Genomic DNA, 144,179 nt, shown 5'->3' with positions numbered 1-144,179 from the left:
AAAACGAAACCCAAAAAACAATGGAGGAATTGCCATTTTTTCCAATTTCAGAAAAAAAGTAGATTTTCATTTTCACAGACTAATTCCAATTAATTTAGCAAAAAAAACCTGTGGGGTCAAGTTGCTAGCTATACCACTAGATAAATTCCTTCAGTGTGTAGTTTCCAAAATGGGGTCACTTTTGGGGGATTTCCACTGTTTTGGCACCACAAGACCTCTACAAACCTGACATAGTGCCTAAAATATATGCTAAAAAAAGGAGGTCCCAAAATCCACTAGGTTCTCCTTTGCTTCGGAGGCCAGTGCTTCAGTCCATTACCGCACTAGGGTCACATGTGGGATATTTCTAAAAACTACAGAATCTGGGCAATAAATATTGAGTTGCATTTCTCTGGCAAAACCTTCTGTGTTATAGAAAAAAAATTTATTACCCAAAAAATTGAATTTGTAAATTTCACCTCTACTTTGCTTTCATTCCTGTGAAACGCCTAAAGGGTTAAGAAACTTTCTGAATGCTATTTTGCTGCTTTGGTGGGTGCAATTTTCAAAATGGGGTCATTTATGGGGATTTTCTAATATATAAGGCCCTCAAAGCCACTTTAGAACTGAACTGGTCCCTAAAAAAATAGCCTTTTGAAATATTCTTGAAAATGTGAGAAAATGATGTTAAAGTTCTAAGCCTTGTAACGTCCTAGAGAAATAAAAGGACGTTCAAAAAACAATGCCAATCTAAAGTAGACATATAAGAAATGTTAACTAGTAACTATTTTGCGTGGTATTACTGTTTTACCAGCAGATACATTTCAATTTAGAAAAATTATAATTTTTTTCATATTTTTTCAAAATTTTGGTGTTTTTCACCAATACTGAATTTATTGACCAAATTTTCCCACTAACATAAAGTCCAATGTGTCACGAGAAAACAATCTAAGAATCACTTGGATAGGTAAAAGCATTCCCAAGTTATTAACACATAAAGTAACAAGTGTCAGATTTGAAAAAATCGTCTTCGTCCTCAAGATGTTTTTTCATATTTATTCACATATTTGAAGTAACACTTATCAACAGTATAAAAAATATATATAGAGTATGAATAATGAAGAAATAAAATCCTCTTTTATGAATTTCATAAATATACACACTTAATTATTAAAAATCTGTTATGTACACACCCATTTTCCTTGCTCGTTCACGATATGTGGTTGATGCAGCACTATTTATTTATGTATATATATTAATAATTTTTTATATTCTTAGTTTTCACTATATATATTATGTGTATGGTCTGATATGTATATGTGTATGCGTGTGTGTATATATATTTGTGTATATGTATATGGATATATGTATGTTTCACTCACATTATTTATTCACTTATTTAAAAAAAAATTTGTGAATATTTATTGTGTTCTGTATGTTATTTATTTAAATATAATTTTTCCATATATATTGTCTATGTATTTTTTGTTTATTATTATTAGATTTTTCATAATATATTATGTATTCATTCATTTATGTTCTTGTTTTTTATTATATTATTATTATATTTTTATATATTTTTTTATATTTTTTATTTTCACATATGTACACATGTATTCTATATATTCTATATATTGTAAGATAGGGAAAGATCAGGGAAAGTATATTATTAAGACTGCATGCAATGATGTACAATGGTTTTTGAATATGACCATATGTTACTATATTTTGAAACTACGATATACAGTGATGTCCTTACGCACATTGATGCAGCTCCGATATTCTTTGTTGACATTTGCCAGATCATGTGATCCTGACGACTGATCCGGTCACATGATCTTACATGCTCTGATGTGTCAGATGACCAAGCTGTATGTATGCAGGTTGTATCCTGTCTTGAGCATCGCTCGCGCATGCGCAGTCTTTTGACCTATTTCTTGAACTCTGCGGTGTGCCGTATATGGGACGTGATGGGCGTTCTGAACGCCTCGTTACTTGAAGCTGGCCCTTTGGTCAGCTGTGAATGATGAGGCTGTTTACCTGCCATGTACCTGATTGGTGTTCCGTTTACATAAAGTCCTCTTCCTGGCTCTCTGGCACCACCCCCGGACGAAGGCTCCTCCGCCGAAACGCGCGTCGGGTGTGACGCCAGACAGCAGGATAACACACTATGGGTAAGGGTCCTATATGTCACTCATATGCTTTCTCCCACATTGTAATGTGGATAGGCTAGGCACTTTTTTCATTCCTTCATGGTTACAACTGTGTACCATGATTCAGGACTTCATACATTAACTTAGACTGGTTTTCTCAGTCCCTTCTGATGTTATCCTCCGGAGTATTATACTCCTACATTTATACACTGTTATTCATACTTCATAGCTGTCTGGCTTCCAATTTTTCCACACTGTGGCAGTCATCTCTGATTTTAATGTGTGAATTTTTTCATGTTTTATGTTTTGTATTAATAAAAATTACTTTTTACTAGTCAAAGCTGTGTATTGACTCCATTTTTTAGGTTGTTGTTCTAGATATTCTAGGAGTCATTGCTAATTGTTACACATAGTCATAGGCACTATTGTATGCCCTTTTCCTCTCAAATACAAAACCACTTATGGATATAATTCAAGGGGAATTTAGGTTGTCCTCCATATTGGTTGTGTACATTTACTATCTGTTGTTTTTTCAGATTCCGGGAGGTCCACCGACATGGACTTTACAGCTAGGGAAAAGACCTGGCTGACCAAACTTGATTTGGTTTTCAAAGATGATGCCGCAGGAGTAGATCCTGACACCAGAGAGAATGTTGCTGCCCTTAAAAACACCTTTAGAACCCTTTTCCACAAACGGGTTAAAACTTGGTGGAATAAGGCCTTTTTGGAAAAATATTTGCAACGGGGCCTCTTTCCCAGAGGCCTTCGTATCCAAGTCTTCCCTTCTTTCCCAGTGGAGGATGACACTTTTGTGTCACGTTGGGAGGTTGCTTGCAATATAGCATCTAAAACCTTTATGGAACTTTTGGTTGGTCTAGATAGGAAAGGGCTTGAAACCATAGATACTGACATCCAAATAATACAAACTCAACTCAAAGAAAAAATGAGTAGTGAAGAATTTGGGAGTTTCTTTCAGTCCTTGGAGTTAGATATGGATAAATGGGAAAAAGAAATACAGGATGTTAAGAAAGGCAAATTTATGCGTGACCAGAATGATGCATTCCTGAACCGTGTATATAGATGGCGCAACCCGAGACCTAAGAATAAGATTACATCTAGAACGTCGTCCATCTCGTCGGGTAATTCCACATCAGAATCTAGTGACACGTCACAAGGGATGAGAACACGGAGTACCATGGATCCCAGGCGATTCAATGGGAATAGCTACAGAGGTCGACAAAGACGCAAACAAACTGGACGCTATATGGAACCACGTGATTCTGGAGCCTATAATAGGCAAAGAAGGGTGGACCCATCAGAAAACTCAGACAATTCAAGACTTAAGGTAATTAACCTATCAGAACATGCCTTATCAAGTATTGACGTAGGGGTCCTGTCTAGGGGGATGACATTTGTGCCCACCTCACATTTTGACACTTTCACAGCGATAAAGGACCTCCATCTATTTGCCAGGAGCCTCATGTTCAAGAGATGGTATCATAGAAGAGATGACAGTTATAACTTTGAGACACCAGAAGAAATTGAGACATTGCGATGTTTGGAACAACTGCTGAACGAACAAGAAGAACTGGCAGCAGGTAGGATTCCGATCTCCATACGTAAACGTTCTACCAGATTTCCACAATTTGCAACATGTCCTCCTATCGAACTGTTTGTTAAATTGGTGACACAGGATTTGGAACAAATTCCAGTATCCATTAGACATGATAACCTTTCTATAGCCGAATGCAAGAGTCTCAAAAAATTGAGAAACCTACGGGATATCGTATACAAACCGGCAGATAAAGGTGGTAATGTAGTTGTCTGGCCAAGAGACATGTACGAGAAAGAGGCGTATCGGCATTTGAAAAATTCTACCTGCTATAAGAAGTTGACATTTAACCCTCTTTCTTCTTTTAGTGCAGCCTTAATGGATATATTAAGGGAAGCCTTAGATGATGGCATTATCTCCGCCGAATAGAAGGAATGTCTGACCATACAAGAACCAACAATAGCAAGTTTGTACTTGCTACCAAAGATTCACAAGAACCCTAAAGTACCACCTGGACGCCCAATTATTTCGGGGAGGGGAAATTTATGTGACAACCTTAGTAAGTACATAGATGCTATGCTAAAGCCATTGGTTGAGACCCTCCCCTCATATTTGAGGGACTCTGCCGACCTTATTCAAAAATTGGAGGGTATTCATCTTGACCCTGGGATGCTGTTAGCCACCTGTGATGTCGAGTCATTATATACTAACATCAGACACCAGGATGGCCTACGTGCAGCTGCATACTTTTTGAGAATGACTGACACAGACTCCGCTAAGATCCAATTCATACTAACTATCTTGGAGTTTGTGTTAACTCATAACTTTTTCACTTTTGGAGGTTCCTTCTACCTACAGCTCCAGGGCACTGCAATGGGGGCAGCATGTGCACCATCGTATGCCAATTTATTCCTGGGGCTGTGGGAGAGGGATCTCTTTTTGTCCGATCGGATGTCGTCGGTGAACAAGGTTGTACTCTGGACCAGGTTCATCGACGACATTTTTCTGATATGGCACGGTACAAGGGAAGAATTCCATTCTTTTGTGGCCGAATTGAACTGTAATGAGTTCAATATTAAATTAACATGGAGAATAGAGGATCAGGCAATAGATTTTCTGGATGTGCTCATCAAACGTGATAGTGATGGGTACATACAGACAGATGTACACAGAAAAGAAACCTCTGTAAATTCATACTTGCATGCATCCTCGTCTCACCCTAGACACATGATACGGGCCATTCCGACGGGACAATTTCTCCGAATGAAGAGGCTTTGCTCCACTGAAGAAGATTTTGAAAAACAGGCAGTTATCTTGAGACAGCGATTTCTGGACAGAGGATACAGTACAAAGAATATACGGAAGGCATACCATAGAGCTTGTAAAACAACTCGTTCTAAACTATTACAGCCTGCAGTCAAGAAATCACTACCCTCACAAATTAGGTATGTGACAACCTACCATGACAGGTGGGGGGAAATGGTGCAATGTTTATCTAAATATTGGCCCCTATTGAGGACGGACCCAGTCCTGTCGGAATTGTTGCCTCTGAGACCTTCTGTAGCCTCTAGACGAGCAATGAACCTTCGGGATACACTGGTTCATAGCCATTACAATCCTCCTAGAATAAAACCTATTTTTGGTGCAGGTAAACCACGTTGGGGCTGTCGTCCATGTGGACGCTGTATTGCTTGCCCAAATATCATCGATAGTGAGGAGTTCTGGGATTCAAGCAAGGAGATGAAGTACAGAATCACGTGGCCAATTACGTGCAACACGAAAGGGGTGATCTACTATGCCCAGTGCCCGTGTCCCTTGATATACATTGGGTTGACTACAAGGGAATTGAAGGTAAGGATACGAGAACATGTGAATGAGATTGAGGCTGCCAGAGGAACTATACCCGAAATGGTAGATTCATTAAAAACTTTGCCTAGGCACTTTTTCCTCCATCACAGATGTGACTCTAAGGGCCTGCGTACTGTGGGCATAGACCACATAGAGGTGGGCCTTAGGGGTGGGTCTCTGATGAAGAAACTTCTTCGTTTAGAGACTCGCTGGATTTGGAAACTTAAAACCATGCATCCAATGGGCCTTAATGAGAATTTGGGTTTTGCGGCCTTTCTATAACTGGTGTCAGGATCTCTCGTGTGATGCTTTTAGGTGTCGAACAATGACATGATAATTTTAATTTTATAACTCTCTTTTTCTTGTTCTGTTTTATTTTATTTAGGTCCTGTCGACCGCTTTGATGATTAATGAGTCTGTTTGGAGGTCCTTTGTGTATTTATGATGAACATCTACACCATCACCTTCTTTTTCGAAGGATAGATATAATAAGAATTTCGTGTACAGTGGCTATTAATCTTTTTCCCTTTTCTGTTTTGAGTTATTTATTTAGTATAACATAATTTATTTGGTTTACATGTGTGTGAGAGTATGTATGTATATATATGTATGTATACTATAGGTATGTTATTATTTCTATTACATTTTTCTTTTTTTCCTCTTTTTTTTTTTTTTTTCTTTTTTTCTTTTTTATATGAACTTAGTTCATCATTTTTTCACATGCATGTGTATGTATGTGTGCATATTGCACATTGCACATATTTATGTGTATTGTGTATGTATGTGTGCATAATGCACATATTATGCATTTTTTCAACACAAACACAGAAAAATATCTTTTATATATATTTATATATTTTATATATTCCAAAATGTTTTTTCATATTTATTCACATATTTGAAGTAACACTTATGAACAGTATAAAAAATATATATAGAGTATGAATAATGAAGAAATAAAATCCTCTTTTATGAATTTCATAAATATACACACTTAATTATTAAAAATCTGTTATGTACACACCCATTTTCCTTGCTCGTTCACGATATGTGGTTGATGCAGCACTATTTATTTATGTATATATATTAATAATTTTTTATATTCTTAGTTTTCACTATATATATTATGTGTATGGTCTGATATGTATATGTGTATGCGTGTGTGTATATATATTTGTGTATATGTATATGGATATATGTATGTTTCACTCAAATTATTTATTCACTTATTTTATTTTTTTTGTGAATATTTATTGTGTTCTGTATGTTATTTATTTAAATATTATTTTTCCATATATATTGTCTATGCATTTTTTGTTTATTATTATTAGATTTTTCATACTATATTATGTATTCATTCATTTATGTTCTTGTTTTTTATTATATTATTATTATATTTTTATATATTTTTTTATATTTTTTATTTTCACATATGTACAGATGTATTCTATATATTCTATATATTGTAAGATAGGGAAAGATCAGGGAAAGTATATTATTAAGACTGCATACAATGATGTACAATGGTTTTTGAATATGACCATATGTTACTATATTTTGAAACTACGATATACAGTGATGTCCTTACGCACATTGATGTAGCTCCGATATTCTTTGTTGACATTTGCCAGATCATGTGATCCTGACGACTAATCCGGTCACGTGATCTTACATGCTCTGATGTGTCAGATGACCAAGCTGTATGTATGCAGGTTGTATCCTGTCTTGAGCATCGCTCGCGCATGCGCAGTCTTTTGACCTATTTCTTGAACTCTGCGGTGTGCCGTATATGGGACGTGATGGGCGTTCTGAACGCCTCGTTACTTGCCGCTGGCCCTTTGGTCAGCTGTGAATGATGAGGCTGTTTACCTGCCATGTAACTGATTGGTGTTCCGTTTACATAAAGTCCTCTTCCTGGCTCTCTGGCACCACCCTCGGACGAAGGCTCCTCCGCCGAAACGCGCGTCGGGTGTGACGCCAGACAGCAGGATAACACACTATGGGTAAGGGTCCTATATGTCACTCATATGCTTTCTCCCACATTGTAATGTGGATAGGCTAGGCACTTTTTTCATTCCTTCATGGTTACAACTGTGTACCATGATTCAGGACTTCATACATTAACTTAGACTGGTTTTCTCAGTCCCTTGTGATGTTATCCTCCGGAGTATTATACTCCTACATTTATACGCTGTTATTCATACTGCATAGCTGTCTGGCTTCCAATTTTTCCACACTGTGACAGTCATCTCTGATTTTAATGTGTGAATTTTTTCATGTTTTATGTTTTGTATCAATAAAAATTACTTTTTACTAGTCAAAGCTGTGTATTGACTCCATTTTTTAGGTTGTTGTTCTAGATATTCTAGGAGTCATTGCTAATTGTTACACATAGTCATAGGCACTATTGTATGCCCTTTTCCTCGCAAATACAAAACCACTTATGGATATAATTCAAGGGGAATTTAGGTTGTCCTCCATATTGGTTGTGTAAAACAGGCTCAGCCCTGAAGAGGTTAAAGGGGTTATCCAGGATTTCAAAATTGATGGCATATCCTTAGGATATTCTATCAATATTAAATTGGTGGGTGTCCAACTCTCGGCAGCTCCGCTGGTCAGCTGTTTGAAGAGAATGGAACAGCGCTGCAATACCTTGCACAGCTGCTACGAAAGTAATGGTGTGTGCAAGTACAGAAAGGAATAAAACAGCTTTAAACATCTGATCGGCAGGTAACTTGCAAGTTAAAAAGTCATGAAAAATGTTTATAGATGTATTTTTGCTCAAAGAGGATTTCATATTTAAAGTTTCTAATTTAACATCATACAGGACTGCCTATGTTAGTCAGTGGATAACATAATAAGTTTTCATCTGTGCTAATAATTAAAAGCTCTTGTACCACTGCTCTCAGCTTCATAACATGATGGCCTCTTTTATAAAAAGATAGTTTTTACTTTTGGATATATGTGATACAGGGAATCATACTGTAATCTGTATTCAAATAAATCTATGTTGTTCCAGTATGGATCGATTCTAATTACAAGAAAATCTAGATCCAAACAGAACCAATATTGCGAGGCTCCGCTTAAAAGAATTCTATGAAATTTGAAAAATAAGACTGCTTTCTTTGATAAACAACGCCACACTTGTCCATGGGCTGTGTCTGGCATTGCAACTCAACTTAATTCAAGTGAATAGCAGACACAGCCCATGGACAGAGCTGCAAAACCAGAGACAGCCAAGAGAACAAGAGTGACACTGTTTCTGAAAAAAGCATAGCCTTGTTTCTTATCATAGACAACCCCTTTAAGAAATTAAGCCAAAGTATGACATAATGTAGAACTTTTTGTCCTACAACAACTATGAACTACAATTGTACAGTGGGAAGAAGTGTAGTGAAACACATACACAGTATATTTACACGTGGGTGGTTCATAAATGTGTCTGATTTTACATATGAATTTTGCATATTTATCATTCTAATACAATACTGAGTATCGATACCAAACAAATACTGTAATAAAATAAAATAAAATAAATGACATTGAGACACTGCTACTACCTTTCATTCTTTAAAATTGCAATGCCCAAGTATTAACAATATTAGGAATATATGAAAGACAAACAGACCTGCCATATTACTTTACTGTATAAATGAATTGTCTCCAACTAAAGGCAAATCACTTTATCGTGTAAACTTACAGTTGTTCTACTTTGGACATAGCTACTATCTTGTGACATGATTCATGGTGGTTAGGATGACTGTTCTGTCACATAGATCTTACGTACTTGAAAATAGAAATACCTATTGAAGCGATTACTGAAAATGTCATCCTATGAGACAGTAAACAATCAGTCATGCGGACAGTTTTCACTGTTGATTCTGTGGTTTTAGAGAAGAAAATAAATATTTCATAAACATTAGTCAGCGAATTTGTTACACGGATGTTATTTCTTACTACACATATAAGGTCTTTTGTAAAAATTACTGCAAATGAAAATATAAAAATACAGGCCTTAATAGCAGTATCCAGGAAGCTCAAGAACCATCAGTCCTAATAATAATAATAATAATAATAATAATAATAATAATAATAATAATAATAACAATAATACAAATATTACTGATTAAAATCCAGATTAATGAGAAAATATACAGTATATCCCTGATAAATATAAGCAACTTCATACTACTATTACAATGCCTAGGTGTCAACTAGGTGTACCTGAAATCAAGTTATTCATTAAGCGTATTTTCATATCAAAGATGTTTCTTCACTTAAAATATATGTCCACATTTGATTAACATTGTCTATATAGTCAGAAAATATTACATTTATCATCATTAAAATATCTTTATGACCTTTTTTTCTGTTTTCAATTATTTTAGTTTACTTTTGAAGTGTTACAAAAAAACTCTGTTGCTATGTTGAAGCCATCAGCAATCCAAGAAGTTAGGCATCATTTACACGAGCGTAATATACGCGCGTGCGACGCGCGTGCTTTTCACGCGTGTCGTATACACCTATATTAGTCTATGGGGCAGTGCAGACAGTGCGTGAATTTTGTGCAGCGCTGTTCGCGCATCAGGCACCCATTGAAGTCAATGGGTGCGTGAAAACCACGCATGCCGCACGGAGGCACTTCCGTGCGAACTGCGTGATTCGCGAAACAGCTGTCAAACTCTGAATGTAAACAGAAAAGCACCACGTGCTTTTCTGTTTACAGACGTCCAAACGGAGTGTCATAATGATGGCGGCTGCGAGAAAATCTCACAGCCGCGCATCATACACTGATGACACACAGAGCTGTTAAGTGCCTTTTGCGCACGCAAAACGCAGCGTTTTTTGCGTGCGCATAACTCACACGCTCGTGTAAATCAGGCCTTAGTGTGATGGATACTATTATGGCTTTATTTTTATTCTAATGATGGGTTGTTTGAATACAAAGGACAGCCTTAGTAGAATGCCCAATAGTTGCAATGGGCATTGACCCCTTCGCGCTCAGCGACATAATATTCTGTCGCGCTAACCAATACGTTCGCACTCAGCGACGGAATATTACGTCCCGGGAGTAACGGACATTTTGGCCGTCCTCCCGACACATACTGGAGCTGTGACAGCTGCTGTCTCGTACAGCAGCTGCCGCAGCTCCTACGGCGGGTTGCGATCGCTGTGTCCCCGCTGATTAACCCCTTAAAAGCCGTGTTCAATAGCGATCACGGCTTTTTAGGGGTTAAGCTACAATCGCCGGCCTGCTACACGATAGCGGCCAGCGATGGTAACTATGGCTACCGGACACCAAACAATGGCGTCCGGCTATGCCATCGACGGAAGACTAGTGGGTCCTGACAAAGTCAGGACCCACTATGCTTGCTGTCAGTGAGTAGCTGACAGTTCTAATACACTGCACTACGCATGTAGTGCAGTGTATTAGAATAGCGATCAGGGCCTCCTGCCCTCAAGTCCCCTAGTGGGACAAAGTAATAAAGTAAAAAAAAAGATAAACCTTTTATTGTAAAAATAAGAAAATAAAAGTTTTAAAAGTAATAAAAGTAAAAATCCCCCCTTTTCCCTTATCAGTCATTTATTATTAATAAAAATATATAAACAAACAAATAAACTATACATAATTGGTATCGCCGCGTCCGTAACGGCCTGAACTACAAAATTATTTTGTTATTTATCCCGCGCGGTGAACGCCGTAAAAGAAAATAATAATAAACCGTACCAGAATCACAATTGTTTAGTTACTTCACCTCCCAAAAAATGGAATAAAAAGAGATCAAAAAGTTGCATGTACCTAAAAATGGTACTGATCGAAACTACAGTTCGTTACGCAAAAAATAAGTCCTCGCACGGCTTTCTTGATGGAAAAATAAAAAAGTTCTGGCTCTTAGAATATGGCAACACAAAAAGTAAATGATTTTTTACAAAAAGTATTTTATTGTGCAAACGCCATAAGACATAAAAAAACTATAAACATAGGGTATCGCTGTAATCGTATCGCCCCGCAAAATAAAGTGAATATATCATTTATAGCGCACGGTGAACGCTGTAAAATTTTTTTTGTAAAAAAACAAAAGTAGGATTGCTGTTTTTTAGTCACCACGGCACCTAAAAATAGAATAAAAGCTGATCAAAAAGTCACATGCACCCCATGAAAACTGCAATGAATTCCTCAAAGGGTCTAGTTTCCAAAATAGGGTCACTTTTGGCGGTTCTCCGCTGTTTTGGCACCACAAGACCTCTTCAAACCCGACATGGTGCGTAATAAAAAAGGAGGGCTCAAAATCCACTAGGTGCTCCTTTGCTTCGGAGGCCGGTGCTTCAGTCCATTACTGCACTAGGGCCACATGTGGGATATTTCTCAAAACTGCAGAATCCGGGCAATAAGTATTGAGTTGCGTTTCTCTGATAAATCCTTTTGTGTTATAAAAAAAATGGTATAAAAAGGATTTTCTGACAAAAAAATATATGTAAATTTCACCTGTACTTTGCTCTAAATTCCTGTGAAACACCTAAAGGGTTCATAAACTTTCTAAATGCTGTTGTGAATACTTTGAGGGGTCTAGTTTCTAAAATGGGGTGTTTGATAGGGGTTTCTAATATATAGGCCCCTCAAAGCATCTTCAGAACTGAACTGTAACCTAAAAAAATAAATAAATTAGGCAATACTTCGCTTCTTACATTATACTGATAATGAGCCGTGCCCACCCCGAGATGACCCCAGTTTTGACCGTTTGTATAAACGGAGACCCCTATTAGACCGTTGCAGTGCCCGGTTTTCCCAAGCATACACCCCAAGAAGCGTATTTCTATTGATGTGTCCTTGGTACATTTTAAAGGGAGGCTTCAATTCCGCCAGTACCTGCCGGGTAAGAGGGCAAGGTATGGCGTAAAGATGTATAAGCTGTGCGAGAGTGCATCAGGGTATACCTACAGATTTAGGATATATGAAGGGAAGGACACCAGTGCTCAGCCCCCAGAATGCCCCCCCCCCTTACTGGGAGTTAATGCAAAAATTGTGTGGGATTTGGTGTACCCACTGCTGGACCAGGGTTACCACCTCTACCTGGATAATTTTTATACCAGCGTCCCACTCTTCAACTGCCTCGCTCCCAGAAGTCCTGCGGCATGCGGCACTGCTAGAAGAAATCTGAGAGGCCTCCCTAAGACTCTGCTTGGGCAAACACTCAGAAGGGGTGAGAGCAGGGCACAATCCAGCAGCAACATATTGTGTGTGAAGTACAAGACAAGAGAGATGTCACACCAGTACCCATGTACATGTACAAGGTACCAGTACAGAGACCCCAAAACCAGACTGCATCCTGGACTACAATAGGTACATGGGAGGGGTGGACTTGTCAGATCAAGTTCTGAAGCCCTGCAGCGCCATGCGGTGTGGTATAAGATGCTGGCCGGGCACATCATACAGATGGCATTGTACAATGTGTACGTGCTACGTCGATGTGCAGGCCAGAGGGGAACTTTCCTGGAATTTCAAGAGGTGATTATCAAGAACCTAATCTTTAGGGACCAAGAAGGGGGGGGGGGCACCCAGTACTTCTGGAAGCGAGGCCACATGCATCGTACCAGGGCAACACTTTCCAGGAGAAGTTCCCCAAACTGGCAAGAAGGGAAAAAGTCAAAAGAGGTGCAAAGTCTGCTATAAGAGGGGGATAAATAAAATGACATCTTATTGGAAAAAATGAAATTTTTTTAATTTCACAGCCCAATTCAAATAGGTGCTGTGAAAAAACTGTGCTGTCAAAATGGTAACAACAACCATAAATTAATTCCTTGAGGGGTGCAGTTTCCAAAATTGGGTCATTATTGGGGGATTCCTACTGTTTTGGCACCTCAACACCTCTTCAAACCTGGCATGCTGCCTAAAATATATTCTAATAAAAAAAGAGGCCTCAAAATGCACTAGGTGCTTCTTTGCTTCTAGGGCTTGTGTTTTAGTCCACGAGCGCACTAGAGCCACATGTGGGACATTTATAAAAACTGCAGAATCAGGACAATCCATATTTAGTAGTATTTCTCTGGTAAAACCTTCTGTGTTACAGAAAAAAAATTCAGCAAGAAAAATGAAATTTGCAAGATTCACCTCCACTTTGCTTTAATTCCTGTGAAATGCCTGAAGGGTTAAAATACTTTCTAAATGCTGTTTTGAATACTTTGAGGGGTCTAGTTTTTAAAATGGGGTGTTTTATGGGGGTGTCTAATACATAGGCCCCTCAAAGCCACTTCAGAACTGAAGAGGTACCTTAAAAAAAAGGCTTTTGAAATTTTCTTAAAAATATGAGAAATTGCTGTTTATGTTTTAAGCCTTGTAACGTCCAAGAAAAATAAAAGAATGTTCAAAAAACAATGCTAATCTAAAGTAGACATATGGGAAATGTGAACTAGTAACTATTTTGGGTGGTATAAGCGTCTGTTTTACAAGCAGAGGCTCTGTCACCACATTATAAGTGACCTATCTCCTACATAAGGAGATCGGCGCTATAATTTAGATGACAGTAATGCTTTTTATTTAAAAAAACAATCTATTTTCACCATGTTAGTAGCGATTTTAGCTTTATGCTAAAGAGTTTCTCAATGGACAACTGGGCGTGTTTTACTATTGACCAAGTGGGCGTGTTTTTACTTTAGACCAAGTGGGAGTTGTACAGAGGAGTGTATGACGCTGACCAATCAGCGTCATGCACTCCTCTCCATTCATTTAGTCGTTTAGTGCCGAGATTGTGAATAGACATCCAGTGGAATGTCTAGTCGCTGTCTAAACACTTCAGTATCGTTAATGTGTTAGTATAAGACAGCACATAGCGATCTAAAAGGATCCCTATGCGCTGACTAAATGAATGGAGAGGAGTGCATGACGCTGATTGGTCAGCATCATACACTCCTCTGTACAACGCCCACTTGGTCAAAAGTAAAACACGCCCAGTTGTCCATTGAGAAACCTATTAGCATAAAGCTAAAATCGCTAATAACATGGTGAAAATAGATCGTTTTTAAAAAAATAAAAAGCACTGATGTCACGTACATTATAGCGCCGATCTCCTTCTGTAGGAGATAGGGCACTTACAATGTGGTGACAGAGCCTCTTTAACCCCTACCCGCACGAGGACGTAACTGTGCGTCGTTGCGGGAGGTTACTTCCCGCACGAGGACGTATAGTTACTGAGTTTTTCAGTGTGAACTGGGAGGTCAGCTGTCGCCGACAGCTGACACTCCACTCTTGCTGGCCAGCGGTCCTTTGCCGCTGATTTAGTCGAATTAACCCCTTAAATTCGGCGATCGGTTGCAATCGCCGAATTTTGGGGGTTTCTAACATATCGGCAGACCCCGGTCCGAAATCGCGGGGTTTGCCGATAGTTAGTATGGCAAACAATGGCTTCCGTGTCTGCCATGGACGGAAGCCCATCAGGACCAACCTTCGGCTGGTCCTGATAGGCTTCCTGTCAGAGTGACAGTAAGTCACTGTGTTGTTCCCGATGCACACTGTCGGCGACAAGGTGTGCATCGGTAACTTGGAGATCAGCTGTCCCCGACAGCTGACACTCCAGTGTTGCCTATCAGCGGCTCGTCGCCGCTGATTTCGGAAATTAACCCGTTACATGCGGTGCTCGATTGCGATCTCCGCATGTAGCGGGTTTGTAGCGCATCAGCAGCCCCCATGCAATCGTGGGGGCTTCTGATGCTTGTGATGGCACTCGGGGGCCAGACAACGGCCCCCGGGTCTGCCATGTATGTCAGCCTATGAGGATCAGCCTCTGCTGATCCTCGTAGACCAACTGTCAGAGTGACTGTGACGTCACACTGACAGTTGGAATACATTACACTACCTAGGTAGTGTAATGTATTCTAGCAGCGATCAGAGCTGCAGGTCAAAAAAATTAAGTGTAAAAAGTAAAAGAAAAGTTAATAAACAAAAAAATAAATTGTAAAAAGTAAAAAAAGTTAATAAAAATGTTTTATAAAAGTGTAAAAATAAGTTTTTGTTTTCCTATAATAAGTCATTTATTATAGGTAAAAAATGAAACCGTTAAAAAAAAAAAGTACACATATTTGGTATCACCGTGTTCGTAACGACCCAAACTATGAAACTATAATGTTAATTTTTCCGCACGGTGAACGCCGCAAACAAAATAAACGGAAAACTATGTCAGCATCGATTTTTTTTGGTCACCACCCCTCCCAAGATATAGAATAAAAAGTGATCAAAAAGTCGCATTTACCCCAAAATAGTACCAATAAAAACTACAACCCATACCGCGAAAAACAAGACCTCCCACAGCTTTTTTGACGAAAAAATAAAAAAGTTACGGCTCAGAATAGCGTGTCTCAGGAAATATATTATTTTATAGAAACGTAATTTTATTGTGCAAACACAGCAAAACGTTAAAAAAAACTATACACATATGGTATCGGCGTAATCGTACCAACCCGCAGAATAAAGTAAAACGTAATTTATTGCGCACGGTGAACGCTGTAAGAAATAAAGAATTTAAAGCGCCAAAATTGTTGTTTTTTGTTCACCTTAGCTCTAAAAAAGATCCTGTGGGGTCAAAATGCTCACTATACCCCTAGAAAAATTCCTTGAGGGGTGTAGTTTCCAAAATAGGGTCACTTTTGGGGCGTTTCCACTGTTTTGGTCCCTCCGGGGCGTTGCAAACCCGACACGGCACTGAAAACCAATCCAGCAAAATCTGCGCTCCAAAATCCAAAAGGCGCTCTTTCCCTCCTGAGCTTTGCTGTGGGTCCAAACATCAGTTTATGATCACATATGGAGTATTGCCGTAATTGGGAGAACTTGCTTTACAAATGCTGGAGTGCTTTTTCTCCTTTATTCCTTGTAAAAATGAAAAAATTCTATGTTTCCACAGAAAAAGAGGTGATTTTCATCTTCACAGACTAATTCCACTAAATTCTGCAAAAAAACTGTGGGGTCAAAATGCTAACTATACCCCTAGAAAAATGCCTTGAGTGATGTAGTTTCCAAAATAGGGTCACTTTTGGGGGGTTTCGACTGTTTAGGTACCACAAGACCTCCTCAAACCTGACATGGTGCCTAAAATATATTCCTAAAAAAAGGAGGCCCCAAAATCCACTGGGTGCTCCTTTGCTTCTGAGACCTGTGCTTCAGTCCATTAGGACACTAGGGCCACATGTTGGATATTTCTAAAATCTGCAGAACCTGGGCAATAAATATTGAGTTGCGTTTCTCTGGTAAAACCTTCTGTGTTACAGATTTTTTTTTATTACAAATGAATTTCGGCAAAAAAAATGAAATTTGTAAATTTCACCTCTACTTTGCCTTAATTCCTGTGAAACGCCTAAAGGGTTCAAATACTTTCTGAATGTGGTTTTGAATACCTTGAGGGGTGCATTTTTCAAAATGGGGTGATTTATGGGGACTTTCTAATATAGAAGGCCCACAAAACCACTTCAGAACTGAACTGGTGCCTGAAAAAATGGCCTATTGAAATTTTCTTGAAAATATGAGAAATTGCTGCTAAAGTTCTAAGCCTTGTAACGTCCTAGAAAAATAAAAGTATGTGAAAAAAAATTATGCAAACATAAAGTAGACATATGGGGGATGTTAACTAATAACTATTTTGTGTGGTATTACTATCTGTTTTACAAGCAAACACATTTAAATTTAGACAAATTGTAATTTTTGCAAATTTTTGCTAAAATGTGAAGTTTTTCACAAATAAATATTGAATTTATCGACCACATTTTTTCACTAACATAAAGTACAATATGTCACGAGAAAACAATCTCAGAATCGCTTGGATGGGTAAAAGCGTTCCGGAGTTATTACCACATAAAGTGACACATGTCAGATTTGAAAAAATCATCTGTGTCCACAAGGCCAAAACAGGCTGTGTCCTAAAGGGGTTAAGAAGGACATATCTGTCAACAAACTCTTGCTAGTAGTTTTCATGGAGTTTCTTTTATGTAAAGTAAAAAACAAATGATACAATGATAGATGTTATTTAAAGGTTGAGCTTCTTTAGCCTTATATTTATGCCTATGTTGAAGGAAAACATATCTGCAGTATTTACTTTTGTGCATGACACTGACACAGATAATGTCATCATTTTAGCTGCAAACACCTACAATAGTATAGAACTATAAGGGCGGATTCACACAAGCGTGTGCGTTTTGCGCACGCAAAAAACACGGCGTTTTGCGTGCGCAAAAGGCACCTAACAGCTCCGTGTGTCAGCCCCGTATGATGCGCGGCTGCGTGATTTTCACGCAGCCGCCATCATCATGACACTCCGTTTGGATGTTTGTAAACAGAAAAGCACGTGGTGCTTTTCTTTTTACATTCATAGTTTGTCAGCTGTTGCGCCAATCACGCTCGTCCCACGGAAGTGCTTCCGTGTGGTGCGCGTGATTTTCACGCACCCATTGACTTCAATGGGTGCGTGATGCGCAACATACGCCCAAAGAACGGACATGTCGTGACTTTTTCGCAGCGGACTCACGCTGCGTAAAAATCACGCAACTGTCTGCACTGCCCCATAGACTAATATAGGTCCGTGCGACACGCGTGAAAATCACGCGCGTTGCACGGACGTATATCCCGTTCGTCTGAATAAGCCCTAAGGCTGTGTTCACATCTGCGTTGGAAGCGCCATCACAGATTCCATCAAAAATGGCAGAAAAAAATAGTGCAGAACACTGCTCTATTTTTTCTGGTAAAATAACGCACTGTACACCATGATGGAAACCTGACGAGACCCATTAAATTGATAATGCCGTTGGTGTCCATCATGTGACGGATCCTTCACAGCATTGAATTAAATTTTGCAGTCCGCAGTGGAAATCCGCAGCAGACAGTTTGTCCATTGGTTTCCACACCTTTTTAGTTATCTTCGTGCAGACGTTGCGGAAAACTCCGCTGCGGACCGTAGACTGCGGTGCAGAATTTTCTGTCCGCAGCATACACTGTCTGTTGCAGACTTGATGCGTACTTGTTGCGGAACTTCTCCATTTACTTCAATGGAGTTTAAAAATTACGCAATGAAATCCGCAGATGTAATGTGTGTTGTGTTGCGGATTGCTTTCAGAAACAGGATATTTCATCATTCTGGCTGGACCTACGTGTGTCGAGGTCTATATCCAGACTGGGATGGAATGTTTGAAAGAGAGCAGGGAGTGATCTGCACCTGAATCCGCAACGACAAATCCGCAGCATTTTAGCCAAATCCGCAATGGAATCTGCAACGCGGATTATGTGCGGAATTGATGCGGACAGTGTCTGCAGAATTCTGCCACGTCTGAATATGTTCTTATAACCCCCAGTTCTCACATCAACAAGCATTTATGCCTTGGCTTTGGCTTTTGGGCGAGCCAATCATTTATTCCTAGTGAAAATGTATATGGTCTCTGGCCATCATAAGGCCCTGTTCACACGGTGGAATTTTTGCGGCGGGTTCCACCGCAAAATTCTTCCTCCCATAATTTCAATGGGAGTAGGAAACACTAATTTTTCCCTCTAGCTGATTTTTTCAGCTAGCGGAAAAAGAATTGTCCTGCCCAGTCTTCTGGCGGATTCCGCCCGAACCTCCTATTGAAGTCAATGGGAGGAGGACTATATCCGCTGTGTCAACTGACCCTAGGTGTGGTTCAACTGACCCTAGGTGTGGGTTAAAGGGCCAGCGCGCGCACCGGGAAAATCTCCCCCAACCTATCCCAGCATACCAGGAAATATAAGAGCAACTCTGCCCATTCATTCCTTGCCTGAGCAATGTTGTGTCTTCACTATGTTTGTCTTGCAAATGGTTCCTTAGCTGTATCCCGTATCCTGTTTCCCGTATCCAGTATCTGTGTTTAGTTCCAGTGCCTAAGTCGAGTGTCCGAGACCACTTCACCATTTGTGTCTGGTGCCCATGCCAAACCGAGTGTTCGAGACAAATTTACCATCTGTGTCCTGTGCTTATGCCAAACCGAGTGTCTGAGATGACTGCACTGCTCCAGTCCAATGTCCTAGCCAAGTCCAGTGTCCGAGACGACTGCACTACTACAGTCCGGTGTCCTAGAGAAGTCCAGTGTCCAAGACGACTGCACTACTCCAGTCCGGTGACCTAGCCAAGTCCAGTGTCTGAGACGACTGCACTACTCTAGTCCGGAGCCCTAGTCTCACGTCATCATCCTGCACAGGCCTGCTTCCCCCTGACTTTCTGGCATTTACCCACTTCTGACCTTCCAGGTACTTTTACATTACTGACTCTCACAGACTCTGTTGATCAGCAGCTGCTCCGTTACAGTGGAGTGGCCGAGTGGGTTCACATACCTGCAAGTCATTACAATAGATGATCCATGTTGATATAATAGAATCACATAGCTACTGTAAATTGCTGCAAATATTTCATGCTACTACATCCTAAAGTTCTACTGTATTGAGATCTGATGACTGTGAAGGCCATCTATAACGGTTCTCACCGGTTTGTTTGTGGATCCTCTGTGTCGTCTGGGAGATGGTTCTTGGAACCCAGGGCAACGCTTGGCACAGCGGGTTAGAGGCGGTCAGATGGTGAAGCCAGAAGTAAGGACAGGCAGCAGACGTCGTAACGGGTATGGATATCAATAGGTCAAGGTAGGCGGCGTAATGGGTATGGATAGCAATAGGTCAAGGCAGGCGGCAGGTAAGGATAGTCAAGTACAGGCAGAGGTCACAACGGGAAATCCAGACAAGGCAGAAGGGACGGAAACAGAGAACCAGGGTACAGGGATGCTCACGGGAAACTTGGTTGAACAAGCAAGGATTAGAGGAAGGAGGATCCTTAACTGGGAAGCCTTTGAATTAAGGCGCGCGCTGGCCCTTTAAGAAAGGACGAGTCAGCGCGCACGCCCTCTAGTGACTGCAGCCGCACATCGAGGATAACGGCCGCAGAGGGAGGTAAGGGATGCACTTACCTGATGCCGCCCAGGGCAGAGATTAATTATGTTAATTGACAGCTGCTATATAAACCACCATTATCTTGTGTATCACCATGCTTGAGAAAGATCCTATTGTTGGACTGAAACATTGCATTTATGTTGACTGAATAAACCACTATTTTTTCATCTACCGGAGTGCTGCAAAATGTTTTCAACTTTATTACATTATTTACTCCTGGGATCGAGACTACTTGCCGGGGACCCATACAACTATTCGCTGTGAGTGGTGCTGCTTTCTATTTTTGCATATATATATATATATATATATATATATATATATATATATATATATATATATACAGTGAAGGAAATAAGTATTTGATCTCTTGCTGATTTTGTAAGTTTGCCCACTGTCAAAGACATGAACAGTCTAGAATTTTTAGGCTAGGTTAATTTTACCAGTGAGAGATAGATTATATTTAAAAAAAAACTGAAAATCACATAGTCAAAATTATATATATTTATTTGCATTGTGCACAGAGAAATAAGTATTTGATCCCCTACCAACCAATAAGAGTTCAGCCTCCCCCAGACCAGTTACACGCTCCAAATCAACTTGGTGCCTGCATTAAAGACAGCTGTCTTACATGGTCACCTGTATAAAAGACTCCTGTCCACAGACTCAATTAATCAGTCTGACTCTAACCTCTACAACATGGGCAAGACCAAAGAGCTTTCTAAGGATGTCAGGGACAAGATCATAGACCTGCACAAGGCTGGAATGGGCTACAAAACCATAAGTAAGACGCTGGGTGAGAAGGAGACAACTGTTGGTGCAATAGTAAGAAAATGGAAGACATACAAAATGACTGTCAATCGACATCGATCTGGGGCTCCATGCAAAATCTCACCTCATTGGGGTATCCTTGATCCTGAGGAAGGTGTGAGCTCAGCCGAAAACTACACGGGGGGAACTTGTTAATGATCTCAAGGCAGCTGGGACCACAGTCACCAAGAAAACCATTGGTAACACATGCTCAAGAAGGCACATGTACAGGCCCGTCTGAAGTTTGCAAATGAACATCTGGATGATTCTGAGAGTGATTGGGAGAAGGTGCTGTAGTCAGATGAGACTAAAATTGAGCTCTTTGGCATTAACTCAACTCTCCGTGTTTGGAGGAAGAGAAATGCTGCCTATGACCCAAAGAACACCGTCCCCACGGTCAAGCATGGAGGTGGAAACATTATGTTTTGGGGTTGTTTCTCTGCTAAGGGCACAGGACTACTTCACCGCATCAATGGGAGAATGGATGGAGCCATGTACCGTCAAATCCTGAGTGACAACCTCCTTCCCTCCACCAGGACATTAAAAATGGCTCGTGGCTGGGTCTTCCAGCACGACAATGACCCGAAACATACGGCCAAGGCAACAAAGGAGTGGCTCAAAAAGAAGCACATTAAGGTCATGGAGTGGCCTACCCAGTCTCCAGACCTTAATCCCATCGAAAACTTATGGAGGGAGCTGAAGATCCGAGTTGCCAAGCGACAGCCTCGAAATCTTAATGATTTACAGATGATCTGCAAAGAGGAGTGGGCCAAAATTCCATCTAACATGTGTGCAAACTTCATCATCAACTACAAAAAAGTCTGACTGCTGTGCTTACCAACAAGGGCTTTGCCACCAAGTATTAAGTCTTGTTTGCCAAAGGGATCAAATACTTATTTCTCTGTGCACAATGCAAATAAATATATATAATTTTGACAATGTGATTTTCTGTTTTTTTTAAAATATAATCTATCTCTCACTGGTAAAATTAACCTAGCCTAAAAATTCTAGACTGTTCATGTCTTTGACAGTGGGCAAACTTACAAAATCAGCAAGGGATCAAATACTTATTTCCTTCACTGTATATATATATATTGTCATTTATGCTTATTGGAAAATTTGCCAGGTCGTGAGATAAGACAGTCGGATCCAGCTGGGAGGAGCAAAGGATTTCCTTTGTTTCTCTTGCCTCCTACACTCCGGGGGGGGGGGGGGGTGCATAAACAGTGGGCACATCCTGTATTGTATCTCACGACGCAGGAGGTTATCACGGCCTGCCTCCCCCTGCACGTTCATGAGTATGTGATGTCATACAGAAGTGCACGAGAGGGTTTAAATAATCCAGAGTACTTCACCTCTCTCTCTCTCTCTCTGTTCCTGTTCGCCCACACCAGCAGACCGCCTCTCCTGCTCCCTCCGAGTCCCTCACCGCTCCACTAACGCCTAAGTATCACCCTCATCTCTAACCAAAGCAGCAGCTACACTTAACCCTTTCCCCCTGTACAACGAGCATTTCCCCTGGTTTAACCCTCCATTTCTACCTCCCCTATACAACGAGCATTTCCCCTGGTTTAACCATTCTTCTCTCTTTACCTCCCCTAGACAACGAGCTAGCTTATTAACTCCTTCCCTTATACAACAAGCAACCCTTTTTCCCCCATCCTAGCCCTGGACATTACACCATCCCCTGGTTAACCCTTTCCCCCTACACAACAAGCACATTTCCCCCTGGTTTAGCTGGTTAACTATTTCCTGCACTACCTGCACTCCCCTGGTTATCCCTTTACACTACCTACACATCCCCTGGTAACCCTTTTCTTCACTACAACCTGCATATTCTCTATTTACCTCAACCGTACAAAAGTTAACTCTTTAGTGGACAGGGACAGTTAGCATCAGGTTGGAGTGGGACATACTTTAGAAGCAAGCACGTGGGTGGGTATTAGGATAGTATTGTAATATGTTGTACTAAAACTGTGCCACGTGTAGTATTAGTATACTTAATACATGTTAAGTTATTATGTGTATTGAGGTATACTGATACTATACCATGAATATATATATTTACTGTGTTGTGTATTTTGTATTTAATAACTGAGTGTGATTTGTGTTAGTAATAATCTTTACTATACGTTTGTGTCGTGAATCACCGCGCAGTAGCGCTCACACACAATTAGGCTGGGTTCACACGAGCACATTAACGTCCGTAATGGACGGACGTATTTCGGCCGGAAGTCCCGGACCGAACTCAGTGCAGGGAGCCGGGCTCCTAGCATCATAGTTATGTACGACGCTAGGAGTCTCTGCCTCTCCGTGGAACTACTGTCCCGTACTGAAAACATGATTACAGTACGGGACAGTTGTCCTGCAGAGAGGCAGGGACTCCTAGCATCGTACATAACTATGATGCTAGGAGCCCGGCTCCCTTCACTGAGTTCGGTCCGGGACTTCCGGCCGAAATACGTCCGTCCATTACGGACGTTAATGTGCTCGTGTGAACCCAGCCTCAGTAGCAAGGCAAGTATATAAGCGTAATACAAAAGAAAAGGTAGGGGAGCTAGGCATAACCCTAGTGACACTAATATAAAGGAGGTAGTAATAGTGGGTGACACGAGCCAGTGTACCCCACTAAATACAACCCCTTCAAAACCCAGCATAGTGTGAAAAAAATACACACTAGAACACTGAGTCTCTATAGGAGGAGGCTGCTTGCCTGAAAAAGAGAAGACTGCATGGGATAAGTTATAGAGGACTGATGCTACAGACGATCCTGAGGAGGAGTGCTATACACACAAGTAATTTGTACACGTTCTATATCTTTAAAGAAAAAAACGGCAATTAATATTTCCAGTGAAAAATTATTACTGGGCCCGGGGGTGGCAACTCTACTGCTGATAACCTGATCACTGTTGGTCTGACTTGAGAAATCACCAGCCATGAGCTGGGTCTGCCAGAGAGAGAGAGACACTCTTTGTTAGTAGTTCTCCTCTCTGGCTAATAGAGGGTGGTTCTGATGGACAGACCCGCCTTTTTGATGTCCATATGCCCTAATAGGCATATTAGGCCCGTTTAAGATTGCTCGGCCTACAACAAATAAGCATGTAATTAAGTACAGTGCTCTAATAGCCAGGTCTCTAACAGAGCATTTCATGCGGGTTGTCCAGGCAGTCCCTCCCTCTTTGATATCGGGCATGGAGAGAGGCTTGTGCACACTGGAAACATCTGACACCCAGCGAGTATCTTGCATGGGTTCTATTTTAATTAATAGGACGGTTGACTTGGCAACTGTCCGGTCTGGCATGTGTCACGGTTTGTGGGTATGTGGACCCAATAGGCTGCACCAACGTAGCAGGGAGGCAGCTGGCAAGACAACAGGGAACCCCAGCAATACAAAGTCCCGCACAAGGGTACCTGGATAGTCCAGACAGTGGCCGCAGCTCTGGTACAGATGGAGGTGGGTGCAGCAGGTAACGCCAGACGTGGCAGATGACGGCAGGTGCCGCAGGTTGCGCCAGATGTGGCGAATCCCTCTGGACGTGGCAGATGCTTCCAGAGACCCGTGACTTGCAGTGCTTCTTACAGACCTTCCGCTCGATCTGTGAGGAACCTGGGAGAGTTTCTTCGGCTGCTGCATCTCTGCTGATCCTACACCAGGCAGACCTCTCCGTGGGCGAGTATGCCATTATGTTCCGTATCCTGGCTGCTGAGTTAACCTGGAAGAGTGAGGCTTTGGTGGCAACATTCTGGCAGAGACTGTCTATGGGGATTAAGCACGAGATGGCCGCTCGCGATCTGCCATCTACCCTGGACGATCTTATCCTACTTGCCACCCGGGTTGACATGAGGATCTGGGAACGTTCCCAAGAGGTTCTAGGGGAGAGAGAACTTCCTAGGCTGGATTCCACTTTCCAGCAATCCTTACTACCCTCCTCAGTCCTCTCACCAGAGGATCCCATGCAGATGAACCATGTCAAATTGTCTATCCAGGAGAAACAACGCAGACACACTTCTGGACTTTGTCTGTTTTGCGGCCTCGGAGGCCATATTGTGCGTCTGTGTCCCCAGAGGCCAGAGAGACCCCCATTGCCTAGGATTGGTTGGAGAGACAACCCTAGGTGGAACGGTACCTAATAAAGCATTCTGTTCCAAGCTGACTATTCCTGTGACCCTAGGATCCGGCGAGAGAACGCATCAAGTTTCTGCCTATCTTGACTCTAGGTCTGCGGCAAACTTCATCCAAAAGGAGTTAGTGGATCATCTTCAGTTGCCCACAGTTCCCCTGGAGACATCTTTGGCTGTTGCCTCAGTGCCTGATACCATCATTTCTAAAACCAAGCCGTTGAAGCTCCAGGTTGGAGTCCTTCATTCTGAATTAATTTCTTTCCTTGTTTTGCCCAAGGCCATTAATCCTGTTCTGCTGGGCCTGCCTTGGCTTCGACTGCATGCCCCAGTCCTGGACGGGAATTCCGGAGAGGTTCTCCAATGGGGCTCCAAGTGCCTTGGTCGCTGTTTGTTGCAGATCCATCCTGTCCAGCCTCCTCTACCTCAGTCATTGGCGGGACTGCCCCCCCCAGTTTGCTCAGTTTGCAGATGTCTTCAGCAAAAGGGAAGTTGAGACGCTGCCTCCACATCGGACTTATGACTGCCCCATTGAACTGGCTCCTAACGCCTCTCTCCCCCGTGGCCGAGTATATCCTCTCTCCTTGCCAGAGTCTCTATCCATGTCAGAATTTGGAGAGGGGTTTCATACCAAAGTCTTCCTACCCAGCCGGGGCTGGGTTCTTCTTCGTTAAAAAGAAAAACGGATCCCTTTGACCCTGCATTGACTACCGTGGTCTCAACCAGATTACGGTCAAGAACAAATACCCGTTGCCACTTATATCTGAACTGTTTGACCGTATACGAGGAGCTAGAATTTTTTAGAAACTAGACTTGCGTGGGGCTTATAATTTGATCCGGATCCGTCAAGGGGACGAGTGGAAGACGGCGTTCAACACTCGAGACAGGCACTATGAATACCTGGTGATGCCATTTGGACTGTGTAACGCTCCCGCGGTCTTCCAGGAATTCGTTAATGATATCTTCCAAGATCTCCTCTATATCTGTGTTGTTGTTTATTTCGATGATATTTTGATTTTCTCCCAAGATCCGACGACTCATTGGAGGCATGTCCGTCAAGTTCTACTACGATTAAGGGAAAATCGTTTATACGCCAAGCCGGAGAAGTGCGTCTTTGAAAGGAGTTCTCTGCCCTTCCTGGGCTACATCATCTTGGATCAAGGTCTCAAGATGAGAAAGTGAGAGCTGTCCTGGAGTGGCCACGTCCTCAAGGCAATGAGGTCCATACAGCGTTTCCTGAGATTTCCATTTCTACCGGCAGTTTATCCCAAACTTCTCATCACTGACATCTCCTATTTCCACCCTTACCAAGAAGGGTGTGAATGCCAAGGTGTGGACCCCAGAGGCAGAGTCCGCATTTATTCGTTTCAAAAAAGCTTTCACTTCAGCCTCGATCCTCCATCATCCTGACGTATCTTGGCAGTTTTCTTTGGAGGTGGACGCCTCTTCTGTTGGTGCAGGTGCAATTCTGTTCCAGAGGAGCTTCAAAGGAAGGGCAGTAGTATGTGGCTACTACTCAAGACTTTTTTCTTCTGCAGAGCGCAATTACTCTATTGGGGATCGGGAGCTACTGGCCATCAAATTGGCTCTGGAGGAGTGGAGACATCTGCTGGAGGGCGCAGCTCACCCCATCCTGATCTACCCCGACCACAAAAACCTCACCTACCTTCAGTCCGCTCAACGACTAAATCCCCGTCAAGCCAGGTGGACGCTGTTCTTCACCCGTTTCCAATTTGTGCTCCACTACCGTCCCGCCAACAAGAATGTGAGGGCCGATGCCCTGTCCAGGTCATTTGAGACGGATGACACGATGGAGTCCCTTCAAAGTATCATAGACCCGTCCTGCATTGTCACTGCCAATCCTTTGCAGGTTAGAGACATCCCTTCAGGAGAATAATTTTTCGATGGGGACACAGTTCTAAACTGGCTGGGCACCCTGGTGTTCGTAAAACCTGAGACCTGATTGCTCGTTACTTCTGGTGGCCCACGCTGCCCAAAGATGTTGAGGACTTTGTCTCTTCTTGCACGGTGTGTGCTTCTAACAAGGTTACTCACTCAAAGCCTGCCAGCCTGCTTCAACCTCTGCCTGTACCCAATGCCCCCTGGCAGCACATTGCGATGGACTTTGTCCCTGACCTTCCTCCCTCAGCATGATGCAACACTGTCTGGGTGGTGGTGGACCGGTTCTCGAAGATGGCACATTTTATCCCGCTTACCGGCCTACCTTCTGCTCCCCAACTGGCAAGTCTCTTCATTCAGCACATCTTCCACTTGCATGGCTTGCCCCTTCACATTGTGTTCCCACAGAGGATTTGCCCATGCCAGGGCTTTGCCAGTAAGGAGAGAGATGATGAAGGCGATCCTGACATCATCCAAAGAGAAGGACCTGGCATGTAGTCTGAAGTGGATCAGGCACTGATTCAAAAATCCCCTGCAGGTCCTCAGGACTCCGTCATAGCATGGAGGTAGCGGCAAGAAGCACATGGGGTCGGCACTGGTACAGACAGGAAGTTTAGCAGGAGGAACAGCATCAATGGGTGCAGTGACGACTGTGGTTGGAGCAACCAGCCGATTGGCAATAGCGTTCACCAACAGGATGAGTTGGTCTTGCCGTGACTGGAGTTCTTGCATCTCAGCCAGCACGGCTTGTGTCGTTAAGGTCTCAGGTTGACCAGCGGGGCCAATGGCCTGAGCGTACTGTCAAGGTTTGTGGGTATTTGGACCCACTAGGCCACACTGCCGTAGCAGGGAGGCAGCTGGCCAAACAACAGGGAACCCAGCAATACAATGTCCCACACAAGGGTACCTGGATAGTCCAGACAGTGGGCGCAGCTCTGGCATGGATGGAGGTGGGTGCAGCAGGTAACGCCAGACGTGGCGGATGACAGCAGGTGCCGCAGTTTGCGCCAGACGTGGCGAATCCCCCTGGACGTGGCAGATGACACAGGCCGTGGCGGATGACACAGGACGTGGCAAACAACAGCAGGTGCAGTAGACACGACTTCAACTAGTAGGCACAGGAACAAGAACACAGCACGGGATACAGGAACAGGTAACAGGGCACGGGTAACAACTGGAACAGGAAACACTAAGGGACCATTTGCAAGACAGACTTGGGATATACTAACAATGCTCAGGCAAGGATCAGACGGGCTGGGGCCTCTTTATAGTCCAGGAAATCATGTGTGTTGATGATGATGATTTTCTTCATGTGCGCGCGCTGGTGAATAGACCCGATGGCCCGCGGCCATGGACGCTACAGTATCCTCCCTCTTACGCCCCCTCTTCTTGGGACCAGAGCAAGAGAGGAACTTCTTAACGAGAACAGGGGCATCGAGGTTCTCCTCTGGCTCCCAGGACCTCTCCTCAGGACCAAGCCCTCTCCAGTCCACCAAATAGAAAGTCATTCCTCCTACCGTCTTGCAGTCCAGGATCTCCCTCACGTCGAACACATCAGAAGAACCACTGGGAGCAGTTGAGGAGCAGGAAGTCTTGCTGTAGCAGTTCAGGACCACTGGTTTCAGGAGGGACACATGAAAGGAGTTGGGGATTCTGAGAGTAGGTGGCAGCCGCATTTTATAGGAGACAGGGTTAATCTGTTGCAGAATCTCAAAAGGACCGAGGAACCTGGGAGCAAACTTGTATGAAGGCACCTTCAAACGAATGTTCCGTGAGGACAGCCAGACTTTGGTACCTGGAAGATATTGAGGCGGCTCTCTTCTTTTTGTATTCGCTTTTCGCTTCATGCGATTCACAGCCAGCAAAATAGAGGATCGGGTCTGTTGCCAGATTTGCAGAAAGTCCCCAAATGCAGAGTCAGCAGCGGGTACCTGAGAAGTAGTAGACACTGGATGAGGGACTCTAGGATGTTGACTGTACACAATGTAAAACGGAGTGGAAGTGGTGGACTCGCTTGTGTGGTTGTTGTTCGAGAACTCGGCCCATGGAAGAAGCTGTACCCAGTTATCATGCTGTAAGGAGATGAAGTGACAGAGATAATTCTCCATGATCTGGTTGATCCTCTCGACTTGCCCATTGGACTGGGGGTGATAGGCTGAGGAAAAGTCCAATCTCACATCCAGGAGTTTACAGAGAGCCCTCCAGAATCTCGAGGTAAACTGAACCCCCCGATCGGACACAATGTGTAGGGGCAAGCCATGCAAGCGTAAGATGTGCTGAATGAAGAGACTCGCCAGTCGGGGAGCAGAAGGTAGGCCGGTCAGCAGGATAAAATGTGCCATCTTCGCGAACCGGTCCACCACCACCCAGACAGTGTTGCATCCTGCTGAGGGAGGAAGGTCAGTGACAAAGTCCATCGCAATGTGCTTCCAGGGGGCATTGGGTACAGGCAGAGGTTGAAGCAGGCCGGCAGGCTTGGACGTGGACACAGGACGTGGCAAACAACAGCAGATGCAGTAGACACGACTCCAACGAGTAGACACAGGAACAAGAACACAGCACGGGATACAGGAACAGGCAACAGGGCGCGGGTAACAACTGGAACGGGAAACACTTGCAGACAGACTTGGGATATGCTAACAACGCTCAGGCAAGGATCAGACGGGCTGGGGCCTTCTTATAGTCCAGGAAATCATGTGTGTTGATGATGATGATGATTTTCTTCATGTGCGCGCGCTGGCCCTTTAAGATCGGGCACGAGCGTGTGAGCGCACCCTATGGGACACAGCGGACCGGAGCGTAAGTGAGTGCTGGTGTCTCCTGGGAAGGAGATGGGGACCAGCGCTCACAGATCCATGGCTGTGGGTGTCAGGAGGTGAGTAGACCCAACGGCCCACGGCCATGGATGCTACAGCATGCACTAGCGTCTCTCCATGCCCGATGACAGATTGGGCGTGAAAGTGTGCCTGGACCAATCAGCAGGGCAGAATAAAGCATGGTATTTCCAATTACAAAGCTGCGCTGTGTACGCCGTGCTCGGTTGGGTGTATGACTAGGAAGGCGGTACCTGTCAGTGACTGGGTCACAAATGGTGAGCAGGTCAAGAGTGGACCAGAGACATTGTGATGTGAATGGGTTCTGAGCATCTAAAGCTGCGGTAGTGTGAGGATTGCCACGTTACCTAAGAGATAAACTGACGGAGCCCCGAGAAGGTATTGTGCTGTGCTTTTTAGATGTTTTTTTTTCCTTTGTCTGTTTGTTTACATACTTACCTAATAAAATCTTATACAATTTTTTTATTATAAATTATAGTTGTATTTTCTGAGTGCGCATGATACATTTTTGCCTAAGTGAATAACCACCACCAATCTGCCAACTGCCCCATAAATTGTATATAAGTCTGAAGTTTTCAAGTTTGTGCCCTCTGTATGAGATACTGTAACCGTAAGCTTGTTGATCTGTGCATACATTTGAAATTGTCAAGCTTGCATTGCATTGTATTGCATTGCCTGAGTACTGTATTTGAACTGCACGTCCGCCTACCTTTGTTCCGCGCCATCATAGTTCCTGCGGGGCGTTGCTCCTGGCCCCCATCACCAAACGATTATATCAAAATGGCGCAGTGAACAGGATCTAGGCCCTGGCGGACACTGCGCCCTCACAGCATCTTTGGCATAGTCAGTAGTAGTTGTCCCCAGCTCACCGTTACATTGGGACTGCACAGGAAACATGGAGTACATGGGCAAACAGCATATCTGTTTCACTACTAAGCCAATTGAAGTCAAAGTCTTTACCTCACTTCATGGACTGTATATCCCTGTAGCTGCCCTACTGTATATATACACTGTATATCTTTCTTATATAAAGAGGTGTAGAAAGTCACAGTCCGCTCATATTTGAATTCCTACTTCTGCTTGGATTTGTCCTTTGAATCACATCAAGGTGGTTTGTTCTGTTACTACATCTTCCAGTTCTGTCCTTCCCCGTGGACTTTAAGAATAAAGAAGATTATTTCTCAGTTCTCAATAGAACTTACTATCGATCAGTTCCTAAATGATTCCTTGTAAACACTATAGGTGTTCCTTCAGACTCTGCTTACTCAGTAATTGTTTCCAGTAAACAAAAAATCTCAAGAGCATCAAGCAACCAATATTAACACTGTACATACATTGAATATTGTTTTTTCTTATAGTTTTGAGACTATATAATCTTATTATTTTACTGTCACTAAAGAGACAACATCTCATTGCCGTTATACTTCTTACCATAAACTATCCAAAATCTTCCAGCTCTTCCTCTAGAAAGGGCAAAGTATAGATTTTACTCAAGAAAATGTTAACGTTTGAGTTTAAGACACCTTTAAAAATAATAAAACTGTGCTGTCCAATTTAGTTTATAATATTACATGTTACTTTCCTAACTTTACCATTTGTCAGAATAAGATCTGCATTAGGTCATGGTCTGCTGCCCTGGTACATGGTTTATATGATTACCATGATGACCTATTTCATTCGTTTTTCTTTTTGCAAAAGTCTATTTTTCTCTAGTTCATACAAGCATTCTCAAATCATTAAGGGGGTTTTCCGCTTTTATGACAGTAAAGCTTTAAAAGTTATTTTAAAAACATAAAGAGCAAAGGATTCACATGGAATTTGTTTTTACACAAATACTCATCAGATTTTGGGCCACAATGTTTTGTTCAAGGGCCTACCTACCATAGGGGCAGATGTGCAGCTGCTATGGGGCTCTTGCAGGGAGGGAGCTCAGCCCAGGTTGGATTTACCACTTTTTTTTACTAAGCAGCTCGGATATTGCGTTCATTTGATTATACAAAGAAATAATCAGGGCAGAGCATAGTCAATAAACATAAAATGTGCCCACAATGGCGTCCTAGAGAGTCCCCTGCAATGCCTACCCCTCGGTCTGGCTCTGCATGCACTGCTGAGTAAACTCTGTACTGACCAAGTCTACAATTTCTACCCTATAGACTCAAATATAGGCAAACCACTCAGACTCAATAACAACTAATTCAAATTTCTTTATAAACAGCTCAACAGAAATAGAGTGGAATACTCTCAAAACAATAAACTATACTCTAAAATGGATTGTAATGCAAAAAATAGAGACAAATACTCTGTAAGTATGTGTGCGCTATGTACATAAATACCAATATATTAATATCAATATGAAATATATAAAAATATTAAGAGCACTTTGACATTCAACCTGAACCTCTCTATAAATAGAGTTGTTCGTAAAGTAATTACACAGTAGTCAAGGCCACCGATTGATAGTAAACCACTTTAGCCATAGCCATATAACCATGACTGGTAGCTAATGGGCCAAAACCCACAATATAAAAAACCCATTAAAGAGCACTGTTGCAGAACATAGAATGCACTTGCCAAAGCTGGGTCAAGTGCTATAAATTCTAGACCTCTAAGACTTCAGAAAGATTGTCTGTACCGGAATCGAATTCTGAAAAGTACATTCCAATGGCTGTTTCTAAAGAGTTGTATTTTCATTATAAAATACAAATTGGAGTATTTAAAAAAAAAAAAAATGATAATGACTGAAAATAAATCATCCGGTTGTAATACTTAAAATAGATCAGATAATGGATTGCCAGTGTTTCTTAATATTGACCCTGCACCTTTGAATGTTTCTAATACCTCTCCATATTTTACTAGTATCTGGATTCATATTATTTTACGCTTTCTGAGCTTTGGATCGGCAGCTATATTCTTTTTAGAAATTCAGGGAAATTGGTGGTAATGTGCAACCAGCATAATCAGCATAATCAGCAGACTGCACAGATAAATTAACAGACACCCCTGAAAATAAGTTAACATTTTAAACGAATTTTTTTTTTAGCCATGTACATTTTGTTTGTTTCTAGCTCAGAACAAAATATGTTCCTAGTGATGTGTCCAAGCTGAACAGTTGATAACATGGTAATGGTTTGTCAAATAGTTGAGGTCAAAAGCCAGTTTCATTATATAGTTTAGCTTTTGCGAGCAGTGTCAGACCCTTCCTTATATTATATAGTGAAATTCAGATAAAGTTGGCCTAGTATCAAACATAAGACCCAAAAAGCTTGACTATAACTCATATTAGCATTCTTGATCCTAAATCAGTTCCCTCTGCATGTAGCTGTGAAGTGAAGAAGATTCTACAAACCCCTTCGGTTTTCTCTTTACATGGTGCATGATACAATTTGTGGTGAAGAAAGTAATAAATACCCAAGTGGGGTAGACATATTGATACTGGCACACTAACCACTTAGTGTGCAGTCTCTCCCCAGTGCAGCATGTACTATATTCAAAAGGGCACATGTCCTGTTGATGAATATGCTTGAGCTAAAAACAATGCTAGGTCAGAACTGTTACTCACCTCGTTCCGATCCAGCTCTCCTGTACATGTCCGTCGACTCTCTGCACTGCCATAGGCCATGTAGGGTCTCAATGACAACCAGCCTTCTATTATGATATCAGCTAAGTGGCATGTCTAATAGAAAAGATCTGGAGTATACTTGCCTTTGTTTAAGGTACTTTATGTCTGGGTAGTTACTGGCATTGATCCTGACTCTGAACTTGCCCTTTCTCTGGATTTTGGCTTTGTCCTGCACCTTTGGATTTGTCGCGTGGTACTTGTTGTTCCACCTCGTGGTTTAACCCCTGGTCTGACTCCTGGTTTGTCGCACCTTCTGCTGCTTCTCTGTTTTCTAACTCCTGACTCTGTTCCTGACTACCCTTACACTATTCCTTACAGGGAATTGCGCCAATCAGTGACTGCTCTGTGGACCACTACCTCGGAATCCGACTGGTAAAGTCAATGCCCCCTAGCTGCGGCTCTATGGTGGGGAATGAGGACATTCTCTGCTGAGAACAGAAATAGTATACACATACCATAGATTCCACAAGCGCTGCCATGTCTACTCCCTTACTCATTGATGTCTGTGAGATAGCTGACCAAGTAAGAGTGAACCCTTCATATGTCTCAAAGTCTCTATTGTGGGAAAAAGGTCATCTTAGTGTTAACTGTCCAGTTCGTCCTTCATTGCGGACAACTCTAAAACTCCAAAGCTCTGGTGAGAATAGGGAGATCACCTTGCACTTAACTATGCCTTTCCCCGAAGAAAAAATTTGTATAGCTTGCCTTTAAGGGCTGTCAAGAATCCTTCCTGGCCTCCATGGACTCTGGAGCCGCAAGGAATTTCCTTAAATATTCACTTGCCCATAAGCTTCAAAATTACTCTCCTATATTTTTTCAAAGACCTCTATATATCCCTTCTGTCAATGGGTCACTCATACTTTAGAGTCACGTCTGTTACTGAACAGTTCTTATCCGGCTTCAAGTGGGAGTTTTCCATACTGAAAAGATTTCCTTCCTGTTCCTTCATCATTCCCGAAATTCAGTATCTCTTGGGTTACCTTGACTGAGACAGTAGTTGCCAATTATGGATTGGTTCACCAGTCAAATCACCTGTTGGGGGGCTTAATGCTTCCAGCACTGCTTACAGAGACTAAATCGTATCCGCTGGCTTCTTGTTATGTTACATTCTCTGGTGTCTGGAATTCCACTCCAGTACCTGGCCTTTGAGGATGTTTTTTCCAAACAAAAAGCTGAGACTCTACCAGAGCATTGTCCTTATAATTGTGTCGTACCTCTTTTTCCTGGCCACAAAGAAACTGAGTTTACCACCTATCTCAACCTAAGACATGAGGTATATCATTATGTGTTCAGGAGAATTTAGAAAGAGGTTTATCTGGAAATCCTCTTCTACTCCTCTTCCTTTGAGACTGTCTACGGTCAATGTCCTATTGTTTTTTTTCCCCTTGCTGTACAGCCTCAGGTGCCAGCAGTCATGGATGTCTGAAACAAATCTTCAGGATATCTGGTCAGAGATCTTTAGGGAACTTAGGCCTTATTCACATGACAGGGATAATCAGCTGGGTGCCGGCCGTTTTTTTAACGGCCGTCACACGGCTGCATTAAAATCAATGCATCTCTATGGGGCTATTTACCCAGCCGTTTTTATTTTTAACGGATCGTGAAAACAGCCCGGGAAAAAATAGGACATGTCCCTTAGACTCAAGTCCATGAGGGATACATGAAAACAGGTCGTGCACAGGTGCAAATCGGTTGTGAAAAACGGCCGTTTTTCACGGCCGATTTGACACCTGGTCGTCTGAATAAAGCCTTGACGTTCTATGCTACCAAAGCGAAGAGGTCTGCTAACTATCATCGATAGTAATACTTTCTGGTGGTAGAGTCTGGCTCTCCATAAGAAGTATTAGGCTTAGAGTTACTTCCTATAAACTTTCTCCAATTTTCACTCCAATTAAGCCGGATTCACACGAGCGTGTGCGTTTTGCGCGCGCAAATAAAGCGGCGTTTTGCGCGCGCAAAAGGTCCATAAAAGCTCCGTGTGTCAGCAGCATATGATGCGTGGCTGCGTGATTTTCACGCAGCCACCATCATTATAACACTCTGTTTGTATGCTTTTCTGTTTTCATTCAAAGTTTTGACTACTGTAGCGTGCATCACACGTGTCACACGGAAGTGCGTCTGTGTGCCGTGCGCGGTTTTCACTCACCCATTGACTGCAATGGGTGCATGATGCGTGAAAAACAGGCAAATACACCGTGTTCCAAATTATTATGCACATTGGATTTAAGTGTCATAAACTCATGGATGGTATTGTGTCTTAGGGCTCTTTGGATCATTGTAATCAATCTCAGACACCTGTGATAATTAGTTTGCCAGGTGTGCCCAATCAAAGGAAAACTACTTAAGAAGGACATTCCACATTATAAAGCAGGCCACAGGTTTCAAGCAATATGGAAAAGAAAAAGGATCTCTCTGCTGCGTGAAATAGTGCAATACCTTGGACAAGGTATGAAAACATTGGATATTTCAAGAAAACTTAAGCGTGATCGTTCGTTACATTGGGGCGTTTTTACTTCTTTTACTAGCTGGGCGTTGTGTATAGAAGTATCATCCACTTCTCTACACAACGCCCAGCTTCTGGCAGTGCAGATACAGCGTGTTCTCGAGAGATCACGCTGTGACATCACTCACTTCCTGCCCCAGGTCCTGCATCGTGTCGGACCAGCGAGGACACATCGGCACCAGAGGCTACAGTTGATTCTGCAGCAGCATCGGCGTTTGCAGGTAAGTCGATGTAGCTACTTACCTGCAAACGCTGATGCTGCTGCAGAATCAACTGTAGCCTCTGGTGCCGATGTGTCCTCGCTCGTCCGACACGATGCAGGACCTGGGGCAGGAAGTGAGTGACGTCACAGCGTGATCTCTCGAGAACACCCTGTGTCTGCACTGCCAGAAGCTGGGCGTTGTGTAGAGAAGTGGATGATACTTCTATACACAACGCCCAGCTAGTAAAAGAAGTAAAAACGCCCCAATGTAACGAACACAATACACGCCCAGTTGTACTTTTACTTTAAACACGCCCAGTTGTACTTTAGAAAGCCTCATTTACATAAATATAAAAATGGTCATAACTTGGCCAAAAATGCTCGTTTTAAAAAAAACAAAACGTTACTCTTATCTCCATTGCAGCGCCGATCTGCTGCAATAGGAGATAGGGGTTGAACATCTGGTGACAGAGCCTCTTTAAGTTTTTTTTTATTGAAAGAGCTTTTGATTTCTGTAAATATGACCTCCTGATGCTGCAAATTCAACAAATTACCATTTTAGTTCTCTTTACAACCTTTTAAATGTTTTGATCTCTGTTGTGCATAATAATTTGAAACAGTGCATTTTGAGTTTTTTACTTCTAAATAAAAATCTGTTATCATTATGAGATTTGTTCAATAAAATTTGCATTATACTCCAACGGTTGATGGCTTGAAGATTATACTGACTGTCATTTGCATCGACTATTTAGGAAAATCAGCAAAAAATAACATTTGCATAATAATTTGGAATGCGGTGTATAGGACATGTCTTGAGTTTTACGCAGCGGACATACGCTGCGTGAAAATCACGGACAGTCTGAACGGCCCCATTGATTAACATAGGTCCGTGCGACGTGCGTGAAAATCACACGCGTAACACGGACGTATTATACGTTCGTCTGAATAAGCCCTTACTCAAACTTACCTATCGTCTGAGGTTACCTCTTTCTCTACGGACTCCCAACTCTTACCACATTTATCAACAAGTGCTCTACGAAGGTCAAGACACCTTCAATTTCTACTTCCAAATCTTCTGACTTTGAAGTCAAACAGATTCTTGACAGTAAGTGTGACCATGGGGAACTTTACTACCTAATTTTTTGCGAAGTATATGGTTCTAAAAACAGAGAATCTCGATCCCAAAGGAGGACGTTAATGCTCTGCAGCTTATCAAACAATATCACTCAAAGCATTCTCTCAAGTCTCCCAGAAGATGTTTCAGGAGGGGTCTTAGGAGAGTGGGCACTGTTTCCTTGTCCCAAGCCAGTGCGGCTCTCCTGCTCATGACCTCCAGCTATCTGTACGTCCGTGGGCCGCGTTGGATCACCGTGACAACTGGCCTGCTCTGATAATGTAACATAAGAGGCAGGTTTAAAAAGGAGGCATAACGTAGTATCGTTGCCTGTGTATTGCATTGATCCTGACCTTGACCTTGCCCCTAGATTTTCCCATTGCCCTGCTCCTTCTGTTTTGTCACCTAATACTTGTTTGACCTCCTGGTATCGAACCTGGTCTGTCTCCTTTTTACTTCCTAGTTTTCACCTCTGGTTTTAACAGGGAGATACCTTTGATTCTGCATCTCAGTTTAGTCAGCAGTAAATGCTGGCATAATGACATTGATAAATCTACTTTACTGTTCCTGAAATGTTTATACTAAAAACATACCAAACTTTACACAAAATCTAATTACGCAAACCTCATCAAAAGTTTATGGTATTCTATGCTATTAAAACATTTATTCATTTGTGAATAACATGCATGTTAAATAAATATAGTGCTAAACTAAACATTCATTAGTCTTATCTCTTTTCCCTAGAGAATATCCATTAAAATCATCCAGGTCTTAGTAAATGCACTTAATAAATAATCCACTCTTTATTGAGTCAATTGCTTTTTATAAAACATTGTATCTTGTACAGTCTGGATTCACAGAAAACAGCAATTTTTTTATTTATTTTTTATTTATTTTTTTATGTTGTTCACCGTGCGGGTTAAATAATGTAATAACTTTATAGTCGGGGTTGTTACGGACGCGGCGATACCAAATATTTGTAACTTCTTTACTTTTTTTTGTAATAAAGCATTTTGTAAGGGAAAAAAGTTGTTGTTTTTTTTTTCACTTATTTTTGTTTTCACTTTTTTACTAGTCCCACTAGGGGACTTCACTATGCGATCATCCCATCGCTTTTATAATACACTGCAATACTTCTGTATTGCAGTGTATTAGTGCCTGTTCGTGTAAAACAGACAGGCATCTGCTGAGCCATGCCTCTGGCATGGTCTAGCAGTCATAACTAGTGGCAGACCTGGGGGCCTTTATTAGGCCCCCCGGCTGCCATAGCAGATACCGACACCCTGCGATCTTATGAAGGATGCCGGTTGGGTGAGAGAGGGAGCCCCCTCTCTCTCTCCAAAACCACTCAGATGCGGCGCTCACTATTTAGCGCCGTATCTGAGGGGTTAAACGGGTGAGATCGATACTGATATCCATGATCTCGCCCGTTAGATCAGGGCTCTGGTAGCTGAGAGCAGGGAGATTTAACGGCTCCCTGCTCTATGTATTTATTCCGATGCAGCGCTGTAAAAAGGCTATTGCATCGGAATAAAGCCCGTTAGTGGCCGCCGTAAAAACACTAGTGGGCGGTCACTAACGGGTTCATGTTGACAATAGCGGCCGCTATTCTATGCTCACTGCAGACGGCATCCAGAGCGCACACACTTACTGCGTGCCTCCTAAAAGGCATCTCTACTCCCTAGAATCCGTATCTAGCGTTGGTTAACTTGATAACGAACGTGCCACGCTAAAGTAACAGCAGCCAAAGCAGGGAAAGATAGGAGTGAACAAGGGACTACAGAAGAAAAAGCATAAGATATCTGTAAGATATATGTAAGTAGACTACATTGTGAATATGCATATTTTTTCTTGTTGAAACCAGAAATGGAAAGTGAAAAAACGTTACAGGTAAACTTTAAGATGAACATACAAATAAACTTATGATGATAGATGTCCCAAATATGTACTGTAAAAGAACCGAGAGCCAGCTACCTAGATAGTGGTGGATTTTCAAAACCACCTAATAAAATAAGATAATCCATAACTAACTCAACCTTACTGGTCTCACATCACGGCATCACTACATGAACTCACAAACTTGCAAATGAATAGCAGGATTCCTTCGATGCTGATAAACAGCAGGAAAATGGATGGCTGATATACAAATACCATATTCAGGCACAGACAGTCATATATCTAACTTACAAAAAGTACCTAAAAGTTAGAGAGACACCTAAAAACAAATAATAATTATCACATGTTAATGAGCAATATGTGACTATATATATATGTATATAAAAAATGGGTGGCACGTTTTTTAAAATAATTTAATTAATTTCACTCTATATAAACTACTTTCTGTCTTGTGTCTTTAAGGGTATTTTCAGCCGTTTTTCAGGCCATAAACGTATTTTGTTAACCTCTAGGGGTATGTTCACACGTTTACTAAAAAACGTCTGATTTTCAGACTTTTTTTTAGCAACTTGCATCTTTCCCAGCCTTTTTTACAGCTGTTTTTGGAGCTGTTTTTCTATAGAGTCAATGAAAAACGGCTCCAAAAGCGGCTCAAGAAGTGACATGTACTTCTTTTTCATGGGCGTTTTTTTACGCGCCCGTTTTTAAAAACAGCCGCGTAAAAAAACGGCCCGTCGGAACAGAACGCGGTTAATCCCATTGAAATCAATGGGCAGATGTTTGGGGGCGTTCCGCTTCCGATCTTTCGGCCGTTTTTCGCCGTGTGAACATACCCTAACTTTCTCTCTTTAGGGGAATCACTTCATACTCTCTGTCCCGCCAGCAGTCTGATCAGGGAGGTGTTAGGGGTGGTGACGAAAAGTGAGCACCATACACTACCGCTCAAAAGTTTGGGGTCACCCAGACAATTTTGTGTTTTCCATGAAAACTCACACTTATATTTATCAAATGAGTTGCAAAATGACTAGAAAATATAGTCAAGACATTGACAAGGTTAGAAATAATGATTTTTATTTGAAATAATAATTTTCTCCTTCAAACTTTGCTTTCGTCAAAGAATGCTCCATTTGCAGCAATTACAGCATTGCAGACCTTTGGCATTCTAGCTGTTAATTTGCTGAGGTAATCGGGAGAAATTTCACCCCATGCTTCCAGTAGGCCCTCCCACAAGTTGGATTGGCTTGATGGGCACTTCTTGCGTACCATACGGTCAAGCTGCTCCCACAACAGCTCTATGGGGTTGAGATCTGGTGACTGCGCTGGCCACTCCATTACAGATAGAATACCAGCTGCCTGCTTCTTCCCTAAATAGTTCTTGCATAATTTGGAGGTGTGCTTCGGGTCATTGTCCTGTTGTAGGATGAAATTGGCTCTAATCAAGCGCTGTTCACAGGGTATGGCATGACGTTGCAAAATGGAGTGATAGCCTTCCTTATTCAAAATCCCTTTTACCTTGTACAAATCTCCCACTTTACCAACACCAATGCAACCCCAGACCATCACATTACCTCCACCATGCTTGACAGATGGCGTCAGGCACTCTTCCAGCATCTTTTCAGTTGATCTGCGTCTCACAAATGTTCTTCTGTGTGATCCAAACACCTCAAACTTTGATTCGTCTGTCCATAACACTTTTTTCCATTCTTCCTCTGTCCAATGTCTGTGTGCTTTTGCCCATATTAATCTTTTCCTTTTGTTAGAAAGTCTCAGATATGGCTTTTTCTTTGCCACTGTGCCCTGAAGGCCAGCATCCTGTAGTCGCCTCTTCACTGTAGACGTTGACACTGGCATTTTGCGGGTACTACTTAATGAAGCTGCCAGTTGAGGACCTGTGAGGCGTTTATTTCTCAAACTAGAGACTCTAATGTACTTGTCTTGTTGCTCAGTTGTGCAGCGGGGCCTCCCACTTCTCTTTCTACTCTGGTTAGAGCCTGTGTGTGCTGTCCTCTGAAGGGAGTAGTACACACCGTTGTAGGAAATCTTCAGTTTCTTGGCAATTTCTCGCATGGAATAGCCTTAATTTCTAAGAACAAGAATAGACTGTCGAGTTTCACATGAAAGCTCTCTTTTTCTAGACATTTTGAGAGTTTAATTGAACCCACAAATGTAATGCTCCAGATTCTCAACTAGCTCAAAGGAAGGTCAGTTTTATAGCTCCTCTAAACAGAAAAACTGTTTACAGCGGTGCTAACATAATTGCACAAGGGTTTTCAAGTGTTTTCTAATAATCAATTAGCCTTCTAACACAGTTAGCAAACACAATGTACCATTAGAACACTCGAGTGATGGTTGCTGGAAATGGGCCTCTATACACCTATGTAGATATTGCATTAAAAAACAGACGTTTGCAGCTAGAATAGTCATTTAGCACATTAACAATGTATAGAGTGTATTTCTGATTAATTTAATGTTATCTTCATTGAAAAAAACTGTGCTTTTCTTTCAAAAATAATGAAATTTCTAAGTGACCCTAAACTTTTGAACGGTAGTGTACCTCCCCCAAGAGTTATAGGGCTTCTCTGTATATGAAAGAGAGCCCCCGAGGTACAGTGCATTAGATTAGTATAATGTAAGAAGCCTTCATTATGAAACATGGAAACCCCTCCTGAACACCACCTAGGGACAGATCACAGCACCATACTACTGAGCTGTAACCCAGATTTCCCACTGCTCGGGTAGGTGAAGTTACTGCTCAGTGATGATACGTTCTGAGACTGCTGCTGACACTGGGAAAACTGGGTTACAGCTCAGTGATGATACATTCTGAGATCGGGAAAGCTGGATTAAAGCTCAGTGATGATAACTTCTGAGACTGCTGCTGACACTGGGAAAGCTGGGATATAGCTCATTGATGATATGTTCTAAGAAATTGTAACGTCCACGACTGCAGACTGCAGACTCTTCTCATCCTGCCGTCGCCTTCCTACCCGGAGATGCCAGCACATGCGGCCGTCCTGGCCTGCAGTGACCTCTAGGGTGTGCGTGCGAGCTCAGTCCCAGCCTTTAAGGGCCAGCGCGCACACATGTTTAGAATTGTCTAATCACCCTGGACTATAAGAATGGCCCTGCCCCTTCACTCATTGCCTGAGCGTTGTTGTGTTTTCCCGTGTCAGTCTAGCAAATGGTTCCTTTTTCCGTTTTCCTGTTCCCAGTGTTCCCGTTCCTGCTACCTGTATCCTGTGTCCCGTGCTACCTTGTTCCTGTGCCTTAAAAGAGTTGGAGTCGTGTTGTGTTACACCACGCTTGGTGTCTGCTGCCAAGGTCCCATCTGAGCCTAGCCACCGCTAATGTCTGTACTACCACAGGTACTACCACAGGTACTCTTGCTCGGACTACAGATCTACAGGTTATCAACTTATCTAGCATGACGCCTTCTTTTTTGGGGGAATCGTTGCAGGTAGTGGGCACAATTTCTAGTGATAATGTAGTTGTGACACCATAAGCTGATATGGAATGCATTACAGAATAAAAATGTTTTATTTGATTTGAGCTGTATGTTTTCACAAGAGTGAGAGGAGTTCCCCAAGGAAATGGTATATGACCTTCTATCCTATGTAATATGGTCAGGGGAAAGTACTCCAGTAGAATATATTTGTTTAAGCTTGTAAAACTGTTTGGCTTTAGTAAGCAAATGAATAACGATAATTACCAATAGTGTGCTTAGTGTATGAGATGGTTATCACAGAGACAGCATAAGCAACTGACTGAAACAAAGGGAATTTGTATGTACATTACATATGGAAAATGTACCTCATTAAAAGTCTCCTATGTGTCCGATTTTTCCATAGCAGTTTTTTTGTCTTTTTCTGCCATTAGAACTGGTGCCTTTTTCTCTTAGTCTTTATATTATAGCTTTCAATTCCTTTTACATTCAAAGCATATATCCACCTTTGAACATGATTTAAATATTTGCATAGGATTCATTTGCATAAATAGATTGCATTACTTATCTGGTACTGATCCTAAAAGGGGTTTTACACTTGACGATTATTGGTCAGACGAGCGTTCATATAACGTTTGTTGTCGATAATTGCCCTGTGTAAACAGGGCAGCGATCAGCAGATGAACAAGCAAATGCTCTATCATCTGCTGGTCGTATCGTTTTAAAAAAGTAAAATATTATCATTGTCGGCAGCACATCTCCCTGTCTAAACAGGGAGACGCGCTGCCGTCATAATAATAATGTATGGTGACAAGCGATCGGAGTAACGACCGCTCATCCCAATCCATAGCTCCGTGTGACAGGAGCAAACGAGTGCCGATCAACGATGTCTCGTTGATCGGTGCTCGCTGCATTGGCCTCTTATTGGCCGGTGTAAAATGGCCTTTAGTTACAGCCTGTACAATACATAATAACAGAGCTGCATTCGTAATTCTGCAGGCCTAATTCTGCAGGAGAGACTGAGGCTTCATTCACATCAGCTTAAGGGCTCAGGTCAGGCGTTCCGTCGGAGCTTTCCGTCAGAACAGAACCCTGACTGAAACAAAAGGAAACCATAGGTTTCTGTTTGCATCACCATTGATTTCAATGGTGACGGATCCTATGCAAATTGTTTCCGTTTGTCACCATTGTGCAAGGGTTCCGTCGTTTTGACTGCTCTATTCATTCTGTCAAAACGACATAACCCCTGCACAACGGAGACAAACGGAAACCATTTGCACCAGATCCGTCACCATTAAAATCAATGGTGATGCAAGCAACCTTGAGTGCAGGGGACAGGTTTCCCGTTTCCCGCTTCACCCCGGTTTCGCATGAAGTAGGGGACAAATAGAAGGTGGCATGACTGCACATAGATCTGCATAGCAAATATAGACACAAAATCGAGAGACAGTTTTAATGAAGACTTCACTTTAGATGCATTGGAGCATAAAAAAATAAAAATGGTTGTGAAGGTGGACATACAACATTTTATAATCATCATCATGCCACAGTTAAGTTCATAAAATCAGTAGGTGGACAACATAATAGAAACATCCAGTCATATATTAATATCAAGTATGTAGTTTAATAAACACAGGATGGGATCCGGCTGGTTCGCCCTAGTTCTCCCGGATTGGTTTTTAAAATTACAGCCGGTTAGCAGAACCGGGGTGAAGTGGGAAACCGGAACTGGTCCCCTGCATTCAATTGTATCCGCGTCCTTAGGACACGGATACAATTGAGTTTTCTAGCGCTGTCCTGGCAAGGCACAGGATGCCTCGCCATTCGGCGCTTTAGTGATGATGCATTCGGCGTGATGACGTCATCGCGTCGCTTGAGGACGGCGCGGGAACAGGCACTGGTAACCATATAATGTTTTTTTTTTTCCTTTTACTGTGGGCAGTGTTGGGTGCCTTATCTATAGGGGACACTAACTACAGGGGACTATATAGGTGGCACTAACTACAGGGGATTAAAGAGGGGGCACTAACTACTGGGGACTATATAGGGGCACGAACTACAGTGTACTATATAGTGGCCCCTATCTAAAGGGGACTATATAGGGGCCCTAACTACAGGGAACTATATAGGGGCCCTATCTACAGGAAACGCCTCAGGGTCACTATCTACAGGGAGCGCTACAGGGGGCACTATCTACAGGGAATGCTACAGGAGACGCTACAGGGGGCACTATCTACAGGGATTGCTACAGGGGTGCACTATCTACAGGGAACGCCACATGGGGAACTATCTACAGGGAACGCCACAGGGGGCACTGTCTACAGGGAACACCTCAGGGGGCACTATCTACAGGGAACGCTACAGGGAACACCACAGGGAGCCCTTTCTACAGGGAATGCAACAGGGGGCCCTATCTACAGGGAACGCTACAGAGGGCACTATACAGGGAACGCTACAGGGGGCACTATCTACAGGGAACGCTGCAGGAGGCACTATCTAAAGGGCACGCTACAGGGGGCCCTATCTACAGTGAATGCTACAGTGGGCCCTATCTACAGGGAATGCTACAGGAGCCCTATCTACAGGGGACCCCACTGGGGGCCCTATCTACAGGGGACCTCACAGGGGGCCCTATCTACAGGGGACGCTACAGGGGGCCCTATCTACAGGGGACCCTACAGGGGGTTCTATCTACAGGGAACACAACAGGGGGCCATATCTACAGGGAATGCCAAAGGGGGCCCTATATACAGGGAATGTTATAGGGGGCACTATACAGGGAACGCTACAGTGGGCACTATACAGGGAACGCTACAGGGGGCACTATCTACAGTGAACGCCACAGGGTGCCCTATCTACAGGGAACACCATAGGGGGCACTATCTTCAGGGAACACCACAGGGGGCCCTATCTACAGGGAACGCCACAGGGGGCCCTATCTACAGGGAACGCTACAGGGGGCATTATAAAGGGAATGCTACAGGGGGCCCTGTCTACAGGGGACCCTACAGGGGGCACTATCTACAGGGAACACTACTATCTACAGAGGGCTCTATGGGGAGCACTATATACAGAGGGTTCTATGGGGAGCACTATCTACACCGGGCTCTATGAGGGGCACTATCTACAGAGGGCTCTTTGAGGGACACTAGCTATAGAGAGTTCTATGAGGGGCACTACCTACAGGGAGCTCTATAAGTGGCACTATCTACTGGGAGCTCTATGAGGGGCACTATCTACAGGGGGTTCTCTGAGTGGCACTATCTACAGGGGGCACTGTGTGTGTGTGTCTGTGTGTGTGTGTGTGTGTGTGTGTGTGTGTGTGTGGTGCATTACTTTACAGTGTTTGACACAATTTTATTCATGGGCACAGTGAACTGAGCTTGGTGTTGGTGCTGTATTTATGTAGTAAGTGTCACGATGCGGGGTGTCGACCCACTGGGCCATACTGCATATCGGGATGGCATCTGGCCAAACAGGTATGGTACAGAGTCTATAGTCCAGAAAGGGTACCTGAGGCAATGTAGACAGTAGCAAGGCAGGCTCGGCTGGGACCAGGCAGCAGGTAGACGTCAGGCGTGGAGTAGCAGAACAGGCGTGGAATGCAGCACAACACGACAACAGCTCAGCATGGCAGTAGACCAGGATAGTACTTGATACAGGATACAGGTACGGGGAACACTGGGAACTGGAAGACACTTAGGAGACCATTTGCAAGACAAACTTTGTGAAACAACAACAACGCTCAGGTGAGGATCAGAAGGGTGGTGGCCTTCTTATAGTCCAGGAAATCATGTGAGTTAATGATGATGATTTCATGTGCGTCTGCTGGCCCTTTAAGAGCGGGCACGAGCGCGCGCACCCTCCGGGAGACAGTCTCGATACCCAGAAGTGAGTGCCGGCGCTACCCAGGGGGACGACGCAGCACAGCAGCAGGATGTCCATGTCCACGGTCATCGAGGAGTAAGTTAGAACGACGGACCGCGTCCATAGACGTTACAGTAAGCTTTGTTGTGGTGCTGTATATATGCTGAGCTTGGTTCTGGAATTGTATATACGTACTGAGTTTTGTTTTGGTTCTGTATATAAGTATTGAGCTTTGTTCTAGTGCTGTATATATGTACTGTGTTTGGTTATGGTGTTGTATTTATGTACTGAGCTTTGTTTTGGTGCTGTATATAAGTACTGAGCTTCGTTCTGGTGCTGTATATATGTACTGAGCTTGGTCCTGGCACCGTATCTGTGCATTAGCCGGGAAATTTGATGCGGCTTACTGCGCACGCCACACTGTCCTCCACCCTTCTCACAGTGCACAGCCTAACTAAATGGGCTGAGGATGATATGGATATTGAATGTGCGCATATAGGTCTATACGTGATGGGTGAGTTTAATATAATGTGTGGGTATGTAGGTATGTATGCTTATGTAATTATATACATAATTACATAGTTAGTACGGCTGAAAAAAGACACATGTCCATCAAGTTCAACCAAGGGATGGAAAAAGGGAAGGCAAAAATTTCTACACATAGGAGCTAATATTTTTTTGTTCTAGGAAATGATGTAAGCCTTTTTTAAAGCCATTTATTGTCCCTGCTGTGACCAGCTCCTGCGGTAGACTATTCCATAGATTCACAGTTCCCACAGTAAAGAAGGATTGTCACCTCTGCAGGTTGAAACTTTTTTTCTCTAGATGGAGGGAGTGCCTCCTTGTTTTTTGAGGGGGTTTTACATGGAACAGGATTTCGCCATATTTTTTGTATGTGCCATTAATATATTTATATAAATTAATCATGTCCCCCCTTAGTCGTCTTTTTTCAAGGCTAAATAGGTTTAATTATTTTAATCTTTCCTCATAACTTAGATTCTCCATGCCCCTTATTAGCTTTGTTGCTCTTCTTTGTATTTTTTCCGACTCCAGGGCATCCTTTCTATGAACTGGAGCCCAGAACTGAACTGCATATTCTAGATGAGGCCTCACTAATACTTTGTAAAGTGGTAATATTACATCCCTGTCCCGCGAGTCCATGCCTCTTTTAATACACGACAATATCTTGCTGGCCTTTGAAGCAGCTGATTGACATTGCATGCTGTTATTTCGTTTATAATTTACAAGTACACCCAGATCCTTCTCGGCAAGTGAATCCCCCAGTGTAGCTCCCACTAGAACATTTGATGCATGCAGGTTGTTGGTACCCAGATGCATAACTTTACATTCATCTACATTAAACTTCATTTGCCAACTGGATGCCCAAACACTTAGTTTGTTTAAATCTGCTTGCAATTCACGAACATCTTCCATAGACTGAACTATATTACATAGCTTGGTGTCATCTGCAAAAATAGAAATAGTGCTATTAATCCCATCCTCTATGTCATTAATAAATAAGTTGAATAATAGTGGTCCCAGCACTGAACCCTGGGGTACACCAATTATAAATTAGGTTAGTTTGACAACTTCTGTCCTTAGTAAAACCGTGCTGGCTGTCACTTATAATACAATTTTTTGTCACATAATCCTGTATATAGTCCCTCAATAGCCCCTCAAACATTTTCCCCACGATGGATGTTAAGCTTACTGGTCTATAATTACCCGCGGAAGACCTAGAGCCCTTTTTGAAAATAGGCATCACATTTGCCCTGCGCCAGTCACTTGGCACTATACCAGTCACTAGAGAATCTCTAAATATTATGAAAAGGGGGACAGAAATAACTGAACTAAGCTCTTTAGGAATTCTAGGGTGTAACCCATCTGGTACGGGGCCTTGTGCACATTTATTTTATTTTATTTGGCTTGGACCATATCTACATTCATCCAATTCAGTATATCAACTGATATATTAACAGCACTGGCACCAGCTATATCAGCCGCTCTTTCCTCTGTTTTATATACAGAGCTGAAGAACCCATTTAATTACTCTGCCTTGATCCCCTGTGACCAACTCCCCATTACCACTATCTAAGGGTCCTACATGTTCATACATTGACTTTTTTGCATTTATATACTTGAAGAATTTTTGGGGATTTGGTTTACTATCCTTGGCCACCTGCCTTTCATTTTGTATTTTTGCTGATTTTATTACCTTTTTACAGATTTTATTAAGCTCTTTATATTTTACAAAGTCTACAGCTGTATCCTCAGATTTGTGTTTTTTAAATGCCCTTTTTTGTCATGTTCTGCCCTTTTTACAGAAGATGTAAGCCATGTGGGGTTTAATTTTAGGCGTTTATACTTGTTACCTATAGGAATAAATTTTGCACTATAATTACCCAAAGTAGATTTTAAAATCTTCCATTTATCATTTGTACTATTATTTGACATCAGTTCTTCCCAGTCTATGTCCTGAATTGCAGCCCTCATCCTGGGGAAATTGGCTTTCTTAAAATTAAGTATTTTTGCCCTCCCAGCCTGTGTTTGTTTTTTTACAGTATATGTAAAATGTAACTATATTGTGATCATTGTTACCGAGGTTGTCACGAACATTGACATTCCCAACAAGCTCTGCATTATTAGAAATGACCACATAGTGATAGTATGGAAATCCAGTTAAACATTCTGGACAGGGGATTTCTTTATTTAGTGTCCACTTTAATATAGGGTGTATTTGGAGTATTGTAACTGTTTTATTTTATTATTAGAATCATTTTCCATGGTGCGATATACTGCAAAGCACCGTGCCACCCCCCACCCCCTCCGCGGCGTGTATGTCTTTGTCCGCAAAATAGGCAACCTGTTGTTAAAAATTTGAATCTCACCCCTGTATAAATAGGAATAAGCATTTACCACATCATCGGTGAAAGTCACAGACAGAAAGATGATCTTTCCTAGTGGCCACACAAGCAGCAAAGAGCTTACAACACACACAAGTTGCAACCATCAGATTCACCCTGATAATAAATGCTTATACAGAATCAGACTGGCAAGAATAGAGTAAAGAAATCAAATAGAAAAGTAATAGAGAAGTAACGAAGCCCATGATGGTGATTAGGTTTCGTATCAGTGCTTATGAGAGGTTCAGGACCCCAGCAGACAGACAGAATCGGGGATTAGTTTAGATGAGTTGTCTCATGAAAACAACCCATTTTTAACTGGAAACTGCGAATCCCGCTTCATTAACCCTCGGCAATAAGCTGTTATCAACAGGGGAAGCTGCGTCTGGCCAGACATTTAAAATATAGCATTACATGGCGGCCATTTAAATGGATGGGTCATGTCCGCCAGACAGGCTCTCCCACTGGGGGACCCTTCCCTTTATTATGTCCATCTGCCTCTCTATGATATGTTTATATCCTAATAGGTCATATGGAAAAGGGTTGTCCTTATGAGACAGCCCCTTTAATATTTTATGTACTTCACATAGGCTTTATATAATGTAGACTTTAATGTATACATTCCTGTATTGACGTGCATGTCTTGTTCATCAAAATACATAAGAAAAGTTCTATTCAATAGTTAAGGATTAAATATGACACTGGCAATAATAAATGAGCACTAATTAAAGTAAATATAGAATTGATTTAATCCAGGAAGAAGTCATTTTGTAATTATTGGATTCAGGATTATAGTGAGGAAGGAATCTATTTACTTGCTGTGTAAAATGTGTAATTGGGGATATGTCTGAATTAATGCCTCCTGAAAATATAGTTAGATTTCTGGATGAACATGACAGATATTTCCTAATATAATAATACTTATACTAATAATAAATAAATGTTCTTATGTGGGAGTACTATATGCATGCTATGTGAAGTCTCATTCATAATAAATATACAGATTTATAAAATAATTAGAAATTGTACAACTTTTTTGTTAATAGGTTTTTAATGTCACAAATGTGGGAGCCCCTACACGTGTTAAAAGAAAACAACACTGGGGGCAAAACTAAGTGTTATGCCTAGTGTAGGGCCTGAAGGGGCAGAGAATGACACAGGGATTAAAAGTACACTAAAGAGAGGGAACACACTAAAACTTGGGGTCCCAACTAAGGAAAGGTTATGCAGGAGCGTAGCTGGGGGGTAGATGTGGGGTAGATATGGCATAAGTAGGATGGAGGGCAGGGGGGGTGTGGCCTCATCCGTCCACTCAGTTAGCCCAGCAGACAGAGCTGGAGAAGCGCATTACCAGCAGTTGTGCGTTGACAGCTGCCCAATACACAGAGTGCCTCTGTCAACAGCAATTAACTGTTTTATTCATCTGACCAAGGTGCTCTTTGTCCCGCGGGGGGAGGCGCTCAGCCCAACACATAGAGCTGCCCCGGCCTGTCAGTTGAATAAAACAGCTGATTGCTGCTGACAGAGATGCTCTGTGTATGGGGCGGCTGCTGCAGCAATCAACTGTTTTATTCAACTGAGGACATGCTTGCCTCTTGTAAAGGATCTGCCAGACACAGCTTCTGTGTCGACGCCCGTGCTTAATCAGTCTGCACCTGCTCCTAAGTCTGATAGAGTGACTCGATCTGCTCAGGGACATAGCGCGAAGAAACAAATCCAGCAAAATCTGTACTCCAAAAGCAAATGGTGCGCCTTCACTTCTGAGCCCTACTCTGTGCCCAAAAAGCAGTTTATAACCACATATGGGGTATTGCCGTACACAGGAGAAGTTGCTTTACAAGTGTTGGGGTGCTTTTTTTCATTTATTTGTTGAGAAAATGAAAAATTTTCAGCTAAAACTGTAAAGGATTTGCCAGACACAGGTTCTGTGTCGACGCCCGTGGGCAATCAGTCTGCACCTGCTCCTATGTCTGTGAGACTGACTCCATCTTGCACCACTCAGGCTGGTAGGCTCAGGAGTGGGAGAACCTATCATAGCCTGGCCAGACGGTTCTAGCTCCCGCCCTCGGTCTATTTATACCTAAACTTCCTGCTTGTCTCTGCCTGTGATTCTTTTCTGTTTCCTGGCTCTGCGGCTCCTGCTATCATTATTGACCTTGCTTCATTTTGACCCTGGTTTTACTGACTACGCTCCTGCTCTGCGTTTGGCACCTCGTACACTCCTGGTTTAACTCGGCTCGTTCACTACTCTTGTTGCTCACGGTCTTGCCGTGGGCAACTGCCCCATTTCCCTTAGCTTCTGTGTACCCTTGTCTGTTTGTCTGTCGTGCACATATTGAGCGTAGGGACCGTCGCCCAGTTGTACGCCGTCGCCTAGGACGGGCCGTGCAAGCAGGCAGGGACTGAGTGGCGGGTAGATTAGGGCTCACCTGTCTTCTCCCTACCCCGTCATTACACCTCTGCTGCATCAATTTCTTTCCTCTGCTGCCTGGCTGTATCTACATCTCTCTGTGGAAGATAGTCAGGCAGCCTGTTTGTTACTGCTGTGACCAGAATTGTCTAAAGATTCAGCTAGCCAATAGGCAGAGAGGGGTTATGCTTATTAGCCAGCCGAGTCTTGTGACATTTGTGGCCCACCTTTTGGCTCTGCCTCTTCTTATTGCCATGAGCTACATGCTCCGTCTCCTCTCTGCACCAGCCAGGAATGATCTAAGTGACTGTCTGCAGAATCACTGCAGGAGAGATAAGCGCACAGGGGGTGCTTTAGGCTAAGGAGGAAAACACATTGAGTGAGTGACTATATACAGTAGTCGCTCAAAGTGTTGCTGATGGGTTTTTGTGTGTGTGTGTGTGTGTGTGTGTGTGTGGTGGAGTTTAAAGGGGCAGTGGGCCTGGGCCTTAGAGAGGGATGAGAAGGGCACATTTTTTGGAGGGTGCCCCAATTCTGACTTTTGCCTTGGGGCCCTTTGATTTCTATGTACTTCTCACTATTCTTTGACCTGGCTTGGTGGACCCTCAATCTGTTAAAATCCCTTATATACTTGCATAGTGTGTGATATGTGCATACCTTTTTTGTTGTTGCTCAAGTTAAATAAAACATTGTTAAAAAAAGTGTAATGTCCGTGGCTGCGGGCTGTCAGCTCCAACCTCCCTGTGACAGCCGCAGCCACGAGTCGGCAAGCGCTGGCCCCAGCCTCCTCCTCAGGAGATGCCAGCGCTCGGGTTCACTTACCTCTGCTGGATCCCGTAGGGTGCGCGCACACGCTCGTACCCGCTCTTAAAGGGGCAGCGCGTGCACTGGACCTCATGGAGGAACTTTGACCCCTGAGTACCCTGGACTATAAGATGGGTCCAGCCCCCTAGTTCTATGCCTGAGCGTTGTTGTGTTCCCTAGTTTGTCTATGTGATGGCCTCCTAGTGTGTTTCCTGTTCCAGTCCCTGCCCCTGTACTCATACCTGTTTCCAGTCCCTGTTCCTAGCAATCCATACTTTCCTGGTCTAGCACTGAGCTGTGCCAAAGTTGTGCCGTGCTGCATCCACGTCTGATCTGCTTCACCTCGCCTGACATCCGCCTGCTACCTAAGTCCCAGCCGAGCCTGTCCTGCTGCTGTCTGAGCTGCTACAGGTACATATAGAACTATAGACTCTCACCTGCTCCCTGTTGGCCAGCTTCTTTACCGCCAAGGTGGTACGGCCCAGTGGGTCCACAGACCCTTCGTGACAAAAAGGTACGTTACATGACTTGGGGTAGAGGGGAGTGGCAATTGGAGTTAAGCTTCAGATGGTGGGGGCCTAACTGAATCATTGCCCCAGGTGCACAATAACGTAGCTACGCCTCTGGGTTATGCATGCTGGACCTAGGTAGATTAGGACTTTGTATCATATGTTATCCTATGGTATAATGTAAAAACTATTCTCAACCCACAATCCTGTAATGTTTTAAACAGAGGCATAACTAAAAAAAACCTGGGTCTCATGACAATCTTTTGAATGGGGCCCAACTCGTGCATCAACATTTACCGGCTCCATGCGAAATTAAGGCAAGGATATACTTTCCTGCCAAGTCGCATAAAAAAAAAAAAAATACAACTAGGCTGCCAAGTGTGCACTTAGGTTTACTGTAACAAACAGTTAAGAATTTATAGTTAGAATTTTTTTTATCATTCATTAATAGTAATATCTTCACACCATGACCACATATATCTACCACAAAGACCAATATCTTTATACATATAAAAATAATTTTCTTTATGCATGGCCAAACGACTGGATCAATCTTCACCAAATTTGGCACATAAACCAGGTGCTTTTGAAGGTGTTACACCAGGTTTCAGCTCTCTAGGACCTACCGTTCTTGACATATTCACAACAAATTATAATACAAAATCAAATAGGGCACCACTGGCTTCCACATCAAGGGTCCTCCTCCATATCACATGACCCGTATTAGCTAATAGAAGCTCGCAGGTTCTTGATTCTTAGCCTCACTGACATACACACAGTTTTAGACCAGATATACATAATAATTCATGCCGTGGATTGTTCTGGATATCTCGCCGTGAACTGGCTTTACCTATACTACACTCTATCTATACTGGATTTCAGCATTCTCACAAATTTAACCCCTTTCAAACCAGTCATGCCCCCAAAAAGAAACAGCATAAAAAACTAAGGATACATCCGGCACCCAAGCAAAGGATCAAATGTACAAATCTTTATTCCAACATCAGTGGTACAGTGAGTGTTAAAATACAAAAGTCAGCGCGTTTCGAACAGACAAACGGTCTTTAATCATGACATAATTAAGAACAGTTTGTCTGTTCGAAACCCGCTGACTTTTGTATTTTAACACTCACTGTACCACTGATGTTGGAATAAAGATTTGTACATTTGATTCTTTGCCTAAGTGCCGGATGTATCCTTCGTTTGTATGCTGTGACTTCCACTCTGGCTGAGCGTTATCATGTGCACCGTGCATCATGGATTCTGTTGACTAGCTGGTGATTTTACCCTCTACAGTTTTTCACTCCAAAAACGAACCCTGCACTTGGACTTTATTGGATATGTTGGCTTCATATCAGTAGGAAACAAAGTTTTTAACCACACACACAAACAATAAACAAATAGACCCGTGCAAAGCTGGGTAACTCTGCTAGTAACCAATAATATCACCATACAGTGGTCACATACTAGTTCTACAATGACGCTCTGCAGAATATAATCACACTGTGAATACAGTGCAATGAATACTGCCCAGTGCACAGAGTTTGCTGCCCAGATGTCATTAGCTCTTCGCTTAACCAGCACTTCCTCACCTTGTAAAGAAACTTTCCATCCTGCTATCACCTCTAACAGTGTCCTACTGTTGCACAAAAAATGCCACACAGATAGTGCCCCTAAAAATAACAGTGGAAAATAGCAAGTGTCCCATGCTGTAATGGTGCCCCACACTTTAATATTAACCCTCTTTGTGCAGCACACAGTAATAGTGCCCCCTTTGTGCTCCCACAGAGTAATAGTGCCCCTTCATTGCCCCACACACTTTCATAGTGCCCTCTTTATGTGGCAGAGCGTAATAGTGCCCTCACACTGATGATGTCCCCTTAGTGCCCCCTCACAGTAATAATACTTTCTTAGTGCCCTCACAAAGTAAGGATGCACCCTTAGTTCCTCACTCACAGTAATAATTCCCCCTTACTGCCCCTCACACTGTAATGATGTTCTCCACACAGTAATGATGCCCCCTTAGTGCACCCAAACAGTAATAATGCCCCCTGACTGCCTCCCTCACAAAAGTGATGCCCACTTAAAGCTCCTTAACAGTTAATTCCCCCCTTAGTGCCCCCACACAGTACTGATGCCTCCTTAGTGCCTCCCACACAGAACTAGTGTCCCTTAAAGTAATAGCTCACCTAGCCCCGTTCGCCAACGAATGGAGCAGCTCATTTAGCAAACCTCTTTTGGCCTGTGCAGTCTGGCTCGGCGCAGGAAGGTGTGATGACGTTCTTGCATCGTGTCAGTCTGCATCACAGAGTGGGTCACAGAGTCTAGGGTCAGTGAGTGAATAGTGAAGCAGTGAGCTGACCCCTCCCTCCTCCACCAATGTATTTAACTGTATCTGTGTCCTGAGGATGCAGATACAGTTGAAAGTGGTGCCAGACGGCCCTGGCCCTGTAAGTATCCAGGTCCTGTAGCAGCCACTATGATTGCTACAGCTGTAGTTATGCCACTGGATTTACAAATGGAAAATTACTTTCCAGAATGTAGAATAAACTGTAACTATAATATGAAAACTTGTTTTTACTCTTTGCCTAAATACTGGACTTCCAATATATTTCTATACTAAACTAATCTAAATCAAGAATTGACTTACGTTTCACTTGTGATTTCAGTAGCAAAAAGTTTTCATTGTAAACCTGAAGACTTCAAAACTGTTGAAAAAGACTGACATTTTTATATACAGCAATCTTGAGTTTTTACAACTTGTGGTTTTTATGAGGCTTAACACGTGAATTAATGTCTAACTCCAGGCTTAAATAGAATCTGTCACTAGTTTAGTAATGCCCAATCCCTAACTAATCTAATAGGTGCTGTCACACTGATAATGCTAGGGAAAATTGTGTCCCAAAAAGTTTATTATTTTAAAAGTTATGAGCTTTTTCTAAATATGCAAATGAGGCTATACTAGATAAGTGGGTATCAACACCAGTGATTCTCCTGAGGTGGAGCTACCTCCCAGCCTCTGACGCTGTCCTATCGGCATGAAGCTGCTTCACAGAGTGTGAGAGACTGAGGCTGGAGGGGGGTCATTTCAAACAGCCATATCTCAGGCTGTGGACCACCTAGAACAGTGGTTCTGGTGGCATATGAAAGATGAGATTCTAATTGCAGGATCTCAGTACTAACTGTGAAACAACTGTTGGTTTTACCAGATGAAAAGACAGTCGGGAATGGAAGCTGTATACTATATGATCACGCTGTGCAGCTGGGCTGGGAAGAGGAGAACTGTTGATTGAACTGTTGGAGAGTTGATTGGACAACATCATACAGAAAACATTACACCGCCCAGAGGAAAAAGAAAGAGTCACCTCCCATTTGGCAAGTATAGCCAAATAAGTATATTTAGAAAAATGCACATAACTTTGCAAATAATAAACGGTTTTGTAAAAATTACACTGTAGTTATCAGCATCACAGCTCCTATTAGATTAGTTAGGAGATAGGGCATTAATAAACTAGTGACAGAGCCTCTTTAACCCCTTCAGGACACAGCCTGTTTTGGCCTTCAGGACGCAGCCAATTTTTTCAAATCTGACATGTTTCACTTTATGTGGTAATAACTTCGGAATGCTTTTATCTATCCAAGCGATTCTGAGATTGTTTTCTCGTGACACATTGGACTTTATGTTACTGGCAAAATTTGCTCGATACATTAAGTATTTAATTGTGAAAAACACCAAAATTTAGTGAAAAATTGCAAAAATTAGCATTTTTCTAAATTTATATGTATCTGCTTGTAAGACAGATGGTAATACCACACAAAATTGTTGCTAATTAACATCCCCCACATGTCTACTTTAGATTGGCATTGTTTTTTGAACATCCTTTTATTTTTCTATGACATCACAAGGCATAAAACTTTAGCAGCAATTTCTCACATTTTCAAGAAAATTTCAAAAGGCTATTTTTACAGGGGCCAGTTCAGTTGTGAAGTGGATTTTAGGGCCTTATATATTAGAAACCCTCGATAAGTCACCCCATTTTAAAAACTTCACCCCTCAAAGTATTCAAAACAGCATTTAGAAAGTTTCTTAACCCTTTAGATGTTTCACAGGAATTAAGGCAAAGTAGATGTGAAATTTTCAAATTTCTTTTTTTTTTTGCAGAAATTAATTTTTCATCTATTTTTTTTGTAACACAGAAAGTTTTACCAGAGAAACGCAACTCAATATCTATTGCCCAGATTCTGCAGTTTTTAGAAATACCCCACATGTGGCCCTAGTGCACTTATTGACTGCAGCACCAGCCTCAGAAGCAAAGGAGCACCTAGAGGGTTTTGGGGCCTCCTTTTTTATTAGAAAATATTTTAGGCACCATGTCGGGTCTGAAAGGCTCTTGCGGCGCCAAAACAGTGGAAATCCCCCAAAAGTGACCCCATTTCGGAAACTATACCCCTTGAGGAAATTATCTAGGGGTATAGTGAGCATTTTGACCCCGCAGGTTATTTGGAGAAATTATTGGAAGTAGGCCGTGAAAATGAAAATCTACATTCTTTCAAAGAAAATGTAGGTTTAGCTAATTTTTTCTAATTTCCACAAGGGCTAAAAGGAGAAAATGCACCACTACATTTGTAAAGCAATTTCTCCCGAGTAAAACAGTACCCCACATGTGGTAATAAACGGTTGTTTGGACACACGGCAGGGCTTAGAAGGGAAAGAGCGACATTTGGTTTTTGCAGCTCAAATTTAGCAGGAATGGTTTGCGGAGACCACGTCGCATTTGCAAAGCCCCTAAGGGACGAAAACAGTGAAAACACCAAAAAAGTGACTCCATTTAGGAAACTACACCCCTTGAAGAATCCATCTAGGGGTGTAGTGAGCATTTTGAACCCACAGGGGTTTCATAGATTTTATTAGAATTGGGCAGCGAAGATAAAAAAAATACTTTTTTTCCAATAAGACGTAGCTTTAGCTCAAAATTTTTCATTCTCTCAACAAATAAAGGAATAAAAAAAAAACAACATTTGTAAAGCAACTTCTCTGGAGTACGGCAATACCCCATTTGTGGTCATAAACTGCTGTTTGGGCACACGGCAAGGATCTGAAGAGAAGGAGCGCCATTTGGCTTTTGGAGCACAGATTTTGCTGGATTGGTTTATTGACACCATGTCACTATTGCAAAGCTCGTAAGGTGTCAGTACAGTGGAAACGCCCCAAAAGTGATTCCATTCACAAAACTACACCCCTTGAGGAATTCATCTAGGGGTGTAGTGAGCATTTTGACCCCACAGGTGTTTCATAGATTTTATTAGAATTGGGCAGTGAAAATTAAAAAAAAAATACTTTTTCTTCAATAAGACGTAGTTTTAGCTGAAAATGTTTCATTTTCTCAACAAATAAATGAAAAAAAAGCACCACAACACTTGTAAAGCAACTTCTCCTGTGTACGGCAATACCACATATGTGGTCATAAACTGCTGTTTGGGCACACAGTAGGGCTCAGAAGGGAAGGAGCGCCATTTGGCTTTTGGAGTACAGATTTTGCTGGATTGGTTTCTGGGCGCTATGTCGCATTTGCAAAGTCCCTGTGGGACCAAAACAGTGGATCCCCCCCCAGAAGTGACCCCATTTTGGAAACTACATCCCTCAAGGTATTCACTTAGGGGTGTAGTGAGCATATTAACACCACAGGTGATTGGCAGAAATTGGTGTGCACTCGATGTTGCAGAGTTAAAATGGGATTTTTTTCTATAGATATGCCAATATGTGGCGCCCAGCTTGTGCCACTGGAGACACACACCCCAAAAATTGTTAAAAGGGTTCTCCCGGGTATGGCGATGCCATATATGTGGAAGTAAACTGCTGTTTGGGCACACTGTAGGGTTCAGAAGGGAGGTAGCGCCATTTGGCTTTTGGAGTGTGGATTTTGCTTGTAGTAGTCTTGTATTGAGTCTTACTGGTGTTTCCGCTTATAATGCGGGGGTACATGTAAGCCGGGCGGAGTATATAAGGGGCATAGTCAGGTGGTATAATAATGGGGTAAACAAAAACAATAAAATCCATAGATGTGTGTTACGCTGTGACACAATCCTTTCTGCACAGGCCGGTGTCGCACTGATAAACTGTGTCCTTTCTTATCCCCCTTTTGGTCCACACTCCGCACCTTTGCAGTTTGAGGAATTTTGCTGAGAAGTGTTGTCCTGGTATAATACGGGCACCCTCGCTTTCAGCAGATATGTTTGGGCCCTCCCCTTCCTGGTTCCCTAATTTTAGGGGCCTTGATAATTCGCCACTTGAAACAGAAGAAATGTTTCCCTCGGGCCGGCACAACTGCATATTTTTATTTCCTGGCTTATTGGAGCCTTAACTAATTTTATTTTTTCATAGACGTAGTGGTATGAGGGCTATTTTTTTTTTTGCGGGACGAGCTGTAGCTTTTATTGGTACCATTTTGGGGTACATGCAACTTTTTGATCACATGTTATCCTTTTTTTTTTGGGAGGCAAGGTGACCAAAAAACAGCAATTCTGACTTTTTTTAGTTCTTTTTATACAGCGTTCACTATGCATTATAAATGACATGTTACCTTTATTCTGCGGGTCAGTCCGATTCCGGTGATACCTAATTTATAGAACTTTTTTATGTTTTACAACTTTTTGCACAATAAAATAACCTTTGTAAAGAGAATGGATTTTTTCTGTCGCCATGTTGTGAGAGCCATAACGGTTTTAATTTTTTCGTTGACGGAACTGTATGAGAGCTTATTTTTAGCGAGACGAGTTATAGTTTTTATAGGTACCATTTTTGGGTACATGCGACTTTTTGATCACTTTTTATTTCAATTTTTGGAAGACAAAGTGACCAAAAAATAGCAATTATGTCAGTATTTTTTAGTTTTTTTTTTACGGCGTTCACTGTGCGGAATAAATAACATAATATTTTTATAGTTACGGTCGTTACGGTCGCAGCGATACCAAATATGTATGGCTTTATTATTTTTTTCAATAATAAATGACTTGATAAAGGAAAAAGGGCGATTGTGTTTTGTGTTATTATTTGAAACTTTTATTGTATTTTTACAACTTTTATTTTTACTTTTTTTACACTTTTTTTTTACACTTTTCTTTAGTCCCACTAGGGGACTTGAAGGTCCAACTGTTTGTTTGATGTTCTAATACATTGCACTACCCATGTAGTGCAATGTATTAGAACTGTCAGTTGTTCACTGACAGCAAGCCGATCAGGCTCCGCCTCCGGGCGGGGCCTAATCGGCTAACGTAATGGCAGATAGGAAGCCTTTGTTAGGCTTCCATTTGCCATAGCAATCGCCCCCCCCCCCCCGCAACAATCGGCCCCCGCAATCGCGTAGCGGGGTGCCGATGTTGCTATAAGAACTTAAATGCGGCGGTCACTATTGACTGCCGCAATTAAGGGGTTAATCGGTTCGGATCACCGCTGTGATCCGACCCGATGTTTTCCCCCAGTACTAAGGCTGCAGGCACAACGACCAGCTTTGCAACCCGTTAATCTACGTGGGGTGGTCGTGAAGGGGTTAAGTACAGTTTTGTACAATCTCTAACTCACCTGCTTTAGTCATGTTTATAAAGGGTCTAAGAAAATTAGATATAAGGAGTTCTCTGCAGGGTCACACAACGAGAGCTGTTTTATCTATGTGTCTCAAACACCAACATGGATGGAACACTATGGTTAATAGTGATATTTTGTATTTACCTAACTAAATAGTGGATCTGGAGAATCAAAAATGATTATTTTACTTTTAATCACTGCAGAGGAAGTAGATAGTTATAAGGGGAATAAGGTCACAACTGTCCCAGATAACAGTGATCACAAGATTCAATCATAGAGAACAGTAACTGTACCACTGATAGTCAGCAAATGATACTGAATTTAACGCTGATCACGAGCAGTTGACGCTGCACTTAGCAGTGTATATAATATCTGTTGGGAATGCTTTTGGAATAAAAAAAATAAGTGTAGTGTACTCCATTCTAGGGTTGTCACCATACCAGAATTTGGACTTTGATACCGATACTTTGTGTAGTATTGCGATTCTCGATAGCAAAACGATACTTTGCCACTAGACACCACAATGCAACATACAACTTAAAGGGTTTTGTGGGGACCAAAAATTATTAGCAGTGTACTCACTGCAGTATGTGAGTATGTCAGGGTAAAACTTCCTTTTCCCTGTTATTTCACACCGAATAGCCACCTCTGTAAATTGAAAACTGAGGGCATGCGTGGAAAAAGTACACCAGTCAGACATGTTGGTACACATCCTCCCTCAGTTAAGTAGGAAGTGAAGACTAAACTTTTATTGAACAAAGAATCACAAAACTCCTCCCTAGAGATGTGGGACGTGCTTAAGCCCCATTGGCTCTATTCAGCTGTAAGTTCATCTGTACACTCCTCTTGCATTCCAGGGGCGGTGTTTCCATAGGCGTCTCCCTCATGCAGGCTCCTTTGTGTTCCATAGATCCAATCCCTTTGTGAAATATCCCTGAGTCTTGCCTATCAACCTACCACTGACCACGCGAACCAGGCGGATAGGGGTTTTGGATTTCTTCACCAGCTTGAGACGAGAAGGTTTTGGAGTGGTCCTAACTTTCCCTATTCTCCTCAGGATACTGGATGGTTGTCTTGGTATAATCTACAAACCGCTGCTGGTTGTAATATATATATAATTAATCCAGGCTACATTTTATTAATGGTAATAATTGTCGCACTGTCACTTACTGTCCTAATGGGACTTTTACCCCTGCAGATATAACAGGTCATGGGCAGCATCTTCCCCAAACCTAAAGACACATAACTTCCGGGCTCTCATTGCTGCCATGTACTTCTTACATATGAGTGACAACAACCAGTGACCTTCACCTCATAACTCCACATAAAACTCCTCAGATTGTAATTTGCAGTGCCGTGGCATATTTACACACATTATAATTATAAACCTCAGACAATATAAACAATAGGGCCTCAACTAATAATATAATGCTATCAGCAATCTCATGCTATCACCCTCAGGTTTTGGGTCCCATCAGTTCATTGCAAGTCCTGTACATCATCGTCCTCTTCTTCTCCTTCTTTTGTCTTCTGTGGAGTCAGACTGCACAGTGGTGTCCAGTGGGGGATTTATTATTATCCTCCACCTGGTCACTTACTTATTAAAACACTTGATACTGCTGACGGATTCACTCAGGTCTTTGGTCTTTACTTTACTTCGCTGATGTCATCAGGACTTGGTTTGGTCCTTCTCATCTGTCAGACACCGTCTCTTTTAGTATACGTCACCGGGCTGTACATAGCACCTCATGCTGTGAGTCTGGGGTGAGATCCCACGTAGACGGAGTAGTGGAGTTTTATTGTGACTACCACAAACCCTCCGCATCTGTCCTCTTCCTCCGGTAAGTTACTTGTCTGGGCGGCTGCTTAGAATTGTGACACTGCCGTCAGTTCATGATAAACGTGTTGTACTGGCTCCGGCTGCGCCTGCCGCATCTGAGTGATGGAGTTCATCATATTAAAAGTCTTTTAGTTCATGTTTACTGGCACTTGCCGAGGACCCAAACCTTGTCAATTGTTAAAATAAATACTAATCTGGTGATAACATCATCCGCATACACTATAAACGTTGTTCTAAGTACATACAATAATAATGTCAGGCCCTTAAACTACATCAAACACCTTTATATAAGAAAAACTTCTCTGTTCCACTGGACAGGGCACCTAGACAATGTGTAATTACTGAGTACATTATATTTGAACTTGGTGTCACACTTTCCAGCAGGATTATACCTTATTCTCAGCTGATTAACTGGAACATCTCCTATTCACAGAAATATACACAGATTCCACATGTTTATCTGACAAGTGTCTGAAACCAATTTTTCTCCCCCTACTCTGGTTTGTTTTACCTGGGAAGGCCTCTCAAGTCGGTTCTCTTCGTGGGAGGCGGGTATGATAAGGTTGGCACCGGTCTGCCAGGACTGTTCTGTAGGCAAATCAACCAGCTCTAACAGAATTTAGCAGCATCAGCTGTAAAGCCTGGGACATACCAATTAGATCTTACCACATCGATCCTTGCAGTCTTGGGACATATGTGAGGTCATAAACCATCAATACAAGTGCCATCAAGAGTGCCTTGGGTGCTACCGCTTTACCTTCCTTTATCCGTCCACATTCTTTTAGAATCTGGTTCTCACGCCTTCCGCTCCCAGTTGGACTCTTCCTGTGGAGAACAAGCTTTCCATCGCATAATCAGTAATTGATCTTAATCAGATAATTAATTTGAAGAAAACATTAACAATGACAGATTTATGTTAAACTTTCACACTGGGCAGTAACTAAAACTGATACCTACAAACTGATTCTTCTTCTCTTTATATATATCTACACATACAAATATACACCGCACAGAATTCTCTGCTCTAAAATTTTCCTTTCACAACAAAAATATTTTCAAATGGGAATCTACTTGCACTGAGAAGTTATCATTTACACAAACATAATACTGACGCCTCCAATAGTCCAATGCTAAGGCTGGTCCAGAACTTTACATAAAACTTAACCTCAGTATTTAATATTCCCACAACACTTTCTGAATATTGTTATTAAACAAACTAACTTTGGAACAACATCTGGAGAACTGCTGACATCTTATCATTGTACAAACACCAGTTCAATACTTGGGATAACACTGTTCCCTTGTCACTACATACAACGTCTACAGTGGGGAAGATACCGGCCGGGCTTCAGGCCCCCCTGAAAACAGGACTACAAACACGAGCACATTGTCATACACTTCTACCTCGGGTAGTTGTATGTTCTGCAGTTGCTGGGACGGGTAATCTGGCCGGGCTGCACTTTTCACAGGTACATTTGCTGTTTTACCTATGTCATGCCATGTGCACATCATGCAGGCTGCTACAAACCTAGTAGTGGCATTATTGTATCCAGGGACAAGCCAATTTACTGACACCTGGCTGCACATATCCTTGTTGCCAGGTCTGTCTTCTCTTGCTCTGTCAATTGGCTTACCCGATGATCCAATAAAGTTCCTACTACCAATGGGCCCGTAATTGTGGGCGATGCCAAAAGCGTACCTAGAGTCAGTGTAAATGTCGGCCGTCTTACCTTCTGCCAGGTTACAGCCTCAGCGAGCACCTCCAGCTCCGCTCCTTGAGATGAACAAGAAGGTAAGAGTGGTTTCTGGATGATTTACCTGGTGCCTCGTATCCTGTCTTGTACATACTGTATATGATCGAGTATCTCTACATCACAAATTTACATTAAAAACCCATGTTACATATAGATAGAACATTTCAAAGGGGTGGCATCTTCATTCTATATTATACACTTCTCCACACTCATCTGATAATCCAGAACACTGTGAGAATCTCACTTTTATCAGGTTCTGTAAATACTTGATTAATACAAAAACAAATAAAAATTACTAAAATCCTTACATAAAATTAGCAATGTTCAGGTAATTTTCACCTCCTTCCCTACTAAATCTGTAAAGACTCATCTGTGAGTGACCTCGGCCTCTTGTGTAAATTTGCTGGATGGGGATGGTCTCTTACACATTTTGTAGATCTCCTGGAACCAAATTCATTAATTCAAAACAAACCAAAATTGTACCTGATCAGTCCCTTCACCATTCCCCCCTTTGTGGACTCTGCTAAAGTAATGTAGCAGGGTTCAAAACTACATCTCAACATAATAAGGTCGGACACTCTATCTGGGGGGGGGTGCTAGTTTAACCCCCTGTAATACACAACAGCCTGGAACAAAAATGACTTTCTTCTGACAAAAATACATTTTATCTTTAAAATAACTTGCAACCATTTACCTGTAAAACATCTCACATTTTCCAAAATAACATTTAGGCAGCACTATAGCACGTGCCTCATGTGTGAAAACAAAAACAAAACAATTGTAATTAGTTATTCAATAAAACTGAAAATATTATATCTGGTAATATTAATTACTGCAAACCAATAAACTGTATATAAGAATAGGGAACAGTGGGGGCACATACATTTTCAAGACCCTGTGTCACACAATATCTGTAGTTTAATACATTTGAATTAACATCAAAACACATTAAATGTTATCACATCATAGCACATAAATATGCAGCGTAACTTTAATTTTTTTATTTTTTTATTTTTTTTCCGACATATCCAGCAGTCTGTAATATTTTCCTCTCTGGGCGAAGGTTAGGACAACAGCGCATGCGCAAAGAGAAGAAACTTTCCTGTACACAGAAAAAAAAGAAACTGATTTTAATCCCATACACAAAACACTAAGAATTTTGTTGTTTTTTTTAGACATTACTGCTGTTAAAAATAAGAACATACAATATAGATCTAAAATCAGTGCAATATTGTAATCCCTTGTCTCAGTACATGCCCTGTATATCAGTCTGCTTTTTCAGACTTTACACTGCACACATCACACAGCAACCCTCCCCCACACAATCGCATTCTACAGGAGGGGGTCACACACTCACTCCTCACAGCTTCTATTCTCACAATCTTAACAACTTAATTGCCGGCAAATATTCTCCCATACAATGAACCTTCAAGAGTCATACATCTATACAACACAAGATAACGTACGTATCTGCAATCATTCATCACACTATTGTATAGGAATTATCTGCGTTCAAAACATCAAACACATAATCTGTAACAGTGTCCAATCTGTCGGCCACCTTCTCTATATTATGATGACGTGTCTTTTCACCAGTGCACAGCGTCCTGCACCCCTGGGACGGAATCTAGAATAGAAGAAAACACTGCAGCATGTGTTACTGTCAGCACTTTATTGAGTGAAATGACAAAATTAACAAGGCTATAATTTCATACTGATTTGATTGGGCCGGGCGTGACTTCATCAGGGGGTGGAGGGCAGCCTCTCCCACAGGAAGGACATTGCTCAGCTGTGAGGGGGGTTTTGCTGCCCACAATGAGGACACACTCAACATGAGGTACGGCCGCCATTACAGGGCGGCGGCTGGTCCTGTGTTTTCTAATACATATAACATACAATGCCTTTCTTATTTCTAACTTCCCTTCGCTTCACCAAATCATACGAATAGGATCGTCTGGATCCTGATGATTTGAATATGGACCGTAAACCATCCATTCTAACCATCTATATTATACACGTAATTTATATAATACCTGTTGGTCTGCAACTCTCTGGTGACCGGTTTCACCGAGGTCTGGCCAACATATTACCCACGACTTATCAGTGTTTCATACACACCCCGCGTGCGCCTTATCACATGACTTATCAGTGCGTTGCACCCCGCGTGCACCTTTCCCACGACTTATCACACGACTTATCGCACATTTTATCGTGCCCGCATGCCCCCGTATAAGACAGGTTATTTTTTCTATCTAGTCCCTAATTACCCAGAGGATGGTTAGTCGGGCGCGACTAATTTCTTACGGGTTCGTGACCACACAGCGGGGATGTTGCCCCTGTCACCTGAGCTAATCCAGCCAACCGACAAGGGTTATACAGATTCCCACAAGGCCGTCCACTAACAGAGATAAGTCGAAGATTAATAAAATAAACTGACTTACCGTGTTATTGTGGAGGTGATCAGGCTCCTTCAGTGGGCAGTCCTGGGTCGTCTGTTTCACCCTGTGATTGTCGGTTGTCCGGATTCCGAGATCCCCTCGAGTATGGCCCCACGTTTGGGCGCAAATTGTCAGGGTAAAACTTCCTTTTCCCTGTTATTTCACACCGAATAGCCACTTCTGTAAATTGAAAACTGAGGGCATGCATGGAAAAAGTACACCAGTCAGACATGTTTGTACACATCCTCCCTCAGTTAAGTAGGAAGTGAACACTAAACTTTTATTGAACAAAGAATCACAAAACTCCTCCCTAGAGATGTGGGACGTGCTTAAGCCCCATTGGCTCTATTCAGCTGTAAGTTCATCTGTACACTCCTCTTGCATTCCAGGGGCGGTGTCTCCATAGGCGTGTCCCTCATGCAGGCTCCTTTGTGTTCCATAGATCCAATCTCTTTGTGAAATATACTGATATATATATATATATATATATATGTAAGGACAAGTACACTCGCTAATATACATTCCGGTCCCCCGTCACGCTGATTATGAGATTTCAATAGATTTTTACAGCGCTGCCAAGGGACCGAAAGTCTAGTGACACAGTCTTCCTTCATGACGACACGACTCGTCATCATGTGACTGGCCCGGCTGTACGATATGTAATCGCTGTACTACGGCTACAGCGATTACATAGAGTACAGCGAGAAGAAATGTATATTAGCAGTGAGTACAGTGCTAATAATTTTTGATCCCACATAACCCCTTTAGGCCCTGTTCACACTGAGTTTTTTTACGAGTTTTTTGACGCGGAGTTGGAGTTGGACGAGTTGGAGTTGGACGAGTTTTTTTACCGCAAGTAAAAAAAATGCGTTGCGGTAAAAAGAAGCATCATGACCCATTTTGAGGCGGTTTCCGCCTTCAAAATCACATTTCAATCAGTCAGAAAGAAGAAAAAAACGCCTCGACGAGTGTTTTGACGAGTTTTTGTGAAACCACTTTGCAAAAACCGTTTGGAGCAATTTTTGCAGGAGGAATTTTCCTCCTGCAAAAAAACTCAGTGTGAACACAGCCTTAAAGTAATATAGAATATATTGGCGCTATATAAATAAAGATTATTATTCTAATCATAGTGCAGCAGGACATTTACAGTACAAATACGTTGTAAACTAGACACATTAGGAAGGAGGACCCTGCTTAGATACACATCAGATCAGTAAATACCACTAAATACAAGAATCACTTCACGAATATAGAATTCCCTTACGTCCTAACAGCAGCACAATAATGTGGTATTTCTGCCCCTGTGTCCTGTGTGGACTTGGACAGATGGTTTACTCTCCTTGTGTGCTTTGCATTATGTTTTGATTTGTTATGCTGGACTTCCTAGATACTGAGAGGTGTACAAAGGGTGTTTGTTAACCCTATGTAACCTGTGTAGTTGCTGCTTGCAGCCTGCCATTGAATGCTTTAGCTTGTTGCACTAATGCACATTAACCTTTCCCTCCCACTAGGCAGTCCGAGTTAGCATCCCTTGGGACGTTCCATATGTTGGGACGGAGGCGCCTTGAGTTTTTAGTATTTCTCATATTTCTGGGAAAATTAGTGTTTGTATGAAGAGGAAGTCTCTTATTTTGTTCTATGACTACATTCTATTCTTTCAAATATTTTCTGCTTGGGAACTAGATTCCTTTGTTTGAAGGTGCAGTAGACGAAGATTTATCTCTCTTTTGCTCCAGTTCCCACTATTTAAACTAGGCATAGTGCTGCACTGCCTTATTGAGCGCAGCTATCACTTGGTTTCATACTTTAGTTTCTGTGATATATATTTTTTTCTTTTTTGGTATAAATTTCTAATTAATCTATTTCTTAGATGTCTTCAGTAGATTCTGGCAACAGAGGTTGGAAGGAAGCTCCTCAGCAGAAGCAGTCACCTGCCATGGAAGGAGCAATATATTCAAGACATATTGAAACATGTCTGCTGTCTAACAAGTGTCTGTGTACAACCCCACCTGTGATTTTTAAAAGAAAAATAACCTCCAATTGAAAGCACTGTAGCTGCAGGGATTGTGATATCCCACTGCCTTTTTATCTATGAACTTTATAGGTGCCAAAACTGTCGCCCTTGTGACCTTGCTTGTGGACCATATCTGCAAAATGAGATGATGTGATTTAAGGACTGTCCAAAAATCTATGCTGAGTTCAAAGAATCAGTCTTCCTTCTATCAGGAAAGTCTAAGCGCTGCCATCGGCAAAGCCCCCTGTCAGTTTATCGTTCTAATGGAAATTGTTGAAGTCCATCTGGTTAAGGGACCAGAATGTTGATATGGGGAAGTTCTAGTCTCCACCTCTAGGGGGACTAGGGCCTTCAAAGTGAATGAAGCTTTGAAATAAGCTATAATGGCAGTAGAGGAAACACCCAAGTTTCCTATGGATGAGGTACACTTAAGCAGTGGGGTCCTCCGCCAAAGATTTATATGGCTATCGCCAATATTGTTCAGGCGTAGTATTGTACCTGCTGAGATCAGGTCAAATCTTCAAGTGTGCGCCTTGAAGGGCCTTACGCATCTGACTACAAATAACAAGATTGTGGGTTCTGCTCCTACCTGGCTCGATAATGTTGCCTTATCCTATAGCTAAACTAAGTGTGCCTGATCGCTGACGTTGCACGGCTGTGAGCCTGGTGGGTGTTGGCATGGAATCCCTGGTTGACTTCTGAAAATCTCCAAGGCTCAACAAAAATGGATCCTTCAGATACAAGTAGATATAGATGCCGGAGTTACACATGATGATATCATCAGTTTGGCCCCTGACTATCTGGGTGATACTAGATCCCAACAGGTAAGGTTGTCAAACAAGACTATAGCCCTATTTACTATTGGTAGACGTTCTTTCTGACTTAAAATCTGAGTTTCAGTAAGGGCTTCCAAGTACAACCTCTGTGAGTAAGAGTATGATTCAAGTAGACTCTTTGGCTCCAAGTTGATAAAAATCATGGCGAGTTTCTCTGACAAGAAGGGGTGATCATTACTGCAGTCATTTCAGGTAGACATAGACCCTCCATAGATTCTTCTCTGATGCCACAGAAATCAAGACCAAGGTTCCACAGAGAGGGATAAGAGGCTCCATAGCCCTTAACAAAGTTAATTAGGATGGCTGAGCAGTCTAGGACTCTGATTTAAGGTCCCAGTCCCCCCTGGAGGCGGTGATTCAGATTCCATTTCTGACATCAGAAAGCCCAAACTCTGACGCCAGATCCCTTTCTGTAGGGGACGCCTCAAATTTTCTTCTCAGCTGGCAAAGTATAACCTTTCTAGAGGTTGAGGATCATGCAGTCTGGCTATTCAATAGATTTTTATTCGCCTCCTCCGGGAAGATTTCTCGTACTGTTCCTTTACATGAGGTCCTCCTGGATGTCTCCACTTTACAATTCCTAGAAAGGAAGATCCTAGAGGAGGTCCCTACTCCTGGGAGAGTAACTGGAGTCTATTCTCCTGTAATTTTAACTCCTAAGCCTTCGGGCAAATGAAGAAAAGGTATCGACGTCCGATTCTTCAGGAATAAGAAATTAATATAGGAGACAATCAGATCCATGAAAAGGAGATTTCAAGGCCCCTCTGATCTTGAAGGATGCATACGTTCACATTCCCATTTTTCTGCCTCTCAGGAAATATTAAAGAACAGCTGTGTAGATAGAAGGCAGTGTCTAGCACTCTGCAATACACAGCTCTTTCGTTCAGGATCTCTTCGGCTCCTCACACCTTTTCTAAGGTGGTGTCCGCTATAGCTGCCTGTAAGAACACAGGGGATATATATGGTTCCATACCTGGACTATTCATCTGATGCTCCATCTTAAAACTACTGTCCAGTAACTCCAATGCTGTTGGATAATAAATTGGGAAAAGTCAGACATTGTTCCATCAAGAACAAAGATGTTCTTAGACTTTGTCATAAATTCCAAGGAGATATTCTCCCCCTTCCTCCCGCTTAGTGGGTAAACATCTTGGCAGCAGAAGGTCTTATGTTTCATGTCAGCAGCTGCAGAGGCAGTTCTATGGACCATAGGGCACTTATGACCCCTGGAGTAGTATACAGTGTGGGGCTAAAGGAGTCCCCTCTAGTGGTCTATGACCTTGACCCTAAAGGAAATCAAAGCCTTATTATATACTCTGCAAGCCCAGGGGAAAGCAGTCCGTGTAAAGTCAGACATTATAACGTCAGGCAGGGTGGCACCCGATGAGAGCCCCTTCTTAAGGAAGTGGGAAAGATCTTGACATGGGCAGATTTAAATCTACCCATCTGTCAACTGTACATATTCAAGGCTCCCTCAACATTATTGCCGACTGACTCTAGCAGTCCCGGGAGAAATGTCTCTGAATCTAGAGATTTTTTAGCAGATCACCAGGATGTGGGGAGTATGATCTCATGGTAAACAGGTTCAGCACCAAGATGGAATCATCTCGCTTTTTTTTTATCAGGGGGACAATCCCTTGGCAGTGTATGCCCTGTCCATCCCTAGCAGGTTCCGGCTGGCCTACATTTTACCTCTTGTTTCCTTGGTGCCCAGGGTATTGATGAAAATCAGGCAAGACCAGGCCACGGTAAAAGCTATCATACCGTTCTGGCCAGAGGTCATGGTATTTCCAACTCAATCAGATGAGTCAAAAGTGTTACTGGAGACATCCCCAGTGCATAACTTGGTGTCTCGGAGCACTTGACTCTGCCAGGGCCTGTAGAGTTTCAACATGACAGCCTGAAGGCTGACCAGCCCCTTTTATAATCTAAAAGGCTCTCCAATTAATTTATTAAGACCTGCTCACAGTCCAGATCTGAATCTACCAAGAAGGCTTACACAAGGGTCAAATGGAACTTTTCAGCTTGGTATTTCACTCAAGGAGTGGATAGTTCCAACCTGTGGATTCACAGCATCCTACTGTTAAGGATCTGCCAGGCACAGCTTCTGTATCCACGCCCATAGGTAATCAGTCTGCACCTGCTTCTATGTCTGTGAGACTGACTCCATCTTCCACCACTCAGGATGGCAGGCTTAGGAGTGGGAGAGCCTATCACAGCCTGGCCAGACGGAGCTAGCTCCCGCCCTCTATCAATTTATACCTGCCTTTCCTGTTCCTCCTTGCTTGTGACTCTTCTCTGTTGGTTTCCTGGCCCTGCTGCAGCTTCTTGAACTACTTGTCCCTGCTTCTTATTGACCCTGGCTTACTGACTACTCTTCTGCTCTGCGTTTGGTACCTCGTACACTCCTGGTTTGACTCGGCTTGTTCACTACTCTCCTGCTCTACGTTTGGCACCTCGTACTCTCCTGGTTTGACTCGGCTCGTTTACTACTCTTGTTGCTCACGGTGTTGCCGTGGGCAACTTCCCCGTTTCCCTTTGTTCTATGTTTCCTTGTCTGTCGTGCACTTATTGAGTGTAGGGACCGTCGCCCAGTTGTACCCCATCGCCTAGGGCGGGTCGTTGCAAGTAGGCAGGGACTGAGTGGCGGGTAGATTAGGGCTCACATGTCTGTTTCCCTATCCCTGTCATTACATAATCACAAGCCCATATACCTACTCTACCCTGGTCCCTCACACCACTATGGACCCCCTTGAGACCCTGGTTCAGCAAATGCAGGGTCTCTCCCTACTGGTCCAGGCCCTGGCTCAGAGGGTCAACCAGCCTGATGCTACCATGGTAGTACCCCTCACCTCACCTCTTGAACCCCACCTCAAGTTGCCTGACCGGTTCTCAGGGGACCGGAAGACTTTTCTCTCCTTTCGGGAGAGTTTTAGGCTCTATTTTCGTTTGAAGCCCCACTCCTCAGGTTCTGAGAGCCAGCGGGTGGGTATAATTATGTCCCGGCTCCAGGAAGGGCCCCAAGAATGGGCCTTCTCCTTGGCTCCTGACGTCCCTGAACTTTCCTCCGTTGATCTTTTCTTTTCTGCTCTCGGACTCATTTATGACGAGACTGACAGGACTGCCTTTGCCGAGAGTCAGCTGGTGACCTTACGTCAGGGTAAGAGACCTGTTGAGGAGTATTGCTCTGACTTTAGGAAGTGGTGCGTAGCTTCTAGGTGGAATGACCCTGCCTTAAGTTGCCAGTTTAGGTTGGGTCTGTCGAACGCCCTGAAAGACCTGCTAGTTAGCTATCCCTCTTCTGACTCCCTAGACCAGGTTATGGCTTTAGCGGTACGACTTGACCGACGTCTCAGGGAACGACAACGTGAACGTTTATGTGTTTTCTCCTCTGACTACCCCATGATGCCTCCCGAGGTTCCGTTGCTTCGTTCTTCCACGGAAGATTCGGACGTACCTATGCAACTCGGGGCCTCCGTGTCCCCCCAACAACGTAGAGAGTTCCGCAGGAAGAATGGTCTCTGCTTCTATTGTGGGGATGACAAGCATCAAGTGAACACCTGTCCTAGGCGTAAGAATAAGCAGCCGGAAAACTTCTGCGCCTAAGTGATCATCGGGGAGGTCACTTGGGCACACAGGTATTTCCCGTAAATATGAAACGTAATAAAATCTTGCTTCCCTTTCAGGTCTCTTTTGGTGGTAGGTCTGCTAGCGGCAGTGCCTTCGTGGATTCAGGGTCGTCTGCTAATATCATGTCTGTGGAATTTGCTATGTCTCTAGCTATGCCTTTGATAGATTTGCCTAAACCTGTCCCGGTAGTGGGTATCGACTCCACTCCTCTTGCTAATGGTTATTTTACACAGCATACCCCTGTTTTTGAACTCCTTGTTGGCTCCATGCATTTGGAGCAGTGCTCTGTACTGTTGATGCAGGGATTATCGTCCGATTTGGTTTTAGGCCTTCCCTGGTTGCAGTTGCATAATCCCACGTTTGACTGGAATACTGGGGAGCTTACCAAATGGGGTAATGAATGCTTGACGTCATGTTTTTCTGTTAATTCTATTTCTCCCCCTGAGGAGGTGAACATGCTACCTGAGTTTGTTCAGGACTTCGCTGATGTTTTCTCTAAGGTTACCTCCTCATAGAGAATACGATTGCGCTATCGATTTGGTACCAGGAGCTAAGCTCCCTAAGGGTAGGATATTTAATCTCTCTTGTCCCAAACGTGAAGCCATGAGAGAGTATATCCAGGAATGCCTGGCCAAGGGTTACATTCGCCCCTCTACTTCTCCGGTAGGTGCTGGCTTCTTCTTCGTAGGGAAGAAGGATGGTGGTCTTAGGCCATGCATTGACTACCGTAACTTGAATAAGGTCACTGTAAGGAACCAGTATCCCCTTCCTTTGATTCCTGTTCTCTTTAATCAGGTTGAGGGGGCCCAATGATTTTCTAAGTTTGATCTACGGGGGGGGGCGTATAACCTTATCCGCATCAAAGAGGGGGATGAGTGGAAGACTGCGTTTAACACGCCCGAAGGTCATTTCGAATACCTCGTCATGCCCTTTGGGTTGTGTAATGCTCCCGCGGTCTTCCAGAATTTCATAAATGAGATTTTAAGAGATTACCTGGGGGTATTTCTTGTAGTGTACCTTAAAGACATACTTGTGTTTTCCAAGGACTGGTCCTCCCACATTGAGCATGTCAGGAAGGTGCTCCAGGTCCTTCGGGAAAACAAATTGTTTGCGAAGACCGAAAAATGTGTGTTTGGGGTGAAGGAGATACCATTTTTGGGTCAAATACTCACTCCTCATGAATTCCACATGGACCCCGCCAAGGTCCAGGCTGTGGCGGAATGGGTCCAACCTGCCTCCCTGAAGGCGTTACAGTGTTTCTTGGGGTTCGCTAATTATTACAGGAGATTTATTGCTAACTTCTCGGTCATCGCTAAGCCTCTTACGGACCTCACTCGCAAGGGTGCTGATCTCCTCCGCTGGCCTCCTGAGGCTGTCCAGGCTTTTGAGGTCCTTAAGAAGTGCTTTATCTCGGCCCCGGTGTTGGTTCAGCCCAACCAAATGGAGCCATTTTTCGTGGAGGTTGACACGTCCGAGGTGGGAGTGGGGGCTGTCTTGTCCCAGGGTACCAGGTCCCTCACCCATCTTCGTCCCTGTGCCTACTTCTCCAGGAAGTTTTCGCCCACTGAGAGTAACTATGATATTGGCAACCGCGAACTCTTAGCCATTAAATGGGCATTTGAAGAGTGGCGCCACTTCCTGGAGGGGGCTAGGCACCAGGTAACGGTCCTTACCGACCACAAGAATCTGGTTTTCCTAGAATCGGCCCGGAGGCTAAACTCGAGACAAGCTCGATGGGCGAAATTTTTTACCAGATTGAATTTTTGGGTTACCTATAGGGCTGGGTCTAAAAATATTAAGGCTGATGCACTCTCGCGTAGCTTCATGGCCAGCCCTCCTTCGGAGGAAGATCCTGCTTGTATTTTGCCTCCAGGTATAATCATTTCCTCTATTGAGTCTGATTTAGTTTTTGAAATTGCTGCTGATCAAGGTTCAGCTCCAGGGAACCTTCCTGAGAACAAGCTGTTTGTTCCCCTGCAATTCCGGCTAAGGGTACTTAGGGAAAATCATGACTCCGCACTATCTGGTCATCCAGGCATCCTGGGTACCAAGCACCTCATTGCCAGAAACTATTGGTGGCCTGGGTTGCCTAAAGACGTTAAGGCCTACGTCGCCGCTTGTGAGGTTTGTGCTAGCATTCCCCAGAGACCTTGGACCCATATCTCCATGGATTTTATCACCGATTTGCCTCCATCTCAAGGCAAGTCGGTGGTGTAGGTTGTAGTAGACCGCTTCAGTAAGATGTGCCACTTTGTGCCCCTCAAAAAAACTACCCAATGCTAAGACGTTAGCTACCTTGTTTGTCAAACACATCCTGCGTCTCCATGGGCTCCCTGTCAATATTGTTTCTGACAGAGGGGTACAATTTGTTTCTTTGTTTTGGAGAGCCTTCTGTAAAAAGTTGGAGATTGATCTGTCCTATCTGCTGTTGAATATTATTATCGCTGGTGATGAGGCCAGAGTGACCAAGATACGGACCCCTGAGGATGAGTATCTGAAACGCGTAGGGTCGTTTATTGTACATGGAATGTCTGCATAGGGGACAGTAGCATTGTGTTACACCCAGCGCTAGGAGATCCGGTGATTGATTACGGACACTGGTGCTTTTTGGGGATTGTACTATTGTTGTGCCCAGGATAAATGCTGGTTCCAGAAAAACATTGTTACAAACACTGAGATATATCTATCATAATGACTCAGTGTTTTTTGTTTAATACATTTTTTAATTTTCACGGTGGGGCTCATTTCACAGTGGTGTGTTACCCCTGTTTTTAAAACGAATTACTATTAAAAGGTATATTTTACTCAGTTGTCACTTCAGTGAACCTTCTAATCTTTTCATATTGTGGGAGCACAATTATATTTATATCAATTTATACAGTGAATTTATTTTTGATCTGTCCTTCTCCTCTGCCTTCCATCCTGAAACGAATGGCCAAACCGAAAGGACTAATCAGTCTCTAGAACAATATTTAAGGTGTTTTATCTCTGACTGTCAATATGATTGGGTCTCATTCATTCCCCTCGCCGAATTTTCCCTTAATAACCGGGTCAGTAACTCGTCAGGGGTCTCCCCCTTTTTCTGTAATTTTGGGTTTAATCCACGGTTCTCCTCCGTTTCACCTAGTAGTTCCAACAATCCCGAGGTAGATGTCGTTCATCGGGAACTGTGCACAGTCTGGGCCCAGGTTCAGAAGAACCTAGAGGCGTCCCAGAGCATACAAAAAAACTCAGGCAGATAGAAGACGTTCTGCTAACCCCTTGTTTATGGTCGGGGATCTGGTGTGGCTATCGTCTAAGAACTTGCGCCTTAAAGTCCCGTCCAAGTAGTTTGCTCCCCGGTTTATAGGGCCGTACAAGGTCATTGAAGTCCTCATTCCTGTCTCCTTCCGACTGGAGGTGGCCCCATCTTTTGCGAGTACACGACGTGTTTCATGCCTCCCTCCTTAAACGCTGCTCCCCGTCCTTGGCTCCCTCGAGGAAACCTCCTGTCCCCGTTCTCACCCCTGAGGGGGTAGAATTCGAGGTGGCCAAGATTGTGGACAGCAAGATGGTCCAAGGCTCCCTCCAGTACCTGGTCCATTGGAGAGGATACGGGCCTGAGGAGAGGACTTGGGTACCCGCCCGGGATGTTCACGCTGGGGTATTGGTCAGGAGGTTCCACCTTCGTTTCCCCAATAAACCAGGTCCATCTAGAAAGGGTCCGGTGGCCCCTCATAAAAGGGGGGTACTGTTAAGGATCTGCCAGGCACAGCTTCTGTATCCATGCCCATAGGTAATCAGTCTGCACCTGCTTCTATGTCTGTGAGACTGACTCCATCTTCCACCACTCAGGATGGCAGGCTTAGGAGTGGGAGAGCCTATCACAGCCTGGCCAGACGGAGCTAGCTCCCGCCCTCTGTCTATTTATACCTGCCTTTCCTGTTCCTCCTTGCTTGTGACTCTTCTCATTTGGTTTCCTGGCCCTGCTGCAGCTTCTTGAACTACTTGTTCCTGCTTCGTATTGACCCTGGCTTACTGACTACTCTTCTGCTCTGCGTTTGGTACCTCGTGCACTCCTGGTTTGACTCGGCTTGTTCACTACTCTCCTGCTTTACTTTTGGCACCTCGTACTCTCCTGGTTTGACTCGGCTCGTTTACTACTCTTGTTGCTCACGGTGTTGCCGTGGGCAACTGCCCCGTTTCCCTTTGTTCTGTGTTTCCTTGTCTGTTGTCTGTCGTGCACTTATTGAGTGTAGGGACCGTCGCCCAGTTGTACCCCGTCGCCTAGGGCGGGTCGTTGCAAGTAGGCAGGGACTGAGTGGCGGGTAGATTAGGGCTCACTTGTCTGTTTCCCTATCCCTGTCATTACACCTACACTTCCTGCAGGAGAAATCTGGAAAAGGACTGAGTCTTTTGGCCTTAAAAGGTCCAAATTCATTCCAGGTCTGCCTTTTTGGGTAAGATACTTGTCACAAAAGCCCTTGGTTAAAAGGTTCCTGAAATGGTATGCTAGAATGAGACCTACCATCCTCAGATCTGTGGCAAAATGGGACTTTGATTTAGTCCTAAGAGGTTTATGCTCATCTACCTCTGAACCTCTGGAAGAGGTCCCACATAATTACCTATCCTAAAAGGTTATTTCCTCCTGGTCATAATCAGGAGTAGACACAGGCGTTAGAGAGCCCCCGTGCAAGAGGGGTATAAGGGGCTCTTATGCTCTCCAATAGTTTATCATTGCACACCAGGTTGTGTCTCTCCAACAATATACCAGTAACTGTGAGCCACTGTCTCAGTCCCTTAAATGCAAAGTACTGGGCTCCTGTGCAGCTGCACGTTTTGCACATGTGGTATGTCCGCACATAACATCTGTCAAGAGAATAGAGGCGCTTCAAGCTCAGTGGATCCATACATCAGATTCCTCCATGACATGGTCTTGCTAAGGCTACTGCCAAACTTCACTCCTAAGGTTCCCTCATTTGTAAACTGTAATCAGGTCAGTGTTCTGGCACGAGTGTTCCTCTAATGAGGAATATTATCTTCATTCCTAGATATTTCCTGTTGTCTTGAGATCTATTTGGCTTGAAGTAAGAGATCAGAAAGGTTGAGAATTTATTAATTGTTTCCTAAAAGAAACAAATCCTTAAAATCAACCAAACCTACCCTCGGTAGTTAGTTTGGCGTAAATTGTTAGAACTAACTCTGAAACACCTCATTTTTCTAGAGCCCACTCTACTAGAGCAGTGTCCACCTCTTGGGCTGAATAACGTCTGATCTAGCTGGATCAGATTTGCTGTGCAAATTGGAGCTCGCGCTTAATATTTATAAACCATTATAGGCTGAATTTTTGGTTCTCCGAGGACGCGGCTCTTGAGCGGTCAATTTTGAATTCCACAAGATAAGAGGGTCCTCCCTGTTACTTCTGGCTAAATCCCTATTATTGTGCTGCTGGCAGGACGTAAGGGAAGTGTAGATTTCTAATGTTAATCTGTTTTCTCTTAGTCATAACAGCAGCACAAGCTTCCCATCCTACTTAATGCTACTACTGTATTTTATAATAAACACAAGGTGGGAGGGGCTGGATGTCCTTTTATAAGGAGGGGCTCTAGTTAATTAGTGTTTAATTTAATTCAATAAAATCCATCTGCCCTACTAGTACACAGGGGCAGAAATACCTCATTATTGGGCTGCTGTTAGGACTAAGGGAAAACAGATTAACGTTAGAAATCTACACTTCTTCACCAGGACAGAGTGCAAAGTATACCAGTGACTCTCATACAATAAGGGGCTGTCCAGGAATCCTGACATATTAATATGCGTGCATGAAAATTTATATAATTATAATTCTTACCAATAGGTGTCAAATCAAAATTCTGCTCCCAAATATATGTAGCCATATTAAATTATTGTTTTTATAGTTACAGATTCCTGGACAACTTTATGTACTTTCATTGCTTCCATGTTATTATTATTATTATTATTATTATTATTATAATTATTATTAATAATTAAAATGATAAAAAATTGTGTCTTTGTATATTGCTCTGAACACTGGCAGCTAAACACGATTAACTCCAGGATTAGTATGCAGAATGGATCTGTCACTTTAAAATGCGATCAGAAGATACAACGGATTCATAGTTATGTGTCATGTGTATCCATCAGGAGAGCATTCCACCTGCCTCCCTCTGCCCCTCTCAGCGCCCATTGACATGCTTCTGTGTATGCAGGCAGCCATGTATACACAACAGCCAGCCCTCAATCACTATGATGAGGGTGGGGAGAGGCGGCGGAGTGGCTTCCTCATTAAAACCAGACTCATAACTATTACTCCTATTAGGCAAATTGCACAATATTTATTTGTGCCGTTTTAGCTAATAGGAAAAAGGACCTGTCCCTGTATTATGCTGCCCTTACCTAGGGCAGCATATTGACATGACAGGTCAGAATTAAACAATTGCACAAGTTAAATTGTGAACTCACTATTAAGCCTTTTCTTTTTAAATAAAAAAAAACAAAAAAAAATGTCTTTAAAATTAGTGTAATGCCCTCATATGTTTTTGAAAAATGGTTAGACTGGATTCACACTTTCAGTTTCTAACGCAATTTTTGTAGTCGTCTTTTGATCCAAAAACAGGAGTGGATCCAATTAGGGTATGTGCACACGACCTCTTTTCAGACGTAATGGAGGCGTTTTACGCCTCGAATTACGCCCGAAAAGACGGCTCCAATACGTAAGCAAACATCTGCCCATTGCTTGCAATGGGTCTTAAGATGTTCAGTGCAGACGAGCTGTCATTTTACGCGTCGCTGTCAAAATACGGCGCGTAAAATGGCGGCTCGTCAAAAGAAGTGCAGGACACTTCTTGGGACGTTTTTGGAGCCGTTTTCTCATAGACTCTATTGAAAACAGCTCCAAAAACGGCCGTAAAAAACGCTGCGAAAACACCGCGAAAAACGCGAGTTGCGAAAAATCCGAAAAGTCCGAAAAATAAGAACCAGAACGCCTGCAAACATCTGCCCATTGATTTCAATGGGGAAAAACGGCGTTCTGTTCCGAGGGGCCGTTTTTTTACGCGGCTGTTATGAAAAACGGGCGCGTAATTAAACGGCCGCGAAAAAGATGTGCATGTCACTTCTTGGGACGTTTTTGGAGCTGTTTTGCATAGACTCTATTGAAAACAGCTCCAAAAACGGCCAAAAAAACGCAACCCCTTAGTAACCACTAATACGCCTTTTTACGTCGTTCACTAATGGGCTTTAGGCTAGGCTGACGCCTTTTCACGTCAGCCTAGTCTTAGTCCTGCACGGGTCTCCCGTGCAGGCAGGAGCCGGGGCTCTGCTGTCTGATGACAGCTGAGCTCCTGCTCCAACGCCCGCGATCGAAGTTTACTTCGATCGCGGCCGTTTAACCCGTTAAATGCCGCCGTCAATAGCGACCGCGGCATTTAACTTTGTTTACAGAGGGAGTGAGCTCCCTCTGTCACCCATCGGCGGCCCGCGAATGCAATCGCGGGTCTCCGATGGGGTGTCATGGCAGCCGGGGGCTTGATAAAAGCCTCCAGGTCTGCCCTGGACATATGCCTGTTAGGACGCGCCGGAGGCACGTCCTAACAGATTGCCTGTCAGATTTACACTGACAGGAAATAATGCTCTGGTATACGAAGTATACCAAAGCATTATAGCAGCGATCGGAATATCGCACAGTAAAGTCCCCTAGTGGGACTAATAAAATAAGTCATCAAAGTGAAATAAAGATTATTAATAAAAAGTACAGTAAAAAAATAAATAAAACCATTTTTTTCCATAAAAAGTGGTTTTATTTAGTAAAAGTGTAAAAAAAAAAAAAAAAGTACACATATGTGGTATCGCCGCGACCGTAATGACTCCATTAATAAAGTTAATATGTAATTTAAACCGCAAAGTGAACACCGTAAAAAAAAACGCAAAAAACCATGGCGAAAATTGCAATTTTTTTCCATTGCCCCCCAAAAAAGTCATAATAAAAATGAATCAATAAGTCCCATGCACCCCAAAACAGTACCATTCAAAACTACGTCTTGTCCCGCGGAAAACAAGCCCAAAAAATCACTACGTTGATGGAAAAATAAAAAAATTACAGCTCTTGGAAAGCGACGATGCAAAAACAAATCATTTTAGTTCAAAAGTGTTTTTATTGTGCAAAAGTCGTAAAACATAAAAAAACCTCTACATATGTGGTATCGCCGTAATCGTACCGACCCATAGAATAAAGGTAACATGTTATTTACGTCGCACATTGAACGGCGTCAATTTAAAAACGCATAGAACAATGGCGGAATTTCAGGTTTTTTTTATAATCCCCCCCAAAAAGGTTAATAAAAGTTAATATAAAAATTATATGTACCCAAAAATGGTGCTATTAAAAAGCACAACTAATCCCGCAAAAAACAAGTCCTCATACAGCTATGTAGACGAAAAAATAAAAAGGTTATAGCTCTTTGAATGCGACTATAGAAAAACGAATAAATTAGCTTGGTCATTAGGGCCTAAAATGGGCTGGTCACTAAGGGGTTAAAAAACTTCTGAAAATCAGGAGCTGTTTTCCCTTGAAAACAGCTCCGTATTTTCAGACGTTTTTGAGTTTGTGTGTGAACATACCCTAAGTCTTTCCTCCATACTTTCCTTTTTTTTTGTATTCTCTCCTGGCTTTAGCTTAAAAAACTGCAGCAAAAACTGCATCACAACAGAAATTGCTAAATTGACACAATATGTTGAGTATATCATTTTAATTTCAACATCTTAGGGCCTGTTCACATCACGGTTGCCCTTCCGTTGAGGGGTTCCGTCTGAGGTTTCCATCGGGTTAACCCCTCAGCGGAAAGGCCAACGGTAGAGTTTCATTCATCGGCAAACAACGCAGACGTTTTCGTAAGATACGCCATACCGTGGTTTGTGGCACCTGTAGTTCCATACTAGTCAGCCTGTTCGACTTTCTTAAACTATGCTCGTACACGGCTCAAATCCTGTTCACCGTCTCTTCCGAAGTCTTTGGCCCCGACTTTTCCTTTACCAAATTTATTCTGAAAGTTTCGCTGTACTGTCACAACAGGCCCCGTTCTTGCAAATTCCAACACGCAAAAATCTTTTCCTTGCTTCGATTTCGCCATCTTATGTCACACTATGTAAGCACATTTCTAATTTGGCTCTTGAAAATGAAAGCTGCGCTGTGATTGGTTGCTATGGGCAATTAAGCCAGTTTTGCTTTGCTTTTCAGTCACTGGCCATTTACCACTGGTGTTACTTTAACTACAGGCCTTAACTTTTGCACCATCCTTTTTGAATCACCCTGTATTATTTTCTTTGTTTCTATCTACACTTGCAGTTATTTTCTTATTAGATGTGTGTGAACTGTCTGTCTGTTAACCCTTTGGCGTTTGTTTTAATTGTATTTGTCCATTGTTCTTGTTCTGTAATGGCCTGATGAAGAAGCACGTTTGGCGTTGAAACTCGTAGCCGCAATAAATAATTCAGCTTACCTTGGAAGTGTCATTCTTGGATCTTGACAATGCTTTCAAATTTCCCTAGTTTTTAATATAAATTTATTCTGCAAGTGGAGCGGCGATGGATAAATATCTACTGGTTGGGCACAGCTGCAGCTGACAATTTTGACTACAAGTGTAAACCAGTGTTGTGCCTGAAGTTGCACAACCCAAAAGAGTTAGCATAATACTTGGTGTTAACCATATTCCTCTGTATATTCAATGTTCTGCACGATGAGGCGACATGTGTCCTTTTTTCTATTATAGATATACAAGGGCATATAGGGCAAGTGTAGAACAGCCAAAAATTGTTTGCTGGGGTAAATATTATAAGTTTTGGGTAACGTACCCTCTGCTTGATATGAATATTAATAAATGAGCACCTTACACCCATGCAAAATACATTTGTATTTAATAAAGCTGGGTGGTTTTGGAGTGGTGTACATTTTTCATTGTTTTATTATGTTTTTATTATTTTATTTATGCATTAATAAATGTGACCATATACAGATCACTGTGATATAATTGTAACACTCAAGTAGATTGCTGTTATCAGTGATTTGTAAACAGGAACATACACAGATTGTGTCTTCGCTGCATGCCCTCCAGCACTCGCTTCCATTAACATCACTGCCCTAGGGTGAAACGGCTGATTACATCACTGGATGGGTTACCAGGTGCATAAACTGATTGTTTCCATGTAGGGCTTTAGTGCATCACACAAGTGGTGACATCATAGGGGCTTAAAGGAGAAAAATTTGCTATGGTATGTGAACCCTTACATTGGAACCTACACCCATACCTTGGCTCCTTGAGGGCTCCAAAAAGAACTGCTCTGTATCCTGGACACCCTTTAAGGTTTATTCCCATCTCTAACATCTATGGCATATCCACAGGATATGTCATATATGTCTGATAGATGCGGGTCCTATCTCTGGAACTCGCAGCTATATTGAGAATTGAGGGTCACCTGGTGAGGCAGCCTCATTCCACTGATTCCAGGAGGAGACTAAGTGGAGAGGCGGCCACACGTGCACATGGCTCTCTTCATTATGTTCTATGGGAGTTACAGAAACAGCTGGCTGAGCAAGTGGAGCATAATGGAGGGAGTCACAAGTATGTCTTCTGGATATGCCATACATTTCTAAGGTGGGAATAGCCCTTTAATCTGGCCCTTATGAAGCTCGATCTTTTCAATTACCCGCTTTCCTCTAGAGAAGTGTTCCCCAATCAGTGTCTCAGCCTTAAAGAGGCTCTGTCACCAGATTATAAGTGCCCTGTCTCCTACATAATCTGATCGGCGCTGTAATGTAGATAACAAAAGTGGTTTTTATTTTGAAAAACGATCATTTTTGAGCAAGTTATGAGCAATTTTAGATTTATGCTAATTAGTTTCTTAATGACCAACTGGGTGTGTTTTTACTTTTTACCAACTGGGCGTTGTGAAGAGAAGTGTATGACGCTGACCAATCAATGACCAATCAGCGTCATACACTTCTCATTGTTCCAGCCCATTGTTACAGTGTGATTGTGCAGTGAAAGAAGCTGGGCTGGAACAATGAGAAGTGTATGATGCTGATTGGTCACTGATTGGTCAGCGTCATACACTTCTCTGTACAACGCCCAGTTGGTAAAAAGTAAAAACACGCTCAGTTGGTCACTAAGAAACGAATTAGCATAAATCTAAAATTGCTCATAACTTGCTCAAAAATGATCGTTTTTCAAAATAAAAACCACTGCTATTATCTACATTACAGCGCCGATCAGATTATGTAGGAGATAGGGCACTTATAATTTGATACCAGTTTCAAAACCCTATCACTGGCAGTTAACATTAGGGTAAGAGCCATATTATTTGAGAATAACTTTAGTTCTTTGTTTTTGCTTTTAATATTCAGCATGGCTCAACATCACCTGTTGTATTTAAAAGTATCTTGTGACCTGCAACAGGTTTGGGACCTCTGCTCTACAGTGACTGCCTGTCACACAGTAAAAGTGGTATTTCTTCTATTGCTTTAACAGACAGCAATACGTTACGCCAGATACTGCATCCAACTGGTTTTACAGAGAAGTATAAAGACAGTGTACTAGTTTTCACTGCATTGCTGTGACAGACACCAATACGTCACAACAGATACTGCATCCAACTGGTTTTATAGAGAAGATTAAAGAGAGTGCACTATTTTTCAATCCACAAATCACGCCCCCCCCTCCCATTTAATGGAACCCTAGACAGCTATCTACCCCACATCCTAAGAGGGTCCTTTCTCCAATGAAATAAAAAGGGTATATACACCGTTAAGCCATAACATTCAAATCACAGAAAGGAGAAGTGAATAACATTGATTTTTTTTGTTTTAATGGCCCCTGTCAAGGGGTGGGATATATTAAGCAGCAAGTGCACAGTCAGTCTTGAAGTTGTATGTTGGATGCAGGAAAAATGGGCAAAAGTAATGGGCTGTGCGACTTTGACAAGGGACAAATTTTGATGGCTATACGATCAGAGTGTCAGAGCATCTCCAAAGCAGCAGGTCTTGTCGGGTGTTCCTGGTATGCAGTGGTTAATACCTACCAAAAGTAGTCCAAGTAAGGACAACTGGTGAACCTGTGACAAAGGTGCCCAAAACTCATTGATGCTATAGAAGGCTAGCTAGAAAAAGTTAAATGTCAGAGTACACAGTGCATTGCAGCTTTTGGTGCTTGGTGCTGCACAGCCACAGACCAGTCAGAGTGCCCATGCTGACCATGTCCACTGCTGAAAGCGCCTACAATTGGTACATGAGGATCAGAACTGGACCATGGAGCAATAAAAGAAGGTGACCTGATTTGATTAATCAGGTTTGCTTTTACTCCATGTGGACGACGGGGTGCGTTTGTGTTGCTTACTTGGGAAAGAGATGGCATCAGAATGCAGTATGGAGGGGGCGGAGTCTGGACGCACTGGTGAATGGCCGCTGGGTAAGTGAGCTCTGCCGACAGCCTGGACAATGTAGCTCATAGCCATTGCCCATAGCAGGGAATATACTGTATTTACCTCGCCCTCGACTCCTGCCGACTTGGTGCAGCGAGGAAAAGAGGAGAAAAGACCGCCCCGCACCATCTCACTGACCTCTTCTCGGCCACTCCGTCTTCCCAAGATGGCATCGGCTCCAGATCTCCTTCAACGTCTAGGGACACAGACAGAGCAGATGCTCGCACCTCACTTCGCTCATCCCCAGCACACAGCGATGAGTCATAGCAGACTTATAGAGGTAAGGACCGTTTACTGCAAGGAGCTTGCAAGATGGTTGCTCTGCCTAACCCCTACGCCTCCATACTGATGTTTCCTGACCCCTAGCGGCTACCCTGCAGGCTCGACGCTCGTTCATTCCTGTGACTAGGGTTCTTCGAACTGTTGATATCAAATATAAGTGGGGCTTCCCGACCAAGCTGCTTATAAATCGACGGGGATCAAATTTCACGGTGAACTCTGTGGAAAAAGGATTATCTCTGTTACCCAAGTGGAACATTACTTTGAAGAAAAAATGTTTGGGAGGGTTCCTCCAGCTCACCTTATCACATCAATGGACTTGCGCACGGGTCCTCGTGTCGGCACACGCATGGAGTAGAAAGAAGATAAAGAAAATGGATCCAGCGCTGAGTCCTCTGAAGTCTTTTTGTTAAAAGGAAACTATTTCCAAGTTTTATTGTAGAATTATCAAAAAATTAAAAACAATAGCATGATAGGAAAATATTCTCAGATGGAATGAGGATTTATGGCAGTGTAAGCGGTGCCTACGCGTTTCTGACGCTTGCAGCGTCCTTAGTCATGGCTTTTACAAAATCGCTTAGTCAGTCTAGGATTTTATAGCCAGTCTATTTTTAGCAATGGTTAATTGCGGGTCAAAGTAGGGAACTCCCCGGTATACCTTGGAACGCAAGTCACTTCCTGACAGGAAGGAATAAAATAAAGCTAAACATGAAAAAACGATAAATTACTTGTCGAGTGTTTTCCATATTATTCCACAATTACAACAAGAATTTATGAAAGATGAGCTGTTTGTAAGGAATGACTAAATGTACTGGTTTTTATGAAAAGATATATAGTGTACTTTCCTTGCGGGGTTTTCCTACGAGAGATTTTTTATTTATTATTTTTTGACTATAAACAAACTGACTGAGAATATGTTAGTGTGAGAATAAAGAGTAAAAAGGTTAAAAGATTGTAATCAAAATTGAAGGAGACTAATTTGAAGACTGAAAAATATTAATCAGATTGATTATTAAAAAACGTAATTAGAAATAATTAGTATGTGAGAAATCTATGTGATATGATACGTTATGTCACAAAGAGTAAGTATTAAATAAATTTGGTTGGGCATGTTATTGTATGTAGAGAGATTCGTTATGTTTCGTAATTATAACGGCTATCTCATTGGCCGGAAAAATACAATGCTCCGCTTTGACTCAAACTAGCTAGTGTACTTGAAACGTAAATATGATGATATAATTTGGATTATTCTAAAAAGTCAAAGTGTGTTTTGTCATTGGTCCTAAGAGAGTGGGACATTTGAACAAGATGATGTATTTATTGCCGATATGAATAAATATCTTGGGAATGGGAACACGGATTGTCACCAAAAAGATTAACATGTTTGTATACATAAATGGAGTCTCAAATTAATATTATATGTAGAATATTGAGTGTGTGGTGAAACCACTACGTCATAAGTCCATTTAATATGTTAAATTAATGGGGAGGAACCCATCTTGTTCAAATGTCCCACTCTCTTAGGACCAATGACAAAACACACTTTGACTTTTTAGAATAATCCAAATTATATCATCATATTTACGTTTCAAGTACACTAGCTAGTTTGAGTCAAAGCGGAGCATTGTATTTTTCCGGCCAATGAGATAGCCGTTATAATTACGAAACATAACGAATCTCTCTACATACAATAACATGCCCAACCAAATTTATTTAATACTTACTCTTTGTGACATAACGTATCATATCACATAGATTTCTCACATACTAATTATTTCTAATTACGTTTTTTAATAATCAATCTGATTAATATTTTTCAGTCTTCAAATTAGTCTCCTTCAATTTTGATTACAATCTTTTAACCTTTTTACTCTTTATTCTCACACTAACATATTCTCAGTCAGTTTGTTTATAGTCAAAAAATAATAAATAAAAAATCTCTCGTAGGAAAACCCCGCAAGGAAAGTACACTATATATCTTTTCATAAAAACCAGTACATTTAGTCATTCCTTACAAACAGCTCATCTTTCATAAATTCTTGTTGTAATTGTGGAATAATATGGAAAACACTCGACAAGTAATTTATCGTTTTTTCATGTTTAGCTTTATTTTATTCCTTCCTGTCAGGAAGTGACTTGCGTTCCAAGGTATACCGGGGAGTTCCCTACTTTGACCCGCAATTAACCATTGCTAAAAATAGACTGGCTATAAAATCCTAGACTGACTAAGCGATTTTGTAAAAGCCATGACTAAGGACGCTGCAAGCGTCAGAAACGCGTAGGCACCGCTTACACTGCCATAAATCCTCATTCCATCTGAGAATATTTTCCTATCATGCTATTGTTTTTAATTTTTTGATAATTCTACAATAAAACTTGGAAATAGTTTCCTTTTAACAAAAAGACTTCAGAGGACTCAGCGCTGGATCCATTTTCTTTATCTTCTTTCTACTCCATGCGTGTGCCGACACGAGGACCCGTGCGCAAGTCCATTGATGTGATAAGGTGAGCTGGAGGAACCCTCCCAAACATTTTTTCTATCTACTTCGGTTTTTTCCTTGCGTGCTCCTATCGAATAGGAATTTACAGATATTCCCACACATTGTGATGTCAAACGTTGTTGATCTTCATGGGGTTTATGACGGCAGTCTTACTTACACAACAAGAGATTAAAGAAGTAAAGTTGTTTTCATTCTTAATACACTGCCAGATTATACCTAGCTCAGTGGCTTATTTTCTTTGTTTTTAAACCTTAGTGCGGTTGCACTCTCTATTTTTGAAGTGAAGACTTTTGAAATAACTGTATATAAATCATTTTCCAACGAGTAACTATTATTCTTGTTATACCATGGCTTCTGATACATATCAAACTCGATCTGAAATGGCTGCCAGAGTGTTCGGCAATACAACTAACAGTGGTGAAACAGATTTTGAAATGAAAGACATGTTCCATTCATTAGAGAAATCTATGATACAAGAGGCGAAAATATGGTGGGACTTAACAACCCTTAAAAATTATTGCACAAAAGAAATGATACCCAGAGGCCTACGTCTGAAAAAAATTCCATCATTCAATTACTCTGATGATTTTTGCAAAGAGTGGAATCAGACCCTCACAAATTGTTCCCTAAAATTGATGGAACTTATTATACAACAAGAAGAGTGTAAGCTTGTGGAATTAAAGGAGGAAATTTCCAGATCCAAAACAAAACTGGATTCATTCCCCAGCTCACCTGAATTTGTCGCACTGGAAACACGTACTACGCAAAACATAGACAAGGTGGATAAGTCCATAGCTGAAATTAAAAGAACTAAATTCCAGCGGGACTTACACGATTATGCCAACAATCAAGTATATGAGTGGAAGAATCGTACGAAAATATACAACAAAACAAAACCCATTCTGAAACAACGACAACGCCGCAAAAATTATGGAAACTACCAACATCGCGTGAGTTTCAGTTCCACTGAATTTGACTCAGCTGAGGGCGACAATGATGGATCTGACACCGAAAATACTAGAGGATACAAACCTAGGCATATTTTTGACAAAAATAAATATACACCAAAAAACGGGGAAGGAGGGGCGGCCGTAAACATAAACACGGATCAAGAACAGAGCCGTCGCCTCCGATCTCGCAAGAACCTGTATCCGATTTGAGTATCATTAACCTCTCCAACACAGTACTCACCAAAGAGCAAGCAGAGGTATTATCCCTCGGTTTAAATTTTGCTCCCAGCCTAAACTTTGACCTCTTTGGAACCCTAATGGACATTAATAAATTTGTCAGAAACTTGACTGTCAAAAGGCATTTTTATATGGAAGATTCTAAGACACATGTAATTAAGCAAGAGGATGTGATCACCACAACAGAAGAGACACCCACGACAGTACACAATATCGAAGGAATAAAGGATATACCCATCCATCATACCCTCTCATTTGAAGAATCCAGGGCTCTCATTTGTTTGGAAAACTTGAATACAGAATTACAACCCAGGGATACTCACTTTTCAAACAATTTCAAGACGACAAACACTAAATTCTATCCCACCACTTCAAGGACTGACAACATGGACCGCTTCCAAGCAATTGTAGAAAAGGACTTACAACATCTACTAGATACCCAGGACAAGTCAAAAGAACCTAAGAATATATCCAATAACCTCAAAAAGGCAATCAAAACCCTTCAAGAAAACAAGGATATTGTTATCAAAATGTCTGATAAAGGCGGGAGCATCACCATCATGAATAAGGACGATTATAAAACCCAAATTAAAGAACTATTGGCAGATCTTGATACCTATGAAGTTTTGAAGGACAATCCTACATCAAAATTCCAAAAAGAAATTAAACATCTATTAGATACAGGACTCCAAACTGGTTCATTAACATTAAAACAATCTGAGTATATGTATGTTAATCATCCAATTACACCTATTATGCACGCACTCCCCAAAACTCACAAAAATGTTTTCCCTCCACCAATGAGACCTATTGTGTCAGGCATAGGCTCCCTCCTGGAAAAAACATCCGAGTGGCTTGATTCCCTGTTACAGCCCATATCACAACATACACCAGGTTACCTCAAGGACACAGCGGACGTACTTCGTGCCTTTCACAATGAAACATGGTCTGAAAATTTTACATGGGTAACATGCGACGTGACATCACTATACACCAGCATCCCACATCACATCGCCTATATATCAGTTAAACATCACTTGAATATGCATAGTAACTATAGCGACCAGCTTCAGATTTTCATCTTACAAGTATTATCTTTTTTGATGACCCATAACTATTTTCATTTTGACGGCACTTTTTATTTGCAGTTAAGGGGAGTCTCCATGGGTGCCAAATTCTCCCCCTCACTAGCCAACCTTGTGATGGCGTGGTGGGAGGAGACCACAATTTTTTCCATGTCAAATCCATTCGGTGACAGCATCCACTGGTATGGCAGATACATAGATGATCTCCTCTTCATTTGGAAGGGGACTGTATCTGCCATACCTGATTTTGTTGAGTATTTAAATTCCAATTCCTCCAATTTAAGATTTACATTTTCTCACAATAGCAATACCATAATTTTTCTAGATCTAGAACTAACAGGCATCAATCATGCACCAATACAATCCAAAACTTATAGGAAACCCACAGCGGGTAATACAATCTTACATGCTCACAGTAATCACGCTAAATCAACCATCACTTCCATTCCAGTAGGAGAATTTCATAGAGCAAAACGCAATTGCAGTTCTGACACCCAATTTAAATTGGAACAGCAACAAATCATCAGTAGATTGCATAGAAGAGGATACCCACAGTGGTCACTTGAGAGAGCAACCAACATTACCTCCAAAAAAACTAGAGAAGTTCTTCTATCACACAAACAAGCATATTCCATTCCAGAACCAAACAAACCGACCCTGGTTCTGGGCCAAAGTAACCAATTCAACGACATTAAGAAGATAGTTACTAAACGTCTCCCTATGTTAATGGAGGATGAGATACTGGCAGATATTCTAAGAGAGGGTTACAGAGTGGTGGCACGTAAAGCCCCCTCCCTCAGCAGTTCTTTATCCCCTTCACTTTTTAGTTCCAACTCACCCAGGTCCACGTGGCTTGAACAAAAAGGGTTTTATAAATGTGGTCAAAAAATTTGCAAAGTTTGTCAGTATGCATTTCCGACCAAAGTATTTAGGAACTCCACAAACTCTAACACTTTCACCATCAAAAATTATATAAATTGCAATTCGGAATCAGTCATCTACATCGTAGAATGCACACAATGCAATCTTAAATACATTGGATGCACCAATCGAAAACTTAAAATCAGAATACTCGAACATTTAGGCTATATCCGCAATCCAAATATATTAAATATATCGAATGCAGCGAAGCATTTTGTGGAACATCATAACAGATCAATTAACTACTTTATATGTTATGGTATTGAGAAAATTCACACACCTAAAAGAGGAGGGGACATTAAATACAAGACACATACTAGAGAGGCCTTCTGGATATACAGGTTACAAACGCGGACACCTAATGGTCTTAATCTAAGGAGAGATTTGATGTTTCACTATTGACCAATCCAAAAACATTTATTTTCTGACCCAAATTATAGTAAGTCAACAACTTTCTCTTTTAAAATAAAAGATATTAGTCTTTGCAAATTTTTGCTACAAATACTTACTGACGAAATAATCATTCACCAATCAGTAATTAAACAAGTAGTAACAAACGGGAACTTCACTATAAACTTCAAACTTTATATTTAAACCTCTAGTTTATATTCTCAACAAAGTATAAATATTCTCCAGCATCAAATTCCCTTCATACAAAATTAATAACCAGTTTAGTATATTTCCCTTCGCCCAAATATTAAAAAATTATTTATATTTACTTCGTGCGATTGGTTCCCGATAGCCATCCCCGGGTTTTTCTGGGATGAACTCTGACATGGACCTGTTGATTCAGGGGAACATGACATATTTCCGATTGGCCTAGTAGCGGGTTACATACGTGTGATGTCACTTTAGCTTCTCTCTGTGTAGAGTGACAATGATCTGGGATATTCTGACTAATCTTCCCCCCCCACTAATACAATAAAATCAAATTGGACCTATTACGTAGTGGCTTTACCACGGACAAATCAATATCGATGTATATAATAATCTATAAAGAATATCAATACGAGACCCCATTTATGTACGTAGTATTTTTAATATCACTGGTGACAATACACGTTTTCATTCCCAAGATATTTACTCACACCGTAAATACATACATCACTCAGATCAAACACTCAATTCTTTTAGGGCCATTGATAAAAATATCTCGACAAATTAGTTTTAGTCACAGCAGAATCTCGTATTTCTTCGGACAAAGAGAAAGCCGATATAATCTCAATAAATAACCAGTACAGTATATCTTTCCTTGCTCAATACAATACATAATTAACCCATACTTATATTGCGAGAGTCATCTTAGAGAGCTGTCCCCGGGTTTTTCTCTTTGAGGGACATGGTTTTGGTCCTGTTGATTCAGGGGACCAAGACATATTTCTAGGTGGCCGGATGCCGGTCACACATACATCATGTCATTTTAGCTTCTTTTCGTGAAACGTGATAATGTTTTGAGGTTTCTGACAGCCCTCCTCCCCATTAATTTAACATATTAAATGGACTTATGACGTAGTGGTTTCACCACACACTCAATATTCTACATATAATATTAATTTGAGACTCCATTTATGTATACAAACATGTTAATCTTTTTGGTGACAATCCGTGTTCCCATTCCCAAGATATTTATTCATATCGGCAATAAATACATCATCTTGTTCAAATGTCCCACTCTCTTAGGACCAATGACAAAACACACTTTGACTTTTTAGAATAATCCAAATTATATCATCATATTTACGTTTCAAGTACACTAGCTAGTTTGAGTCAAAGCGGAGCATTGTATTTTTCCGGCCAATGAGATAGCCGTTATAATTACGAAACATAACGAATCTCTCTACATACAATAACATGCCCAACCAAATTTATTTAATACTTACTCTTTGTGACATAACGTATCATATCACATAGATTTCTCACATACTAATTATTTCTAATTACGTTTTTTAATAATCAATCTGATTAATATTTTTCAGTCTTCAAATTAGTCTCCTTCAATTTTGATTACAATCTTTTAACCTTTTTACTCTTTATTCTCACACTAACATATTCTCAGTCAGTTTGTTTATAGTCAAAAAATAATAAATAAAAAATCTCTCGTAGGAAAACCCCGCAAGGAAAGTACACTATATATCTTTTCATAAAAACCAGTACATTTAGTCATTCCTTACAAACAGCTCATCTTTCATAAATTCTTGTTGTAATTGTGGAATAATATGGAAAACACTCGACAAGTAATTTATCGTTTTTTCATGTTTAGCTTTATTTTATTCCTTCCTGTCAGGAAGTGACTTGCGTTCCAAGGTATACCGGGGAGTTCCCTACTTTGACCCGCAATTAACCATTGCTAAAAATAGACTGGCTATAAAATCCTAGACTGACTAAGCGATTTTGTAAAAGCCATGACTAAGGACGCTGCAAGCGTCAGAAACGCGTAGGCACCGCTTACACTGCCATAAATCCTCATTCCATCTGAGAATATTTTCCTATCATGCTATTGTTTTTAATTTTTTGATAATTCTACAATAAAACTTGGAAATAGTTTCCTTTTAACAAAAAGACTTCAGAGGACTCAGCGCTGGATCCATTTTCTTTATCTTCTTCCTGGAACATTACTTTGTCAGCCTCCCTCCCTACTGCTAAGCCCACTATTCCAAGGAAGGTCCATGACGAATGGCAAACTGCTGGCAAAAAAAGGAATCATTCGTGACTGTTTCATCAGATATCCTCTTAATGTTCCCTGGATGTGTTAGCCACAACCATACCAGGGCTGCTCGCGTTTGAGCTCAACGCTCGCCCCGACGAAAGAGTTAAAGCTCAGTTCACTGACTGAACTGAGTAACTTCAGTTTTTTTGTTTTGCTACATTTTTTTAATTTGTTTTTCTGTATTATTCCTTTTTTTGTCTTTCTTCTTAGATCCGCCATAACAGCCGATGTTCTACATTCTGCCCTATATTACGCTCTGCACGTTGTGAGTAGAGTTGTATCTAACACTGCATGATTACACACACACATAGTAATGTATGCATCTTCCAAGATTATAAAATGCCTATTACTATATCCTCCATTAATGTAAAGGGCCTCAATAGTCCTTAAAAACGATATCTCATGGTGAAAGAAGCCATAGCGTTAAAGTGTGATATCTTATTTACTCAGGAGACTCATTTCCATAGCGAAAAAACACATAAATGCACACATTCTAAATTCCCACATATACACCTGGCATCTTTAGATAGTAAAAAAAAGAGGGGTTATGATTGCCATCAAATCTGATAATATTCACTTTACAACGTTCCATTCCAGACAAACAAGGGACGTACCTTATCTTACTGTACATGTTAAATTTACCCTAGTCAATGCCCCAAATTCGAAACAACATGAATTCCTGCCCAAGGTGTTCGCGAAGATTAGAAAGGTGTCAGAGGGCTTCGTCATGATAGGTGGTGACTTTAATGATGTCATGTTTCCTGATCTAGACTCCTCGGTCGGGATTAGGCCCTCTTCATCTATTCATGGATTGATAGTCAGAGAAGGTTATCTGGATCTCTAGAGATGCTTACATGGTACCGAAAAAAGACTTCACGTTTTTTTTCGCCTAAACATATGTCATACTCCAGAATAGATATGTTTTTGATAGGATGACATGACCTTTTTAAAGACTCCAAGGCTAAGATAGGTTTCATTACTTGGTCGGACCATGAGCCTATTTTGATAGATATTTCAGATGCCCTTCAAAGTCCCTCGACATTTCTCTGGCGCCTTGATGAAGCCATCCTTACTCATTCTAAACACCAAATTGACTTTGCTACTAATCTAAATGCTTAATTTGACTTAAACGTGCACTCCACACCGAATGTTTTCTAAAGTCTATATGAGGGGTTTATTCTTGCAAGCAGCGGCCCGTATTCAAAAAAACTTATCTCTAAAATTGCAGAATTAGAACGACTGAATAAACATAATTCCACATGCAATAACTCTAAAGAACTCCAGTCATTGCGCTCTGAGCTTCGCCTTATCCTAATGAATGCACCTGACCTGTTGATAAAAAGATATAGTTTAAACTTCTATGCACATAACAACAAGCCAGGGAAGTTTCTTGCTAAACAAATAAAGAATAGACAAGCCAGGCAACGAATAGCCTTTCTCAAATCCTTAGATGGACATAAAATAATTTACCCCGAGGAGATTGTGGCTGAATTTAGGAACTATTATGACAGCCTATATAACCTTAAAAAAGATGTCAATACTCAACAACCTAAGCATTCTGCTATGTTAGACCTCCTAGACAAGTTACAACTTCCAGTGATTTCCCCTGCCCACCTAAAAAGTTTGTCTGCCCCTTTCTCCGTAGACGAAGTGCTAATAGCAATTAAGTTGAGCAAATCTCCCGGTCCAGATGGCTTCTCCAATGGTTATTATAAATCATTTGCCACCGCTTTTGCCCCGCATCTGGCAGCTGACTTTAACAAAGCGGCTGATTCTACGGAATTCCCTCCCAAGATGCTCTTGGCCACTATTGTCACGTTACCTAAACCCGGCAAAGAACCTGACAACCCAGGTTTGTTGAACACAGACGTGAAGTTGTATGCAAAGGTGGTGACAACCAGACTGCTTAATATATTAACCCTCCATTATCCACTCAGACCAAGTAGCCTTTGTTGCGAACAGACAGGCACCAGACGGTATACGCAGCGTTCTAGACCTGACTCAACATGCCGAGGCCTCTCGAACACCTTCTCTGCTCCTTGCTCTGGATGCAGAGAAGACGTTCGACCGAGTTCATTGGGGATACTTGGAAGCAGTCCTTCAAAGGTTTGGGTTCACTGGACATATTAGGTCAGCGAATATAAGAGGCAATAGGGGCATCCCTGATGGGTACCATTAGAGATTAAAATAGGTTGAGATAAATATCCAGAGGAAAATACCCTTCCCGAGGGGTTGGAATACAAAGCCATGATTGTATTCCAACCCCTCGGGAAGGGTATTTTCCTCTGGATATTTATCTCGACCAATTTTAATGTCTAATGGTACCCGTCAGGGATGCCCCTATTGCCTCTTATATTCGCTTTGGTTATGGAACCATTCGCGGCAGCTATTAGGTCAAATAAAAATATTCACAGGATAAAAGTAGGCAATACAGAACATAAAATCAGCTTGTACGGCAACGATATCATTCTCGCCATATCCGACCCAAGCGACTCCTTGCTAGCGGTGCAGGAGGTCTTGCATAACCTTGGCACCCTATCATATTACAAAGTCAATGATAAAAAATCGCAAATCTTGAACTTGCGCATCTCCCCTAGGTCTCGTTATGCGCTCATGCAAAAATTCCCCTATCTATGGAATGCAAAATCTATTAGGTATCTAGGTATTATGCTGATGTCTCCTAGCTCAGCTTTATACCGGGAGAATTTGAAGCCTCTATTACAGTCCATACCTAAACAACTCAGTGTGTACTCTAAGGTGCAGCTCTCATGGGCAGGCAGAATTGCTGTTTTTAAAAAGATGGTTCTGCCGTCAATTCTATACTTCTTTCGTACGGTTGCCATACCGATTCCTGCTGTATTTTTTAAAGCACTTCAAAGGATAGTCTCTTCATTTATTTGGTCAGGGCATCGTCCTAGAACACAATATTGCGTAATGACAAGACGGTGGAGTGAGGGAGGAATGGGAATCCCAGACCTAAAGAAGTATTATTTAGCTTCACTCCCAGAACAGGCGAAATTCTGGTAGGCAAATACGCCTAAAAAGAGATGGGTGCAAATTGAGGAGGAATGTTTAGGTCATCGTGCTATATCACTTTTGAACCTACCAGATATAACCACTAACACCCCCCTCCCTCCACTCTTCATGAGTATTAAAGCCACTCGGTCAGCTTGGTCCAAGTACATCTCTAATAGCTCTAAACCTGACATGGTCAATCTCCATCAATTACCTCTAACATACCTGTGCACTTTGCTCACTAATATTGATATTTCAAATTGGGCAGCATTAGGTATTGCAAAAATAGGAGATTTATTCCAGGAGGGTTCTCTTTGTTCATATGAGTTCCTCTCCAGCACATTTCACCTCCCTGGAGCTGATTTCTTTAAATATCTTCAGATTAGACATGTGTTGGCAAAAGTTAACACTAATAATATGTGCTTTCCTAGATCAGTTTATCTATTCTACACCTTCAGTAGACCTAACATGAAAGGCATTCCTTGCTTTTAGGGGGCTCTCACTGACTGTGATACTGAGACTAAGTCTAAATATGTCCTAAGCTGGGAACGAGATTTGAACGATGTGTACAACACAAGGTACTGGTTAAAGGCACTAAACTGGACTAAGCACATCTCAAAGGGGGTTAATCATTGGGAACTATCCCCCAAATTATTACTTAGGTGGCACTTAACTCAAGCTTGGATCTCGAAAATTAATTCTGAATACTCTGATTTATGCTGGAGAGGTTGTGGCCTTTGAGGCATGTACTTCCATGCTTGGTGGTCCTGCCCCGTCCTGAAGCCATTTTGGTCCTCTGTTTTTGACGCCCTCAACAATCTCCTGTTATATAATGTATCCATGTTGCCGGATCTGGCGTTGTGTTTCTTGAATGCAAATAATCTACCAGAACACACGCAAATTGTAGGATTACACATAATCTTAGCTGCCAGAAGCGCAATTGCCAGAGCTTGGAAAGACACAAAAGCTCCATCCCTTACTGAGATCTGGATTTCTGTCAACATAGCCTATACAATCGAATTACAATATGCAGAATACACATTATCTCTTGGAAAAATCAGAAAGAGTTGGGGTTCTTGGAACTGAGAATTTCTAACGTCAAACACTGCTCAAAGGCAGTGTTCCCTATAAGGTGCAAAGACGCGCACCTTCCACGATCCGCCCGCTCACTAAACTTTAAAGCCCGCGCACTGTCACAGGCGGTGGGCGGATGCAGTGGCGTCGCTAGCACCAGAGGGGGCTCCAGTGCTAGTGACAGCCACATTCACTTGTATGTGCGTCCTCAGGACGAACATACAAATGAATACTATAGGCTGCACATCACGTTAGGCCTGCAGCCTATAAGGTGCATGGAGTTGCGCAGGCCGGCGTGATGAAGTCACATCATCACGCCGGTCTGCGCATGCGTCCCGCCGGAGAGGCAGTGTAGCGCTCCGTCTGTCGCGGAAACGGGGCAAGGTAAGTACAATCTTATTATTTTTAAGGAACTGTGTGACAGTATATACAGGGGGAGGGGGGCTGTGTAGCGCTATATACAAAGGGAGGAGGGGGGCTGTGTAGCGCTATATACAAGGGGAGGAGGGGGGCTGTATAGCCCTATATACAGGGGAGGGTGGCTGTGTAGCACTATATACATGGAGAGGAGGGGGGCTGTGTAGCCCTATATACAATGGGAGATGGGTGCTGTGTAGCGCTATATACAAGGGGAGAGGGGGGCTGTGTAGCGCTATATACAAGGGGAGGAGGGGGGCTGTGTAGCGCTATATACAAGGGGAGAGGGGGCTGTGTAGCACTATATACAGGGGGGGGAATTGCTGTGCAGTGCTATATACAAGGGTAGGAGAGGGGCTGTGTAGCACTATATACAGGGGGGAATTGCTGTGTAGCACTATATACATATTCCACTGTACATACCACTAGGTATTATATGATAAGTATGTGAATTTTTAGTAGTCAATGCTCAACCTTTTGGTGTGTCCTTTCGGTATGGAGTCATCTCTGTCTATTAATGTTTTTAATGTGTGTTGTTAGTTCGATAAAGCTATTTAATAAAATTTGTTAGCTCGATACCAAGATAGTATTTGACACTTTTCCTGTGCTTTTGAGAACAATAGTAGACAGGTGGTTTTAATGTTATGGCTGAACAGTGTATTAATGCATTTGCATCCGTTTTCTGGAACAATTACATTGAAAAGAATGGCGTTTAGGCTAAAAAACCTATATATCAAACCCATTACCACTTGGGTAAAGGGGCATGGCTTGCAAGTTGCACTCCGTGTCCCTTTTCTTTTTTACCAAAAATAGCATGGAAAAGTGGTAGCGTCGATAAATATGGCATATGCTACGCTAAGGTTACATACACCGTTATTAATAGATATGCCCTAATATGACAATTCAAACCTGGCAAAACCATTTAAATAATATTTTATAAATAATACAGACTAATTTTTTTTTACTTAACAATGGACTTTGATTTCATATAAAAAACAGTTTTATCAAGAACGTGGAAAATCCAATTTCTTTGCTGTCCGATAAGAAAGCAACAATTATACTTGATCTGCCCTGTCGCTGTGTCGCTCCAAGCTGTGCGATCCTCTTGACTCGTGAGACAAGTCTTGTCACCTGTCACAGTGAAGTGTGGGTTCACATCTTGTACTCCTGCCTGTCAGATATAATGCTGGCGTTCTGTACAGACTCAAATCCCTCGAATTATTTTATCAAACACAAATAGATTTAGAAGGTTCTACACTGGGTTTCTGCTCAAACATTATTTCTACCTCACCTTTTTTCACTTTTTTAACCTCAACTTCCTTGGCTGATTATCTATATATTTCAGTTATCTATTCCTTCTTTTTCACCCTCAATTTATTACAAATAAAACAGGGTATAATTGTATTTATTTCACTGTCAGATATATGCTGCCGGGTAAGGGATAGCAATCATCAATCACTATAGGATATATAGTCTGGCTCACAATACCACACAGTTTATCTAAATAGTCAGTACATGCAGTAAATAACCCCTGGGGAATTTGTTTCTTAGAGATTCAATCAGTAGGTCCAATTTATTGTTATATTATATTACAGTAGCACACCTCATCACATATACTGTATTATATAGTATCTAACTAGACTGGTGATTCAATTGATACTAGAATCTGCTTGTTTTTCTAAAAACGACTGAATTACGACTACTGTCACACAGATTCTTCTATATTATTATTTGTATCTAGGTGTAAGAATGCCAGGCAATGGTAGGTACGATGCGATTATCTACAAATAGGAAGAATAAGGTCCTCAAATATGTGCTTAATAGTTAGGGACAGGATCCCAACTGTGGAAGGTACAATATATTTGAAATTCATGGAGATAAGAGTTCAATGTATTTGTATTATTTTATTTATTTATTTTTTATTTATTTTTGATCAAAAAGTTTTTTGTTTTTACAAATTTGTAACAAATTAGAATTCCCAACCCCACCCAAATCCTCCCGTTCACAAACAAAAGTTCTACATTGATTGTTAAAGATCTTCCAACTCGCCAGTCCATGTACATTCCCAGATAGAGTCCTTCAAAGTAGCAACAGCAAGGAAGTAAATAAAGTACCCCCCATCCCTTAACATGCCAAATATGACTCAATCATGGAACAGATATGGAAAAAAGATACATCAAACATGTGATAAGCAAAAATTAACCCAGATCCCAGATGTACATTTGTACAGGAATCAAAGAGCAAGCGACTGATGACCCGCCATTCCCCCCACACCAGGAGATTGTCACTCTATAGAGGGCCTATCCACCAGTAGAATCGCTGGAACCAAATCCGGGGTATCCAAACAAGGAGACCATAGGTCTTCAAATTTAGCAGGGGTCCCCCTTTTGTCATACACATACTTTTCCAATTGTAGCATGGTGTTAACTCTTGTTTTAAATTCAGAAAGAGTGGGAGGTTCTGTATCTTTCCAATGGGATGAAATTCGTTTTCTTGTCTGATACAGAAGGCGCATTACCGTCACAGGTAAATTTGCAGTATGACCCAGATTACACATCACCGGATCCAAATCCACAATACAGTCATAAATTTGAGCAATGAAGTCTACCATATCCCTCCAAAACCTATTCAACCTAGTGCAACTCCACATCACATGTATCAGGTCTGCATTCAGCTCACCACATCTCTGGCCTATAACCCATTTTATAAAGAAATAATGAGGTTCTGTAAACCCTATGCAAGAGGTACAATTGGGAAAGCCTGTACATTTCACTCAAGGATGTTTTAGGAACCTGTTCCATGACCTCCTGCCATACCTCCTCCTCTATAGGACCCATGTCACATTCCCATCTCTGCTTTAACCTCTTCCTGCATTTTCACGTACAGTTACGTGATGGGAAATGGTGTTTTAACGCATTTCCACGTAACTGTACGTGAAGGAGATGGAGCTGGCTCAGGAGCTGGGCCAGCGACATCACCGCCGGGTGCCAGCTGTATGTTACAGCTGGCACCCAGACTTATCGGCCATGACCAGAGCTAGCCTCCGATCCAGCCGATTAACCCCTCACATGCTGCGTTCAATAGAGATCGCAGCATGTGAGGAGTTTATAGCCACCGGCACCCCAGCAAAGTGATCGTTGGGTTGTCGGTGGCTGCAAAGGCGATCGGAGGCCTAATACTTACCTCCCGATCTGTAGCAACTAAATCCTCCTATGCCCCGCTCATCGGTGGGGCCCAAAAGGCTTCCGGTACCATCGGCAAAATGGCGCTGGCTCAGCTTCCGGCTCAGAAGCTGAGCCGGCATCTTCAGCAGTGTGTGTCCAATGTGTGTTACAGCGGACATCCCACTGTAAAGGCAGGAACCGGAGCTAGCTCCAATTCCTGCCATTAACCCCTTCAATGCAGCGATCCAATGTGATCGCTGCATCAAAGTGGTTTGTATCAAATCGGCAGCCTGCCATGCGATGGCAAGGCTGGCGACTGCTACTATGGCAACAGGAGGCCTAACAATGGCTTCCTATCTGCCATTACAGAAGCCGAGTAAGTCGCCAGGACCGTCCTACTATTGGTGACCGCTGATCTCTCCTTAATGAAACCCACCTGTTCGGGGGCTATGAGATGTGGCATTATACTCGCCAGCCTATTTGCAATGATTTTAGAAAGAAGCTTAGCATCTACATTAATCAGAGATATGGGTCGGTACGACCCCGGCAATAGGGGATCCTTTCCAGGTTTTAATAAAAGTTTAATATAAGACGTGTCCGCAGATGGTGGCAATCCCTCACTACCCAGAGCATTGTTAAAGAGCGAAACCAACGTCTCAGTCACCTGCTCCCTCATGGCCTTATAGAATTCTCCTGACAGTCCGTCTGGGCCGGGTGCTTTTGAATTTTTCAGGTTTCTAATAGCCCCATCCACCTCCTCTCTAGTAACCTGTGCATTCAGGATTTGCAGCTGGTCCTCCGAGATGGCAGGGAAGGTGGTTTTGTCCAAGAGCGTATCATCCAACGATGGGGAAGATTCGTCAGAGTACAGCTCCTCATAAAATCTAGCCAGTATAGCATTAATACGAGAAGGATCACTAGTGTTTTGTCCCGTAGAGTCCCATAGTTTAGCTATGTGTTGTGTAGGGCGTTGTCCCCGGGCTACATTTGCCAGCAACTTTCCCGCCTTATTACCATATCTATGCAGTGTGGCTTCAAACTCGTGACTGCGCATCAATTCTTTCTGAGAAGCCCATTCATGAAAATTCTGTTTGGCCTGTACCCAGGCCTGTCTAGTTTCCTCCGTTAATTGAGCTAGGTAAGTTGTGTAAGCTGTCCTCAAGGTGAAACTAGATGAGTTAAATTTTTGTGCTATTTCCCTTTTTTCACTCACAGAGTATGCTAGTATCCTGCCCCTCATCACGGCCTTAGCCGCGTCCCAGAAAAGGGAAGGATTGTCCCTATACCCTTCATCCGCGGAACAAACGTTTGAATGTGTCATCTAATGCTAAATGGGCCGGGAAGCGCCATATAAAATCAGAACCTCTTGGGTAGATCTCCTGAAGGGACAACAATATTGGGGCATGATCTGAAATCACTAGATCCCCTATGGTAGAAGATCCCAGCCGTTGTTGCAAGGGTGAAGATATGAAAAAATAATCTATCCTTGACCACGACTGTTGAGAGTGCGAATAGTGCGTGAATTCCCTTGCATCGGGATTACCCACCCGCCAAGCATCTATTAGGTGCGTGCTCTCCAGCAAAGGGCCCAAGGCCCTGTCATGTTTTCTAGGGGCCCCTGTAGGAATGGAACCCAGGTCCTGAGCTTTGCGGGAACTCCTATCCTCTATGATCCAACACAGAGTTGAAACCCCACCAGTTTATGTGGGACATCATCCATTAACAAGGACCTTTCCAAACTGTTATAGAAGGAAACATTATCATTATTGGGTCCATATATATTGTAAATGCTGGAAATCCCGCAAGGAGTGTCAAGAACAACATGGAGCAAACGTCCTTCCTTGTCAGAGTCTATGTGCAGCACCTCATGTACTAAATTTCTATTGATCAACATGAGTACACCTGCTTTACGGCCACAAGCTGAAGAGCCGTATACTTTACCCACCCACAATTTTTTCATGCGGTGGAAGTCACTCTCCTCCAAGTGAGTCTCCTGTAGGAGAGCGATGTCAGTATGCAATTTTTTTAGGTGACGAAGAACCATCATCCTTTTTTTTGGGGAACGAAGCCCCTTAACATTCCAAGAGGTCACCTGCATGTTCTAAGTTTCCCTGTAAGGCTCAATAATGATCGGTCTTGTATATCTATTTAAGTTAGCCACTCAGTGATATCTGCTCCATTTTGCTCCTAACAGTACAACAATTTCATGTAAAAACAAGAAAAAAACAGTAACGTAACCAGTGAAAGCATAATACCCAACCAGTAATATCCACATCAATCCCAATCAATTCTCTTTTTTCTGGGCTAAGACCCGTCTTCCCTCCCCCCCACCCCCAGCCTTGTTACTGCTATGGCCGTCGTAAACTTTGAGGCCTCCCCATCTGGCAAAGTTATCTCACATCTGCAGTCTCCAGCATTCAAATGAAACCGTACCGTGCATGTGCCATTGCTTGCACATACAACTATCAATGAAACCACACTTGTATATGTCAGAAAATATGTGCAGTCGCGTATCATGGCATAATATACTTATCAGTCGCAATCAGCCTATCCAAGCGCGGTCGTTGTGGGTTCTTAGACGACTCTACCCGTTGCTGCTTGGGTGAGGGCACCCGAACAATCTCAGACCAGGAACTGTCTCGTGGAGATGATGCTGATTCCGACAGGGCATTCTTCCCTGTTCTTCCCTTGTACTCCTGGCTGTCGTCTCTGTTGTGCTGGGACTCCCACACCCCGCCATCTTGTCCACGAAAAGTGTCGCTTCTTCAGGCGTATGGAATTTCTTGATGGAGCCATCTGGTTTCGTAATCTTCAAGGTGGCCGGATATTGCAGCTGGAATTTAATTTTGCGCCTCTACAAAGTAGTACATACTCCCCCAAAGGATCTCCGTCTGCGTGTGACATCCGCTGAATAGTCCGAAAAAAAAATTATTTTTGCTCCCCGAATATGTAAAGTGGTATTGCGATTCCTGAAGGTGCGTAAGAGTTCCTCTTTGTCGTTATAATCCATGTAACGCATGATCACTTGGCGCGGTTCGGTTTGCGTCTCCCCTTTGGTAGTAGTTACTGATTCAGGAGGGCCGACCCGATGTGCCCTCTCCACTCTGCATGACCTGGTTAGACCCAACGCTTCTGGAAGCTCCGTTTCACAGATCCCCTGTAAGTGCTGGGGTTTAATGTGTTCAGGCAGACCGACAATCCTGAGATTGTTCCTCCTGGAATGATTCTCCAAGTCCTCCAAACGGTCTCTGAGCTTGGTGTTATCTTGCAGTAAACTTCGGATGCAGGTATGGGCCCCTGCAGATTCATCTTCCATGAGACCAAACCGTTGTTCTAGCTCTTCAAGCCATGTGCCATGGGAAGTAACCTCGTTTTGGAGCTTCTGCAACGTCGTCGTTACCGTGGCCACCATAGAGTCTCTAATGTCAGGGGCTAGATGAGTAGCAACCTCAATTGGCAATCGCCGGTAGTCTACTGGCAGTTCAGCAGCCTCAAGCAGCTGTAGTCCCTCTGTATGGGACACTGGACTCTAAGACCTGCTCTGAGACGGCGATGCGTGTTGCGGCGCCGCCATCTTGGATGCTTCCTCTCCCTGCATCGTGCATCCGGACGGGCAGGAGATCTCGCGGCTGCCACTCCTGAGGAGATACCGCTCCATACACGGTCTGTGTCCGCTCACCGTGCCTCCAGCTAACTGCCGGGGTAAGTTTTGCTTGCAAGTGTGTGGCGGCGGAGGGACAGGGGATCGGGGTCTCAGGAGCTCACCTCACGCCGTCCTCACGCCGTCCTCACATCCGAGCGCCGGAAACCGGAAGTCTCAAAAATCCAGTTTTCACTCTGCAACATCGAGTGCACACCAATTTCTGCCAATCACCTGCAGGGGTTAATATGCTCACTACACCCCTAGGTGAATACCTTGAGGGGTGTAGTTCCCAAAATGGGGTCACTTCTGGGGGGTATCCACTGTTTGTCCCACAGGGACATAGCGCGAAGAAACAAATACAGCAAAATCTGTACTCCAAAAGCAAATGGTGCGCCTTCACTTCTGAGCCCTACTCTGTGCCCAAACAGCAGTTTATGACCACATATGGGGTATTGCCGTACACAGGAGAAGTTGCTTTACAAGTGTTGGGGTGCTTTCTTTCATTTATTTGTTGAGAAAATGAAAAATTTTCAGCTAAAACTGTAAAGGATTTGCCAGACACAGGTTCTGTGTCGACGCCCGTGGGCAATCAGTCTGCACCTGCTCCTATGTCTGTGAGACTGACTCCATCTTCCACCACTCATGATGGCAGGCTTAGGAGTGGGAGAGCCTATCACAGCCTGGCCAGACGGAGCTAGTTCCCGCCCACTGTCTATTTATACCTGCCTTTCCTGTTCCTCCTTTGCCTGTGATTCTTCTATGCTTGTTTCCTGGCTTGCTGCTGCTGCTTGTACTACTGATCCTCTGCTTGTTATTGACCTTGGCTTTCTGACCACTCTCCTGCTCAGCGTTTTGTACCTCGCTCACTCGTTCACCCCTCTTGTTGCTCACGGTGTCTCCGTGGGCAGCTGCCCTGTTTCCCTAGCTTCTGTGTACCCCTGTCTGTTTTGTCTGTCTTGCACTTACTGAGCGTAGGGACCGTCGCCCAGTTGTACCCCGTCGCTTAGGATGGGTCGTTGCAAGTAGGCAGGGACTGAGTGGCGGGTAGATTAGGGCTCACCTGTCTGTCTCCCTACCTTGTCATTACATAATCACAGGCCCATATACCTAGTCTACCCTGGTCCCTGACACATCTATAGACCCCCTTGAGACCCAGGCTCAGAAGATACAGGGCCTCTCCCTACAGGTGAAGGCCCTGGCTCAGAGGGACAATCTGCGTGATGTTTCCCTGGTAGTGCCCCCCACCTCACCTCTTGAACCCCACCTCAAGTTGCCTGACCGGTTCTCAGGGGACCGGAAGACTTTTTTCTCCTTTCGGGAGAGTTGTAGACTCTATTTTCGCTTAAAACCCCACTACTCATGTTCTGAGAGCCAGCGGGTGGGTATAATTATGTCCCGGCTCCAGGACGGGCCCCAAGAATGGGCCTTCTACTTGGCTCCTGACGCCCCTGAACTTTCCTCCGTTGATCTTTTCTTTTCTGCTCTCGGGCTCATATATGACGAGACTGACAAGACTGCCTTTGCCGAGAGTCAGCTGGTGACCTTACGTCAGGGTAAGAGACCTGTAGAGGAGTATTGTTCTGACTTTAGGAAGTGGTGTGTAGCTTCTCGGTGGAATGACCCTGCCTTAAGGTGCCAGTTTAGATTGGGTCTGTCGAACGCCCTGAGAGACCTGCTAGTTAGCTATCCCTCTGCTGACTCCCTAGATCAGGTTATGGCTTTAGCGGTACGACTTGACCGACGTCTCAGGGAACGACGACGAACGTTTTTGTGCCTTCCCCTCTGACTCCCCCATGATGGCTCCCGAGGTTCCGTTGCTTCAATCTTCCACGGAAAACTCAGATGAACCTATGCAACTCGGGGCCTCCGTGTCCCCCCAACAACGTAGAGAGTTCTGCAGGAAGAATGGTCTCTGCTTCTACTGTGGGGATGACAAGCATCAAGTGACCAACTGTCCTGGGCGTAAGAATAAGCAGCCGGAAGAACTTCCGCGCCTAAGTGATCATCGGGGAGGTCACTTGGACGCACAGGTATTTCCCGTAAAAATGAAACCTAATAAAATCTTGCTTCCCTTTCAGGTCTCTTTTGGTGGTAGGTCTGCTACCGGCAGTGCCTTCGTGGATTCAGGGTCTTCTGCTAATATTATGTCTGTAGAATTTGCTATGTCTCTAGCTATGCCATTGATTGATTTGACTAACCGTGTCCCGGTAGTGGGTATCGACTCCACTCCTCTTGCTAATGGTTATTTTACACAGCATACCCCTGTTTTTGAACTCCTTGTTGGCTCCATGCATTTGGAGCAGTGCTCTGTACTGGTGATGCAGGGATTATCGTCCGATTTGGTTTTAGGCCTTCCCTGGTTGCAGTTGCATAGTCCCACGTTTAACTGGAATACTGGGGATCTTACCAAATGGGGTAATGAATGCATGACGTCATGTTTTTCTGTTAATTCTATTTCTCTCCCTGAGGAGGTGAACACTCTACCTGAGTTTGTTCAGGACTTCGCTGATGTTTTCTCTAAAGAGGCCTCCGAAGTGTTACCTCCTCATAGAGAATACGATTGCGCAATCGATTTGGTACCAGGAGCTAAGCTCCCTAAGGGTAGGATATTCAATCTCTCTTGTCCCGAACGTGAAGCCATGAGAGAGTATATACAGGAATGTCTGGCCAAGGGTTACATTCGCCCCTCTACTTCTCCGGTAGGTGCTGGCTTCTTCTTCGTAGGGAAGAAGAATGGTGGTCTTAGGCCGTGCATCGACTACCGGAACTTGAATAAGGTCACTGTAAGGAACCAGTACCCCCTTCCTTTGATTCCTGATCTCTTTAATCAGGTTCAGGGGGCCCAATGGTTCTCTAAGTTTGATCTACAGGGGTCCTATAACCTTATCCGCATCAAAGAGGGGGATGAGTGGAAGACTGCGTTTAACATGCCTGATGGTCATTTCGAATACCTCGTCATGCCCTTTGGGTTGTGTAATGCTCCCGCAGTCTTCCAGAATTTCATAAATGAGATTTTGAGGGACTATCTGGGGGTATTTCTTGTAGTGTACCTTGATGACATACTTGTGTTTTCCAAGGACTGGTCCTCCCACATTGAGCATGTCACGAAGGTGCTCCAGGTCCTTCGGGAAAACAAACTGTTTGCTAAAACCGAAAAATGTGTGTTTGGGGTGCAAGAGATACCATTTTTGGGTCAAATCCTCACTCCTCATGAATTCCGCATGGACCCCGCCAAGTTCCAGGCTGTGGCGGAATGGGTCCAACCTGCCTCCCTGAAGGCGTTACAGTGCTTCCTGGGATTCGCTAATTATTACAGGAGATTTATTGCTAACTTTTCGGTCATCGCTAAGCCTCTTACGGATCTCAATCGCAAAGGTGTTGATCTCCTCCACTGGCCTCCTGAGGCTGTCCAAGCTTTTGAGGTCCTTAAGAAGTGCTTTATCTCGGCCCCAGTGCTGGTTCAGCCCAACCAAATGGAGCCATTCATCGTGGAGGTTGACGCCTCCGAGGTGGGAGTGGGTGCTGTCTTGTCCCAGGGTACCAGGTCCCTCACCCATCTCCGTCCCTGTGCCTACTTCTGCAGGAAGTTTTCGCCCACTGAAAGTAACTATGATATTGGCAACCACGAACTCTTAGCCATTAAATGGGCATTTGAAGAGTGGCGCTACTTCCTGGAGGGGGCTAGGCACCAGGTAACGGTCCTTACTGACCACAAGAATCTGGTTTTCTTAGAATCTGCCCGGAGGCTAAACCCGAGACAAGCTCGATGGGCGTTATTTTTTACCAGATCCAACTTTTTGGTCACCTATAGGGCTGGGTCTAAAAATATTAAGGCTGACGCACTGTCGCGTAGCTTCATAGCCAGCCCTCCTTCGGAGGAGGATCCTGCTTGTGTTTTGCCTCCAGGTATAATCATTTGCTCTATTGATTATGATTTACTCTCCGAAATTGCGGCTCATCAAGGTTCAGCTCCCGGAAACCTTCCTGAGAACAAGCTGTTTGTTCCCCTGCAACTCCGGCTAAGGGTACCTAGGGAAAATCATGACTCTGCACTATCTGGCCATCCAGGCATCCTGAGTACCAAGCACCTCATTGCCAGAAATTACTGGTGGCCTGGGTTGCTTAAAGACGTTAAGGCCTACGTCACCGCTTGTGAGGTTTGTGCTAGGTCCAAGACTCCCAGGTCCCGACCAGCGGGCTTACTATGTTCTTTGCCCATTCCCCAGAGACCTTGGACCCATATCTCCATGGATTTTATCACCGATTTGCCTCCATCTCAAGGCAAGTCGGTGGTGTGGGTTGTAGTAGACCGCTTCAGTAAGATGTGCCACTTTGTGCCCCTCAAGAAACTACCCAATGCTAAGACGTTAGCTACCTTGTTTATCAAACACATCCTGCGTCTCCATGGGGTTCCTGTCAATATTGTTTCTGACAGAGGGGTACAATTTGTTTCATTGTTTTGGAGAGCCTTCTGTAAAAAGTTGGAGATTGATCTGTCCTTCTCGTCGGCCTTCCATCCTGAAACTAATGGCCAAACGGAGAGGACTAATCAGTCTCTAGAACAATATTTAAGGTGTTTTATCTCTGACTGTCAACATTATTGGGTCTCATTCATTCCCCTCGCCGAATTTTCCCTTAATAACCGGGTCAGTAACTCGTCAGGGGTCTCCCCCTTTTTCTGTAATTTTGGGTTTAATCCACGGTTCTCCTCCGTTTCACCTGGTAGTTCCAACAATCCCGAGGTAGATGTCGTTCATCAGGAACTGTGCACAGTCTGGGCCCAGGTTCAGAAGAACCTAGTGGCGTCCCAGAGCATACAAAAGACTCAGGCAGATAGAAGACGTTCTGCTAACCCCTTGTTTGTGGTCGGGGATCTGGTGTGGCTATCTTCTAAAAATTTGAGCCTTAAAGTCCCGTCTAAGAAATTTGCTCCCCGGTTTTCAGGGCCGTACAAGGTCATTTAAGTCCTTAACCCTGTCTCCTTCTGACTGGAGTTGCCCCATCTTTTCGAGTGCACGACGTCTTTCATGCCTCCCTCCTTAAACGCTGCTCCCCGTCCTTGGTTCCCTCGAGGAAACCTCCGGTCCCTGTTCTCACCCCTGAGGGGGTAGAATTCGAGGTGGCCAAGATTGTGGACAGCAGGATGGTCCAAGGCTCCCTCCAGTACCTGGTCCATTGGAGAGGATACGGGCCTGAGGAGAGGACTTGGGTACCCGCTGGGATGTTCACGCTGGGCTATTGCTCAGGAGGTTCCACCTTCGTTTCCCCAATAAACCAGGTCCACCTAGAAAGAGTCTGGTGGCCCCTCATAAAAGGGGGGGTACTGTAAAGGATTTGCCAGACACAGGTTCTGTGTCGACGCCCGTGGGCAATCAGTCTGCACCTGCTCCTATGTCTGTGAGACTGACTCCATCTTCCACCACTCAGGATGGCAGGCTTAGGAGTGGGAAAGCCTATCACAGCCTGGCCAGACGGAGCTAGTTCCTGCCCACTGTCTATTTATACCTGCCTTTCCTGTTCCGCCTTTGCCTGTGATTCTTCTATGCTTGTTTCCTGGCTTGCTGCTGCTTGTACTACTGATCCTCTGCTTGTCATTGACCTTGGCTTTCTGACCACTCTCCTGCTCAGCGTTTTGTACCTCGCTCACTCCTGGTTTGACTCGGCTCGTTCACCCCTCTTGTTGCTCACGGTGTCTCCTTGGGCAGCTGCCCCGTTTCCCTAGCTTCTGTGTACCCCTGTCTGTTTTGTCTGTCTTGCACTTACTGAGCGTAGGGACCGTCGCCCAGTTGTACCCCGTCGCTTAGGACGGGTCGTTGCAAGTAGGCAGGGACTGAGTGGCGGGTAGATTAGGGCTCACCTGTCTGTCTCCCTACCTTGTCATTACAAAAACTACATCTTATTGAAGAAAAAGGATTTTTTTTATTTTCACTGCCCAATTATAATAATATCTATGAAACACCTGTGGGGTCAAAATGCTCACTACACCCCTAGATGAATTCCTCAAGGGGTGTAGTTTTGTGAATGGAGTCACTGGAGTCAGATTAACAGCCGTGGACATATCTGGCATAAAGCCCGCCTGGTCCTGATGCACCACCTTAGAAATTATACGGGATACTCTATTAGCCAGGAGTTTCGACAGAATCTTGACGTCAACCGTTAATAGGGATATCAGCCTGTAGGAGTCAGGTTGTCGGACATCCTTACCGTGTTTGGGAATTAAGACAATAATAGCATCCATCATGGATGTTGGGAGACGTCCCAGAGAAAAGGCCTCTTGATATACCTCAAGTAGTGGTGGTAATAACTCATCTTTGTACAATTTAAACACCTCTGAAGGAAGACCATCCATCCCAGGGGACTTATCATTAGCCATGGAGGCAAGGGCTGGATCCAATTCAATCAGTGTAAGCGGAGCATCCAACTCGGTCCCGTCCTCTAAAGACAAAGAGGGCATATCTAAACCCTGGAAAAAACGATCTAACTCCTTAGAAGAGGGGTCCGCCTTGGAACTATATATGGCTGCATAATACTTTCTCAGAACCTCAAGTATCTCTGGGGAGGTGTCCACAACCCCTCCCACATCATCATACAACTCTTTAATGTATGGGGAATCATGTTGTGCTCTGGAGACTACAGCCAGCAAATGTCCCGCCTTTTCGCCTTCCTTAAAAAAAACGCTGTTTCTGGAAGAAACGTCTATGGTTGGCCTTTGTAAATAGTTATTGACGGAGCTATTCCTGGGCCTCTTTAAGTTCCCCCTGACACCTTTCAGACATGTCCCATATTAATGCCACTTCTGCTCTATGCACATCCTCCCTGAAACTTTGTTTTTGGGCCCTAGAGGACGATTTGACCTTATTGACCTCTCTAATCAGGGTGCCCCAAAGGAAGGCTTTCATGGCATCCCATACCACAAGAGGTGATGCACAGCCCACATTATACGAAAAGAACCCCATTGTTTGACTTCCCACAAGAGGTAGACCCATTGTCACCTGTACTGGCGAGTGATCAGGTAATCCCCTAGTCAAGTACTTCACTTCCCCTAACATACCCAGGGCTGGGGTGTTTCCCAGGGCCAAGTAAATTCGAGACAGAGTGCCATGTGTGGTAGAAAAGCATGAATAACTTCTAGAGTCCGGGAATCTGGAGCGCCACAGATCTATCAATGCCACTTCATTAAGTATCTTGCCAGAAGGTGTCAAACCTCCCCCACCCGAGAATGCGCCTCCCACTGCCCTATCAATAGAATTATCTATAGTATTATTAAAGTCAGCCATTATCACCCAGGGTGTTTGTGGAGCATGTCTGGTAAATTGTAGTATTCTCTGAAGGACGTCACCCGAATAGGGCGGTGGAACATACACCGTCACTAAAATACATAGGGAATTAAACAATATACCATATAAGCATATAAATCTACCTTTGTCATCAATTTCAGATATAAGACATTCAAATGGAATAGCACGATGAAAAAGGATGCTCACAACCCTAGAGTGTGCGGTGTGAGTGGCATGAAACGCCTGCCCCATCCATGGTTTCTCAAGCAAAGAGAGTTTATCTGGGGTCATATGTGTCTCCTGTAGGCACAGCACCAGGGGCTGAGTGTCTTTAACAAAATCAAAAACAGCTCTCCGTTTTGTAGCATCCCCAAGGCCCCTAACATTCCACGATATAAATTTTACGGAGGTAGCCATAACACACCATGCATGTTAAATAATGGAAGACGAACAACTCTTGCTATGAGCTTAGTAGGATTTAAACCCTAATTTCAATGTATTTGTTATTCACGGGGGAAGGGTAGTACTTCAAGATACCTGAAATCTACAGAGGGAGACTTCAATATTTGTGTAATGGAAGGGGGAAAAAGGATACTTATAACTCATCTTGCAGGGTTGGGTTCCTGGTTACTTGCTCCAGTGGCAAAGCCATTGAACACATGGGTCAAGTGCGTAGCTATAGGGAGTTTGGTAGCAGCCGCACCCGGACCCTGGTGCAGAGAAGTTCCAAAGGCCCCTCTACTACGTTAGAAGAAACCAGTATTATTAACGCCACATGGTAGGTACAAGACCTGTTACAGATTTGGAATTAGGGCCCAGGAGCTTCAAGTTACGCTTCTGACATGAGAACTACTACTCTAGAGGGCAGAAGTGCAGAAATCACCAGGAGCAGAGCACAGGGCATTAGGACTGGAACACGAAGAGCAATCGGGCAGAAACTACCAGAAGCAGGTGGGTAAGATGCCGCTACTGTAGAGGACAGTAGCCCTTAGAGGCACATGAAAACTCATTTGAATACACCTGCTTGCCAACAAGTTTCCTGGCATCCCCTGGGTCTTCACCAGCTTTTCTCCTTCCTTCAATAGCCTCTGCTGCTCATCGCTGTCTGACCACCTAGCAGCTGTTATACTAGGAGTCTATTACCTTCCTAAAAAAAAACTCCATAAATAATAAAAAGTTATAATCCGTGGCTGATAAATTGGAAGTGCATACATTTTTACCTTTGTGCGTCATGAAGAATAAAAAACACATAGACGCACGCCTGATTTTGGTAAAAATTGTACAGGTTAAAAAGTTGCGTCTAAAATTGTTCCAAAACTGTGCAAACATTTTTGACATTTGTCTTCTCACTCCAAAAAAGAAAAACAGAAGAGAAAACAGAGTGAGGTTGAGTTGTGAATGTTCTTTCAGACTCATTTATCAAAGGAAAAAAATTAAAAAAGGCTCAAATTAGTGGCACAAATGTCCAGCTGCTCATAGCAGGCGTATAAAGAAATTCAGTCAGACAATTCCAGATGCACCAAATTTATTAAGAGACAAGTGCCTTTTAAGAAATTAGGGGCAAGTCTCACAAATTATATTCTTCAATTTTCTTCAGTTTTTTTTTACGCAGTGTGGGCATGAGATTTTCTAAATCTCATTCACTTTGCGGCTTCTGTAAATGCTGCGGAATTTCTGCACAGAATTCCGTTGCGGAAATTCTGCAGCGTTTACGCTATGTGGGAACCCGGCCTAAGACATTTTAGGATATTATGGGCTGTGGATTAAGGATCCATACAACAATTACACTTGCCCTGCAGGCTAGCACTTTAGCTAGTCAGAAGGATCAACCCTGTGTGCTTATTAAATGCTGCATCAGGTAGCTAGCTCTTTTGCATTGCATAATGAATGCTCAGTCATACATGTGTCAATAGGAGATGCATTATATAATTAACAGTAGCATGTGAGTTCATATATATCACAGGCTGGTAAGTGTCAGGATTCAGCTCATATTTCATTCTGGGGCTCTGGAATTTCTAGCTTCATCACTACTGGTAAATTATTTGAGCCAAGCAAATGTATATGCTTCATATAACTCAAGAATCAAGATATCAATATCTCACTTTGCATGCTTTGTGATTTTTTTTTTTTAACTTGGCAGCAAAGTTATTCTGCAGACATAAAAGCTGATGTAAACCCAGAAGTAGAAAACATATTTCCCTCAAAATCTTTCTAATTCTCTCTTAAAAATGTAAACGGTATAATGATAGCTGAAAGGCAAACATAAAATAGCTGCGTTCCTAGTTTTGTTTTTTGCATCAATATGTCAGTGCCCAAAAATTATTTCAATAATCTCTATTCCTATATCATATTTTGAAATAACAGTAATATACCATATTATATAAGTTTCCAAGAATCCGAATGACTCAAACGATAAGTTATTGGTTTCTTGGCTAAAATCTAAAATTAATTAATCTCCAAGTGAGATTTATTAATTATTCTCTCCCTAGTGGTTAGAAAAAGTCATCTCTATCCATTAACATTCCAACAATTTAGATTAATTAAATTATGAATAAGGCCATGTGTTTTTTAAAGGCTATGCAAACCTTTGAAATAGTTGTTGGTTTTTTGTTTTTTAAATAAAATTGTGCATCAGCGTGATTGGTTCAACTTCCTAAATACATTTTATTCAAATTTGTTTTAACTTTTTGAGATACAGCTGCTCTGTATAGGGCACACATTGCAGCTGTATTGTGCGCTAAGACCTGAATCCAGGGGGCGTAGCTAAAGGCTCATGGGCCCCGGTGCAACGGTTCTTCTTGGGCCCCCCCCCCAAACTTCTCATGGCCGATGGCCCGCAGCTTTCAGCTTCATCGCAGGGTCTCCTAAGTGACCCAACAATGCAGCACTAGCAGCCAGGGTCGTCACTAAGGTCTTAAAACATCAGGCCCCAATACATATACACCCAAAAAAATGTGTGCATGTATGTATATATGTGCATGTATATGTGTATGTATATGTGTATATACAAATATACAGTATATATACAGTGAAGGAAATAAGTATTTGATCCCTTGCTGATTTTGTACGTTTGCCCACTGTCAAAGACATGAACAGTCTAGAATTTTTAGGCTAGGTTAATTTTACCAGTGAGAGATAGATTATATTAAAAAAAAAACAGAAAATCACATAGTCAAAATTATATATATTTATTTGCATTGTGCACAGAGAAATAAGTATTTGATCCCCTACCAACCATTAAGAGTTCAGCCTCCTCCAGACCAGTTACACGCTCCAAATCAACTTGGTGCCTGCATTAAAGACAGCTGTCTTAAATGGTCACCTGTATAAAAGACTCCTGTCCACAGACTCAATTAATCAGTCTGACTCTAACCTCTACAACATGGGCAAGACCAAAGAGCTTTCTAAGGATGTCAGGGACAAGATCAAAGACCTGCACAAGGCTGGAATGGGCTACAAAACCATAAGAAAGACGCTGGGTGAGAAGGAGACAACTGTTAGTAAGAAAATGGAAGACATACAAAATGACTGTCAATCGACATCGATCTGGGGCTCCATGCAAAATCTCACCTCGTGGGGTATCCTTGATCCTGAGGAAGGTGAGAGCTCAGCCGAAAACTACACGGGGGGAACTTGTTAATGATCTCAAGGCAGCTGGGACCACAGTCACCAAGAAAACCATTGGTAACACATTACGCCGTAATGGATTAAAATCCTGCAGTGCCCGCAAAGTCCCCCTGCTCAAGAAGGCACATGTACAGGCCCGTCTGAAGTTTGCAAATGAAAATCTGGATGATTCTGAGAGTGATTGGGAGAAGATGCTGTGGTCAGATGAGACTAAAATTGAGCTCTTTGGCATTAACTCAACTCGCCGTGTTTGGAGGAAGAGAAATGCTGCCTATGACCCAAAGAACACCGTCCCCACAGTCAAGCATGGAGGTGGAAACATTATGTTTTGGGGGTGTTTCTCTGCTAAGGGCACAGGACTACTTCACCGCATCAGTGGGAGAATGGATGGAGCCATGTACCGTCAAATCCTGAGTGACAACCTCCTTCCCTCCACCAGGACATTAAAAATGGCTCGTGGCTGGGTCTTCCAGCACGACAATGACCCGAAACATACAGCCAAGGCAACAAAGGAGTGGCTCAAAAAGAAGCACATTAAGGTAATGGAGTGGCCTAGCCAGTCTCCAGACCTTAATCCCATCGAAAACTTATGGAGGGAGCTGAAGATCCGAGTTGCCAAGCGACAGCCTTGAAATCTTAATGATTTACAGATGATCTGCAAAGAGGAGTGGGCCAAAATTCCATCTAACATGTGTGCAAACCTCATCATCAACTACAAAAAACGTCTGACTGCTTTGCTTGCCAACAAGGGTTTTGCCACCAAGTATTAAGTCTTGTTTGCCAAAGGGATCAAACACTTATTTCTCTGTGCACAATGCAAATAAATATATATAATCTTGACTACGTGATTTTCTTCTTTTTTTTTTAATATAATCTATCTCTCACTGGTAAAATTAAACTAGCCTAAAAATTCTAGACTGTTCATGTCTTTGACAGTGGGCAAACTTACAAAATCAGCAAGGGATCAAATACTTATTTCCTTCACCGTATATATATATATATATATATATATATATATATATATAAAATGAGACAGCATATCTATAGCACTACTACCCTATAGCTATGGATAGGATTAGACACAGTGGCTCAGCAGTCAGTATCACACATGATAGGATTAGATATATTAGATATGACATTGCGGCTGCAGCGCTGGACCTAGGAAAGGTAAGTATAAAAATTGTTTTGCTTTTTTATGTGTTACTAATTATTTTTGTGTGTTTGTGTTTTTTTACATGTTCTGTTGTTGGACTACTTCAGATTCGAGGACTACACCGCTTTCCAAATTATTATGCAAATGTTATTTTTCGCTGATTTTCCTAAATAGTCGATGCAAATGACAGTCAGTATAATCTTCAAGCCATCAATCGTTGGAGTATAATGCTAATTTTATTGAACAAATCTCCTAATGATAACAGATTTTTTTTTAGAAGTAAAAAACTCAAAATGCACTGTTTCAAATTATTATGCACAACAGAGATCAAAACATTTTAAAGGTTGTAAAGAGAACTAAAATGATAATTTGCTGAATTTGCAGCATCAGGAGGTCATATTTACAAAAATCAAAAGCTCTTTCAATCAAAAAAAACTTCACAGGCCAAGTTACATGTTAACATAGGACCCCTTCTTTGATATCACCTTCACAATTCCTGCATCCATTGAATTTGTGAGTATTTGGACAGTTTCTGCTTGAATATCTTTGCAGGATGTCAGAATAGCCTCCCAGAGCTTCTGTTTTGATGTGAACTGCCTCCCACCCTCATAGATATTTTGCTTGAGGATGCTCCAAAGGTTCTCAATAGGGTTGAGGTCAGGGGAACATGGGGGCCACACCATGAGTTTCTCTCCTTTTATGCCCATAGTGTAATGTCGGGGTAGGGAAACAGACAAGTGAGCCCTAATCTACCCGCCACTCAGTCCCTGCCTACTTGCAACGACCCGCCCTAGGCGACGGACAAGGGTACAAAGAAGCCAGGGAAATGGGAAGTTGCCCACGGGAACACCGTGAGCAACAAGCGAGGTGAACGAGCCGAGTCAAACCAGGAGATGAGCGAGGTACAAAAACGCAGAGCAGAAGAGTGGTCAGAAAAGTGGTCAGAAAAGTCAAGGTCAATCACAAGCAGAGGATCAGTAGTTCAAGAAGCTGCAGCAGGGCCAGGAAAGAAACAGAGAAGAATCACAAGCAAAGGAGGAACAGGAAAGGCAGGTATAAATAGACAGAGGGCGGGAGCTAGCTCCGTCTGGCCAGGCTGTGATAGGCTCTCCCACTCCTAAGCCTGCCATCCTGGATGGTGGAAGATGGAGTCAGTCTCACAGACATAGAAGCAGGTGCAGACTGATTACCTATGGGCGTCGACACAGAAGTTGTGTCTGGCAGATCCTTTACAGTACCCCCCTTTTTATGAGGGGCCACCGGACCCTTTCTAGGTGGACCTGGTTTATTGGGGAAACGAAGGTGAAACCTCCTGAGCAATACCCCAGCGTGAACATCCCGGGCAGGTACCCAAGTCCTCTCCTCAGGCCCGTATCCCCTCCAATGGACCAGGTACTGGAGGGAGCCTTGGACCATCCTGCTGTCCACAATCTTGGCCACCTCGAATTCTACCCCCTCAGCGGTGAGAACAGGGACCGGAGGTTTCCTCGAGGGAGCCAAGGACGGGGAGCAGCGTATAAGGAGGGAGGCATGAAACACGTCATGTACTTGAAAAGACGGGGGCAACTCCAGTCGGAAGGAGACAGGGTTGAGGACTTCAATGACCTTGTACAGCCCTATAAACCGGGGAGCAAACTTCTTGGACAGGACTTTAAGGCGCAAATTCTTTGACGATAGCCCCACCAGATCCCCGACCACAAACAAGGGGTTAGCAGAACGTCTTCTATCTGCCTGAGTTTTTTGTATGCTCTGGGACTCCTCTATGTTCTTCTGAACCTGGGCCCAGACTGTGCATAGTTCTCGATGAACGACATCTACCTCGGGATTGTTGGAACTACCAGGTGAAACGGAGGAGAACCGTGGATTAAACCCAAAATTACAGAAAAAGGGGGAGACCCCTGACGAGTTACTGACCCGGTTATTAAGGGAAAATTCGGCGAGGGGAATGAATGAGACCCAATCATATTGACAGTCAGAGATAAAACACCTTAAATATTGTTCTAGAGACTGATTAGTCCTCTCAGTTTGGCCATTAGTTTCAGGATGGAAGGCAGAGGAGAAGGACAGATCAATCTCCAACTTTTTACAGAAGGCTCTCCAAAACAATGAAACAAATTGTACCGCTAAAGCCATAACCTGATCTAGGGAGTCAGAAGAGGGATAGCTAACTAGCAGGTCTTTCAGGGCGTTCGACAGACCCAATCTAAACTGGCACCTCAAGGCAGGGTCATTCCACCGAGAAGCTACGCACCACTTCCTAAAGTCAGAACAATACTCCTCAACAGGTCTCTTACCCTGACGTAAGGTCACCAGCTAACTCTCGGCAAAGGCAGTCTTGTCAGTCTCGTCATAAATTAGCCCGAGAGCAGAAAAGAAAAGATCAACGGAGGAAAGTTCAGGGGCGTCAGGAGCCAAGGAGAAGGCCCATTCTTGGGGCCCGTCCTGGAGCCGGGACATAATTATACCCACCCGCTGGCTCTCAGAACCAGAGGAGTGGGGCTTTAAGCGAAAATAGAGCCTACAACTCTCCCGAAAGGAGAAAAATGTCTTCCGGTCCCCTGAGAACCGGTCAGGCAACTTGAGGTGGGGTTCAAGTGGTGAGGTGAGGGGCACTACCAGGGTAGCATCAGGCTGGTTGTCCCTCTGAGCCAGGGCCTGGACCTGTAGGGAGAGGCCCTGCATTTGCTGAGCCAGGGTCTCAAGGGGGTTCATAGTAGTGTCAGGGACCAGGGTAGACTAGGTATATGGGCTTGTGATTATGTAATGTCGGGGTAGGGAAACAGACAAGTGAGCCCTAATCTACCCGTCACTCAGTCCCTGCCTACTTGCAACGACCTGCCCTAGGCAACGGGGTACAACTGGGCGACGGTCCCTACACTCAATAGGTGCACAACAGACAAAAAGACAAAGGTACAAAGAAGCCAGGGAAATGGGAAGTTGCCCACGGGAACACCGTGAGCAACAAGCGAGGTGAACGAGCCGAGTCAAACCAGAAGATGAGCAAGGTACAAAAACGCAGAGCAGAAGAGTGGTCAGAAAAGCCAAGGTCAATCACAAGCAGAGGATCAGTAGTTCAAGAAGCTGCAGCAGGGCCAGGAAACAAACAGAGAAGAATCACAAGCAAAGGAGGAACAGGAAAGGCAGGTATAAATAGACAGAGGGCGGGAGCTAGCTCCGTCTGGCCAGGCTGTGATAGGCTCTCCCACTCCTAAGCCTGCCATCCTGGGTGGTGGAAGATGGAGTCAGTCTCACAGACATAGAAGCAGGTGCAGACTGATTACCTATGGGCGTCGACACAGAAGTTGTGTCTTGCAGATCCTTTACACATAGCAGCCAATGACACAGAAGTATTCTTTGCAGCATGAGATGGTGCATTGTCATGCATGAAGATAATTTTGCTACGGAAGGCACGGTTTTTCTTTTTGTACCATCGAAGAAAGTGGTCAGTCATAAACTCTACGTACTTTGCAGATGTAATTTTCACACCGTCACCGTCAGCTCTCTCCCCATGATTCCAGCCCAAAACATGACTCCGCCACCTCCTTGCTGACGTCGCAGCCTTGTTGGGACATGGTGGCAATTCACCAACCATCCACTACTCCATCCATCTGGACCATCCAGGGTTGCACGGCACTCATCAGTAAACAACACGGTATGAAAATTAGTCTTCATGTATTTCTGCACCTACACCTTGAGGTTCGCGGGACTCCAGAGGCACCAACGGCTTCAAATACCTGTTTGCTGCTTTGCAATGGCATTTTAGCAGCTGCTCTCCTAATCCTATTAATTTGTCTGGCAGAAACCTTTCTCATGATGCCTTTATCTGAACGAACCCGTCTGTGCTCTGAATCAGCCACAAATCTTTTCACAGTACGATGATCACGCCTAAGTTTTCTTGAAATATCCAATGTTTTCATACCTTGTCCAAGGTATTGCACTATTTCACGCTTTTCGGCAGCAGAGAGATCCTTTTTCTTTCCCATATTGCTTGAAACCTGTGGCCTGCTTAATAATGTGGAACGTCCTTCTTAAGTAGTTTTCCTTTGATTGGGCACACCTGGCAAACTACTTATCACAGGTGTCTGAGATTGATTACAAAGATCCAAAGAGCCCTAAGACACAATACCATCCATGAGTTTAATTGAAAAACTAATAATTAATGACACTTAAATCCAATATGCATAATAATTTGGAACACGGTGTAATTCGATAATGGCATTTTTTTTATTCTCAATAAAATGGTAATGAGGGTTGTGTGGGACTTTTATTTCAATAAAATATTTTTTCTATGTCTTTGTATTTTTTTAAACTTTATTACTACCACCTTAGTAATGGCCGCTGGCTGATTGACAACATCCATTACTAAGGCGAGTCTTAATGTTGGACATGAAGAGGCTAATACTAACCCCCATTATTACCCGGTACCCACCGCCACCAGGGGTAACGGGGAGAGCCGGGTACGATCCAGTACCCGATCATCTGTAGTGATGGTTGGGCATAATGCTAGGCTGCTGCTAATGTTGTTGTATCTGGCTGGTTATAAAAATGAGGGAACCCCACATCGTTCTTTCCAATTATCGTTGACATTTCCGTGTCGGCAATTCACAGTGTGAGAAAGGGACCAGAATGAAGGGGAAGTAGCGCTCATACAAACGACTGCACCCCCTTCAAAACCGCTGCTTGGCGGGGGACCCGGGAGTCAGACCCCGACCCATCAGCTCCAGCAGGCAGTAATATTAAACTTACCCGGGTCTGGATGTTGTACACAGCGCATAGTGTTGTGATGTAATGCGCTGCGAACAGCGCTGTGATGCCAGGACCGCCGCTGCACTCCGGAAAGAGGTGGGGTAAGTACTGTTAGGTACTATAGTAACGGGGGGTCCGTGTAGTTTATTACATATGGTTACTATAGCAACTTTTCATTGATGTGGTGCGGGGGGCCTCAGGCCCCTCTGGATTTGGGGCCCGGTCTCAATTGCGACCGCTGCGACCCCTATAGTTACGCCACTGCCTGAATCCGTCAGGTCAGTGGGTTCCATGACAGCGGCTCCTGCATGTCTCTGACACACAGGATCCACCTGTAATCTATCATATATAAGTTATGAACTTGGATGTAATCGATAGCAGCTCGATCCTACATGTCCGCTGACCAGACAGATACAGGTTCCAGCACTAGATACAGCTGCTCTGTATATAGTATACAAAGCAGCTGTATCTTACAAAGTAAAAATAATTTTTAATAAAATGTATTTACGAAGTCGCACCAATCACACTCAGACATTTTTTTTTAAAACAACGATATTAAAGGTGTACATAGCCTTAGCTACAACAGCTAAAATGTTAAAACCCTTTTAGAACACATTTATCAACAGTAAACGCAAGTTTTTTAGAAAATGTTAAAAAGCGATTTGAACGTTTAACGCAATTTAAAACTGAGAAGAAAAGTGGGTGTAGTGGTGCGTGAGACATAATTTACGTCACATTTTACAAATGGAGATAGTAAAAAGACTGAAAATTTTAGGCGCAAATATACGGCTGCCCAAAGCAGAAGTAAAGAGAAGTTCAAACAGGCAGACTTTTCTAAGCACACCTTTTAATAAATGTGGTACATTTGGAAATTTTTCGCAGGATAACCTGATTGAGGATGCTTTAGTTACCCACAAAAAAATTGTTTCCCTACTCAAGACCCCTATCTATGAGCCAGAACGGAGAGTTGCTCTGAATGAGCACCACCTGTTCTAACTGCCAAAAGCCATCCATGTATTTCAAGGAGAGCCATTCAGTAAACTTGTCTGTTTGCCAGGGGGACCGCATTATGAGAGGGGTTGATTCATCAGAGACAACCCCTTTAACTAATCACTAGGTACAGAACATGGCTGGGCAAAGCTAGAACAAGCAAGGACTCTTCCTAGTGTAATGGTTAAAGCTACAAAGTGTGACTGGGGAGTTCAAAGTCCAGGTTAGTTCAGACTTTGACAAATCAGTCCACCTCTCCGTTGATTTTCTACCTAAATACGGTAACCAGTGGCCTCCTCACCGGTTGAGCATCATCCTGGAGATAAGTGCGGGTTCCAGATTTGGAACCAATATCAGGCGTTTATTGCATATCCACAGGAATGTCTAAGGGTATGCTCACACGCAGTAGCAAAATACGTCTGAAATTACAGAGCTGTTTTCGCCTGAAAACAGCTACTGATTTTCAGAGGTTTTTTAACAACTCGCGTTTTTGGCAACGTATTTTACGGACGTTATTGGAGCTATTTTTCAATGGAGTCAATGAAAAATGTCTCCAAAAACGTCCCAAGAAGTGACATGCACTTCTTTGGCGCGGGCGTCTTTTTACGCGCCGTCTTTTGACAGCGACGTGTAAAATTACACCTTGTGGGAACAGAACATCGTAAAACCCATTGAAAGCAATAGGCAGATGTTTGTAGGCGTAATGGAGCCATTTTTTCAGTCGTAATTCGAGGCGTAAAATGCCCGAATTACGTCTGAAAACAGTGCGTGTGAACATACCCTAAGGGTACGTTCACATATATCAGTTGCATCAGCATCAGTTTTTTTGTCTTTTTTGTGATTACAACTGGTGCAAAAACGGATAAAAAAAAATTATCAGTTGCCATCAGGCTTTTTCACAATTTTTACTGCAAAACCATCAGTTGTCGTTAGCAGTCATCAGTTTTTAACCTCAGATTTTACCATAGTGGTCCATCAAAAAGGTAGTCTAGGGTCTGAAAATATCAGAGTGGTGCATAGTTTGTGACAGATTGGATACATTATAGATTAGATACATGTTGTGTACCATGTCAGGACTCTCCTTCTCTGCTCCAGCCCCAGCGCTACACTGAAGTTTGACATACACATTGAAATGGCACATGTGTCATATTCAGTACAGCACCAAGGCCGGTGCCGAGAGAGAGCCCAGAAGGCAGCTGCTGTCCACTGACCTCAGATCTTCGAAGCAGCCTTGTGAGCCTGCAAAGATGCCAAACACTAGCCCTAACTTCAGGGAGTAGCTAGTTTTTGGTGCCTTTACAGCTACCCAATCCCACCCCGCATCTCCTACCCACCCCACACCACGCTGGGATTGCTGATATATTTATTCACACAACCGTTAAAAATGGCCGACTCGGTCCGTTTTTGACAGCCATTTTGCACCTGGTTTGTATCCGTTCCATGTCCGTGTTTGCGTTTTTGACGAATTTTTAAAAACAGATAAATTTGTGTATATAATGAAACAGTGCCCTCTGTAGATAATGCCGCAGTGAGTTCTGTAAATAGGGCCACACACCCCCTGTAGATAATGCCACAGTGTCCTGTTTAGATAGTGCCACACTACTCTCTGTATATAGTGCCACACCCCCCGCTGTAGATAATGCCGCAGTGCCCTGTTTAATGCCACACACCCCTTATATAGAGTGACACACACCCCCTATAGATAATGCCACAGTGCCCTCTGTATATAGGGCCACACAACACCTGTAGATAATGCCACAGTGCCCTCTGTAGATAGTGCCACACAGCTCTCTGTAGATAGTGCCACACACCCTCTGTAGATAATGCCACAGTGCCCTCTGTATATAGTGCCACATACCCTCTGTAGATAATAACACAGTGCCCTCTGTATATCATGCCACATACCCCCTGTAGATAATGCCGCAGTGCCCTCTGTAGATAGTGCCACACCCCTCCTGTAGATAATGCCACAGTGCCCTCTATAGATGGTTCCACTTTACCCCCTGTAGATAATGTCACACAGCCCCTTGTTGTTAGCGCCACGCAGCAACCCCTGTACATAGTGCCACATAGCGCCCTCTGTACATAGAGCCACACAGCGCCCCCTGTACATAGCGCCACACAGCACCCCCTGTACCTAGTGCCACACAGCACCCCTGTACATAGCGCCACTCCCACTGTACATAGCGATATCCTCCTTCCCCTGTAGATAGTGTCACTGAAGCTCCCTCTAGCAGTGGAATCCCTGGCCAGAGAATTGCCGACGCTGTGGCCGGAGATTCCCTCCAGGAGGAGCCCCTAATGCGACAGTCCATATAAGGACAGTGACATCAGCGGTTACCTCTAGAAGTGGAATATCTGTCCAGAGTGTTGCTGATGCTCTATTGGCTGGGTGGTGAGCTCCAGGAGAAGCCCCTGACGTCACTATCCATATATGGACAGTGACATCAGGGGCAACTGCTGAAGCAAAATCCCCGGCCAAAGCATTGCAAACGCTGTGGCCGGGGATTCCCTCAAGGAGGAGCCCCTGACGCCACTGTCCATATATGGATAGTGTCATCATGGGTTACTCCCTGAGCGGAATCCCCGACCAGACGCTGTGGCTGGGGATCCCCTCCAGGAGGAACCCCTGAAGCCATTGTCCATATATGGACAGTGACGTCGGGTTACCGCTAGGAACGGAGTCTCCGGCCACAGTGTTGCCGACGCTGTGGCAGGGGATTCCGCTCAGAGAGTAGCCCCTGACGTCACTGTCCATATACTTACATAAACTTACAAAATCAGCAAGGGATCAAATATTTATTTCCTTCACTGTAGCTGTGTATATTTGTGAGGAATTGTTATTAATTATCAGCAAACATAAATATTCAGCAGATACATTGTTACTAGTGATTTTTTATGGGTTGTAAATTTCTTTTATATTTCTTTTAACATATCAGAACAATTATCTTTAGTTCCAGCTGCACAGCTATCTCTACAGTCACCACCGCACACCAAAGCAAAAATTAATCACACTCATTTTCTGGAACAGTTAGGGGGATTTGTATAATATTATGTTAATAGAAAATATGAAAAAAGTTATCTAATTAGTTTAAAGATCTCATTAACATGGTAGAGTTTGGTTTACGCAATGTACTTTACTATTAATAATACTATTCTATTTTAGCTTCATAGACAATTGACACTTAATGACAAAAAGAACAAAATCTGTTACTTGTTATTACACAGATAAAAGATACTGTATATGATTTCCTTCAGCACAGAAAAGATTTTAGTCATAATTGCAGCACATTTGGAACTACACACAAAGTACTACAAGTACATGTCATATACCGCTATCTACCTGTACTATATGTAATGTACTGGTTTCCACCTTTACTACATGTACTGTATTACTTTCTGCCCTTACTACATGTCATATACTGCTATCTACCTGTACTATATGTAATTTACTGGTTTCCACCTTTACTACATGTACTGTATTACTTTCTGCCCTTACTACATGTCATATACTGCTATGTACCTGTACTATATGTATTGTACTGGTTTACACCTTTACTACATGTACTGTATTACTTTCTGCCCTTACTACATGTCATATACTGCTATCTACCTGTACTATATGTAATGTACTGGTTTACACCTTTACTACATGTACTGTATTACTTTCTGCCCTTACTAAATGTCATATACTGCTATCTACCTGTGCTATATGTAATGTACTAGTTTCCACCTTTACTACATGTACTATATTACTTTCTGTCCTTACTAAATGTCATATACTGCTATCTACCTGTACTATATGTAATGTACTGTTTTCGACCTTTACTACATGTACTGTATTCAGTGGCGGATTAAGTAGACCATGGGCCCTGGGCTGTTACCCAAACTTGGGCCCCCCTTCCTCACCGCCGCCCTGCCGCACCGTAACTATATTTAACACTACTTTTTTGGGCAAGCATTAACAGTGTTACGATTCCCCTTGTCACAGGGCTGTGTCCCTACATACTGACAGGATCACACTGTGCAGGGACACAACCTCCTGACAAGGGGAATTGTCTATCAGTCCTGGACTGCAGAAAGACTTTGTGAAATACAAGGATTTCCTATAATAAACATGTCAGGAGAGGTGACAGATTCTCTATAAATCTAGTGACTCACAGGTGACGACGTAGTTTTTTTCCTCTTCTCCATCCAGTCCAGACTTCATGACGACTTTTCCCAGCCATGACCCATTTCTGCAGAATTTGCCACTCAGATGTCTTTGGCTCCTCACTTTTCCAACATTTCCACACCTATAAACAAAGATAATATTATCATGGTGCCACACACTGTGCCCCTAAATATAATAGCACCAAACACTGTGCCCCTGAATAAAATAGTACAAACACTGTGCCCCTAAATATTATAGCACCATAGACTGCGCCCCTGAATATAATTGTGTCAAACACTGTAGATAGCACCACACACAGCCCCCTGTAAATAGCGCTACACAGTCCTCCCCCTCTGTAAATAGCGTCACATAGCCCTCCCCCTCTTGTATATAGTGCTACACAGCAATCCCCCTTAGATATAGTGATACACAGCGCTCCCTTCTATATAGTGCTATACCACAATCCCTCCTTGTATATTGTGCTACACAGCGTCTCCCCCCTTGGACCTGCAGCTCTTGTAATTGCTCAGTATAATGTCCCCCGTAGCTGCCCCCACAGTATATTGCCACCCATAGCTGCCCCCACAGTATAATGCCCTTCATAGCTGCCTCTACACAGTATAATGCCCCATAGATGTGACACAGTATAATGCCTCCATAGCTGCGACACAGTATAATGCCCCATAGCTGCGACACAGTATAATGCCCCATAGCTGCGACACCGTATAATGCCCCTATAGCTGCAACACAGTATAATGCCTCCATAGCTGCGACACCGTATAATGTCCCCATAGCTGCGACACAGTATAATGCCCCATAGCTGACACAGTATAATGTCCCCATAGCTGCGACACAGTATAATATCCCCATAGCTGACACAGTATAATGTCCCCATAGCTGTGACACAGTATAATGCCCCATAGCTGCGACACAGTATAATGCCTCCATAGATGTGACACCGTATAATGCCTCCATAGATGTGACACAGTAAAATGCCCCATAGCTGACACAGTATAATGCCCCATAGCTGACACAGTATAATGCCCCATAGCTGACACAGTATAATGCCTCCATAGCTGTGACACAGTATAATACCCCCATAGAGGCGACACAGTAAAATGCCCCATAGAGGTGACACAGTATAATGCCCTATAGCTGCGACACAGTAAAATGCCCCATAGCTGACACAGCATAATGCCCCATATGTGCGAACCTAATAAAAAAGAAAACATAATTGCTTACCTATCCCGGTTCCCACGACGGTGGGGGATGCGATGCTTCTCCTCCTCTGCACTGTGCTGTGAGTGACTCCGTGCAGACAGGCGCGATGACGTCACTACATCGCGCCTGCCTGCACCGAGCCGCTCACAGCAGAGTGAATGCTGGAGCGAGGCTCCAGCATTCAACCCAACTGAATCTGCGTCCTGCGGATGCAGATTCAGTTGGAAGCGGGCAGCGCGGTTCGGGCCGCGATGGGCGGTTCGGGCCCCGATGGGCCCCCTGGCAGCCTCGGGCCCCGGGCGACCGCCCGAAACGCCTATATTATAATCCGCCATTGACTGTATTACTTTCTGCCTTTACTACAGTCGCTCTGTTTTGGCTTGCTAAATCAAGTGGTTTGTATAACAAGTGGAGTAACTAAACCGGATTGAATTGCGGTGTTCTTGTGTGGGGTATTGTGTGAGATATTGTGTGTGATATTTGAATTGAGTGCTTGCTAATAGAAGTTTGCAAAACTGACACAATTTAAAACCCTTTTTTCCTTCCTAGCTTCTCTCCAGCTGTGCAGCTGACTAGGGGGAGGGGTTAACTGCTCTCAGGTGGTATAAATTAGCCCTCAGGCCTCTGTAGAGCTTGCTCTGTATTGGCTTGCTAAATTAAATGGTTTGTATAACAAGTGGAGTTACTAAACCGGAGTTAAAAAGAGGCGTTAAAGCCCCTGTAAGTATTCTTCTTTTACTTTAACAATTGTTCACTGTTTTTTTGTAACTGGGATAATGGATAGCAAGATTGGTGATTTTCTTCAGTGCACAGTTTCCCATATGTATGCACCACTGGAGCAGGAGTTCCAGGGTGAATACCTCTGTGGCAGATATGAGCATGTTGTTTACCTGGAAGCTCGCATTAGAGATATGGAGGAGCAAAATGCAACACTGAGGGCGATAGACAATCTTGAGCATGCTGCTCACTGAGCGCGCAGTTAGTGGGGTAGAATTGGAGGATGAAGACATGGGTCAGCAGGATCAGGCAAGTAGCTGGGTTAATGTAGTTAGGGGCAGTAGAAAGGGGTCCAAGAACAGGAAGGCCAATCTTGTTTCTGATATTCCAAGCAAAATTGCCAAGTTGGGTGATGATGCGAGGGTGTCGGTCTCAGAAATGGCAGCCCTAGTGGATACTGATCTCCCTAACAGCCGGGAGAACAGCCCAGCTAGTAGTCAGCGGGATGGTAATGCAGGTAAGGCAAGACAATTGGTAGTTGTAGGGGATTCTATAATCAGGAATACGGATAAAATAATTTGTCGCCAAGACCGCCTCAACCGAATGGTTTGCTGTCTCCCTGGTGCCAGGGTTTGGCATGTGGTGGAACGGGTGGATAAATTACTGGGAGGGGCTGGTGATGATCCAGCTGTCGTGGTCCATGTAGGTACCAACGACAGAATAAATGGTAGGTGGAGGAGCCTTAAGAATAATTAGCTAAAAGCTGAAAGGAAGAACCTCCCAGGTTGTATTCTCAGGAATACTGCCTGTGCCATGCGCATCACAGGAAAGACAGTGGGAGCTCAGGGACTTAAATGCATGGCTTAAGTCTTGGTGTAGAGGAGAAGGCTTTGGGTTCCTAGAGCACTGGCCTGTCTTTTCATTGGGGTACAACCTGTATTCTGCAAATGATTTGCACCTAAATGGACAAGGGTCTGCTGTGCTGGGGGAGAGAATTCTAGCTGGGGTGGTGGGGTATTTAAACTAGGGCTGAGGATAGAGGTCAATGTAGAAAATAAAGGGGTAGTCAGGTTAGAGAGGGGTCAGACTATATTGGTGGGGGGAGAAACAGACTGTGGGGAGAGCACTAGTCAACAGGATAAGGAGATCATTTTGTTACAAAACAGCAATAAAAATAAAAATGCCCAAATAATGTTCACAAATGCCAGAAGTCTAGCAAGCAAAATGGGGGAGGTGGAGGCCTTGGTACTGGAAGAAAATATAGATATAGTTGGTGCTGAAACATTGCTAGACTCTTCACATGACTGGGCTGTAAATCTACAGGGTTTTACACTGTTTCAGAAAGACAGGACAAATAGGAAAGGCGGTGGTGTATGTCTGTATGTGAGAAGTGATATGAAGGTGAGTGTGAACGAGACAATAGTGGGTGAAGACTGTGAGGAGGTTTAGACCTTGTGGGTCGAATTACAAAGGGAGGTTAAAGACTGAAAAAATTACTTTTGGTGTAATCTATAGACCCCCCAATACAACTGAGGAGATGGAAGGTCAGCTATATAAACAGATGGAGCAGGCAGCACAGGGGGGTACTCTAGTGATAATGGGAGATTTTAATTACCGGGATATTAATTGGTGTCATGGTTCGCCTTCAACTGCAATGGGGAGAAATTTCCTCAACCTGTTGCAGGAAAATTTTATGGGCCAGTTTGTGGAAGACCCGACTAGAGGTGAAGCTCTGTTGGATCTGGTCATTTCTAATGATGCAGAGCTTGTTGGGAATGTCAATGTTCGTGAAAACCTCGGTAATAGTGATCACAATATAGTTACATTTTACCTATACTGTAAAAAACAAACACAGGCTGGGAGGGCAAAAACACTTAATTTTAAAAAGGCCAATTTCCCCAGGATGAAGGCTGCAATTCAAGATATAGACTGGGAAGAACTAATGTCAAATAATGGTACAAATGATAAATGGGAGATTTTCAAATTTACTTTGGATAATTATAGTGCAAAATGTATTCCTATAGGTAACAAGTATAAACGACTAAAATTAAACCCCACATGGCTTATACCTTCTGTAAAAGGGCAATACATGACAAAAAAAAAGGGCATTTGAAACAAATCTGAGGGTATAGCTGTAGCCTTTTTAAATTATAAAGAGCTTAATAAAAACTGTAAAAAAGGTAATAAAATCAGCAAAAATACAAAATGAAAGGCCAAGGATAGTAAAACAAATCCCAAAAAGTATATAAATGCAAAAAAAGAAGGTCTGAACATGTAGGACCCCTAGATAGTGGTAATGGAAAGATGGTCACAGGGGATCAAGAGATTTCAGAGTTACTAAATGGGTTCTTTAGCTCTGTATATACAACAGAAGAAAAAGCAGCTGATGTAGCTGATGCCAGTGCTGTTAACCCCTTCCCGACATCCATATGCCAAAGTCGGGTAGGAGAAGTATGGAACGGGCTCACGGAGTGAACCCGCTCCATACGATGCCGCTGTCAGCTGTATGTTACAGCCGACACTTCATAGTAACGAGCAGCATCGCGCTCGAGCGTGATCCTGCTCGTTTAACTCGATTAACGCCGCAGTAAATAGCAACCGCATCATTTAAATCGTGAGAAAGAGGGGGCGAAACCCCTCTAACAGCTCATCGCGCCCCCGCAACGCAATAGCGGGGGGCGATGGTTGCTATGGCTGCCTGGGGGCCTAATGTAGGCCCCCAGGTCCACCATCTTTGTGCTCCTATTAAGCGCTGCCTCCGGCAGGGCTTAATAGGAGCCTGTCAGAATATCACGATATACTGCAATACATTAGTATTGCAGTATATCGTGCAAGCGATCTAACGATCGCTGGTTGAAGTCCCCCAATGTTGACTAATAAAAAAAATAAAAATGAGTAAAATAAAGTTGTTTTTTTATGTAAAAAAATAAATAAAAAAATTTAAAGTTAAAAAAACACCCCTTTTCCCATTTTCCCCCTAGAGCATAGTAAATAAATAAATAAATAAAGAAAACATGATTGGTATCGCCGCGTCCGTAAAAGTCTGAACTATTACAATGTATCATTATTTAACCCGCACAGTGAACGCCGTAAAAAAAATAATTTGTAAACGGCTGAATCTCTATTTTTTGGTCACCTCATCTCCCACAAAAAATGAAATAAAAAGTGATCAAAACGTCGCATGTACCCCAAAATAGTATAATTACAAATGACAGCTTATCCCACAAAAAATAAGCCCTCAAAACACTTAATTGACAGAAAAATAAAAAAGTTATGGCTCTCGGAATTTGGCAACACAAAACAAATTTAATTTTGTACACTTACTTACTTTTTATTTGTAAAATATTAAAAAAACGATATATATTTAGTATCGCCATAATCGTATTGACCCACAGAATAAAGTTAACATGTTGTTTTCATTTCACAGTGAATTTCGTAAAAACGACGCGCAAAAAACAATGGAGGAATCGCTGTTTTTTTTCATTTTCTACCCTACAAATATTTTTTTTCCAGTTTCCTAGTACATTATATGTCACAATAAATGGTGCTACGAAAAACTACAACTCGTGCCGCAAAAGTCAAGCCCTTATATGACTATATCGACGGAAAAAAAAAAGTTATGGCTTTTGGAATGTAGGGTGGAAAAAACAAAAATGAAAATCTGAAAAAGGGCTGCGGCGGGAAGGGGTTAATATATCAGTTAATATACTGAATTGGATGAATGTAGATATGATCCAAGCTAAATAAAATAAAATAAATGTTCACAAGGCCCGGGACCAGATGGGTTACACCCTAGAGTTCTTAAAGAGCTTAGTTCAGTTATTTCTGTCCCCCTCTTCATAATATTTAGAGATGCTCTAGTGACTGGTGTAGTGCCAAGAGACTGTCACAGGGCAAATGTGGTGCCTATTTTCGAAAAGACCAGCAGAAAAAATGGGACATAGATAACTACAAAACCATAAAAAAGGCAATACTTACTAAGTGGGTGGGTAAAAAACCCGTTCCCAGTAGGACGCAGACAGGTAAAAAAATGCTGCAGAAGGAGGGTGCATTAAATAGTGATAGCCATTCCCACTAGTCTTGAGGGGAGTGGCAAACTAAGTGCTCACAAGTGTGCAATAAATGAGTGTCAGTGTTAGTGTAGTGCTAGGGTATGAATGTATGGTAAAAAAGAAATGTGTATGTATGGAAGTGTCAGAACTGTGTGATAATGTAATAAAAAGTAAATGTGTGATGAATAGGGGTCAGTGCTTTTCAAAAAGGGCTCTAGGTCTTCCCCGGGTAATTATAGACCAGTAAGCTTAACATCCATCGTGGGGAAAATGTTTGAGGGGTTATTGAGGGACTATATACAGGATTATGTGACAAAAAATAGTATAAGTGACAGCAAGCACAGTTTTACTAAGGACAGAAGTTTTAAACCAACCTGATTTGTTTTTATGAAGAGGTGAGCAGAAGCCTAGACAGAGGGGCCGCTGTGGATATAGTGTTTTTGGACTTTGCAAAGGCATTTGACACTGTCCCTCATAGAAGTCTAATGGGTAAATTAAGGACTATAGGTTTAGAAAGTATCGTTTGTAATTGGATTGGGAATTGGCTCAAGGACCGTATCCAGAGAGTTGTGGTCACTGATTCCTACTCTGAATAGTCCCCGGTTATAAGTGGTATACCCCAGGGTTCCGCGCTGGGACCACTATTATTCAACTTATTTATTAATGATGTAGAGGATGGGAACCAACAACCTGCATGCATCATATGTCCTAGGGGAAGCTACACTTTGGGAGTCACTTGTTGAGAAGGATCTGGGTGTACTTGTAAATCATAAACTAAATAACAGCATGCAATGTCAATCAGCTGCTTCAAAGGCCAGCAAGATATTGTTGTGTATTAAAAGAGGCATGGACTTGCGGGATATAATATTACCACTTTACAAAGCATTAGTGAGGCCTCATCTAGAATATGCAGTTCAGTTCTGGGCTCCAGTTCATAGAAAGGATACCCTGGAGTTGGAAAAAATACAAAGAAGAGAAACGAAGCTAATAAGGGGCATGGAGAATCTAAGTTATGAGGAAAGATTAAAAGAATTAAACCTATTTAGCTTGAAAAAAGACGACTAAGGGGGGACATGATTAACTTATATAAATATATGAATGGCACATACAAAAAATATGGCGAAATCCTGTTCCAAGTAAAACCCCCTAAAAAAACAAGGGGGCACTCCCTCCGTCTGGAGAAAAAAAGATTCAACCAGCAGAGGTGACAAGCCTTCTTTACTGTGAGAATTGTGAATCTATGGAATAGTCTACCGCAGGAGCCGTCACAGCAGGGACAGTAGATGGGTTTAAAAAAGGCTTAGATAATTTCCTGGAACAAAAAAATATCAGCTCCTATGTGTAGAAATTTTTATCTTCCCTTTTCCCATCCCTTGGTTGAACTTGATGGACATGTGTCTTTTTTCAACCGTACTAACTATATAACTATGTACATGGCCTGTACTGATATCTACCTGTACTACATGTACTATACTGCCCTTTACCTGTACTACATGTACTGTATTGCTCTGTACCTGTACTGCTTTTCTTTACTGCTATTTACAACTTGGTATATGGTATATAAGTATATGGGCACAATATGGCACTATATGGACACTATGTGGACACTGTATATGAATGTGCGCCATTTTTGGCCTCCTGGGGGCACAATATGGTGCTATGTGCATTATTTTGGCACTGTATGACTATGTAGGCAAACTATGGCACTCTGGGCACTATTTTGTATTATGTGGGCACAGAATAGTTCTATATAGGCATGATATAACACTGTTGGGGCACAATATGGTGCTATGTGGGCACTATTTAGCACTATTGACACTGCATTGCTCTATGTGGGAATTACTTGGCACTATTACCATAAAATATGGCTCTATGTGAGGACCATTTTACACTGTCGACACTAACTGCTACCTGCTCTTTATTCAGCGCATGCGCAGTAGTGCCAATTAGGACATCGAGCAGAAAGATCGTACTGCGCATGCACCGAGTAAAGAGCAGGGACACAAGTGCGCGTTACAGATAGTATGGGGCCAGGCATGTACGCGCCAATTACGCTGCTTGGTCCCTGTCAATCAATGTGAGAAGGGAGGGGGGGATGAACTGGTGACGCCCTCGTTGCACCTAAATGTTCATTAGCATAAACTTAATAAAACGTATTTCTTTACAAAGGAGGCAGTAAGCAGAAAATGAAAATAAACGTTAGAAACAGGTTAGACTTCTCTACAATACACTGTTACTAGTTTAATACGGACATTCTGGTGACAGACTCCCTTTAAGGTGGTTGTCTAAATTAGAAAACCCATTTTCATATAGCCTATTAGGGGTTTCTGAGTTAAAAGAGGGGGTCCCCTGTTCAGGATCCTCATCTCTTGATTAGAGTGGAGAGCAGTTATAAAGAGTGTCTCTTGGTCTGGAGTACCTGTCCTGTCCTGCATTAGACAGATAACCCATTGATTTGAATGGACACTGTGTAATGCTTAATTTCCCTTGTGGCGGCACGGCAGGGAAATTGAGAAACTCATTGCCAGGTTGCCCCACAGATAACAGATGATCTTTGCAGGTCCCAGTATGGGGAAACATTGTGATCAGCTTAATGTCAAGGAACCCTTCTAATAAGTAGGAATTGTCCAAAATGGACAACCCCTTTAAAGAAGAGACATGTGCTATATCATAAAGATAATTACTTAATTTTTCTACTATAATGTGACAAATGTATGGTAATCTGAAGACTAAAGCACCTTTTTAAGCTTCTCCAGGGGGCTCCTGGGCTGTAAGACCAGGACACAAAAACAATGAACACCATCTTCAGTGGTGCGAAGGACATTTCCAGAGCTGCTTTTTGGCCATTCACATGTTATTTCCACCAAAGAGGCGCAGGAAAAAGAATGGGGTGAGCAAAGGTTGCGCTGGTTGGTTCAGGGAAGGAAGACACCGAAAAACAGCATTTTGGTGCCAGACACTCTTTTAAAGTGTAGCTAAATGTTCGACAAACTTCTGACATGTCATAGTGACATGTCAGAAGTTTGGATGGGTGGGGGTCCGAGCACGGAGACCCCCACCAATCTTTAGAACGAAGCAGCTGAAGAGTTCGTGTGAGCGCTCAGCCGCTTTGTGTCTGTTCGGCTATTTCCGGAAATAAATGTATCGGTGTACGGACTCAATACAAAGTCTATGAGCCCGTACTCCGATACATCGGTTTTCTGGAAAAAGCCGAACAGACACGAAGCAGCTAAGCGCTCACACGAGTGCTTCAGCTGCTTCGTTCTAGCGATTTGTGGGGGTCTCCGTGCTCGGACCCCCACCAATACATTTTAATTCTTTCCAATAAAATGTCGTTTTAGCTAAAAAAAAAAAAGAATTTCCACAAGGAAAAAAGACGAAAAAGGCCCCCAATATTTGTAAAGCAACTTTTTCAGAGTACGTAAATACCCCATTAGCTGCTGTTTGGGCACACGGTAGGGCTCAGTAGAGAAGGTGCGCTATTAGGCTTTTGGAGCACAGATATTGCTGGATTGGTTTCTTGGCACCATGTCGCTTCTGCAAAGCCCCTGTGGGACCAAAACAGTGGAAACTCCCCAAAAGTGACTCCAATTGGGAAACTACACCCCTTGAGGAATACATCTAGGAGTGAAGCGAACATTTTTACCCCACAGGTGTTTCATAGATTTTATTAGAATTGGGCAGTGAAAATAAAAATTCTATTTTTTTCCAATAAGACATAGCTTTATCTCAAAATGTTTCATTTTCCCAACAAATAAAAGGAGAAAAAGCACCCCAACATTTGTAAAGTCATTTCTCACGAGTACGGCAATACCCCATATGTGGTCATAAACTGCTGTTTGGACACACGGCAGGGCTCAGAAGGGAAGGAGCACCATTTGGCTTTTGGAATGCAGATTTTGCTGGATTGGTTTTTGGGCGCTATGTGGCATTTGCAAAGCCCCTGTGGGACCAAGACAGTGGAAACACACAAGAAGTAACCTCATTTTGGAAACTACACCCCTCAAGGTATTCAGCTAGGGGTGTTGTGAGCATGTTTGCCTCGCAGGTGTTTCCCAGAATTTGCTGTGCACTTGATGTTGCAGAGTGAAAATTGCATTTTTTCCATAGATATGCCCAGCTAGTGCCACCATGAAAGACTATCTACATATAATGCAGCGTTTCCCGGTTTTAGAAACACCCTAAATGTGGACCTAGTCTTGTGCCTGGACACTCGACAGGGCTCAGGAGTGAAAGAGTAGCATGCAAAATTGAGGCCTGATTTGGCCACTTACAAAGTATTGGTTCACAATTGCAGGGCTCTGATGTGAAATAATAAAAGAAACCCCTGAGAAGTGACCCCATTTTGGAAACTACATCCCTCAAGCATTTATTAAGGGGTGTAGTGAGTATTCTGACCCCACAGGTCTTTTCCAAAAAATTATTGCGCTCTGGAGACACACATCCCAATATTTTTTAAAAGAGTTCTCCCGGGTATGACGATGCAATATATGTGGAAGTAAACTGCTGTTTCGGCACAGTGTAGGGCTCAGAAGGGAAGCAGCGCCATTTGGCTCTTGGAGCATGGATTTTGCTTGGCAGTAGTACTTTTGTAAAAAGTGTATTTTTTCTGTCGCCATGTTGTGAGAGCCATAACTTTTTATTTTTTTTGTTGAAGGAGCTGTATGAGGGCTTGTTTTTTGCAGTAGTTTATAGGTACCATTTTTTGATACATACAACTTTTTAAATACTTTTTTTCCAATGTTTGGAAGGCAAAGAGACGAAAAAACAGAAATTCTGGCATTGTTGTTTAGTGTTTTTTTATGGCGTTCACTATTTTAATAGTTCAGGCCGTTACAGATGCAGCTATACCAAATATGTATGGTTTATTTATTTTGTTCAATAATAAAGAACTTGATAAGGGAAAAAGGGGGATTTTATTTTTTTAACAACTTTTTTTTCCACTTTTTTTAGTCCCACTAGGGGACATGAAGGTCCAATTGTCTGATTTATGTTCGAATAAATTGCACTACCTATGTGCAATGTATTAGAACTGTCAGTAATTCACTGACAACAAGTCGATTAGGCTCCGCCTCTGGGCAGGGCCTAATCGGCTTCCGAAATGGCAGACCAGGAGCCAATTGTTAGGCCTTCTGTTACCATAGCAGCCGTCGGCAGTCCTGCGATCGCATCGCAGGGCTTCCAAATGGCTACAAACCACTAAGATGCCGCAATCGCATTCGATCGCTGAATATAAGGGGCTAATGGCAGCGATCGTAGCTTGCTGGGTGTTAGCTGTAACATACAGCTCACACCCGCCGCTGATGATGCCAGCTCATCTTGCCGTCGGTACTGGACGCCTTTTAGGCCCCGCCTCCGGGTGAGTCCCAGTCGCCATTGCAGCCATCGGCACCCCGTGATCTAATCGCTGGGGTGGCGATTAGCTGCAAATACCTTAAATGCAGCGGTCGCTTTTGACTGCTGCATTTAAGGGGTTAATGGTGGGGATCAGCGCTAACTTGGAGCAGACACCTGGAGATGATGGCATGGACTCAGCTTCTGAGCCCGTGCCATCCATTTGTCGTAAGTATACGACAAATTGCGGGAAGGACTAGCTTTCCATGACATATACATATGACAAATGTCGGGTAGGGGTTAATGTTGAACAAGACAATAAGGGTCATGTATATAAAATTGGTGTACCAGCTGAGCTGCATAACAATCTGGGAAACGTGCAGTGTATTGCTCAACAAAGCGCACGCCTATGGGATTATATAGAGCAACCTATTGGACAATTCCAGGTGAGATCAAGAGGAAGTGTCCTAGAACATTTAGTAAATCAGTTGTTTGCACTGGTATAAGTAGCGGGGGACCATCATCCATATGGTGCTCAGGGCCGTTTTTTTTATCACGATTATACCAGATAACTGCTGTAATTATAGTAATAAATTACCCTTAATTTTTTTCCACACTAAATAATTTATCCAACTGTATGAATATCATTGAATCAGATAATTTCTGAAAAATGACCACCAGTCATATTACTGACAAAGCCCAAATAAATTTCCTGTTTTGACTATAAGCTTCTATAAAGTATCCAATTTTATCCTATTTTACATATACAAATGAAAGATATCTGATTTATGTCTTTATGTTACAGCACATTAAGAGCTTATGAAAAACACAGAAAAGTACATATATTTGTCTGAATGCTCTCTAGGGTGATGCTACCATAGCCAAGAAGTGATTATTTTTCATTTTCGTTATCTTGCCTAGCTCTGTGCAGCACTGTGGTTTTCATTTTGCTAGTGCTTGCTGTGATTGGGATTACCATGTAGAGGACTACAGTCCTTATGATTCCTCTCCCCTCTCACAGACATTGCCTCTATTCACAACTGCCTGCATGCTCCTCTATTACGAGGTGTAAGGTAATGCTGTAATTACTCACTGTCTGCTATGAAAACATAGCTCTGCTGTACTTCTGCTAGACCAGGGGTCTCAAACTCGGCCAGGTAAGTGGGCCGCATATAGAAAAAATGGGAAGTTGACGAGCCGCATTACTTTCAAATTTGATACAATACAAAATTATTGTTAATCAATTAGTTATTTGAACTACTATAACACTATATTACTATAATAATACCGCTAGGTTTAAAATTTGAGATATTTCTCCACGTGCTTATTTCAACAATCCATCTTTCCAGTTTAAGTGTCGCTAAATGCAGATGCTGCCGCAGAGTCCTCCGTAGATGCTGCCGCAGAGTCCTCCGTAGATGCTGCCGCAGAGTCCTCCGTAGATGCTGCCGCAGAGACCTCCGCAGATGCTGCCGCAGAGCCCTCCGCAGATGCTGCCGCAGAGCCCTCCGCAGATGCTGCCGCAGAGTCCTCCGCAGATGCTGCCGCAGAGTCCTCCGCAGATGCTGCCGCAGAGTCCTCCGCAGATGCTGCCGCAGAGTCCTCCGTAGATGCTGCCGCAGTGTGCCCTCCGTAGATGCTGCCGCAGTGTGCCCTCCGTAGATGCTGCCGCAGTGTGCCCTCCGTAGATGCTGCCGCAGTGTGCCCTCCGTAGATGCTGCCGCAGTGTGCCCTCCGTAGATGCTGCCGCAGTGTGCCCTCCGTAGATGCTGCCGCAGTGTGCCCTCCGTAGATGCTGCCGCAGTGTGCCCTCCGTTGATGCTGCCGCAGTGTGCCCTCCGTTGATGCTGCCGCAGTGTGCCGTCCGTTGATGCTGCCGCAGTGTGCCCTCCGTTGATGCTGCCGCAGTGCCCTCCGCTGATGCTGCCACAGTGCCGTCAGGGGCTTGCCTAGAGCTGGCGTCCCGGAGCAGAGCCGCTTCTGGCACTCTGCCTGGGATTCCAGCTCTGCTCCTGACATCACTGTCCATATATAGACAGAGATGTCAGGGGCAACCCCAGAGCTGGAGTCCCGGGCAGAGTGCTAGTAGGCTCTTCCTGGGACTCCAGCTGGGCTCCTGACATCACTGGGACTCCTGTCTGGGGAAGCCCCAGACATGATTGTCGATGTATGGACAGCGATGTCAGAGGCTTCCCCAGAGTCCCGGAGCAGAGCCGATAATAGAGCTCTGCCCAGGACTCCGCTCTGGGGAAGACCCTGACACACTGTCCACATATGGGCAGCGATGTCAGGGAATTCCACAGAGTCCAGGAGCAGAGCCGACACCAGCGCTCTGCTCGGGACTCCGGCTCTGGGGAAGCCCCAGACATCGCTGTTCATATGTGGACAGCGATGTCAGGGAATTCCACAGAGTCCAGGAGCAGAGCCGACACCAGCGCTCTGCTCCGCTCTGGGGAAGACCCTGACACACTGTCTATATATGGGCAGCGATGTCAGGGAATTCCACAGAGTCCCGGAGCAGAGCCTGTACTAGCGCTCTGCCCGGGACTCCGGCTCTGGGGAAGCACCAGACATCGCTGTTCATATGTGGACAGCGATGTCAGGGAATTCCAGAGTCTCGGAGCAGAGCCGATACTAGCGGCTCTGTGTCCCGCGGGCCGCAGATGACAGCCCCAGGGGCCGCATGCGGCCCACGGGCCGCGTGCTTGAGACCCCTGTGCTAGACACTGCACTATCTACTGTCCAGCATGTGAAACACAATCTCTTCCAGAGAAAGGGAGGGCGGGGGAGAGCAGGGAGAAGTGGAGATAAGGTGATGTGTGACATCCCATACACTAAAGGGAGGAGGAGAGGAGGGGTGGAGGGAAGATAACCACATTGTACTGGAATCACTAGTTGAGCAATTCCCCAGAGTGCAAGTTATGCAATTGGTCTGTAAGCGATTCCTCAAAGGCAGCTGGAGACCGTCTGGATAAAGCATGCAGGTAATCCGCTACCTCAAGTCCGGCACTACTCTCAGCAGCAGAGTCGAAGGCTAATCTATGGTCTTCGATGAGTACCTATACAATTATAGACCATTGGCTTACGCCAAGAAATTATACGTCCACACAAATCACAAAACGAAACTCAATACCAATACTCAATGAAAGATTGCAATGACAAGTAGTATATCCAAAAAATAAACAACACATAGCACAAATTATGTACCATGACAGTATAAAACAAACTTTATTTATAATGCACATAACAGCAAATTGGCCATCACAAGATAAAAACAGTATTACACACGTTTAAAAAGGAAAGTGTGGAGAAACAACGTGAATAATCCATGTAAAATGCTAGCACAATGTAAACATCATGTGATGTGGTACAGTACAGAAATCTACATCCAAAGATGATATATCATAAGCCAAATTATAAAACAAGAAGAGGAAGCCGTAGATGTAATATACACCCAGCCACAAGGCACAAAATTGTGCACACCTATATAAAATGCAGGGCTAGGGCTGAACAAATAGACCCAAAACTGGCCCTACTTCATGGGCTAAGAGAACTGTACAAACCCGTGGATTGCATGGTGGATCATGCACGAAATAACTTCTCACTGACCGCCCCCGACGCGCGTTTCGCCATCAGCTTTCTCAAGGGGTACTGAGCATTATAAATAAAGTTTGTTTTAATCTATGGTCTTCACCAGAGCCCACCGCAAGGCAGGTTGGATTTGGCTGCATAGAACCCAGATTGCATTAACAGAATACAGTGTTGGACAGGAGGTGCAATACAGGAAATACTAGAATGGAAACCAGACAGACAGAGGGTAAACAGCAAACTGAATAACTAACCAGGGGAGGCTGTAAGTCCAAATGAGAAAGCAGAGGAATAACAGGAGTTGCAGAGGTCAAAACAAGCCGAGAGCAGAATGTCCAAATCAGAGAGCAAAGGGTTAATCTAAAGACAAGCAGAGGTCCAGTTTCAAGAATCCAAATAGTCAGGTGCTTGGTTAGATACTTGCATAGATAAAGAAATTCACAAGCAACAATGAAAGAACTGACCAGACTTAAATACGCCACACTAGAATCTGATAGGAAGTAGACTGCTAGGCTAGTAGTCATGACAATTTTAAAGAGACGGACGTTTCCTAACACACATGTTCAGTGTACAGAATGTCACACAAGCAGGAGATAAGTGGCAGGAGCATGGTCATGTGACTGAATGTATGTCTGGCTCACAGAGACATTTCCGCTACAGACAGTATATTAGTAAGCAATACATTTTACTGCAGTTAAAACATCTGCAAACAACTTTTAAAGATCAGAAAACCCATTAAAGTATCATTTCTGGTGACTTGTCCCAAACAAATAGTGTTTAGTGGTATATCAAGGGATGGACCAGGCAGCTATTCTCGCACCATGGCCTCACAATCTGTCCCTGTTCTGCTACTATTATGTGTGTAAATTGCACAAGACAATGAGTTATGTGACCATTCAATCATATCCAAAACCATCCCATACATAATGTATTATTACGAATTCATCTAAAGAACCTTCAATATGTCACTAATGTTACAACGATAATTAGCTTGTTAGACATATAATTCAAAGTACCAAAATACACAAAGAACAAAACTACCAGTTCTGCTAGCTCACTCAACAATGAAAGGCTACAATGTTGTATGTATAGAAACCTCACATATAATTTAATATAATTAGTAATTAACTTCAGTCTCTAATGACATTACGGAAACCAGCAATTTTAACTTCTACCAGTAGTCAACTCAGTTTTTCCATTGTTTACAGAACTGCAGTGAACTATTACATTGGAAAGAACAACTTTGAGATATAAAATTTCCTTTGTAAAACAGTTTGTAATAAATATCAGTAACCTACCTCTATAATACCTAATGGCATAGAATATAAAGGAGAGTACCATGTAATTGCTTGTAATCCATCAAATATATTCTGAGCACTT

The sequence above is a fragment of the Rhinoderma darwinii genome, chromosome 1 (genome assembly GCF_050947455.1).
Source record: "Rhinoderma darwinii isolate aRhiDar2 chromosome 1, aRhiDar2.hap1, whole genome shotgun sequence".
Taxonomy (NCBI): Eukaryota; Metazoa; Chordata; class Amphibia; order Anura; family Rhinodermatidae; genus Rhinoderma; species Rhinoderma darwinii.
Note: the sequence above shows the minus strand (reverse complement) of the source record.